This window comes from Stegodyphus dumicola, chromosome 5, assembly GCF_044657685.1.
Source record: "Stegodyphus dumicola isolate Sdum_Otavi_A_Nest chromosome 5, ASM4465768v1".
NCBI classification, from domain to species: domain Eukaryota; kingdom Metazoa; phylum Arthropoda; class Arachnida; order Araneae; family Eresidae; genus Stegodyphus; species Stegodyphus dumicola.
Window position 1 is genome coordinate 136,665,429 of NC_140772.1, and position 102,939 is coordinate 136,768,367.

The 102,939-nt window shown below is 33.5% G+C and overlaps 1 protein-coding gene across 1 annotated transcript; it reads left to right on the forward strand.

The window, feature by feature from the left end:
• The first annotated feature begins 38,138 nt into the window (after positions 1-38,138).
• Positions 38,139-101,269, forward strand: LOC118189402 (uncharacterized). Its single transcript, XM_035359994.2, has 2 exons — positions 38,139-38,399; positions 97,903-101,269. The coding sequence occupies exon 2, from the start codon at positions 97,929-97,931 to the stop codon at positions 100,449-100,451; it is 2,523 nt and encodes an 840-aa protein (XP_035215885.1). The 5' UTR covers positions 38,139-38,399; positions 97,903-97,928; the 3' UTR covers positions 100,452-101,269.
• The last annotated feature ends 1,670 nt before the right edge of the window (positions 101,270-102,939 follow it).

The following is a 102,939-nucleotide window of genomic DNA, read 5'->3' on the forward strand; positions in this document are numbered from 1 at the left end:
ATTCTTGTCTATATTTCGAACTTTAAGCCTAAAATGTCTCCAAAAACGCGGTTTTCGCACATGCAAAAACTACGTTTTGAACACACGATTTAAGCTAAAAATCCGAAACAAAAAATTTAGATAGCAAAAACGTAAAGTTTCTAACCAAAAATATTTGACAAGAATCCATGTACACAGCGGCATGTTTTAACTTAAAAAACATCTACGAATGGCACAATGTAGGCAACGAACGAATCTACGAACTACGCACACCTCGCTTTAATAAATTAACATAAGGTTGCCGTGAGTAGGGTAAACAAAATAATATAAAAAACTGTATTAAAAATTATCTGTAATTAATAAATGTACATTTTCTTTCTATTCATACTTTTTTACTCAAACTTACAAATCGCGCCAACCTGGTTGCGATAATACGTAAGTACCAATATGGTAAATTGTCGAGTTTTTTTTTTCTATCTCCATAAGCAAGACTGCTTAATAGTCTTTCTTATGTAGTAATTATGTAAGATAAATAACAGCAACCGACAGGTGGAGAGAACGGAAAACTGTTCCCTTTCAGTCTTGTTATCAGATCACAAAAGAGTGAAATAGCACTTTTAAAATCCAATATAAATATAGATTGAAAGCAAAGGCTACAGAAGTCGATCGAGAAATTATTTTTTCACTTGGTTAATTAATTAGGTAGGGAAAAAGACTCGTCCGCTAGGCTTTTGTTGGTCTTGCATTTTTTACTGGTGATTGATATAATTTAATGATGTCTCGATTCGTAAACAAACCGGCCAATCTGTTATTATATGACCACCACATCTGAAATTTATGATGTCACATAGATATCAAGTTCTTTCGATTATCCTTCATACCGTTGATTCTTAAACTAATGAACAGTATACTGCAATGCTAAACAATTCAGTTGCCTTATTTTTGTTCATTTCTGTAATTTAATTATTTAAGGTTTGTAATAAATTCAGCACGAATTTTATGTTTTTCCCTATGAAAATGAATTTATACTTTATATAGTAGATAATAAACTGAAACCATAAAAATAAATCATACAGAATGACGGTGGGTTGCTTATTTGAATAGGGTAAAAGAAAAAAGTAGCACATTGCTAAATTATTTCACGAAGTCCGAAAGATAATAAAGGTTTTGTAAATAGAGCCATACCTGCTAACGTTTTGCCTAACAACAGTCTTTTTTTACTTACAACTGGTGAAAGCATTTTCTGACTAACTTTATGGCTCATAATTACTGTTCTGTCCATTCAAACAAACAGACAAAAAAAAAAAAAAAAAAAAAAAAAGACCTTCTATGACAAAAATCTATATGGCTGATATTTACCTCCTCACAGCCAGCAGATACTATTTAGCAAATAAAGCATATGAATACATGAGCAATCAAACATGTGCGAGTTGTTTACTGTCCCATAGAACACTCGGTAATATACCTAAAACACATTAATTATACCATTTCTAGAAATTAGGTGTTCACATCATGAGTTTGTTTTATGGTTTGGTTTATTGAAATTACAGCAAAGCACACTAGGGCTATCTGCCTAAGGGAAGGGATGCCTTCGTGGAGGACTTTCTAAGGGAAACTGGCTCGTATACACGTTACACATGGGGAAAACCACGAAAGCGCCCATGCAGCCAGCCCGTTCGCGGGATTCGAACCTCGGACCGAACTACCAGTGTTCAGCGACTTTACAGCTCGGCCGCTTATGGGCTCAGTTTGTTTTATGTGATTACCGCAAAGTTTCGAGGGATAACAACAGGAGGGATCTCTTTGTAGAAGATTTTTTAAAACTGGCTCGTATACCAGTTACAAATGGGGCAAACCAAAGAAACGTCATGTAGCCAGCCCGTTCGCGGCATTCTAACCTGAGACAGAACTACCAGTGTTCAACGACGCTTCGGCCACTAGTAGGCCCGTGCACTTAATTGGAAAGTGCAATTCATTATGTAAACAAACATGAAGGTGATAATCAGTTGTGCGCTGTTTTAAGTAATCAAATGTTATAAATGCACAGCTGTTACATTTCTTATTATTTATTAGTCATGTTTTTATTACGTAGATCATACGTATGATATAATTATGAATTAACTCTAACAAAATGTGTACACTCTTTAGTACTCAAATACTCATCAATTATTTTTCAACTGATTATTACATACCCATAATAATTTGCAAAGGACTGATAACTATAGTTGCTGCCAATTACATAATCGTTATCTGAATTAAAAGCAACTTCAAATAAACTTCTTGGCAATGTTCATTTTTGTATTCATACATACATATATATATATATATATACACATCTAATAAATCATATATTTACATACATATAGAGAGATGCGATGGTTTAGAAGTTGTTAATACATATTTATTAGTATTAATGTAATGAATAAGATTTATATTAATGAATGTATATACAAATGTTTTTCATCATGCATAATAATAAATCCATAAATTTCCAATGTTTCAATATGTAGCATTTACAATAAAAGTATAGTTTCTAATGTATTTATAATCCAAAAAGTATTTCATTAATAACATGAAAATAATAGACAAATTTAATGAGTATTCTCATTATTACATAAGCTATGCTTTTCTTTTCTTATGCATCTTTTATGCTGTTTAAAATGTGTTACTGATTATGCAATTAACAATTTAAAAGATAAGTAATTAGGAGAAAAGCCGCGCATATACAAACGGATTTTAAAAAATTATTCAATTGAATTTTGTGTTTTAATTTAAGAAATAAAATTCTATTATATAACAGTGATGATACACGATCAGCACGAAATACGACAAATTTGGCGAACTTTTGGCGACGAACAATTTGTAAACAAATCCGAACTACAAGAACGTCGTAAAATACTGTCAACTCTGAAATTTCCACGATTATATATTTAATGAATATATACACATTTAAAAAATGACTCAGGCAGTTGTATTACTACAAAACAGCAATAATTAAATCGGCCTCTATTTCCACCGTTCATCACTTCACAGTGAGAGCCATCGCCATATTGAAAGTTACCCGTGATCCTTCAGAAGCAGAACTTTCGTCTTATTGGTTAAACGTTCGAGGAACACGTCTCCAGCCGGTAAATTTTAAAATGTTGCTCGTAGCCGGAACAGGTTCCTCCTAGCTAGACGAAACATTTCTCGGAAGCCTGCCGCTTAAAGCCGTACTACTAGAATCTCGTTTCTCGGATATGTCCCGGGTAAGCACGCGCGTCCATAGAAGTGATAGGGCCATTAGTGTATCGCGGTTAGTGCATCGTCGAGAGAGTGTGTTGAGCTCCGGAAACGACTGAACCGAAGAGTCGGGAGCTGTGCTCAGTGGGTCGTCGAGTTCACGGAAGGAGTTTCTTAATGTATCGCGGTTAGTGCATCGTCGAGAGAGCGTGTTGAGCTCCGGGAACGGCTGAACCGAAGAGTCGGGAGCCGTGCTCTGTGTGTCGTCGAGTGCATCGCGAGTTGTTGCGTGGAGAGTCTCAAGAGTACGTGGAGTTCCGAGAACGACCGAGCTGAGTCGGGAGCTGTACTCTGGTGCTTCTCAGTGACGCTATCTCCACCGTTATTGCCTTACAGGTGAAGGCTGTGTCGCTTATTGTTCCAGTGTGTGTATAGTAGACCTTCGATGACTGTAAAACGTGACTTTGGAGCTCTCCTGATTAATATTGGCTGAATAAAGCGTGTTTCGCTACTTCATCAAGAAATGTTGCCATTATTCACTCCAAATTTGAACGAACCCAGAATATACGTAACGTAACGTAACAATTGGTGTCAGAGAAAAGAAAAACGCAACAATACACATACACACATATATACATATATGAATGGCGTTTTAATCAGATATTTATGCTGAAAATCAATCAATAAACTTAATTACAAGCAGGTTTTTATTCCGGTACAAATTTCGTGGTTATCGTTTTAAAAAACAGATTCAAACAGTTGTTTCTTTTAATGATTTTGCAGAAAAATACGTATTCGTAAAGGAATTTTACTGCAGTTCTTTCACTGCAAGTAAACCCTACAAGCGCATATTTTAAAATTGAGTTTAAGACAAAAAATACCGCACTTTGTCTGTAAAAAACATTGAAACTTGAAATAGAACAAAAAGAACGCATATGAAAATGGCGACTTGATATTTAAAACTGAAGAACTGGTATTATGCATATAGTTGCGGTGTGGAAATCTGGTAACTTTTACTAAGGTTGGTCGGTGTACTATAAAAGTACTCTTAGGACAGTGTATACAAAGATTTGAAAACCGACAAAGGCAACATTGAAAATCTGTGACAATGTTTGGTTAAAGTTGAAATCCAATAGTTTCGGAACTTTTCAGGGTTTCATTAAATAAAAAAGTTTTTTTTTATTTTAAATTCCTCATGTTGTTGTTGTTACGGAAAAGCACATGAAGACTTTGTGCTTAAGTGAACAGATGCCTTTATGGACGGGGGGGGGGCTTTCTAATACAAACTGAGCTATGTTCACACTGCATAAAGTTATGTTATTTTGGATATTGCAAAGCAAAGAAGGGTTATCTGCGAGGGATGGCTTCGTTTCTAAGGAAAACTGGCTCGTACTTCCAGTATTCAGCAATCTTAACCACTCGGAATTTATTGGAAGCCATTTGCAAATATAGAAGACGTCCGACACGAAACGTCCGCGCAGCTTGCTCGTTTACTGGGATTTGAAACCTGGTCGAACTACCAATGTTTAGTGATCTTAATCACTCGGCTACTGGCAGGTGATTTTTCAAGAAAATTGACCAGGACTCAGATGTACATGAGAAAATTAAGAAAGCACCCATGTCACTAGACCGTTCTCACAATTTCCGAACTCAGGTCGAGCTGCCGCTGCTCAGTGGCTTTATTCAATCAGCCACTGGTGGGCCCTGACCAATTAATATAAAATGTTAGAAAAATTTGACTCATATTTAGGATTTTGTACTTACATAGTTATTGTTAAAGTTTTTTCTAGGTTTTCTAATATCTTAAATCTGATTCGTTTTTATTTAATAATTTTCAAAATTCATTCTGCAACGCACACGTAACTTCGCACACGTAACTTCTTCACAATCCGAAATCTTCATTTATATCGCATCTATTTCTTGCACAATTCCTGTGCCAAGAGTCTGAGTGTTTCCCAAATACTATTGACCTACTTTCTGGAATTCTTGAAATCGTGTCTTAGATACCGAATGGTGAACCGCAGACTATGAGGCAATTTTCTTGTTTCTTCTGGTGTCATGAAAGAGAAACACTGGAAATTTATAACTTGCCCGCACGTAGTCCTTTCAATTAAAAATTGTTCTTGTCGTTTCGTGTAAAAATTCCGTGAACTTTACTGAACGTTTATTGTTATGAGTAAACTCTGAGAGTTAGAGTTACTATCCTACTTATGTTTTTCTTGAGGCAAAGGGGCACCAGGATGAGTAAAAAGTGGAATCGCGCTGAGAACGAAATTGAAGGGAACAAAGTCAAAAGGAAACAACTATTATTTAAACTTACCGCAGTAAATTTTAAAAGCGGCACTTTTTAGCTCTAAACCGAAGTTTTTCATAACTTATTTTTCCTCTCCCTAACTCCTAAATTACACATACAGGGAAAACTTTTTAGTTTCAGTCTATGCGCATTAATCATTAAAAAAAATTGTGTGCAATTAAAAAGCCCTGTATAACGTCAAAATAACTTTTGCTAGGTTTATAATGAATATCTGCTTTCAACTTTCTGGAGATCTAGATTATTTTGAAGTTAATTAGCAAATACATGATTTAATAACATAAATGCGTATGATATTTTTAAACACATATAAAAGGTGTTTATTTTTTCTAGTAAGCGGATTTGGTGTCGTAGCAAAATTGAAAATATTGCCACTAGAGGGAAATATTTTTGTAAGCCTCATTCCTAAGCAATCCAGTGAAATATATACAAAATTAAGTCTTGAAAATTAGGTCTTCCCGTTATTTATTAAATGTACATATTTCACGTTACCCTAATTTATGATGAAAAAATATTGTAATAATTTTTCCCTTACCATTTGGCATTGTTACATTTAATAGCCTGATTTAAACACATGATTTTATATTCGATATTTAGACTACTCGGAGAGAAATTCCCAAACTGTAGTAGCTAATCATAACTTGTTTGCCCACAGCGGCCGAGCGGCAAAGACACTGAACACTGGTAGTTCGGTCCGAGGTTCGAATCCCGCGAACGAGCTGGCTGCATGGGCGTTTTCGTGGTTTTCTCCATGTGTAACGTGTGTACGAGCCAGTTTTCCTAAAAAGTCCCCCACGAAGGCATCCATCCCTTTAGGCAGATAGCCCTCGTGTGCTTTGCCATAATTAAATAATGCAATCTAATCCAATCCTTAACTTGTTTAGCTTAAAACCGTTTTAGACACAAGAATTGCAATCTGCCTCCGAAGTTTCGAATGCAAATTCATAAAAAAAGATTGTATAACTGAAATTTTTTTAAATTTTTAAATAATATCTTAACAAAGTAGGGTTTTCTTTTGATATCGACTTCTAATGGAGAAGAAGTCCTTGGCTTACGACGCATCGAATTAAACCCAGCCGCTCGCCTGGAATATTACAGCCAACGCCTTGTGACGCAGTAATTACAACAGCCACGAAGAAATTACCAATAATTTTCACTCTGCTCTGATCTTCTATTTGCATCTAAAATAAAAAGAATCAAAAATTTTCTCCTTCTTTGGTGGAATTACATTTTTACAATTACTGAATTATAACATGTAAACAAATTACATTTAAATAACGAATTATTACGAACATATGTTAACAAATATTAAATGCACTGTTATTGACAAATTAAAATGAAACATATATTAGAAAAATAAACAAGTGCAATCGGCATGGACGTTAAAATAACTAATAAGCAAAGTTCCACAACATTGCAATTTTAAACATCACTCGAACACACTCGAGAGCCATGGAGATCACGAATAAGCTAACGTAGGGTTGCTTAGTCGCCAATATTTCTCCCCGTGCCAAAGGTACACCATCAAGCATGCGCAGCAAGCGAAATTCGCTTAACACTGTTCAACTCAATGTGCGGTCTGCCATTACGCCTCCGGGACTCGAACCCGGGCCCTTCTGTTTCGTAGTCGGCTCCCCTAACCACTTCTTATTTGCTTCGGAATATGTATGTGTGTATATTTCTGTATCTGCGTTGGTATTTATATGTACATACATGTTTTGATTGTATTCTTCTTCAAGTGCCTTGTATGCTCATGTATATTTCTTTTTTGTATTTATCCTCCGCCGGGGCGGCCCAGGACTGCGGTCTGGCAGCTAGTGCTTAACTCCCGCTAAGTTGGTAACCAATTCTGAATGGATACATCAAGTATACCTGGGTCGGAAGCCAATTCAGAAGTTTACCTCCCCTAACCACTTTACCACCTGAGGGGCTCTGCCGCAGAAAATTAAAATTCCATTATCCAATAGGAACACGATTAATATAAATGGAACTCTTGTGTTATTTCATTTCAGATCAAGATATTATACAATAAGAAAATATTCATATTTAAATGAAATTGATGTTGCAAATCCTTAATACAATATAATTCATTTGATTGTTTAATTGATAGTACTAAATATCAGATAAGAAAAGAAATTCAGAAAACATTTCAGGCATTGACTCTTTTCGACATTGACATAATTGTTGACATCTGCAATTACTTACTTGCCTTATCTTTAGTTCTGATATTTCTTATCTCCATAAGTGAATGCTCTAACTGGTAAATGTTATTCAAAACCCGATTTAGCAAATGTACCTCTTTCGCAATGAGAGGAAGATTCGGGGCTTTTGGGTCGTATCTGGAGTTCAAAGGATGTTTGTGATTATTGCCAACGCCTTGTGGCGCAGTAATTACAACAGCCACGAAGAAATTACCAATAATTTTCACTCTGCTCTGATCTTCTATTTGCATCTAAAATAAAAAGAATCAAAATTTTTCTCCTTCTTTGGTGGAATTACATTTTTTATAATAACGATAACTGTGTTTTTGTACATCGCAACACAAAAGCCGTAAAAAGTTAAATATTTACTGTAAGTTAAACATCAGGTATGGCCGAACCGCTGCACTTGGCCTTTTAATTCTGTCTCCAGAATTGCATGCGGCCCTATCCTCACTGCGCAATGACACTGTTGCAACGATAGTAGTTTTGTTTTTGAAACATTATTGCCTCTTGCGACAGAAATCATGTAAAGACACGGTTCTGTATCTAACCAGTAATTTCGATTCTTAATTACATTACGTATGTAATAATTTAATCGATTACAAACTGTCCACCATGAATCAGAGTAATAAACAAAATAAGAAATAATTCCGCTTCTCCGAATTATTACCACGGCAATGATAGTTTTACAGCAAGTAATTATCATTGGGGCTATACAAAAGACAGATGGCACCGACAATGTGGCATGGGTTAATCGCTAAAAAAAAACCTCTTTCAAGAAAAACTGAGTTAGATCACGGCAAAGCACCCAAGGGTGTAACAGCTTTAAATAGTATTAAAATCTTGTAGTTTAAATAATTTAAATAGATGAACATTAAGTTATTTGTGAATGGCAATATTTGAAACCAGACTCGAGTGCCACGTGCGACTCTCGCACGAAGAATGTATTTTATTTTTAAATGTTAGAATATGTTTTCTCTTCTTGTTTTGTATGTCGCCATTTTTTTGAGTGTTAAATAAAAGTTATTGCTGTGTTCCATCATTGGAGTTGCTTCATTTCGCCAAAGAAGTATTACAGTCATAATTATTTTGGAGGCACCGACCAAGATCGAATAATCGTGCTTATTTTTATTTTATTAGTTCATCACTGAACATAATATTAGTGATACCAGATTATTACTTCCTGTTCATATAGAATTGCTTTATTTTATTAGTTCATCACTGAACGCAATATTAGCGATACCAGATTATTATTTCCTGTTAATATTAAATTGTCTTATTTTATTACCGTATTTGATATTATATTTAATATTCATTTTAGTTGTCCAGACGGTAGATATATATATTGCTCTATGTTATTATTCTTATTTTAATCACAATTAATGTGGTAGAGAGAATGAACTTCATATAATTTAAATATTTCATTTTTGAGGTATACGTACTTAACAAAGTGCATTTAATTTCGTGATTCCTGACTGCATTAATTAATTAAAGTAATTGAATTGAGCTATTTTGAGGAAATATAAAGAAAACAGTGTTCGTTAATTTTAAACCTAGAAACAATGTCTTACTTGGGAAGAGCTCGTAAGGAAGATTTGCAAAATCTCGCGGCTGAACTGGGAGTTCATGTGACTGCAGATTTGAAAATAGTCGATTTAAAACAGAAAATTGTTGAAAGTAGAGATTATGATGAGGTATTCGTCAAAGGAGTCTTAGACACAATAATAGAAGAACGGAAAGAGAGGGAGAAAAGAGAAAAAGAGAGAGAGGAAAGAGAAGAACGGAAAGAGAGGGAGGAAAGAGAAAGAGAAGAACGGAAAGAGAGGGAGGAAAGGGAAAGAGAAGAACGGAAAGAGAGGGAGGAAAGGGAAAGAGAAGAACGTAGGAGACAGGAAGAAGCGGAAGAGCGGAGAAGGAAAGAACAGTATGAATTAGAGAGATTAAGACTTGAAGCAGAGACAAAGTCTCAAAATACCGGACAGATCCGGCCGAAAACGGAGCTGCGTCACCTTATGCAGAAATTCGATGACAAGAAAGGAGATATCAGTCTATATTTGCTATTGTTTGAAAGGAAGCAGAATGGGCTAAAATTGATAAAGAAGAATTTGTATCTCATTTACTAGGACTACTTCCTTACGAAGTAACCCAGTTAATAGCTAGAGAACCCTCCGATAAAGCTAAAGACTATGAACACGTGAAGAATTTATTGTTAAGACGGTTTAAACTAAGCCCGGAAAAGTTTAGGCAGAAATTTATGAAACATCAAAAGAGTACCGAATCCACATGGGTGGATTTCAATTATGAAATAGAAAATTATTGCAAGGAATGGGTGACTGGTCTAGGAGTTAAGACTTTTGATCAGTTGCTAGATTTGATGGTGATTGACCAACTTAAGCGTCGAGTTCCTCCTGAAATTCGAGATCATTTTCTTGATGAGTGGGTAGAGATGATTTCATCTAAAAAATTAGCTGAAAAACTTGATGCCTATGAAAACGTTTGCGGAAACTTTAAAAAAAAGCCTGTAGTGGATAGGCAGAAAGAAAGATACAATGCACTAACTCAAGGTAAATTGAGTTCAGATAATAAAAATAAAACTGAAAACAAAATGTCATCAGGATTTAATACGCAAAGCTTGTTTCATAGACCTAGAAGTCCACGTCCAGATGATAAATATGAAAAACGAAAGACGCCACAATGCTATCAGTGTGGGTCCTATCAACATTTAAGGCCCCAATGTCCAAAACTTAAGAATAGTACTGAATCTCCTGCTAATCTTAACAGAATTAGTGCAAAACCAGAGGATAAATTTCTATTACCTTATACTAGTATGGGTTACGTAAATGGTCATAAAATTCCTATATTAAGGGATTCAGGTGCTAGTATTGATATAGTTTGTCGCAAATACATCACGCCGGAAATGCTGACAGATGAAAATGTGTGGGTGCAACAGCCATTAGACTTGAATCCAACCTGTTTACCATTGGCTGAGATCGAACTAAATTGCGATCTTGGGCGAGTAATAACAAAGGCTGCCATTATTAGAAATGAACTCGACAAAGGAAGGTATTTATTAGGCAATCGAACTTTTGCACTGTTGAATAAACAAGGAAAGGAGCCTGATAGTTGTCCTCACCAGGTTAATGCTGTCTCTACTAGAGCTCAAAGGAAAAGAGAAATAGCTGAAGAGAAGCTCTTGGAACCGATGAAGGAAGAAAATAAAGCATCCAGAGATGTTTTTGAAGAAGAAGATAATTTACCGGAACTAAATACGGAAGATGAAGCTCTCATGAAACTGGTAAAAATTGACTCAGAAGAAATTGCACAACTTCAGCTTGCTGATAAGGAACTGTCTAAAATCATCCAAGAAGTTAAAGAAGGTACATGCAAAAATGAGAACTATAGTCTGACAGGAAAAGAACTTTTAGTTAAAAAAACGACGGATAAAATGGGCTTTGAAAGACAGCTTGTCGTTATACCTGAAAAACTCAAGCCGTCAATTATAAAGATGTGCCACGAAGGAACTTCTGGTCATTTGGGTGTCAAAAAAGACCAAAGACAGACTTGCTAGATATTTTTACTGGACGAGGTGTTACAAAGAAACTGAAGATTTTGTAAGAGCCTGTGATGCTTGTCAGCGCGCTGGAAAAGAAAATGACAAAAAGAAGGCTCCAATGAAATTAGTACCAGTAATTTCCGAAATATTCACTAAAATAAATGCCGATGCCGTTGGTCCGCTACCTATTTCGAAGACTGAAAAAAAATATATTATTACAGCTCTATGTATGTCGTCCAAATATCCAGATGCTGTAGCGGTGACAGACATTTCTTCGCCATCTGTGATTGATGCTTTCTTACAGATTTTCAGTCGTATAGGTTTCCCAAAAGTGATCCAAACAGATCAGGGGACCTCTTTCGTCAGTGCTTTGACAGAGGAATTTTTGGAGCGTTTCGGCATTAAATATGTAAGAAGCTCTGTGTATCATCCGAAGAGTAATCCCGTTGAGCGATTCCATAGAACGCTAAAAGGGTGTTAAGAGTCGTATGTATAGGAGCGAGTTCGGATTGGGAGAATTATCTACCATCAGTTCTTTTTGCTCTCAGAACAGTCACACACGAAAGCACTGGTTTTACACCAGCAGAATTAGTTCATGGCAAAAACCTACGAACGCCAGTCACTTTACTTTATGAGCAGTGGCTAGAACCGATTGAAGAAAGTAATAATGTTGTCAGTTACGTTTTCGAACTTATTAATCGAATGAAGAAATGCCAAGAACTTGCCGTGGAAAACATGAAAGAAGCTCAACAACGGAGGGAAACATGGTACGATCGAAACGCAGTGAAAAGAGAATTTGCTAGAGGAGATTTAGTTCTTGTTTTATCAACGAATCGTCAAAATAAACTAGAAGTACAGTGGAAAGGACCTGGAAAAATAGAGCAGAAAATTTCAGAAACCAATTATACTGTAAGTTTCGAGGAACAAAATGAGCCAAATCAAGTATATCACATTAACATGCTTAAACCATATTACAAAAGACCGGAAATGATTAATATGATAACTGAAGTGGAAGGAGACTTAGAAATGGACATTCCTCGTTTACCTTCCAATCCAAGTATATTAAATTTCTCGGACATCATAGAGGAGAATGAACTCGAGAAAAGGTTGAAATCCGAGCAAATAGAAGATTTACGAAAGATTTTATGGAAATATTCTGGTTGTTTTTCAAATAATCCTGGACTAACAAACTTAGTTTGTCACGATATTGAGCTATTAAATAACGAACCAATACAAATAAAGCCATACAGACTGTCACCCCGACAGACTGAAATTCTCAAAAAGGAAATACAGAAAATGCTCGATCTTAAAATTATAGAGCCGGGAGAATCGGACTATACATCTCCCATTATTTTGATAGAATCTTCATCAAAGGATCCTCGGCCTTGTATTGATTATCGTAAACTCAATGCTGTTACTAAAACTGAATACTATCCTTTGCCTAATATTGAAGAACGTATCGAAACTGTAGCAAAAGCAAAATATATTACCCTATTAGATTTATCTAGAGGCTACTGGCAAATTCCGTTAACAGAAAGAGCCCAAAGATATGCAACGTTTGTAACTAGTTTTGGAAGTTTCAGGCCTCTACGTTTACCCTTTGGATTAAAAAATGCCCCATATTTTTTTAGCAAAGTTATGACTAAAGTCCTGGCTGGATGCGAAGGTTTCGCTGTACCATACCTGGATGACATAGCCATTTACTCAGAAAACTGGGAAGAGCACCTTAAAAACTTAACTTCTGTTCTAGAAAGAATACAGAAAGCAAATTTACGACTAAAACCATCAAAATGTAAATTTGCACAAGATCAAGTGAGATACCTAGGCCATGTTGTGGGACAAGGATAACGAACCCCGGATGAAGTAAAGATCCTGGCTCTAAAGGAGTATCCTACACCTAAAACCAAAACAGAAGTACGTGCTTTCTTAGGACTGGTAGGGTATTATCGCCAGTACATACCGAGATTTTCAGAAATTGCTTCACCCCTCACGGACGCTTTGAAGGGGGTAACAAAAAAAGGAAATATACAATGGTCTGAAATATGTGACAGAGCTTTTAAAAATTTAAAAGAGTTGCTATGAAAGAAACCAATTCTGTATGCTCCCGATTTTGATAAAAGGTTTATTATACAAACCGATGCCTCAGACAATGGCATGGGTATAGTACTATGCCAATTAGATGATGAACAACGTGAACATCCTATCTTGTATATAAGCAAAAAATTTACTAAGTTTGAAAAGAATTATTGTACTACTGAAAAGGAGTGCGCTGCTATCATCTACGCTATCAAGAAACTGCATTTTTATCTGGATGGTCAGCAAGAATTCTTGATTCAAACTGATCATAATCCTTTGGTCTGGCTACAATCCAACGCCAAATGTAACTCTAGATTGATGCGCTGGGCACTCTCATTACAACCTTATAATTTTAAGGTCATTCATCGCAAAGGATCTTTGCACAAGAACTTTATTTTATTACTTATCTTTGCATAAGAACTTTATTTTATTTGCACAAGAACTTAAAATTTTTGCTTATATACAAGATAGGAAGATGTTCTGAGTAGAATTAAGTAATGTAACTCTTAGTGTATGTAACCACGTTTAGAATTAATTTTATTGTTTAATGTATGCTCAACTAATGTATTTGAACGTTCTCCATTTCTTTCTTTTTAAATGTGGTGTAAAAGTATTGTTTAAAACTTAAAATTTTTTGGCCTGAAATTTAGAAATTTATAAGAGAAATAACCTTTGCTCTTTAAGCAAATGAGCAAGCCGAGCTTATTAAACTGTCAAATTTTACAGAACTTTTCCCTTCGGAAAAAGTCTCTCCGTTGGGGGAGAGGTTGTAACAGCTTTAAATAGTATTAAAATCTTGTAGTTTAAATAATTTAAATAGATGAACATTAAGTTATTTGTGAATGGCAATATTTGAAACCAGACTCGAGTGCCACGTGCGACTCTCGCACGAAGAATGTATTTTATTTTTAAATGTTAGAATATGTTTTCTCTTCTTGTTTTGTATGTCGCCATTTTTTTGAGTGTTAAATAAAAGTTATTGCTGTGTTCCATCATTGGAGTTGCTTCATTTCGCCAAAGAAGTATTACAAGGGCTATATGCCTAAGATGAGGGATGCCCTCATAGAGCACAGTTTCAAAATTAAAAATTTTCAACCTGGATGAAGAGAAATGTCCAGAAAGCAAAATAAATATGGAGGAACCAAACATGTTTTTATAAAATAGAATTTTTTTTTTTTTAAATAGTTCTTGGTATGATACTCAGCCGGAAAAAAAAATGTAATGGCTATAATTCCTTATCTTTTAGAAAACTAGTAACTTACAAAACCGATTTGGTATAATGTGCAAATCTTCAGACAGAAGAAAAAAAAGTATAATCCAAAAACAACAGGAGATGCAAAATACCTAAAATTTGCAGATGTGGATTTGCTAAATTGAAATCAAATTTAATTTAGATTTAGTAAGGTATGCAAAAGCAGTTTCCAAATAACAGGTAAAAATAAGAATAAATGGTAAATAAAAAAATAATTTACCTTTTAATTCCTGGATAATCTAACTAATTTAGTCACATGTATTGCGATGAATGCTATAAAATTGGAAAGAAGTGAGTGGTGTGAATGCTGCTTAGTTAAATGGAATATAATTACACAATTATTATTTAAATTTAGATAATGCATCTAAAACACAAAATAAATGGGGTATTTACCTATTATTTTATCGACCGACTAAGTAGGGCGATTTACCACCAGCTATAGATGAGCATGATTGGCATTTGGTGACCAATACGTAAGTACAAATAAAGGGTAAATGTTATCAGTGTTTGATTAAAGTGAATTAAAGGATTAAAATTTACTTCTTCGAAAAGAGTGTGTGCCATGTAAACTGGTAGTGGGAGTAATGTAGGAAACATACAATGTGAGTAGTGTGATTGCTGTTTAGAAAAATTGTGTTATTAGCAGTATTAGTGTATAAATTAAAATTGCTTTTTAAAAACATTTAGGGAAGTCGATACCTTTTGAAAGGTTTTTTATTTAAGAACTTTCACTACTTTTATGAATATTACTAAATGGTTTTGTGAGACAAAGTGATTTTAAGCTGAAAAATGTTTTTGCCTGTAATTCTTTTTAAATTAAAATATTTTTGAAAAAAATTTTAAAATTAAACTGTCTTCCTTTTCCTACAATTTTCAATGTTTTTCCCCAAAATTTTTTATTGTATTAATTAGAATGTTCTTAATAACTTTACGGATCGATTTTGCAATTAATGAATTAGTTGCTGAGAAAAAAATGTAAAAGCACATTTTTATGCAAAAACTTTGAAAAGTTTTCAAAAAAAAGTCTCAGTGGTTATAGAACCTTAAGCTATGAGGCTACTTTTGTTCTTGCAGGAGTTCCGCCTATTGATTTTGAAATTGCATATAAGAATAATATTTTTGAGTTATTGGCAACTCCTGCTTCGGAAGACTGTATTAATGGAATTGTCCCCTTCACTGATCTTCCTCATCCCGCTTCTTTAGAACCCATAAAGCCCACCAGCGGCTGAGCGGTAAAGTCGCTGAACACTGGTAGTTCGGTCCGAGGTTCGAATTCCGTGAACGGGCTGGCTGCATGGGCGTTTTCGTGGTTTTCCCCATGTGTAACGTGTATACGAGCCAGTTTCCCTTAGAAAGTCCTCCACGAAGGCATCCCTCCCCTTAGGCAGATAGCCCTCGAGGCTTTGCCATAATCCCACACACACACACAGAACCCATAAATTTCTGCGATTATAAAGAGACTGCTGAAATAAGCTTTCATATGGTTTTCTTTACAGATGGCAGTAAGATGAACAACAAGGTTGGCCTTGTTCTTTTTGAAGGCCATTCCGAGATTTGTTTTCTTAGACATCGTATACGGAATGAATGTACAGTTTTTCAAGCAGAACTTCTGTGCACTTATCTTGCCGTCAAATGGATCCAGGATCATGGGATAACATCCTCAAAGTACCTTATTTGTTCTGATTCTCTTTCTTCTCTTCAACTTTTGAACAGTATTACCAGCTGCGATAAATTAGTTATCGAAACCCTAGTAACTGTTAGTTCACTTAGAATTAGAGGTATTGATATCTGCTTTGCTTATGTGCGTGCTCATTATGGTTTCTACGGAAATGAAAGAGCTGATTTCTTAGCTAAAGATGCCTTAAATTTACCCATTGATATCAACATTAGCATTCCAAAGAGTTATTGGAAGTCCTTTCATTATAAAAAGCTTTTAGCTATGTGAAATGAGGAATACATTTCATCTTGTAATGCTGAAGTCACCAAAAAGTTCCTTCCTTCTATTTACCATAGACTGAATTCCGAGTCTTTCCTCTCGTTAAATTTTAAAGTGTCTCAGTTTTTATCTGGTCACGGTAAATTTGCAAGTTATCTGTTTCGTTTTAATCTACGATCAAACAATTTATGGGAATGTTCAAAAAGAGTTCCTCAGGATGTGGAACATTTGATTTTCTCGTGCCCTACATTTGATGGCCCTAGATTATGCTTACAGAACGATTTGAAAATGTTCGAAGTGACTTGGCCAGTGAACTTATTTGTTTTCGTGAAGTCCAGACTGCTGTTCTCTGCTTTTGTTCGCTTTATTTATGCATGTAATTTTTAATGTTTATTTATACATGTAACTTTTAATGTTCTAGTTAACTTACTTCTGTAAGCCCCGTGTTATACATATGTGGTACACGGGGAGTCTGTATGTTCTCAAAGGAAAAAAAGAAAAAAAAAAAAAAAAAAAATTGCGTTTCTACTTCCAATAATTTTTTTTTTCAGTATATTGCAAAACTCATCCTTTTTTTTTATTAAGTATGTAGTTTTAAACAAGTAGTAAAAATATTAATAATTTAGTCCATATCTGTATAAGTTTTCGGACTTTAAGTAAAAGGATTTATTGAAAAAATACAAACTGAGAAAACGCAGTTTAAAGAATGCAAACTGTCTAAATGGTCATTAAATCATTTCCTTAAAAATTTCATTATTGTATATCAATACATATAAATCTGAAATAAAACCTAGTATTATTCAATTGGTTAAAATAAACATAAATTACAAGCTTTTTATTTAAAATCTTATCTGGACAGAAATGCTTTTAAAAAAATCATAATATACAAGCAGAATTTTTCTTTATCCGTTTTTGTTTTGAAAAACACATTCAAAACAATTTTAATATATGAATTAATTATAATATATTTTATAAAACAGTTATGATCGATATTAATAATACTTATTTGTCGTTTTATCCATTTTTCCATAAAGCAAAATTTGAACAGACATAAAACATTTTACTTAAAATTGCTCAGAAGCATATGTGATTTCTTCTCTTCATTTAGCCATGCATTTTAAACTATTTTATGAGTATTTCAATTAATTAAAGAGTTTAATGTTTGTTCCACATGATTTTAAATAATGACACAGACAGGAACTTGATCACTTTCATTACGCCACCTCTTTCTTTTCTTGTCTTATTACAAATAATTTCAATTTTCGGAGAAGCATAGCAAAAGTGACTAATAATACACATAGAAATATATTCAGTTCAAAGTAAAGCCTGCCAGTTCAAAAGTGAAAAAAAAATTCAACTTCAACTATTTAAATGAAAATAATGAAAGTTTAAATGTTTATACGTATATAAAAAGAGTTTGCTGATAGTTGCAGTCATATTTAGTTACATTCCTTTTCTTTTACACTGATTTTTAATTAGTTTCTGAAACAGTTAAAATGTAAATAAATGAATAAATAAACTGAGAGGTGGGGCATTTAAAGGACTGTCAAAATTTTTAAAACAACTTTTATACTACTTACTATCAGATGCTTACAAAATTTCTTTTCAGTGTAGTAAGAGTATTAAGGTATTTTTTTAGCAAAATATTGAAAATCTCTAATTTCATCGACTTTGGAGTATCAGGTCCCCTTAACAAACATTGTAAAAACATTAAAAACGTATTGTATTGCATATTTTATAAAAATTACTACTGTTTTATTAAAATTAAAAATTAATATTAAATTTATAGGAAGAATAACGAGGAAGACATTTTCGAAAAGAAATTTTTAGACTTTAAATTTTAAATTGGAGCATATTATCAGCAGAACTGAACTTTTATTAAAAAAGTTCTAAAATTAATTGTCTGAGAAGAGTAGAAAGAAAGTTGTGAAAAAGAAAATTGGTTATAGCAAAAAGGCTTCACACATTTGTCGCGTAATAGAGCTAGAACTGAAACGGCGTTTTATTAATAAGAGGGACTAATTACATGTTTACAATTGAAATTTTTATTCTATATTGCTTTGCAATTGATATTTAGTCCAAAGGGGCTTTGTTCCTGAGAGAGTATTGTTTTCGTTTTGCGAGTTTGCGTCGAATCACTCTGAATGTCCGTTTCACTTTTCAAACTGTTGCCACCAAATATTATCGGCCTGTATTATATTTGAAGAAATTAAATAACGAAGAATCTGCATAAATGTATGTATATTTCTCGCATTGTGGTAAAACAACGGTACCTAGAGCCATCCAATTTTGAATGAAGTAATCCTACTGTGAATATGGGCATCTGGAAGCCCAAATTTGAAGTTTGTTTTGTTATCGATTTCATATTTTTTAAAACTTTAACGAATTCCTGATTAACAAGCTCAAGGATTTCAAAGCGAGCAATGGCAACGTTGTACAGAAAAAAAAAACATTTTTATCTCCAGCGCGTGAGACTGTGTATCGGATGCTCAATTTAAAATTATTTTGCAATATTGCTCTTGAACTGAATTTTATGGTTTAAGTGCGAAGAAGTTTAATTAAAAAACGCCCCTTTGGGCGTCATTTAAAATCTGAAACCTTTCATATTTTCCTTTTTTTTTTTTTTTTAGATTAAAAAAAAAAGTTTTAATTTGATATTTTTATGGCTCTGTTGAAAATTCTTTCAGCTGCTCCTTAACAGAGACCAAAGAATTTTCAACTATTAGTTTACTTCATATTGTGGGAATTTGGTACTTACGGATTAATGCACCTATCAGAAGTAGCTAAATTTTCAGAATGTGCCAAACTCTGGCAACCATTCACATAACCATTCTTACGGAAACCATGCTCATAACAATCCTTCAGTCATGCAACGCCGCCATTTTTCACATGCACCCCCCTTTTTTGTGTGTGTGTGTGAGGGGGGGGGGTTATTCCGAGTTTCAATGGTTTTTATGAACAAATCGTGATATTTTTTAAATTTGAACTTACGGAATTTGCCAGCAATGGAAGAAACTGTAGAAAATTTCTGCAAGAATACAGAATTTTGCTGAAAATGTTCTGAATGGGAAAACCGGAAAATGCGTTTTCTCGATAGCCGCTGTTGCCGAGAGTTACACGAAGCCGAGTCTCCGCAATTCGCTGGTGTTTCTTTAAGCGAAAACAGATCGAGGAAATATAGGGCAAAAAAAAATTACAGGAGAATTTGAAGAAAATTGTGTTTTTTTACCCGTAGTCCTTATTTAGTAATTCAAATTTGTATTTTAAATTTCTATAAAGTATGTTTTCTTTTTATATATTGATAATGTTTTATATATTATGCACCTATAATACATGTATTGTGCACCACTTAACTCGGTCACGGTTAATATTATCATATGTCGAAGTCTCGCCACAAAAACATGCAAAATGTGTTCTTATTGTGATCAATAATGTTATCAAAGTATTACAGAATGAATTTTTAAGTAAAGTTTACAATTAATAGTTAAAATGACGAAATAAGGTTCAACTAATATGGAAATTGCTAAATTACAGAGTCTTGTTTCCGAGTGGTAGGTTAAAAGTAACCTTAATTACGTAAATAGCATGAATTGTGAGGAATTTAACGCTTGGGAAGATATCGATGAGAAAAAAAAAACAAAAAAAAACACCCTAAAGCTGCAGCATCAATGACAGAAAATAATGGCCAGTTGCTTTCTGAAACAAACCAGCAGTCGAGCGGTAAATTGGCTTAACACAGGTGGTTCCGACCTGTGTTAAGTTCCAGGTGTTCCAGGCGTTGGGTTCGATTCCAGGCGAGCGGGCTGGCTGCATAGTCGTTTTCGTGGTTTTCCTTATGTCTAAGGTGTATGCGAGCAAGTTTCTCTTAGAAAGTACTCCTGGAAGGCACCCCTTCTCGTAGCCAGATAGCCCTACTGTGCTTTGCCATAATCTCAATAAACCAAACCAACCCAATTTTCAGAAACAAATCCAAACACATTCCGTGATAAACTTCCTGTCGTAGATGATGATGAAATCGGAGAATTTCCTGCAAATAACTGAGATAACGTATGCGCTACAGTTATTAAGATTAGGTGTACAGCATTGATTAAATAACTTCCAGAAATATTATGGGTATAAACAGTTCATAAACGAACTTTAGAGTAATATTTTCCGATAATCAGAAATTACTGACTTTTAAAATGACTTCTTAATTAAAATGTGAAAGTTAAATATTTGCAGGTTTATCGTTATATGTGCATTAAATTAATTAAATTACACTGCTATTTTCATGAATATTTTTCTCATCGCTTAACGTTATCGAAATAATCATGGACGAACGTGGTCGCAATATGCAGCGCCTATGGTGAATTCATATCACATGCGTCGTTACTCGCTCATGAAATTTCGTACCATATTTTACTGCTAGATTCTGCTAGATTTCAAGAAAATTTTACATATCTTTACATGCTCTGAAATGTGAGGATCATCTCTAGAATGTGACGAACTACTTCTAAAACATTTTCTTCTGAAATTTGTTTCACAGCGCTTGAATCTAAACCGTGTCGATGCATCTTAAAACGGGTCGTTGGGCACTGGCCTTGAAGAAGAAAAAGTAAAACGAAACAAGACCATCACGCAGATTAATAAAATGGTTCTTCGAAGTTTTTGGAGCCTGTCTTTTTCTTTCCACGTTGAATCACGCGTTTATATTTTGGATTTAAAAGAAGAATGGGGGAAAAGAAATTTTCCTCTTATGCGTTAAAAATCTGCTTACGGTATTTTACAGAAATAGATCGTGTGGACGTTTGGTATTACCTATCGGATGCTGCTTCTCAAATATAGACCATTCTGAAAATTACCTGTGGGTCTTATCGTGTTAGTAATTTCCTGTAGTTCTAGTTTTACGTATCTGGCTGTCTAAACAGTTTCTTGCATTTGCAAGAACCGAAATCTGGAATTATTACTAAAATAAAGAGATCCTCAATATTAAATTAACGGAAGAACTGTTCAAGTCATTTGGTAACTTTCTCAAACGCCTTCTTGAAGCAAAGATCTTAAAGATCTTATTTCTACAGGAATCTGTTAGGAAAATTTAAAATTCTATTAATTAAAATTTAATGACAATTTTAAAGTGAGAATGGCGAATTTTAATCATATTTTAGTTACCATTTTAACTATCAATAGCAAATTGACGTAAATAAATTTGTTGCAGGAATATTTGCAAAAGCTTATTATTACGTTTTCTCTTACGAAGAAAGAGTTTAAGAATTCATTTGGAGGAATCTTACTGGGTTAAAATGTGCTCAAAAATGAAAATATAATAAAAAATTTACCAAAATTTACACTAAAATAAATAAAGAAATAAACAAAATAAGTAAAAGGCCATTTATTTATGTAAATGAAATTTAATACAAGTCAAAAGCTTGAACCTTTCCCGTTCTTACATTGTCTCTGCTGCTTCTTAAACCTGAAATCATCCATAATTTATTAGAGAAGGCGAATGTGCAGTTACGAAATGTAGACTGGATATCAGTTCGTGTTTGCTTCGCTGTGACTGGTCGGATCTTTTATTAGGCTAGCATGAAGTTCAAAAGATAGAAGGAAAAAGCTCGGTGTGACCTCTGCAGGTAGTTTGCGAGGGTTTATTTTTCTTAGTAAAACGAAAGCAATCACTACACACATAAATTTATTTTAAAATTTAGGAGAATTTGTTCTCTGAACGCATTATGAAAGGGAAAATTCATGTCAGAGTTTTTAAAGCTTTTTAAAACCTGGGGCTAAAGAACTAAAGGGTAAAATACCTGACGAAATGCGGCGTTTCAGTAGAGATTATGCAATTTAAGAGGTTCGAAAATAAAATACAACATTAAACAATGAAATTAGTTTTTGTATTTTTAAATGCATTTCAATTAAAATAGGGCAAATTCATTTTTAGTTACCCTAAAACAGAGCAAGAAATTTTAATTTTACTTTAAGAAATTTTTTTTCTTTAAGAAAAACAAAATGCGTAATTTAATTCCATTCCACGAAAATTGTAAAGATGAAATATAACTTTTACTTCGTTTTTACTTTAGTTTTAAGTACGATGTAAACAAAGAACAATGAAACAGATGTGCAATACATAATTGGTTTCCCATGACTAATTATAGGCCACAATATTTGTCGACTGCTATATAGGCCAATCCATTCATCTAAATTAATTTAATGCCTCCTTAAAGATGTGCGCAAGATTAGCACTTAAATTAATGCAAAAAATTTAAAATGCTTTAATAAATTAACAAACTTAATTTTATTTACCCTCAAAAGAACGATCAATGGTTAAGCTAATTAATGCAAAGAATTTAAAATGCTTTAATAAATTAACAAACTTAATTTTATTTACCCTCAAAAGAACGATCAATGGTTAAGCTAATTTGAATTCTGGATATTTATAGATCACATAACTCAGATTTCGATGGTGTGGCGTAAGAATTTAAATTTTTTAAATACGAGTGAAATTCTTTTTAATCAAAAGTATCAATTATTCAGTTTTCTCAGCGTACTAGGAGTTTAAGTTCCTTCTTTGAGATGAAAGTTTCTATTTATTTCCAGTTGCCGTTTGATGTCCATTGTTTTGAATTGCGCGGTTTGCTTTATACGCAGAATTTTCTCACTAAATATGTCATAAAACTTTTAGTCATTTATGGGAAAAAAAAAAAAAAAAAAAAAAAACTTGCAGACAAATTATGTAAATCTGCAATTTAAAAATTTTTTTTAAAATTTACATTTATCATGAATACATAAAAATGTATGTAGATATTAGTCTACTATCTTTTTTTCCCGAAAAAGGGACGTTTTTTTCATTTGGGCTAAAAATATTTAAAAACAGCCTATCTTTAGAATTTTTTGATAGACAGTCTCACACGCTGCAGATAAAAGTGTTTTATTCCGTACAGTGTTACTACTTCTCGTTTTGAAATCATTGCGTTTGTTAATCAAAAATTCGTTAAAGTTTTACAAAGCATGAAATAGATAATAAAATTAATTCGCAATTCAAAATTCGTCTGTTCGAGTTATTCAAAACTGGATGGCTGTTAAGTACCGTTCTTTTTTAACAATGCGAGAAACATGCATACATTCATGCAGATTCTTCATTATTTAATTTATTTAAATATAATACAGAGTGACAATATTCGGTGGCAACAATTCAACGCTTTTAGTGATTCGACTCAAAATGCCGTTTCGCAACTAATACATCAGCATCTTTCTTTCCCAACTAGATTCATAACTGAGCAGACACATGTCTTTAGAAAAAAAGAAGTCTTGAAAAGTATGGATAATTGGTTGGTTAGTTGATAACAGCTCAGCATAAGAGAACCATCTATCTAAGAAAGGGGTGCTTTAGAGGAAGATTTTCTAAGAAAAGTTGGCTCGTATCACGTTTCAAGCAATGTAAAACAACAAAAACCGCATGGCAACAGGTTTCATCACATCACGAATTAAACGATGAACGGACTTCCTATATTCAGAGGTCTTTCCCCCAGCAGCCGAGAGTACAGATTGCTGAATACTGATAGTTCATCTTGGGTTTCAACCCGGCGAACGGGCTGGTTCATGATTGGTTTCCGTGTTTTTCTGCATTTGTAACTTAAAACGAGACAATTTTCCTTAAAAATGTCCCCCTCGAAGACATGCCTTTCCTAAGGCAGACAGCCTTTGTGGTCTTTGCCATATTCAAATAATCAAATACTTATTCCTTCATCCATTGGAGGGCCAAAATATTGCGAATATACTTTTCGAAAAATTAATAAAATTAACAGAATTTTCTTAACTACTCGTTAAAAATTTGCAATGCAAAATATGTGCAGCTGGCAAATAATATTTTTTTTTATATATATATACTGTTACCTTGTTTGTTTTATTAAGGGATGACAAAGAACGCAAAAGTTATATGCTTTAAATTAAGGATGCCTTCATGGAGGGGTTTTGTAAGAGAAAATGGTTTATAATCACCTTCCTTACATACCTGAAAATTGCCCCCCCCAGCAGCCGAGCGGGAAAATTGCTGAACCTTGGTAGTTCGGTCTGGGATTCGAATCCCGTTGAAGAGGCTCTTTGCACGGCCGTTTTCGTGGTTTTCTACATGGGTGACATGAGTCAGTTTCTCTCTGAAAGCCTTCTACGAAGGCATCCCAACCCTTACCCTTCGAGTATTTAGGCAGATATTCCTCGAGTGTTTTGGCCATAATTAAATAAAACAAACATTAATATCCTTTGTGCACATTGTTCCTTCCTAGTTTTTTCATTTGCAGCGAATTTCAGTTGCATTACTCAAAATATTATGCTACGTGACAGAACGGTACAAGGATTCTTTTGCTGAAACATTTTCAAAATTTTCCGTAAATTACTTTTGACATCTTGAAATTTTTAACCTATTCCTTCTATCGAAGTCTCGAGATATTATTTGGTAAATTATTCGGAATCTGTTTCCTCCCATGCATCGAAATCGCGTTCATTATTTCCGCCGAACTGGCTCAAAGTTCGACAATGTGCTGAAAATTCCCACGAAATTCGGTCATTTATAAGCAATATCGAAAACGTCTCGACTATCTGTTGACTCGCGTTGTAAAAGTAGGTCTTCATTTCTACCTGAAGTCTGCACAACATGATGTGATGGGAATTAGAAAACGAGTCCTTGTGAACTGGGTATTTTCCATTTCCTTCAAGACCTGGATATGGTAAATTGGTTTCTTTTTTTTTTTTTTTAATAAATAAATAAACAGACGGAATAAATTATTCAAATGTTTTTGCTTGCATTACCATTCCCTACAACACGATTTAGGTAGTCTGAATTGGAAAACAGACATGATTTCAAAATACATTTCCCTGGAAATCTAATTCTAAAATTCAAATGCTTCTTGAATTATTTTCTTCTATTGTTAAAGTTTCAAAAAACATGAATTTTATTTCCAAACATCTTCCTTACTTCTTACTATTTATGTAATTCGTTAACAAATAAATAAAAAATTTCTGCCTTGCCTTTGTTAAATAAAACAACTATTTTAAGTGTATCAAAAAATGAAAATAAAATGCTGGAAAATTTAATTAATAAGTATGTTTACTTTCTTTATATTTGAAATTTTATGTTTTCCTTTACTCCAGTCAACCGGAATTCCTATGTCCAGAAATCTAATTTCAAAAGAATTCTTATCTTAATTGCTTGTTCTTTTATTGCCAAATAAAAAATTAGGCTTTTTTTTTTTTTTTTTTTTTGTTAATTTATTTGCATGTTTATAGCTTTCTTCTTGATTTTAAAGGTATCAAAAGATCTTATTACTTTTAAAAAGCTAACTTACATGAATGGCCATGACTTGCAGATTAGCTTACAACTTTCGGCAAATATGCAGATACTAGCTATTAACCGTTTAGTTTGATTTATCTGACAATGGCAAAGTACTTGAGGGCTGTCTGCCAAAGAGGAGATGCCTTCGTGGAAAACATCTAAGGTCCAGACCAGTTTCCCTTAGAACGTCTTCCGTGGAAGCATCCTTTCTCTTAAACAAATAACGTTTTTGAGCTTTGCCATTATCTGCTAATTAAGATTAGGTTAATTCATTAAGCACACAAGGCCTAATTGCTTAAGGAAGGTTTGCTTTCGTAGAAAATTTTCTAATGAAAGAAACTGATTCTTATTCTCACCAAACCTAGGAAATAGCACGGAAATTTTAATGCAGCCGGCCCGAGCGGGGATATGAATATAGTTCGGATTGCCAGTGTTCAACGACCTTACATTTCAGCCTCTGGAGAACCGTTATCAAATGAGAAACAAATAGATATATAGATTTTGACATGAATTATAACCTTATTCAAGTCATTCATGCCGTTATACAATGTTGGCCAACAAAGATGAGCTTCTTAACCATATTTAATGTGTAAACTATATCTCAATTTGTGTAGATAAATAAGATAATTTTTTCGGAAAGTAACTATGTTTTATAGTGAAAGAGACAATATATATGCTTCAGAGCTGGTTTTTCATAAATTAAATAAAAAATAATGTTGAATTACCTGTTTTCTGTCGAATAAAGTCTTTCCTGCTCCTGTTAATACTAGTTTCGTGTCATTAGGACATTTCCCGACAGTTAGAATCGCTTTGCGGAAAGTGCAATAAATTAATTCTCTCCTGCCGTGAAGGTCTCGATCTAAGACATCAAATCAGTATTATTTGCTGCTGTCAGCTCATGCGAAATATAGACTGTAGACTATCTCAGTTCTGTCTGCCTATATCCACAACCTAACTTACGCAAGGACATGTAGAACACTTGCTTTTTGAGACTTCACTTTCAGTGGGGGGGGGGGGTGGAACTCCCAATTCCTTCCACAAATTTTTAAATAAATTTTAAGCATTTTTTTAATTCTAGGTTTTATGAAACAATAAGTTTATATAACAATTGTTTTATAAAACAATATAAGAATTCTCATGTTTCTCTCTCTTTTTTTCTTCCCCACCCCCATAACACCATAACCCTACTTGTTTCAGGAATAATACAAAAAAGACCCGGGTTTAAAATGAATAAGCTTCTATTTTATCCAAAATACATAATAAATTAAAATCCCGATAAGAAATGCATTAATTATTTTTAATAATTTAAAAAAGTTTTGAATTTTGAAGTTCAAGCTGCTATGTTAAAAAAAAGTAGAGGAAGGGAGGCATCATCCGCAAGCGATTTTGCCCCGGGAGTCCAAGTCTGTAAATCAGCTCGTACCTGCTATACCATGCTGCGTTAGAAAAACTTGTTAAAATTAAGACTGTTAACACGCCTGCTCTTTTGTCTGATCTGACTTGACTTTGTATGCTCTTACCAGGCGAAAAGTCCGCCCACCTGACTACATCACATTAGTGCAGCCCATTGAGCAGAACAGACGCATTTATATCATCTGAATAGCTATGGACTTTAGTTTACTAATGAGTTGGAAACCAATTTGGAAACATACTTGAGAGACACAATGCTATGGAGCAAAGCAAAGATAATCCAACTGATCTACTTGCTTCCTATATTTATACATTATTCGACACACTGCATTTAGCGATAAACATTAAATGCGACTGATCATAATTTATGAGCTTCCCAAGTTCTTTCTATTCCTAAACTGATGATGACCGTTCATAGCCATCTTAATCGAGTGAAAATAGTAATTTATTTATCTAGCTTCTTTATCTGGGTCTTTCTAGCTTTTCAGGTTCTCGCAGATAAACGCTATGCAGACTGTGCAAGGGATAGAAATTCCATTAGTAAAACATCATCGTCGAAGTATTAAGCTTTTCAATTTTTTACATTAGTTACAAACCACCTAAAAATTAGCATATCCGCTTATTCAGCAGATACCAAATAGTTATATACGTAAGGTAATATTCAAGAAACTCCTTAAAACAGTAGGGCCATTAACTGAAGACGCTGTTCCATAACGCATATGTATGCTGTAATATATATGATTTTTTCTGTAATCTGTATCAAATGCGCATAAACGCGTACTTTCATTCAGTTGCGTGAGGCCAGTAACCAGCTATAAATTACAAGTATTGAAAATTAATATTTTGCACATTTGTTTAGGGAATGTTATTTATTTTACTGTTAATACAGGTAAACTCTTACGTAGGTTGGAAGACACCCTCCGATATCGCCTTCTTTCCATTGCTAAGATATTCAACGTAAAAATTATTCATAGGAAATTTATTAATATTACTATCGAGATCGTAACCGTTGTTAAGAATAACCAATGTAAAAAATAACATTAGATAACCACTTAAAATATTGTTATCATATAGAACAATTGATGGTCACTCGATGCATTATAAAGAAGCAAAAACTACAAAAATGCGTTCCAAAGAAAAAGATTCGATTTTTGGTTTATCTGTTTGAACGATTATGGCAAATGATGCAAAGACTAATTAAGAGGAAGGATGCCTTTGCGAGGAACTTTATAATCGAAACTGACTATAATACTTAACGTTGCGCACGGGGAAAACCACAAAAACAGCAAGTGGCCAGCCATATAATCAGCCTTTTTTACTTTTGACAGTAATTGACTTAATCTGTGTAATAAGAGAAATGGTAGTCAGACTTACTTGGGATCTTAATATCAGTGATTTGAAAGGGCACAAGCCACGCAGTCATCTCATTCAATAACCGGCAACAGAACTTATGAATGATTGGTTAATTGCTTATCATAAAGCAAGAGTTCTCAACCTTCTATCTATCTATGCGTTCGTGGAGAACTTCCAAGGTTCAGTTCGGGCTATTTACAGGGAAAAAGTTCCAAATACCGGTCGAAATACCAACAAGAATGGATATTTACCGTGAATGAATATTCTGAAATTAATAAATTTAAATAGCCAGCGTTTCAATGAGATTAATCGTCAAATTTTTTTTTTTTTTTTTTTTTTTTTTTTAACTGACTCATAAAACAGTAGTTTACAGCAAAGGGACTACTTCCATCTAGGAAATGCTGCCTAATTTGGAGTTCCTAAACTCTGGAGTCTTTTTTTTTTTTTTTTTTTGTGTGTGTGTGTGTGTATGTATTTAAATTATCCAAATCTGATGCATTAAAGTACTGACAACACCTGCTATCTCATCAAAATTTTATAAATTATAAGCAATATCGGACCTTTTAAAATAAAGCAAAATTCTGGTAATTAGTTTGGCCATTGACGTTAGCTTTCTGGAAAAGCATTGTTCAGATCTGGTGTTTTCCTCTTTTCGAATTTCAAAACATTTTGTTTCTTGAAATTTTTTCAGATCATAAAACACCGTGTCTGCTTGCTGATGAAATGTCGTTTAAAAATATACTTTAAACTAGATCTTATGTATCACACTATGGACTTTAGTGGAAAACTAAAAAGCTCTTCAATAAAAGCAATAAATTCAATAAAAGCATTCTATAAATCTAAAGAGTTAAAGAGTTACTGTAATCCAAAGCACTGAAAACATTCCCATAACTGCTGGCGTATAATAGAAAAGATAATGACGAAATTCACTATGCAATTCTTTTGATTTAAACAAAAAATAGCGAGGAAGCAAATGCAAAAATAAGAAGGGAAAAAAAAAAAAAAAAAAAAAAAAAAAAAACGAAGATGAAGCTATTTTAAAAAGAAATTTGGTTCCTTTTACTTATATCCGATTCGCTCTATTTACACAACCCTTCTCCCCCTCTTTTAAATCTTAAGAAAGTTTTCCTACATTTTAAAAATAAAATCAAAATCCGTATTCAAAAGTAGTACTACTTAGAAAAGACGTAAATTCTTTGTTCACGCTTCAGTGCTCTGTTTCTTGAGATAAATGTGGCTTAAACACATTCGAAGTGTTTTTAGGATGAATAGCAATAGAGTTATTTTATCCACGTTAATTCAAAATTATCAAAAACTCGATTTAGGACTGGCCTAGAATAGTTTCTGCTCCAAAGCAAATCGGTAAAAGAAATCAGTTCTGTTTCCTTAAATGAAGTACGATATATAATCAACGAATATTCGCTTCCAGCATATGAAGAATTTTACCATTTAAACGTAATTTTTTCTTATGTTTTTATATTGATTCGCAAACAACTATAATAAAACAAGTCTATCATTTAAATTACCATTAGCTATTAGCAATATCTTTAAAAGCAGAGGATGGGGACTGATGCCCGAAAAATAGCAGAATAAGAGTGAGAATCATCAGTTTTGATTCCAACAAAATTAACTAAAATTTCCACTATTTGTCTATAGCTAAATGACAAATATGAAAGGAAGTTTTAATATATCTTATTATCAAGATCTTTTGAAGAAGTGTCGTGGTTTATCATATTTACCTGATTCGTCTTTACCTGCAAATGAAACATTGTTAACGATTTCGTAATTTACATCCTCCTTTGGTGCGCACCCTGCGTGAATCACAGTCTACTAGTGACTGTCATTATGAGGCTATTATTTATGAAATTTATTGACTATTATCTGTCAACCAACTCCAAACACCTGTTGGGTCTTCTGATTCACATATGAGAACACTACGATCTAAGGGTCTGAGTTTGCCTAGATCAGGATAGCCAAGCTTCACGTCGGTTCTTTGATATTAGAAGAATTTTTTTCTTTTTTTTTTTTTTAATGGCAGATTGTGAACAATTACAATTGTAACCCAGCCATTAACCTACACAAGGCCGGATGTGGGGGTCTCTTTATTATGGAGGCACATAATAGGTGGACCACCATCGCCTTTCCTATGAAGGAACGGATAGTTACAACCATGCCTTCTCCGGGATTCGAACCCAGGCCCTTCGGCATCGTAGTCAGCTTCCCTGACCACTATACCGACTATAAGTTGCATGTTGGATTTCAAAAGTAGTCACAAGTAAATATTTATATCTTTATAAGTAAATAATAGTCAAATAAATAATCCATGAATATTAAAAAGCACTTCACATAAACTAACAAGAAATTCACAGTGTTTAATTAATGTGGTTGTTTATAAACAAAAATAAGCTCTTTACCTGTACTGAATTTTGTAACAACATATAGAATGGAAGTTTCCGTAAATGTTTATTATTATTATTATTTCCTTGGAAAGGATTCGTTCTACGTTTAAGAATTCCCATTTTAATATTTTTAGACAATTTTGCCCTCAAAGACTGCAGGAATAAGTGTCGAAACGTTTAAGGAAAATTTTAATACAGATTTTAACTTTGTAATAAGTTACAGAGGTTCTTCGCCCACTTTCAGACGATTTTGTTTTGCTCTAAATATAAGCATATATTCTGTTTGGAAATTTTTTTTAACTACAACAGTATTTTTTAAAGTATAAATTACCGTCTCCTACATGACACTTTTGTGTCATGCAAAATTTCGCTTTTACGAAGCAATGGACGAAAGGCTATGTTTATGTTTTTTTCGAAGAAAATTATTTGTATCTGTTTATTAAAAAACATTGTGAAAGGCCGAGATTTTCCGATATCTAAAGCTATGATAGGTAATGTTGTCAACAGCAAAGGGAAAAAAAGTTAACATTTAACTTTAAGTAAAAAAATTGTTCCAGATACATATCCAAGGGAAAAACGAAATCTTTTTAATGTTGCAAAGGTAAGATCTAAAATGTTGAAAGAAAATCTGCCAAGTCAAAGGGCAGTTCCAAAATCATTAAAATGCCTCTGTAAGCAAAATGTTAATGCTGATTTGAATTTTAAAAAGGCGAAAAAACATAATGTGCATCGTCTTTCTCCACGATTTTAGCCGAATGCAGAACGCTTTGCAGAATTTTTTACGAGAAACATTTATCGGGAAAAAAATGGAAAAATGTTTCACAAGAGACGAATCTTGGGTGTACTTAAGTGACTGCAATAAAAATAGATTCATTCATTGTCAACAAAGGGGAGGGAAAAAAAAATCTTAAAAGTTCAAGGAATCTAAAGAGTGTTTTTCTAAGGGATTTATGATTGTTGCTGGTTTTTTGTATAATGGCAAATTAAAAATGAAGAGAGTAGAGAAAAATGTTAAGATCGACTCCACATATTATCAAAAACATATTTTATATCCAATTTCTGCATCAAAAACAAAGCAAACAGGCACACGTCAAAAATCTACTGTTAATTTCCTGTAAAAATTGAACGAAAAATAGGTCTCAAGGCTATTCCTTTTATTTATATCTTTACTAAATCTCCTGATTTGTCATCAATGTATTTTGCGATTTTGGACTTTTGAAAAGAGATTGTCCAAACGTCGACCACAACCCTCCTTAGATTTTGGAAAGCTGTTCAAGAAGAATGGGATGAAATACCGCTTCCCAAACTGTAAAAGGCTTTATTGTCTTGGAATTTACAGTATATAAAGATAGGGAAGAATAAGGGTTACCACATAAACTATTTAAAACGTAAAAATTGTAGGCAAAATATTTCTGTAATTATAAGAAAATCGTTCAAAAATGTGCGAACAGCCTCTGTAGATAATAATTATAAGGATAATAATATAATAAATTAATGATTTAATTTTGCTACTTGGCAGGAGAAGGTATTATTTTTGTTTGAGAAAAAAAGCAAATTACATAGTTATTTCAACACTTTTTTTTTTTTTTTTTAAATATGATAAAATCTTCATTTGAAATGTTAGACTGTGCTACGAAGTTTTCAGATTACAAATTAATTTCTGCATTTTAAAATTTATTCGCATAAAGTGAAATAAAAAGTTTTCATTACATTTTTAAGAAACTGATGTTGATCACTTACAAAAATTTATCAATCATTAACCATTTATTATGTCTGCTTTGACTTTTGATCATTATTATTATTATTTTATTTAGTATTATTTTATATATTTTATTTACTCGTTTATTTTGACTACCAATAATGTCTTTGGTAGTTTCCTTTTCCACCATCCTTTTCTGAGTGTAAAATAAATCTGAAATAAATAAATAAATAATATCTGCAAAAAACTTTCTGTTCCCTAAACAAAAATGGAAACGAATGATGAATTTAAAAAACAGCAATAACAACAACAACAAATAATCTTACTTTTATGAGAAAGGCAGCTTTCCGAATTTATTATTATTTATGTGGTCCGCCTTAAGGCACTACACGGAAGGGACGAATGCCTTCGTGAAGGACTTTCTGAGGGAAACTGGCTGGTATTAACAAGTTACACATAGGCAAAACCACGAAAACGGTCATGCTGCCAGAGTAGCAAGACTAGGAGTAACAACGTATAAGAAGATTAAAAAAAAAAAAAAAAAAAAAAAAAAACTTCCATACTTCTGAGTTTAATTTCTCATTAAACAAGTTCAGTATTCATCTGTCTGTAACTGCTCGGCCACTGGTGGTTCAATAACGCACTTTAAAAAATTTTTTTGTTAACAATGTTTGCTCCGAAAGGAATAAGATTGACTATTTTAAGAGATAAGAACAGTCATTTAATACAACTATGGTCAATAGGAGGTATTCTCCAGGAAATTGTTCGGCGCATCTTGTCGTATAATGGAAAAGATCCGAAAAGGTCACTATTTGCCCTACCGAATTACGGTAGTTAAAGATTAAAATATTACTAAATTTATTGTCATACATTCTTTAAACTTTGTTGTGTATTATTTTATTTTGAGCAGTTTCTGTAAAGAATTACGAGTAATTTACAATTGCAATTCACCTAAAATACTTTCCTGCGAGTCAGAGGGTTTTTACTCTTCTTGGGCGATCGATGAAATTTAAAATTCATTGTTCATTCTAAAAAAGATGACTCAGAATATACATTAGATTTGTATATAGCATGATAACATCCCTTTTCTTAAGCAAAATCAGACTTCTAAAATGGCATATTTATTAGAACTCATTCTTTAGGAAAGAATTACAGGAAAACAATTTCGTGAAGATATTAAGTAATTTATGTAGTATGAAGTTTAATGTTATGAAGCAAAACTTTGTCAATGTCATCAAAAAAGAAAGTTACTTTGGCAAAGCACCAAGCATTGCAGTTTGAAAGAAAAACAAAAAACGCCATTTTGGAGATACAAATTTAAACGTAAAACTCTAAGACAATTCGATCTTATTTCTTCGCTTCTAAGAATTCTGGAAAGTTTTGAAATGCAATATCAACAGTTTTCAGCTTATTCAGAAAGATAAGTAAAGAAAATAATTTCACATTCAAATAAAATTCTATTTTCGAATATTTCGAGGTTAAGAAACTCATTAAGGGAGGGGATTAGCTTAATTTTCAAAAAATTCTTCTATGGGAAATAATCAGTGCTGCTTATCAAGAATTTCGATCATCGACATTCTTCAGCATTTTGACAATCCATGATAGTGAATACTAATTTTAACATATCTCTGCGCAGATAATCCTTATATGTTAATGAATCCTTATATGTTATGAAAATAAATGATATGGAATTAAACACATAATAAATATATTTGCAGTGTATAGTTTCGATTTCAAGTGAAAGAAAAGAGAGACTCAGTTTTAACGTTGGTTTGTGGGCAACTTCGTGTCTTAACATGTTAGTCTGGTTCATTTGTTCGGGGAGTAATTGACAGCAGTCGTCTCGTGACTCTCGTTCGTGAAGTAATTTTAAAAAGTTTTGTTAATCTCTGTTAATCTCCAAGGTATACAGCAGATAATAAGAGAAACGGGGGCTCCTTTGTGTACTGCTGTCAACTTCCAAACGCTTGTAAGGGACACACAAAGTTCTTGTTCTATTTCCTCCCACCATGGAGTTCCACTTTATTTGTAAAAGTCAGCACGATTTTCTGAGCTGGTTGAGAAACTTAGTGACCACAACTTACTCTATAGCATGAATAACAAAAGACTTAACAAACTATCAGATCTGTTTTCCGAACCGTTAAATAAAAGTAGAGACTGTTTAGATAATTCTCAGAAAGGAAAATTAGGAGGAAAAATTAAAAGTACATATGCATGTTCAATACCTGTTATTACATGCTTTTACGGCATTTTAGTTTCACTCTTAAATAACAGATTGTGCAATAAATAAATAAATAGAATACGAATGTAACACAAAGTGTATCGATTTTTGATACGTAAAGTTAAAAGCGTGTATTAATTCTTTTCGAGAAATTAAAACTTATATTAATACGCGGAAAGATGCATTGTTTTCAGTTACAGATAAAACTCCTGCTCGTTGGAATTAAAGACCGGAAACACAATAGCACGTTGTTGCCAATCAAGAATATTTAAGGTCTTTTATTTATCTTCGGTATTATAGAAATGCGTTACTAATTAACACGAGAAAGTGAAACATTTAAAAAGCTATTTTATTTGTATTTCTAAAAACATTTTGCAATAAGTATAATTTTTTATCGTGAGAGCTGCAAATTTAAGTATATTTCTAACAACATATGGTATATCGGGGAAGGTCATGTCAGTTGGAGCCGCATGCCAAAATTCAAGAATATTCAAGAGTCACAACAAGTTTTTCTGACCGATTTAAAAGTATCAAAATAGATTTTTAATAAAAAGAAATATTTGAAATAAATTAGTAAATAAAATTTTATTAAAAATTTCTAAAAATTTTCAGGCTCTGAACATTTTAAAAGTATTCGCGTAATATTCCTCACCCTCAGTGTGTTCGCAGAGGAAGCTTCCTATAATTTTAAAATGAATTTTTCCACGTAGTGATTGTTTTCGTCTTATTAACACCTAGTGATTGTTCGTTAAGACAAACCAACCCAATCTACCTGTGAAGGTCACGCCGAATCTTTCATTTCTAACTGATGAAATTAGGCCAGCCTAATACAATAATCGACCAATCACAGCGAAGCAAACACAAATTAATTCTCTAATTATTTATGGATGATTTGAGGCCGAAGAATTAGCAGAGACAACAATGAAAACGGGACAGATTCACGTTACAGGAAAATGAGGGGTAGATATGCAGATATCTTATTAGATATTGTAATCCTAATTTTCTATATATTTTTATTGGAATGTAGATTTCTTTTAAAGAGATACTATTGTGATGGTTATCTGTATTTTATCCATTGTTAATTTTTCAACATTGTTTTATTATACCGCTTCCTTCGGAAATTAAGATTTTCCCCTCCCGATTTTCGACTATAAAATTAATAATAATAATAAAAAAAGGGGGGAATGCGCGAGGGACTAGAGTTAGAGGATTTTCTTTACTGTTAAACCATACACATTTAGCACCCCTGCCCGGACAAAAGGAATGAACTGAATTACACATGAAGCCACCACTAATAATACTGTAATTTCGAAGAAATTCGAAAGTGTTATAATAAAAACTGAGATTCGCTTTTTATCAGAATTACTACAAGACCAAATAAGTATTTTTCAACACTTTTATTTCTTAAAATTTATCTTCAAATACATGAAAATTCTTGTATTCCAGGGAGAATTATTTTGGAGTAAATATAGTACTTGGAATTTCGATTTCAAAGAGAAATTCAAGTTTAATTCAAATTAGATATTGGAACTATGGATTTTTGTTTCACGGGACTTTAACATTTTTCAAAGCATTTATAATATATTTATTCGAAAACATTATAACTAAAATAGAACATTTGAAGATTTGTAATAAATTTAATCCCATTATTCGCCAATAGAAAGATGTGAACTATACTTGGTTATTAGAAATTAGGGACTCTTTTATCCTCCGCACCCCGGTTTTAACATTCAGTAGAATGCCATGGTTTTTGGTGTATTTTCAAGTATACCAAGAACAGCCATTCTTCGCATGCGCGTAACACACACGTATTTGAGTACACTTGGATTTATAAGTTTTATATTTAATTAGACATTATCTGCCAACTACGAAAATGTAAATTTCGATTGTATAGATTTTTGCTTTCTCTTCTAAAATTTTTTTTTTCAATTATAAACGCCCCTTTTTGTTATATATGAACAAAATAGTACTTATATCATGTAAAGGTGGATGAACAATAATTTTTGCCCAGTTTAAGAACTGGCCAATTTAAGTTAAATAAAGTTTAAGTTTCGCCAACTTAAGTAATCAGTAAGTCGAAGATTTTTCGTCGGAGTGTACGGTAGCAACGTATATATGTAATATGTAATTTTTTACAATAAAAGTATTCTTTTCCTTCCATAAAATTCGCCAAACTACATCAAGGTGGTTGTGATAATACGTAAATACCTTTATCTGTAATTTCGAAACCACTGCTTTTCAGTGTAACTACTCGGCCATGTAAAAAGGAAGCGATTGGTTAGCTATTGTTTGCAAACATTACATTTTTACATTAAATTTTGAAAACAGGAAAGCATAATATACAACCCGGGCGTAGGTTGTTAATACGTTGCATTTAAGAATGTAGTCCTTTGAGTTTTATTAATCGAAAATTCGTTGAAGTTTTGCAAAATATAAAATAGGTAATAAAACAAATTTGAAGTTCAAAATTCAAGCTTCTATGTGCCCGTATTCCCAGTGGAAGACTACGTTATTCAAAATTTGATGGCTCTAGGTACTGTTGTTTTTTCACAGTGCAAGAGACATACGTACGTACTTGCAGTTTCTTCATTATTTAATTTCTTTAAATACAATACAGGGGATAATATTTGGTAGCAATAATTTGAAAAGTGATTCAGCGCTTTTTTTTTAAATTAATGACTTTTAGTTTACTTTCCACGCAAAATGTCGTTTCGAGACTAATAGCCCTTCTGAGCTAATGCCCGTTTAGACTAAAAAAAAATGTGAAAAAGTAGAAAAAATTAAAACGAAATTATATAACATTCTATAAATAAGAAGTAGCAACACAAGCAGTTATTCATTCTGTTATATTTTAGAATTAAAAGAAAAATACATCCATAAAAGTATAGTAAGAAAAAGAACAAAAACCTTGAAAAATTCAAAAATTAGGTTCACTGTCAAAATACAGTTCATTCTTTAAAAAAAATAGCCATACATGTCGTATATACGCGCTGAAAGTTACAAAGTCTTATCATGAAATAACTATTCATCTAGCTACACTTTAATTAAACTAAACCCCCTCCCTAAGTAAATATTATCTTCTACTATTGCGTCTAGGTCTATTTCCCCCGGTGTTAGTCCAAGGGTAGCTGGAGTCCCTACCAAATTCCCTCTCTCACCTCAAAAATCCGCACCGGTGATCCCTACACGCCTTAACTTGAACTACTAGTTCGAGGAGGCTGACTCATATCACTTCCAACGTTGAATAGGGACGGTACTCTTTAGGGAGGTAGCAAAACTTCAGCTAAACATGTGCTCGTAAGTGCATTCCACGGAAGGATTCCCACTTCATTTCTTATTCTAAAGATGATTTGCAAGTTCTGGCTTGACAACGGTTAGTGGGTGATAATGGTGAACTTTTAGTGACAAATAGCCGTTGATGTGATTTCTGTTATTATCAATTTGAAAAGTGTCTACAGTGGAATAATTTCATTTCGGCCATTGGTATGTAAAATAATTTTAATTTGCTTGTTAGATAGTTTGCTAGTTGTTGCTTGTTTGCAGTGATATTTACTTCTGTGTTTAACAATAGTGTTGGGTTGATATACGCATCTTTATGTATTAAATCTTTCAGCAGTTTACATTCTCATTTACTCTTTTAGGCAGGCTTTAATATGTGTCTTTATAAGGCTTATATATTGTAAATTAAACTATTCCTTTATAGTTTTTAATAATTCAATTTTTGCAATCTATTTATGGAAAATTTCCCTATATTTTAAAAGGTCGATAAATCTAAGTTATGGTTTTCGACAAATTATATTTTTTTCCCGTTGAGAAAATTTTTATTTCTATAGAAAAGGTCGGCGGTACAAAAATTTCTAATAACCTTGATCTTAAATAGTAAATGTAATTTTTCAAGATTTTATAAATTTAATTATTTAATTGCTGTCGTTAATTGGAATGTTTTTTATTGACAGTTCTAGTTTTTGTTTCAGTAAACATTCTGTGTACTACTAAATTGTTAATACATTTAAAATTCTTGAATAAATGTATAAGAATAATGAGTTGCATAGCGTATGCCAAGACAAACAAAAGCATATTAAGTGTCATCTGTTGGATGTTAATCTTTGCAGACTTAATTTATTGTCAATCAAATGTTAATTCTTATTGCTTACTAATTTGTGTGATGTTCAGTATGCCAATGTTATCAGACTGCTTTTTTTTTTAAAGCTTGAAACTTCAACAAAATTTTAATAATGTTAAAAATTCACAGTTTTATATTTAAATTTCACATCGGAAAGCTTTGCTTAAAATGTATAGGTACAGCCTAAAATACAACAGTACCAAGAACTTAACGCAAATACTGTGCAAAATATGCAGAAAAGTGGGCATCTTAGAAACCATAAAACTATTTATACACGCGATTAGTTCACGAGGATGCTTGATGTTTTTAATGCTTTATAAGAGAACTATTTCAGATTATAAAATGACTTGGAAGTATTTAATGTTCAATCAAATAAATAATATATCCAACGAAAGTTAGAGCTAGCCCTCAAAATATTTATATTTCATTAAATTTCGGATTATCTGTACAGTTTATACTGCATTAGTTCAATAAACTGTATGCGAAATATTACAAAACTAAGTTTGTTTAAAGGACTTATGATATTGCAAAGTCTAAAATTTTCAAGGATTGAAATTTGAGAAATATTGTTGATTATCATGAGCAAGGATTATTTTGAACAACAGAAGAGTAAAAAGACATGAATAATAAATTCATAATTTACAGTAGTTAAAAAATTATCTTATGAAAACGTTTCAATTAAATAGTCAAATGAAATTAATTTTCATCCGATAATACCAGTGTTTTTACTTATTGCCTGTTGCTAACCTGCCGAATGATCCGTTTTTCTTAGCCTCTATTAATCTAGTTTTATTGACCGATTTCTCGCAAGATGTCATGCATCTGCTGCCCAGAAGGGTGGGGATTTTATTTTACAAATAACTGAATCTTTATCCCGCAAAATATGCATCCTTTATGATGAATGACGTTCATTCCATACGCGAAGTCTAGCCTTATTAGCACAAACGGGTGTTAGTCCAGAAGGGCTGTTAGTTTGAAAACGGCATTTTGCGTGGTATCACTAAAAGCGTTAAATCGCTTTCAGATTGTTGCCACCATGTTTCTCGCATTGTGAAAAAACAAACAATAACTAGAGCCATCGAATTTTGAATAACGCAGTCCACGACCCGAATATGGGCATTATTTCATCGAAGAACCAAATTTCGAATTTGTTTTATTATGTATTTCAAATTTTGTTAAACATTAACGAATTTTTGATTTAAAAAACGCGGCGATTTCAAAAGCGAAATATAAAATCTGAAAGCTTTCGTTTTTTTAATAGCTAACTCGCTGTCGAAGTAAGGATGTTTATGATATTCTGTTATTTTATTTATTTGTATATGTAAGTAATATATTTTTATGCATGTAAGTAACGTGTTATATTTTACGTAATAATAAGTACGTAATAATGTGCTTTTGTTGGTGTAGCTGGTAAATCTCATCAGCTCCTAGACTTTAAGTTAATATTTTAGTTATTTATTGTATTTAAAGTTATTTTAGGTAGTATGGTGGTAGTTCTACTGCTTAATGGGCCTGATTTAGGCTTTGTTTTAGATCTCAATGTTTCTTTAATTAAATAGCTCCAATAAGTCCTGTTAAGCCTCTATTGGCGGTACAGGAAGTTCGACCAGTCATAAAAAATGAAATATATTTTAAATCAAAATAGCGTTTTGGAGAGTAGAGAGCTAAGACGAGGGTATTCATTTCATCGTATAAAATCGTTCTTATCTCTATGCTGCATGTATTCTGCAGTGCAATTTTCACGCAACTATTTTTTACCCTCTATGCCAAGAAGAAATTTTTTGTCCTAGAATCTAGGTAAATAACGTAAAAAGTGACTACATTTGTAAAAGATTACTTCTTATAGTTGTATTCTACGTTATTAAGATCAGTTTTTGTACTTGAAACCATTAGTTGCGAGCAGTAAAGTTACTGAGGATTGATACTTGCTTACCGTATTTCATTTCCAGTGCCCTTGTTCTCAACTTTTTTGCTTCATGCACCCCTTTCACCATTGATAACCGTTAATTCCTCCCCCTTTCTTTGCAAAACTCCAAAAATACTTATAATACAATTATTTAGATTATTTTTTAATGTGTTGTATAAGTTAAACAAAAAATACATAGAAAACGTTGATAAATACCAAAACTTATTAAAAGTAATTTTTTATACTCATAAACTAAATACTTAACAGGTAAATAAAGACCTGACCGCGTCCTCCCAAAAAATTATGAAATGCCCCTAATCGGGAATACCCCCCCCCCGGTTGAGAATCGCTGTTTAAAACCCTTTCTGTGGTTTTCACCATCCAGAACGAGCACGAATTAACGAGTCGTTTCTTTTAGAAATAATCCTCCATCATTTTTATACTTGCAGTAACTTTTTGTTTGCTCGGGGGTTCAATTTTCATAACCTTTTAAGCTGAATGCTGGCTCACTTTTTAACTTTGTATCAAAATTTTTTTAGAAAGCACCATTGAGCCGAAAAAAGGATTTTTAAGTTGCTGAGAATGCAAGAGTTTAAAAAAAAAATAATAATAAAAAAAAAAATTTCTAATGCTTTAATAACAATCCCGTACACTTTACAAGTTTCTATTTCATTTTCTTAAACACGGTTTTTGATACTTAGAATTTTCACGTTGATGTCATTTCACTTGTGATTGACAGGATCTTTGACTGTAGTTGCAAGTTCTTCGATTTTCATTTTGACTTTTGACGTGTTGACGACTGACGTAAACTGAGAATGGATGACAAGGATCAGGTGTATTGACGTCATGTCTTAAATTACATTTGACTGTTATGATCCTTGGGAATATTTAAAGAATATTCTGTATTATAGGTATTTTCTAGAAATGGCTTTCTTCGTTCTGAAATATAGTAGGCGTTAATTAATCGTATTTTGCATGGTAATTATTTTTAAAAGATATTTTAATAATAGCTAATGTATTTCACAATATCTTCATATAAATTAAATCGCGCATTTTGATATTTTTGTTTTATTGGAATACTTTGGGGCTTATCCGGGTCGCAATGTGTACATCCATTCCAAAACTTTTTCACGTTTGGAGTAAACTGTGTAATTCTTTTTTAATTCCAATCCACGTTTCTCAGGCAGAAATAAAATTTAATTTCATAATAATCATAAAAATAAAATAGAACATAATTTAGAATTCTGTTAAAAATAAAACACAATATTTATAATCTCATAATAAATAAAATAGGACAGAATTATTTAATTAGAAAATTGGAGCTCAAAAAGCGTTCGTTGTGTTTGCGCTGTACTTTAATTTTTTTCACATGCTCATATTATATATTTAACGTCACTCTCACCAGTCAATGGTGCCATTTGGTCCACTTTGTTTACTTTGGATGACTGAGTAACTCAATATTGATGCTCCAATAACAAGCAGATATCCCTTTCCCAAGAAATGTGAGTCATTGTCTCCCAGTAGGAGGGAAAATCTCAGATAATGCAAGTTGTGGGGGAGGCTTTGAGGTTTCGAATCACTTTTAAAGGTCGAATTTTGGCGACCTCTTTGGGGTGGGATGAGTCATTGGAAGTGAGTAACAGGTTTGTTCCCAACTGGCATAGCAAGCAAATACTTAGACGTAAGACTTTTTGAACACTATTTAACTCTAATCCATACAATAAACCAAACAACTGGCTGCTCTCGTATCAGACTTACCGAATGGAGGAGATAAACAAGTTAATGGACTTTTCCCCCAGAAAAAGTTTCAAGGATTGGCGGGCATTGATTCATACATATTGCGATAAATCTGTCTTTTGTTTGTCACTAATTGTGGTTGTTGAATTTTTCTTCCGTGTAATGATGTTTTTAGAAATTCGATTTGAATTTCAGGGTCTTCTAAGGAAGTACTCATTAGTTTCAACAGAGAAAAATGCGCAAGTTTTAAATTACCTAAATTTTTTTTCTGTAAAAATTATTGCTTTAATTAACGCATATTTATGGAAAATGGTTATTGTTTATCACATTCAGCATTCCATTTTATATAAAACAAATTTATTCTTGCACAGAGGTACATAAACGTATGTGTACTTAAAAATTTTTCTTCATAGAAGCATTTCAAATGAGCATATGATAAAAGTATGACATGCCAAGTAACACTATCGTTATCTAAAAATTTTAACTACCGTTATCTTCTAATTTAGCTAAAATACTCTTAATGATTGACACTACCGTTTTAGGCTACCGCTGAAAAAAACGGCAGTTTTCAATCGCTAAAAGAGCTCTTCTCCTGAAACTGGATGAGTTAACGCTTTCCTCGACATAAGGCTAATTGATGTTTATAAACATATTCAGAAATTCAAGGACTTTTTTTTTTTTTTTTTCTTTTTCTAATAAACATAAAATGTAAGAATATTTAAATAAACGCTATGTCTCGCGATCTACTGCATAGTTAATTAAATAACTAAGTAAAATAAACAAAATACATTTCACCCAAGAGTGGTAAATTAAAGCATAAATTAAAAATAATTTGAAGCAAGAATTAAAAAAACAAATCAGAGATAAAATTAATTTAATATAAAAACAGCAAATACAGTTAAATAAAGGTTGACAGTTTATTAGTCGTTTTCCAAGGAGCAACCGAAAGAATTATTTAGGAGCATGGCTCTGTTAATTCTTTCGGTTGCTCCTTTAAAAAAAGACGAAGTGGGGAAATGTTACCTTTCACTTATTCTTTTTTCGAGTGCGCGCGCACATACACAAGCGCAAAATAAATAAATAAATAAATAAATAAATAAAAGCATTTGGAAGCTTGTCCTTAAGATAAGATAAAAAGTAAAAACAGACGGGTACCTTATCTGTGGACGAGTGGCTAGGAGTGTTGAATGCTGGGAGTTCGATCAGGAGAACGGGCTAGCTGCATGGTAAGTTTTCGTGTATTTTGTGTGTGAAACGTGGATACGAGCCTGTTTTCCTTATGAAGTTTTTAATGAAGGCCCTCATGAGCCTTACCATATTTAATTAACCTAAAAACATACAGATAAAACCAGAATTTTAGACTTTTAAGAACAAAAGTTTAAAACACCACGAATAAAGTTTTTGTGTTAAATCAATTATTAGAATCGGGAGAAATCGATACAGTAAAATCTGCAGTTATTTGGAAACACTTTTATTTGAAAATAAATGGTTAAGAATGTTAACAAAATTTTGCAATTGATAGGCTATTTGTGAAAACTCACAAAATTGTTAAGCTTAATTTTAGCAAACTGCAGAAAAACTTATTACTACGTCAACCCGTTTGGTTCTTAATTTAACTTCTCTGCTCCAGTTTCATCTTACAGTGCCTGTTTTGCAATTAGTTTTAAGTATTTTTGCACTTAATGAATGAGCTATTTCAGTTTAGCAGACAGGAATTTGTTTTTTAATTGTTAGAAAAATTTTACGTGTGCTACTGCGTAGATTGAGCGGTTCTCAACCTTTTGACTAATGGGTACCATCTAAGCAAAATTGAAAACCTACGAAGTACTACGACCACCACCTTTCTTGAACAAAGCTCAGCTCGCATAAATTTACGATTGCTAGAGAAAAAACTCAATCATGATGTGGGGTTTAATTTTTGAATTTAATAGTTAAACACACTGTGCTTCTTTGGGTACCACCTATTTTTCTCTTGCGTACCACCGGTTAAGAACCCTTGCAAGCTTCAGCTGTTCTGTCTAATCGGCTACGTGTTCTTATACCTCGCCATGTAATCGTACATAAGCACAGTGTTGCAATTTTGGTGTCGCCTTGTCTTCTTACATATATATTTTTATGAGGTTTTCGAATTCGCATTGTTTATTTAAAAATATATTCATTGCTTTATTTTATTACTATTTTTTAAACGTGACGTTAACAATCTGTAATTTACCAACAAATGAGGTGGATGCCATGTCATTTTTCCAAGAAAGACGTCTTTTACCTTACAAACGAGTATACGAAAATATCCACACAGCATGATACTTTATATTAACGACGAAACCATTTGAAGATGCAGTGTTAAAAACTGCAAAAAGAAGGGTCTCCGTATTGGAAAATTGGTTCAGCGGCTCCAGAATATCGTTCGTCACTGCTATTAGATTCATGTATTCTTGGGTGGAAGAGTTGACGTGTATGAAATGGTGTAACAAACAGCTTAATATGTGCGAAAGTGCTGCAGTTGACTGGAAAAATTACATACGATAAAACAATAATAAAAAGGATAAGTATCATTAAAAATTCTTAGCAAACGAGATACGAGTATTATTGTTATTATTATATATTTTTTTATATTCGCGCTCTTCACTTAAAAGTAGCAAAGGAAAAGAAAAAATTCGCAAACAATTGTTACCTATCACACATTTATATTCGTTGAAAGAATTTAGTCATGAAATTTGGAGACTTAATATTGTCAATTAAAACTGAACGCAATACGTATTATTTCGCATTGGGACTCGCAATGTTTTATGTATAATCGTTTCATAATCTGTAAAGGTGTAAATACATAACGTCAAAGATTTTATAAATTTGGCCAATGAGTAATTATAGCTTTTCAGAATATGTATATAATTTTCTAATTAAAAACCGCTACACATGCTGAGATTTATACTTGTGTTGACAATAACTAAAAATGAAATGCGACCATTTTAAGCGCCCAGCTTATTATCTTTTTTTTTTGAAAATTGAGTTAGAAAAAACAATCCAAATTTAATGATGTTTTCTTAACCATTGTTTCTACTTGTCTATAACCACTTATATATTCCACTTGCCTTGTTCTTTTAACCATTGTTGCCACTTTATATATGAGAAAACCGCGAAAACATTCATGTAGCTGGGCTTTGCACCGGAATTTAAATTCGTGTCAAACTACAAGTTTTAACGGTCGCTAGTGTGTATTGGCCACTGTTAAGTTAAACGCATTTTAATCGTTAACTTAAACGAGGCGTTTTGGATTATCCCTTATAACAATGTTTTTGTTATTCAAGTATATATGTAAATAAATAAGTAAATAAAATTAAAGGGCATAATTTTATTTCTTTGTTTATTGAAATAATTTACCTAAGTTAGCTTAGAAAAATTTTATCTCATTCAAAATTAGCTGATGAAAAAAGTGTTTTTTCATTTGAAATGTCGTTTGGCGCATCTTTAAACTGAAAAAAGTGCTAGAAGTTACGTTTTCAATTTTACATTGATTTGAACCAATCTATTGATAGTCGCTAAATTAAGTTTGACTCTGCTAAAGATAAGATTTATGAGATTGATGGCAGCGAATATCTGAAGAAAATAAAAATATTAGCGAGTTCAAATTTAGTAGATCTGAGAAATTTTAACTGACTGTAAATTTTTCTTCGAATGGCAGTGAAATTTTAATTTACTCTCGGCATGGATTCAGATAAAATAATTTGTGGAAATTCTTTGTCGATTTTCAAGGATCTTAATTTCTTGTACCTTAAATATTTCGCAACAGTTAAAAAGAATTATTTTCAGTGTAAAATGAATTCAAGTGAATATCATTATTTGCTGTAGTTTGAATTGTTGAGAATGTGGTTGAAAATTGCAATTTGTTAAATGCGAAGATTTCTTAAATAAAAGGTAATTTGTTGATTATGTATGTGTTAAAGTAATTCTCTTTTTGAGTAAAATATTTAATATGCTTGGAAAATATTAACTATTTTAAATTAATATACTATGTCACCGTTTCTGATATTAATGGTGTCAGTTTCGAGAATTTTAATTTTGTTTTTATTTGTCAATACATATTATGATAAAGATTCTATTTTCATAAATAATTTAAATTTAGAAAGACATATCAGAAGACACTCTCACAATTAAATTAATAGTAAGTCTCTCCTTGTGCATCTTCATTGTGGCTTTTAGCAATATACATTTGTCAGATTTTGCCTTCAGGCTCTCACAAGGGCGTAGCTAAAGGGGACCAAGAGGTACATCTATCCCCAGGCGTGGCATCCAGGGGCCGCCGGACAGATGTTACGAAATTTTAGAATGAAAAGTTTTCCATTCTTGGCAAACAAGAGGGGCGCGAGAGCTTCACTTGTCCTTGGACGCTGAAAACCCTAATTACAGCTCTAGGGTTTCAGTTTTGCTTCGTGTTTCTGTTATTTGAATTTTAGTCTTCCAATGCTTTTTGCCCACTTGGGGAGACATTTTTTTTTTTCCTGCTTCTGCAGCTTTCCTTTCTGAATGAGCGGCTCATTCGACTCTAATTTTAATTCACTTAAATCAGTTATGATAGATTAAAATTTAGTGAATTATCTAAGGTAGTGGTATTGAAACTTTATGGCAGGATTTAAACCCATAAAAATGCAAGCAATCTCAGAAAGTTTTGCGCCTCCAGTCACAGCATCTAACCTCAGTCATATGCCATCAAATTAAGTTTTTTAGGATTTTTATCCACCTTGCGACCGCACTATAAATTTTCAGGGTTCGTGACTCGTAGGTTGAATACCACTGGTCAAAGGCCCAGGAGACCGACTTTTTGGCTCCCTTTCTTTTAGGCTCGGCCAAGGGCAATTTCTAGAGAGTATACAAACAATCGTGTAAGATGATGCTTAGATTGACTTGCACGCATTCCTTCCAATCTGGGAAGAAAGGTTTATCGTTATGTAAAATTATACTTACGCTTAAATGTGAAAAGGCATTTGAAAGTTCAATTCTGTTTTGGAGCGCATTGTGATATTAAACATTTCATTTTCCACTAAAGCAGTACACTGACCTTGACACACAAATAGTTGTTTTCAGCTTCTAATCTTTTAAGATTATTGTTGTGGAAAAGATAAGGGAGTAAAAATGCAGGATGATATCTTTTGCTTTCTGATGCATTTGGCATGTAGAAACGTAGTCATTCTAATTACGGGGCCCACTGAGCAAATCGGAAGCTCTCTTCCATGTGAATTGAATATTCATAAGATTTCATTTGCATCAGATCACTTGTGTAGCTGATGGTTAAGTTTGTTCAGAGAAAACATCAGAAGTTTGGGGAAGATATAGTCCAAAAAATATGAATGCGTAGTGTTGTGAGTATTCCGTGCCACTTCGCAAAATATGTTTCACTTATTCCGATAGACTAGGAAAGCAGTGTAAATAAAAAGATATGTTTTGTTTTAAGTACCGCAGTGTGATTGATAACAGGATAACTTTATTGGTCTAAATCAATGATTTTGTTTTACACTCTTATAAAGAAACCCTCAACGTTTCCTTAAAAATGCAAGACAATTTTTTAAGGGAAGGTGGAGGTGAATTCTGTCTCAACGGTTGCATAACAATTGGCCTTACGAAAAGTTGTGGGCACGAATCTGTAGTACTATTGAGAATACTTGAAATTACTTATCAGAATAGATTATTCTATGGAAGTGCCTTTATATATACAGTGCTTTTTCGAATCTCTACATTATGTCTACTTTAATGTTTATTGCATAGTTACGGATCTTGTTGCAAAGAAAATCTAAAACTAGCAGAACATTCTGAGATCTTGGGCTGTCTCAAAGTGTAATTATTCTGTAGAATCGAAAGATGCTTATAAATATCTCATGTAGAAATATAAAGAGGAACGTTTTAACCTTTCTATACGTTATAGTATAGAAACTGCATTTATTTTTCTTATGTAATTGAAAATATGTAGAAACGTAATAATTTTCTTTTTATGTGTTCAGGAAACAAAACTGATCATGTCTTATTAACTATGATAAAGACTGAAATAACTTGTTGGAAATTTTGAAATTTCGTAAAATGTCATTTGTAATCAAATTAGAATTTATTTTCAATGGAAACTACAAGGAACTCTAAATTTTTCGAAAGTTCTGATCATAGATGTGTTTAAATGCTCAGTTTTAAATAGCATGATTAAGTTGAATATAGATTGATTGAGCCTATGAAATACACACGTTCGAGTACATTTTTCACGATGTTTCTGGTACTAGTTTACACTCTGTCTTCAGTTTGAACGTGATAAACTATAGCAGCAACAAGTAGTGCTTCCTGGAAACAGGAAGGGGATTAGTTATCTGCCAGGAAACGCACTTTAAGTGTTCCCTCACTTCTATTATCTTTGGTAGGACAGGGTATTGCTAATATTTAACAGATGGTATTGCCTCTGATAGCCCTCGTTTGCGTTTCCTTGTGAAAGTCATAAGGGTCATTGAAGTAGTTTTGCCTGTAGGAAATTCCAGCGATTTTACCACACAATAGAAACGGTTTAAGTTAGACCTTCAACCTGTATTCGCAACACTACATCATTGTTGGTGACAACTAACTAGCATTTTCACTGAATATAATATAACGACAGTGCTTCTATTTTTTGAAGATCGCTGTAAATCTAAATAAGAAAAGCCGTCAGATGTTCTTTAGAAAAAAGAAAGAGGTGATGAACCAGTTGAGGCTTTTCCTGAAACAATTTTATTTCCAATTCAGTCCGAGCTGAAAATTCCATCATTTCCATTTCACTTAGTTTTCCACAAGGAGATTAAAATACATGGAAATACCCTCCTTCCAGTCAAAGTGAAGCAAAAAAGAGGGAAAGCTTGCTCTTAGTAGGCGGGACTTAGAGTAAGGCAAATGTGCCTTACTCTAAGTCCCGCCTCTCTCTAAACCGTTTCTAAATATGCTTTACTGTTTTTAAGAATTTCTTTTTTTTGCACAATGACGCAAAAATCATTATAAATATTTGACTAGGTGCTAACACTAGAACCCCCTATAAAGGGAAGATGGTGCAGTTTGCCTATTTTTAATGTTACAGATAGGCAAACTCAGAAAAGGGCACCTAGTTTCCCGAGTTAGCGGTATATTATCCGAAATTTAAAAATAAATTTGAGCATTTGCTAAATTTAGCGCTATTTTCCATCGCAAGTTTTTGACGTAATTTTTGTCTAATAAAGCCAGTTAAATACATTAAGTATGATGAATCTACTCCTCACCTCTTTTGGGTGGGATTACATGTCTTGCTATCAGAGCAATCTTCCTGTGTCATTTTTTACTCACCACGCATCTTCCATTAGATATTACTAAAAAAATTAGCGTTGCAAGAACTGAACTCTTATATACTATTAATTAAACATTTTTTCTTTGTTTTCCCTAACACCGTGCTGAAATTTTTGCAAAATCTAAATCTGCAAGTTCTGCATTTCGCAAAAAGGGGCTATAACTTTAGCGACACCTTATTTCTAAGCCCAAGGCCATTCCTAGCTGGGGTTGCTGCGCGTAAAAGTACGCGGCCGGACTCTTGCTGTACCACGCCTAAATATTTTAAATTCATTGTAAGTACTTGTCATACCTAAGTACTTTTTATACAATTTGCCATATGTAAGTACTTATAGTATGAAATAAAAATTGTATTAATCATTGAGCATTTGTTTTAAATTTAGGGGCGGCAATCTTAGGAAATACGCGGGCAGCCAATGGCCTAGAAACGGCCCTGTCTTAGTCCCGCCTAATACGAGACGCACAGCGTATGCATAGTGTTTTGAATTTTTATTGATTGTAATTGAATTATGAATATCTTTTAAATTAAAAAAATAAGCAGAATATTTCTTCTTCCTTTTTGCTTTTTACATATCATTAAGGATTACTTTTTGGAAATGGAGATGGATTTATTTCAATATGATCAGTTATTAAAATTTTTTAAATATGCTAAAGGTTTATAGATACATGTAGCGTGGTAGTTTAAGAAAATGATTTAAATAGAAAAATCTAAAATTAAGTAATGACTTCAAAAAATTACCTTTTAAGTCTATGGTAATTAATTTCTGATACATATTTAACAAGTTTAGTAAATTTCTAGCAGATGTTAGGATTAAATTAAATTTTGTTCAAAATTAAATAATTTTTAAATAAAAATGCATAGTGAAAAGTAATATAAAATTTAAAAAAATGAAATATGACGTTGCTAAAACTAATGGTGATATTTTAAAGTAAGTCTTGTTCAATTATATTCTTCCTCCTTTGCGAGTTTTCGCTTTCTTTCTCCAACCCCTCGCTTTTTTTTTTTTTTTTCCCACTAAATTTCAATTACGAGCAGCATATTCGTGATTAATAATATGTAAGGAAATTTCTGTGCACTTTATATCCCTTTTTTTTTCGGGTACATTTTACACGTAAACACAGAAAAAAAAAAAAAAAAAAAAGTTTAGAGGTTTATGCGAATATTATTTCAGTTATTTTTGCATGTTTGAAAATTTTCTTCCACGCGAAAATAAAAGGCGAACTGTAAATTTTATTTCGCTGCAAAAATTTTTCAACTCTTAGGCCTGTCACATCTCGTTTTTTGAAACTGCGGAAATACACTGTAAACCTGAGAAATGCATTTGTTTTGGCCTCACTTCCTTTTTAAAGGCAACGCTTTTTTGCCCTCACTTGGCGGGGCTTATTTTCTTGCACCGTTTTTACTTTCCTTGTAAAGCAATAGCAGAGCCGCCATCTCCATATATTCTAACTTCCTTGGTGTTTCACCACCTTGTAGAAACCTAATGGAAGGTGAGTTTATGATTCTTCACCATGTACGAAAATAATCACGTGGTCGGCATTAGCCTAGTTTTGCATTTGTTCTTTCTTAAAGTTTTCAGTTCAGCAGTTTTTCTCTCATCTTTTTACTATTGTTTGCTTGTTTCAAAATTTGAGTCACAATTCGCTCCGAAACTAAACCGTACTGGTTACTTTGGAAGTTATGATAACCGCGTTGAAATCGTAGAGACATTAGGTTAATTGGAAGCAGGCAAGCTGAAAAATGAGCAAACTCCTTCGCCGGGAATCGAACCACGGACCTCTGAAATACCGGCTCAGTGTGCTGACCACTACACCACGAAGGCACGCTAGGAAAGTGGGGGAGAAATACCTTATATACTCCTTTTTTTAAAGGTCGATTTTTTTTTAAAGGGGATCCAATCGCCAAATCCTCCTCATCCAACACCCTTTTAGTTCGGGCGCCACTGTAGAGACATTAGGTTAATTGGAAGCAGGCAAGATGAAAAATGAGCAAACGCCTTCCCCGGAAATCGAACCACGAGCCTCTGAAATACCGGCTCAGTGTGCTGACCACTACACCACGAAGGCACATTATCAAAGTGGGAGAAATACCTTATAAAATAACGAGGTCTTAGAAAGATTAAATATATTGAAGAGCCAAAAAGCTCTAGTTTATGACTGGAGACCTTTTTAGATGGAAACATACGTAAGTATTACAGTGGAAAAATAGGCGCTGGACTTGCTGATCCAATAGAATGTTGTAATGGAAGTATTCCAATAGTACAGATGAGAAGACTGTTGACCAGAAAATTTATGTATGCATAAGAGATGAAGCAAAAACTGAAGTAGAGAAACATAAAATGAGTTATCTTAGAAGATGTCGGAAAGAATTAAGAGATTTTCCTTTGATATTCGTGTAAAATGAAAATGATGGAAACGTGTAAAATGAGATTGAAATCTTAAAGCACGAAAATATTACAGAAAACCAAAGCATAAATGCAGTATTGCTTTCGTATATTATCATATCGCAACAAGAGAAATCACGATAAAAAGTTGTATGCCGTTGAAAGCACTGACTTTACATTCTCTCATTTATAGAAGGGGTTATAAAAACAGACTGTTACGAATGAAATGAGTGGATATTTTTTGATCGAGCTAATGAGAATAAAATTACAGAAATTTTCCCTGTAAAGCTGAAATGGGAACAAAACTGCGAAAGCTGTTTTGGGAGCGGACTGAATCGGTATTAAGTCGGAAAAGTAATTGACTAAAAACGAAATCCACATACAAGCCATGAAGCACAGATTGAACTACAGAAGCATAAAATTACTTATTTTAAAATAGGTCGGGAAGAATTCATATTTCAATTATGCTTAAAGAAACGTTTTTCATGCTTTGAATAAAGGTAAAAGTTTCGTTACTAATACACTATAATAGTATAATATATAGACATACTTCATATTAACAAAATCTACGTATAGAAATCATCATAAGGCTCATAGATTCTAGTTATTGCTAGGTAATATAAGATATCGTTATTACAAAAAATCTGATTAAAAATATTTTTGATGATCAGAAAGAGGATTCCTGTAATTTGAATCGTGAGTGCAGTGAATGGTTTAAAAGAAAGTGGAGTGTGCTTTGATGATGAAACTTTCAAATATGTCCATCGCAGTTGGGTCAGCTTGACAGTGACCCACCAGCGGGCGAGGGGTAAAGTCATTAAATGCTGGTAGTTCGACCTGGGTTGGAATCTGAGCAAACAAGTTGGGTGCATTGGAATTTTGTGTTTTTCCTCATGTGTAATGTGGATAGTAGCCAGTTTGCTTTAGAAAACTCTCCACGAAGACATCCCTTTCCTTAGGTAGATAGCCTTTAAATGCTTTGCCATAATCAAATAAACCAAACCAACTTTACAGTAGCCATGTAGATTTTGGAAATTATGGTGCAAAAAATGTAATTCTATTTATATATGCGTTACTCCCAGATAAAAATTAAAAAACATAGTTTTCTTCGTTAAGAAACTGGTATCATGGCCATTAAATAGTTTAGAATCGATTTTGAGAGTTTGGTTTATTTCGTTATGGCGATGCACTCGAGAACTACCTGCCTAAGGGAAGGAATGCCTTCGAGAAGGGCTTTCTAAGAGAAACAGCGTCTTATACACGTTACACATGGCGAAAGCCACGAAAATGTCCATGCAACCAGCCCGTTCGCCGAGATTCGCTGTTCAGAAAGTTTCACCTTTTGTTCAAGTAAAATCCCATTGCAACCAATGCTTGGGGAGAGGAAGCAGTAAAGCTTGAGTTTAGTAAACCCGTACAAAAATGATTCATAATTTCAAGCTCTCATTTCAATGTATCACTGACTGACATACCGCTAGAAGAGTAGGGAGATGGATGGTTAACTAAAATGAAAAGATCTTCCCCAAAAGCAGAAATTTGATAATTACATGGTCGAACAGTGATTAGCAAACGATGTTATTGATGATATATGTAACTTCTGTGATAAACACCATAGAGCAATGAATGTTTTAGAAAGCTGGGATAGTAAAGTAAATAAAAACTTCAAGTAAAATTATTTCCAATATATCTGAATTCATTTTGCGTTTAAAAGAAGACTCCCGTGTTCTACGATTTTTTTTTTTTTTTTTTTTTTTTTTTTAGCTGACTGGAAATGAAATTTCTCACGAGAAAATAAAATTGTGGTATGTAGAAACATAGTCAGAAAAAGGAAAATTTCTACTAGAAAAAATGTAGTAGTCTCAGCTCTGCTATAAGATTTTAGGAACAGAATAATAATTATCTTCAACATTAAGCTTTGTTAAAAAATTTTAGCTATTAAATAGTAAATTTCGAATTAAAAAAGTGTATTAGAAAATGATAGGAAATAAATAACCAATTTTTATTTAATAAATATTAGGAAGCAGTTCCTTTTGTAGCATTTTTAAATATCAACTTTATGAAGCTGCTTTTAAATCAATAGTTCTAAATCTTTTTTTGGAATGGGATTTCATTATATGGCATCACTGATGCGTGCATTTGTGGACAATCGCTTTGCTCAAACTGGTATTAATTTATTGCCAAATTGTCATCAATTCGAAATGCTGTTCTAATTTTCGAATGTAGGAAATATTATCCCCCTTTGCCATTTCCGTTTTAGTTTTATATATGAAAAGTTAAATTTTAGAAATCGCTTACTTCCGTCTTCAGTGCTCATATCTGAAATTTGAGATTTCCGGAGAAAAAGAATGAGAAATAAAGGTTTAGGTTTACATCATGACCTCAGTATGTGGTCAAACGTGAATGAGAGACAGATTCTGCGCTTCCAGTAATGTTTTTATCTAATATGTTTTGCTCCAGATTTATAAAATTACTTTTTCGCAGGAATAATCATTTACGAATTGATTACTTTCCTGCAAAGGGAAGCCTTTGTGCTTCAAAAGAAACAATTTAATTGTATAGTTTATGTATAAAGGTCTGATGTATTTATGCTCAATGAAAGGGACTGAGCTACTGTGAATTTTATTACTTTGCAACATAAAAAGTAGGATTCTGTATGAAAACAGGTATCAGTTCTTAATCTCGCTTGATTACTGCATCGCATCTGAAACTAAGTTCATACGCGATTTTCATAACATTTTCATTCGCGTGGGACAATTATAGCTATAACAATAATGGCTAATTCATGAAGTAGGCAGCTCACTCTTCATCTTAATGTTAAGACAAGTATATACACTTATGTGAGGAAAAATTAATGATTTGGAGCTCTTTGAAGACGAGGTTTCTCGCTATTGTGCTTACGTAACTCCATATCATTGTGAACATATATATAAAATCTGAATAGAAAGCTATAAATTAAAACTTCTGTGCAATTTGATTTTCTGTTATAACACGGTGATCCAAATCACTTCATTAATTTCTCGCTAACAAATAAATATCATATAAAACTTCCAGGAAACATTATCTACGAATATATCAGCAATGCAATAAAAACCAAACAATTAACAACAAAAAAAAAAAAAAAAAAAAAAAAAAATAGAGGCGATTATCAACTACTTCTCAAGTAGAGGACAGAAAATGTGTGCACCAAATTATACAAATATCCTATATTCACAAAAGTCAAGACACTTATGATTCTGTATCACTAAACAATGCGTGATATAATAAATTCATATTTTGCACAAGAGAATTTTATAGAGAAACTTTACACTGCATGAACGAACATAGCATAAATGAAATTTAAACAAAAGAATTTCTACACAAATAACTGGTAGTTCGGTTCGAGGTTCCAATCCCGCGAACGGGCTGGCTGCATGAGCGTTTTCGAGTTTTTCCCCATGTGTAACGTGTATACGAACCAGTTTCCCTTAGAAAGTCCTCCACGAAGGCATCCCATCCCTTAACTCTTTCGCATCGAGAGACGACCAAATCTGTTTTCAACAAACATCGAAAACGCCCGTGTTTACGAATTTGTCTTGGAATAGTTTTCCTTTCCCCCTTTTGCGGTTTCATCCATTCATCCATTGTGCGCAGTTTCACCTTAGGGCCGGATTGCACCTTCGAACGTCAATAGCTTTCCGTATTTCTCCTTTATTTGCTTCAAAAGAATAATTGACATGTCTTTTAACAACTCGGGAAACCAATGAGCCATACAGTAACGTCGAGGGGAAAGAACTAGGTAGAAAATAAACGAGGCGTTGGGGCGGTTTGCCGTTGCCTGAATGAACGGGCGCTACGGGCGATTTCGATGCCAAAGAGTTAAGCAGATAGCCCTCGTGTGCTTTGCCATTATTAAGTACACCAATACCATTTCTACACAAATAAACTTTGGATACAGGAACTGCAAAAAAGCTGTTCCTGTATCCAAAGCAAAGAACTTTACATAGCATAAAAGAACTTTGGATTAAGAAATTTTACATAAAGGAATTTTTGCATAAACAAACGAGCAAAGTAATAGATAATATGCACAAGAAAAAAACAAATATTTTTTCAAATTACCCATGAATTATTGGAGATTTGTAAGTGTAAATTTTTGTGTGTCAAAGGCACCAACTGCAAAATGTTTAAGTTTTACTTTACGGGTTCCTCGTTGGCCCGTGCAGTGTGCTGTGGTCTTAAATAATCAATACAGTTAATTGTACTATATCCACATTATCTATGGTTAAACATTGAGTGTTCAATGTACTTCAGCCTGACATGCTTGACATGCTATAACAATGAATAAATTTAACTGAAATTTTGAACTTTTCGTATATTAAAAAGATGTTTCACGGAAATAAATTAATGTTTTAAATTTTGGCATAAAACATCCACATAATGTTACATAACTCGAAATATTATTTCATTCATGCATTTTTTAAAACTTTATAAACTACTTAATTCTGGTCGCACACCATACGTTAATACGTTTATCGTTCTCCTGAAATTCATACTTTACCTACTGTAAGCATGTTGTTCGGTTTCTTTTTACGAGCTTTATTGACTGGAAGTCTATTATTGAGTTTTTCACTTAGCTCTTATTAGATATAAGAATTCTCACTCATAATTTGCTGGCTATCGACTGATTTGTTGGGCCAAATTATTTGAATTTTCTCCCATAATATAAAAACGATTAGAAGAAATAAAAAATTTTAATGTTTGAATTCTAATAATTTTTAAGGAATATTTAGTGATTCAAAAACTGATAGTGACAAATACTGATAAATTATAGGGACATTTGGTTCGCTCGTGTACTTGGAGTGGTTTCTTGCTGCACATAACAGTGTACTCTTGCAAACATCCATGCCTTCTGAAAGATTCGAACCCGAGCTCATCTGTACGGCAATCACCATCGTTAACCCCTATACTGGCTGGGCGACAAATTGACAGTGATTAGCGAAGTTCGATCCCGGAACCTGTTACATTAATTACTTGGCAATTTTCGAGTGGAGTTTTAGAGCTTAAATTATGCCTGAATTTCAGAAATCGGAAGCATTTGTTCATGAATGTACCTCCAGCAAAAACTTTTGATTTGTTACTCTTTGATGATGAACTTTTGAATTTAAAAAATAGCATTTCTTTCGTGTTACGTTACATGTGATGATGGTTGCAAGTGTGCCTTATTATTAAAAAAGTAAGCAATTAACAAAAGCTAAATTGGTATCAATAAACAATCAGTATTCTAATTATGTGCTTGATTCCCAGAGTCGTAGTCAAGGATTTTAAAAAATTAAAATTCCGAAATATATTTGCTCTTTTCATCCAAAGGTCTTGAAGTTTCCCAAATAAATTGTAATGGAAATAGGATGAGTTGGGATCTTGGTATCGGACCACACTTGAGTTCGCAAGTATCTTCAGGGCGCTTTGTGCAATTCGATTTGATAATTCCTTCTGCAGTCATTTCAGGAACGAAACGAGGTGATCTATAAACAAATGAGATCATGACCCTTTAATTCTGTATCAAAGATTTTAGTCATTTACACCGCTTTCTTCATTACTTTTGTATAATTTGAATTCAATTAAATATATACTTTAGTAGTGATGAAGGGCTATCAACTACGTCCGATAGTGGAAAAAGCACTATTGTGGGTATTAAAGTTTGCTGTTCACTTTGTTGGAGAATATAATTTAATGTTGAAATTTTAATTATGCACTCTTGAATACAAATGTCTGCTTAATTTAAGTAATGCAGTTCGGCCCAAGTTCATATCCTGCGAAGGTGTTAGCTGCATGAGAGTTTTCGTGGTTTTCTCCATGTATAGGAGGATACGAGCCAGTTTCCCGATAAGTCTTCCATGAAGACATCCCTCTTCATAAGCCCACTTAGCCAGTCTAGCTGTACGCAAGCAGCCCAGTGGGGAGAATGCACTATTACGTTTTTAATAATTCTTTTCGTTCTAAATAACTGCAAAAGTTCCATGTAATATTAATTAATTGGAACAATATTATGAAAGAGCATCCTTTATTATTTGGTATTACTATTTTAAAAAGCTCGTTTTAAATATTATGCGATTCAGTACCTTGAATATGCCCACCAGCGTCTGAGCGGTTCCTAGAGCCATTCTATGGATTCTATGGATGACAACGTCATTCAAATTTAATGACTACACTGTTAAAAAAAAAAAAAAAAAAAAAACCTCCAGCGCACGAGACTTTTTATCGAAAATTCTAAAGATATATTCATTTTAAAATTTTATTTTTTTATTTCTCAAATGTTTCTATATCTCAAATTTTCTATATCTAACAAATTCTATTACAAACTATTATCCTAAAAGCAACGAAATAGAATAATGCACAGTATTGCAACAACACATTAAAAAAATTCAATCAAATGAATTTCTCTATCACTTTCGCCGTCCGTTTCTGCAGCTCTTTTAACACTTTCATAGTCAGTTTTTACACGCTTTGTCTCAATATTTTTGCAAATCGACACATATTATAGAAATGAATCTTCAAAACTTCCCTCACTAATGTCTCAAACATTAGTTATAAATTTCAATTAATTCTTCTGAGGCTTATTCTACATAAAGCCGCATTTTTAAAAACTGTTTTTAATTGATTTTGAAAGATTATCCCCGTGCATTGACTGTAATATGCATGCCTCCAGCAGAGATATCTACGTACTTATCTCCTTTTCGAAGTGCTTGCATTTTCACAAAATTCAGTTCTGTTCATCATTTCCTAAACATCTTTTTCTGTAATGGCATTTAAAAGTTTTTATAATATACTAGCTTAGAAGCTGAATGTTAAAAGTTGTATTTGCAGTAAGCGACACTGCTTTTTTAGAGAGATCAGAGGGTGTGTGTGCTGATCAATTATGTAATTAGTAATTTCTTCTCCCCCCATTTTTACAGTTTGCTGTTTCATATTCAAAAGAAAATCAGTAGAAGTGCTACTTGCCATCGACAAAGTTTTTACTACTATACTACGTTAGAGGTAAATTCTCGATTTCTTTCAGCATCGAGGTTTTCGGTTTTTGTCAATAATCGGTGCTGTGTTCCTAAGTGTTGGATCCATACTGCATATTAAAAAGGCAGTAATTCAGCCTTCAGTTTCATAAACAAGCTGCTATTTCACTTTGTATGTTCTGGTAATGTTTTGCAATGCAGCCCAATTTTGTCTGTATTATACATTTTGTGTGGCTTGCATTCGTGTAGCAGCTCAAGTAAAACGTCTTTTATCCAGTTATCAGTTCCATGATGATTTACCTCTGCTTTCTCACCATGCAGCTCCTACTGAAAAATGTTGTATCGGGTTTTAAGGAAAGTTTCCCACCAGTGCAAATATCGTCTGCAAAAAAAGTTTGTGTTCCCGTATTTAGTCATATTTTGTCAAACGATTTTTGGCATTTGAAAGAACATTTTTGTGAAATTTGTAAAAAAATATTATCATTAAGTAGAAGGTGTCTGAAATAGAACTATCACGCTACCAGATTTACTTCCAGTTCTACTATCATTTACTTCCAGTTCTATTGCAAAAAGTCAGCTACAGAATGTCACCAAATCATGAATACAGCTTTAGGTGCTTACGTCGTATCATATGACACTGTGAAGATTTGGTACCACAGTTCAAGAACAAGGACTATGACATTCAAGGAGCAGAGCGCTCTGACCGGCCTACTGATGTTGATGAAGCCCGCCTGTTAGAACTTGTGGAAGAAGATCAGCATGTAAGTACTCGAGAGCTTGCTAAGGAGTTGGACGTTAGTGCCATGTCCATTAGTTGCGCTATGCATTGCATAAACTTGACGTACAAGTTCAATCGCTGGGGGCCGGATGAGCTGCCTCAAGCAGATAAGGATAGACGTGTTTGGGCCTGCACTAATCTGCTCGAATATCAACGGAAGGTCGAGATTCTGAACGGATCGTAACTAGTGATGAAAAATAGATTTACTTCAACAACACATGCCGAAAAGAGGGTTGGTCTGTGCTCGGTAAGCTCGCCGGCAGCGTCACAAAGCGCAATTTGACCAACATAAAAATCATGCTTTGTAGCTGGTGGACTGCGGTGGTATTGTCCACAAACAGTGTCTGGAAAAAAGTAAATCCCTCGACAGTAAGGTGTACAGCGAGATGCTAGTCCGTATTGACGCTGCTATTAAGGAAAAACGTCGATTTGATTTTCGGGGAAAAAAGGTAATATTCCGCAAAGATAATGTAAGACCACATGTGTCTGCATTCAACTGCACTGGACTCTATACGGACTCGAATGGGATCTTTTGCCACACCCACCATATAACCCCGACAACGCTCCTTCGGACTTCTACATTTTTTTACACCAGCTACATTTTGCTGCTGCTATCTTCCATTACGTACAGGACGTCTGAAATAAGATTGATCTGTTTTTGGACTCGCGGCCTTTAAGTTTGTGGGCCGAAGGCTTTGAAAAACTACCAAAACGCTGGCAGAAAATTGTGGATTTAGGTGGTGATTACTACCCTCACTGAAAGTACTGCTTTCATGTTTTCTTTTTCTAACTTTATCAAGAATGTTTTTTGGCGGAAACCTTTTGTTACAGCCAGGTATTTTTCTTCCTCCAGTTTGTGATCTGTCAGTTGATACAAAATTCTATCCTAGCATTTAGCGAATTAGTTAAAAATGCTCTAGAAATAGAAACACTTTTCATTTTTATAGCTTGAAAGATCCCACACCAGCAATAAGGCATTCAGCTCCTGGATGATTCCCATAGGGGGATGACGAGATGAAATAGTTCTCCCAAGAACTTCCCAGACATGCTCTATAGTGTTAAAGTCATGGCTGGTCAATCCATGCAGCAAATATCCTCAGTTTCCAGGTAATCGTCGACCAGCTGAGCTGTATGCAGACGAGCGTTATCACTGCCCTTCCTAAAAGAAGAACATAGGGTTGTAAGATGTCTTCTCTATAACTCATAGCAGTCGGGGAGCCTTTGACAAACGCATGCAGGGTTGTGCGGCCGCCCAACATTAAGCCTGCCCAAAACATTACACCTCCACCACCATAATGATCCTCTTCCCTGATGAGGGAGGGATGGTATCGTGTTCCAGGCCCTCACCAGATGTAGGTAAGCCGAAAATCAGTGTCCTTGTTGAATCTCGACTCGTTTGTAAAAAACACGGAGCTCCAACGAATTCTGATGCAAGACGCATTCTGTTTGCACCATGTTAAACGCGCTGTCTCGTGTGCTGGAATGAGCGGGACACAAACAGTAGCCCTATCTCGTAAAGCCTTCGGTCAACTGTAAACTGTGAAACTTGTGTTTCAGTGGTAGCATGAAGCTCACGTGAGAGATGTGGAGCTGAAGCAGTCCTGTGTCGCCGCGCTGAAAGTGCCAAATAACTATCCTGATTCATCGTTTCGGATCTTGGTCGATTTTGTCCAGGTTTTCTCGATATGCACCTAAAAATATATCCTGAAATTGTTTTCACAGATTGCAGATGACACGGGGCGTTATATTGATCTAAGCTGCCGCTTGTGATATGCCTGTCTCGAATGTACCGAAAATTCTCCATCTCATGACGGCATAATTAGTACCTTTGGTTACTTTTCGTAAAAAGAGGCATAATTTGCAAATTCGAGTATAGTATTTTAGTATAACGAACGGAGGAATAAAGAGTCATAAACTCGCCCACCTTTACACTTATGCAAGGTTGTGGGAAATGAAGGCTGAGTTGGGAATGAGGGTCCAGTTCTGAATCGGGACAAAAATCGTCGAGGCCGTTTTCGTAAAGAGGTCATTTGGGACATGAACGTTAAACTCTCTTTACATTGAACCTGCGGCTCCTATTATCATGAAGCGCAACCACCTCAGTTTTGTTCGATTAGTGTAATAAACAAAGTAAGTTTCCGTTGTCATAAAATGGAATGCAAGTTCTAATGTTTTTCTGTTTATATACTATTTGATTCAAAAAAGAAATGCAGAAACAAGAAGCTTTCAGAATTATAATTTTTTCAAATTTTATTTTATTTAACAGAAAAGATTCTGCTTTTTCAGTTGGCATCAATATGTATTACTTTTATTTAAAAGTAAAATCTCTTCTGTGGTGTTGGATTGTAATTTGAAATTTTTAGAATGCTGATTTTTATATTTTATTCTCTTATTTCAAATAGATTAACTTTTTACTCTTTGTTTTTCTTTCTTTTGTTGATAAGAAAATAAACATATTTTTTTGATGTTTTAACATCAAAAATGAAGGTAATCGACCAGGAACAAAATACCAAAGCTTGCTTGACACTGGTAAAAGCATGAAACTGTCCCAAGCTTTTGGATGTATTTAACATGTTTATTATCAAGTGAGATTAGAAGGCTGAAAAGATGAATTATTAAAAAGCACGTGAGGGCCACTTATGCTACAGAAATGTCTGCATTTTGAACACTAAGCTTCGAACTGCGGCTGCTAGTTTATACTAGCTTTCATAAATAAATTTTATCTCACTGAAATTTTCTTAACAGTAAGCGCAAATTTTTTTAATAATTGCATCTAAGAAAGAAATTCCTTAAAGCTGCTTGTGCTTCAGAATGGGCACTTCTTGATGAGAGTTAAGAAATCGTGTGATCTTATTTATTTAGGAAGTGCGTGTGTATGTATTGCTCGTCACTTTTTTTAAGTTACTTTTTCAGGTCAAGTTTTAAACTGTATTTGAACAAATGTTGTAATTTTCAGCTTATGTATTTGCTAAAAGGTTTCAAAGATCCAGAACAAAATTTTACACATTTGATTTTGTTTTAAATTTGAATATTTTTTCTTTGGAAACTGTAAACTCATCTGTACTCTTTCAGAATACTTAACCACAGTTGAAAGGTGTAAAGACCGGTTACGTGAAGTAACAGCCACTGCTAGCATAACACGAGTTTCGGTTTTTGCTGTGTATGACGTCATTTCTGGACAGAGGATCTTAACCCGGAGATCCGCTTTTGTTCCCCTTTGTTCTAAAAAAGAAGGGGAAAAAAAAAAGCCGAGGAAAAAATATCTTCTTGACCTCATTTTGAGCTAAACAAGCTGTCACGTCGATAATAAAGGTAGGCTGAAAAGAATCGCTTGCTTTCACTTGGAAAAACCACTATTTCTCTAATCGGTGATTTGTTGAGATCAATATAACGTGAGCAAAAATCTTAGAGGGACGAAAGAAATGTTAAATTTCAAGCACAGTTTAAGCGTTTTCGCCTGGCTTACTCGTTTTGCTTTTTTTTTATTTGTCATATGCAAAATAAAAGTTGCAGCTGACTAAGAATCTTATCAAAATAAAATTTGATCCTGTAAATCTCCCCTACAAAATATAATGTAAATTATCTCCTCTACAAAACGCACCTGCTGTTGCGGGAATAATTCAATAGGATAGTTCCTGCTTCTCTTAGCACAACATCTGTATTGAAACTGACTTTGGTCTTTTATTAAAATTTTTAGGCATGCCATTGGCTGGTTCTAACCAAGTGCTGGAAAAGTATTTGAAATGCTTTTAGTCAAGCAAATGTACAATTATTTCGCTTTTTAAGGTCTTTAAAAAAGTATCCATTAAATATTAAAATTTCTCATCTTTTTGTCAAATTTTGAGGCAGTCCGATATTAACTGCATGTTTCGTAGTCTTTTTTACCTGGCGCTTTTACTTGTTTTCTCCATGTGTGATGTGAAATATGTTCTCCACGAAGTTATCCCTGTTATTTTTTACGTCTTCCGCCCTAAGGCACTACACGGAAGGGAGGGATGCCTTCGTGGAGGACTTTCTAAGGGAAACTGGCTCGTGTTAGCACGTTACACATGGGAAAAACACGAAATTTAATGCTACCGACTTGTTCGCGGGAATCGCGGACCGAGCTACCAGTGTTTAGGGACTTTATTGCTGGGCCGCAAGTGGACGGAGACATCCCTATGAACTCTTATTTTCTCAAATACTTATTTTGATTAAATGAAGCAATCGCTAGAGATTTAAATTTTTCCGTAGCAAGAACCATGAAAGATCAGCTTTGACATTTCCCAGCATTCAAATACTGATCTTCCAGTTGCTAGTTTGGCATGCTAGCAGTTAAGCAGCAGAGCACACATGGGGGAATGCGATATTTCCTTACAAGCCTTCTTGGGCTTTGCCATAATCGATTAAGAGAAAGTCGTGTTTGTCTTTCCACTTAACATAATATTCATGTTTCAAAAGAACATTTACCTAAAAGTTATTATATAACATTACTACCTCCCTGCGGTTGCCTACACTGGATTAGTATTTTACTAGAGCGGCTGGGGAGACGGACTACTTTCCTACGGCCAGAAAGGGCAGCCAGTGCTATTACGGACTGTCATGGCTTAGCCCATCCAAGTGGGCTAGCCCGACGGCCAGAAATACGGAAGCTATAGTCTGCTTTCCTCCTTGGTGGTCTCCAATACACATGGTTTGGCGAATGCCCGGTTCAGCCTCGGGTGTTCTAGGATCTAAGATCGCATCTTTTCTTCTGGCGTCAACTTCTAAGAGTTCTAACCAGTAGTTAAACGTTTTACCAAAGGCCATTAGTAATCATAATAAAATAAGAGGTATATTGAAAAATACACCACACCCGAAGGCGAGATCGATGTCTTGAGATAAATTCAGTAAATAGTAATTTTTAAATGCAATTACAGTACACTCCCGATTATCCGCGGAATTGGGTGGCGCTGCCGCCGCGGATAATAAATTAAAAAAAAAAAAAAGGTATAGGAAAAGAAAAAAAAAAAAGTCATTCTAACTTTGAAAAATCGTTTTATATACAATAAAACGTCAAATAAACAGCAGAAAATGTTTAACTAACGCTTAATATTTTAGTATGTCACTCAAAACTAACCTAAAATGCATTTTGTTAATGAAAACAGAAAAGTGCTTTGTATACTTACGAGAGGCGTCAAGGATACACAGAAAAATTAATACATATGTACTGTTTTAATACTGTAATTTATTATGTAACTACAAAAGCATAACTGTAAAACTACGCCAAAAGTTCACCTTTTTGAAGAAATCAGTCATTTGTGTTTGCTTCTTGCTTTGGAAGCATTTTTTCTTGATCCGAGATTGCATTTTTCATAGCATAAGTTTCTCGGCCAACTCTGCGTCGTCTTGTTCTTCCAAATAGCTCAGCAATCCGTCGACTTATTGACAATTGATATTATTGACACACAACCTTCTTTCGTTTTCCTGACATTTTAAATTGGTAACGAAAAACACAAAACCAAAAAGCACAAGCACTGAGCACAATAAAAGATAAGAAATTAACTCATGAAAGGTAGAACTCACAATGGCGAGTGGGACTCGCACTATCAAGGCTTAAACTCACACTATCAGGCTTAAACTCACAATGGCGAGTGGGAGGAAGTGGACGTGTCAGTAAGATTAAGGCGAGAGAGAGCGGTGGAGCGGGCACTGCAAGGGTGAGTAAGAAATCACTTACTCATCAGAGGGGCCGAGGAGGAAGGTTTTGAGAAGGCCTGGGATATTTTTGCAATAAATAAGCACGATGTTAGCAAATTTAACGTTTCGCTCAGTTTTGTAAACATTTTTATTTTCTTTGCTTTACAATTGTTAAAAAAAAAAAAAAAAAAAAAAAAAAAAACTTTGTGCGGCAGACGCGATTAATCGGGAGTGTACTGTAAAGTGCGTGTCAGTAGCAGTCAAGAGGCAAGTATCATTCATCGCAGCAGCAATCGAGATGAGGCATCATTGAGTGAAAGTGCTCGAGTAATCTATGGTAATCTCGGTAATCTATCGGTGCAAAATAAGACTTAAGTTTCATAAAATTGCTGAATGAAACGTAAAATAAGACTGTAGAATTTCAAAAAGACGAATTTGAAGAGATAATAATGTCATTATTCTTCAGAAACACAATTCGGGTACAGTTCAATTAATTAATTATGCTAGAAAATTTATTTACTTAAAGTTGCAGAGTAAACACCACGTGATGCGAGGTGGCCAGTAGCGACTGAAGGAGCCATAAGACCGCGAACTAAAATTTTTCACTGTAAGCAAATTCTTTGCTATAAAACTCTACACGGTACTAAATAAATTCTTGGTTAAATAGAAATAATAAGTAATATAAGTTGCAATCAAAGTCCATAAGCTTTGTCAGAGCATAGTCCAAAACGTAAGCAAAACTTGATTAAATGAAGAGTATTAAAATACGTGAAAAAAAGTAGAATAAAATATATACACTGTACACTACCACCATAATGCATTATGATGGATAGTTCGCGGTCTTTTTACTACATGTTCCTTTGTGGTTTCATAGTTTGTGAGTTCTTTAATAGCCGGGTATTGCGATTTTTTCATTTTTTCAAAGAAGTTGTGTGCAGTAGTTAGTATTTGATCGTGAATCGGTAGAATCTTTAAATCCTTATGAATTTGCGCGTTACGCACAAACCAAGTTGCATTGGTTATGCTTCGAAGAACCTTATTCTGTAAGACGTTTATTTTCTGACGTTCAGTTCCAGCAGTCGCCCATACAGGAACTGCATAAATTAGAATTGGTCTGATGAGGGTGATGTAAAGATTTCTCTTAGTGTTCAGATTAAATTTAGATTTCCTTCCAAAGAGGGAGTAAAGAGACATGAATGCTGCATTAGCTTTATTGATGGTATACTGGATATGATTCTTGAAATTTAAAGCTTTGTCGACGTACACTCCTAAGTATTTATATCAGCTTACTACAGGAACTGGTGAATAATCTATTTTTATATTGTAGTTAACAGGATAATTTTCCCGGTATCTGTGGTATAAAACAACACAACATTTAGCTGCGTTAAGTTTGATTTTCCAATCTTCACAGTTTTGTTGATTAGATTAGCTTGCATTTGGAGTTTGTCAAGAGCATTTTGTGGATTTCTAGAACAGGTTAAGATAACTGTATCGTCAGCATATTTATAAATACTTAAGTGTTGTGGGACAGGCATGTCATTTATGAAAATATTAAAATATTTCGGGCCTAAAACTGAACCTTGAGGGACGCCCCGGAAAATCGCTTTTCTTGATTAAAGAACTTCCTCACATCTTACTTGAAACGTGCGTCGGTAGAGATAAGAATGGGTAAGTTTAATGAAGCTGAGGAAAATTCGGCAGAAGGAAATTTGATAATTTGTGAAGTAAGCCAGCATACCAGACTCTGTCAAAAGCCTTCTCGAAATCGAGAAAGCATGCTGCTACTCCATTCTTTTTTCTAAATTTTTGGGCGATAAATTCTACCAGGTGGAGTATCTGATGAGTAGTACAATGTCCCTTTCGGAAGCCAAATTGGTTCTTATCAATGTGATCCATTTTTTCTAGGTGGTTAGTAAGTCTTGTACTGATTTACACGTTCAAATACTTTGCCGAGAGCCGGTAACAGGCTTATGGGTCTATAATTATTGGCATTTTTAGGATCTTTTCCAGGTTTCAGGATATTAATAATGATTGAACGCTTCCACTGTGAGGGAAAATAGCAGTGACGAATACCATGCGTTCAAAATATTGGTGATAAGAACTATACATCTGTTAGGCAGTGCTTGTAGCGCTTCATTTGAGATATTATCAAAACCTTTGGCTTTACGTTTTTTAAGTTGCTTAATAATTGATTTAACTTCGCTAGGTGAGGTAGGGTCAATGAAATCAGTGTTCGGGCTATTGAGAATGCTTCCTATTGAGTAATTTACATTTTGTTCAGTTTCAGAGTTCGTATTATTATATTTTTCAAAAGTTTTACCAAGTTCTTCGGCATGAATTTCCGCAATTTCTTTTTCCGAATGGTGCATTTTCCCCACGAGTGTCCCTCGAGTATTGACAGCGAGTGTTTCATTTTAAAGTCTTCGTTACGGTATTGAAGCCCCCGTGGCAAGTGATTAATTTGTTCTTAAGTCACTCTTTTTGAGGTTTTCCGTAGACATTACCCGGCCCTCCCGCCTAATGCAGATGTTGTTCACTGGGTGTCGCTTTAGTTGCATCTAATTGCGGGAAAGGTTAAACAGATTTTGATTGATGTACCAATACTAATACCTTTCGTTCTATGGGACAGACATTTCAGCAAAATAAAAATACTACATAAAATAGAAGGTAATTATCTTGATGAATGAAACTTAAAGCAAATTGAAATAGAAATATAACAATGTCTGGGGCTAGGAGGAATTTTAGTTTATCAAAATCCAAATGCACTGCAGTGGTTCTGCAATTGAGATTTTTACAAATTATTGCAATTTTGATATTTTCTTTTTGAATTTCATTGGTTAGCATTCCAGTAGTTTTATTTGTAAGTAAATAAGATATTATAGGTAAGTTTTATTTGTAAGTAACTGAAAACTGCGTATTTGCGATTTAGGATATATATTAGATTTATGTATAGCACTATTCTAACATAGGTATTTTGACACAAAATCGGACCTTTTTCTGAAATAACATACCAGTGTTTTACATATTTCAATTCTACGACTCAAATTATGCCTAAATATTAAATTTTGTAAAATTTAGTGCGAAATTTACGGAGAAATTCAACAGTTTATGTTGGCGCTTTTTTCAGTTTGCGCCAAGAATAGTTCACTTGGCGAACTTCTTAATATTGTGGCAACCTATTTTCATTTCCCTTTTTACATCGTGTGTAAGGGGGAAAAAGTCACCATCGTTCCTTCTTTCAAATAATGTTCTTTATCAAAATCGTAAAAAACAACCTTATATTTAGCGTAGGTATAATGAAACACTCAATCGATTTCGAGGGCAGCTAAAGGTCCCTCCTCATCAGGAGAAATCGATTGAGTGTTTCATTATACCTACGCTAAATATAAGGTTGTTTTTTACGATTTTGATTGTCACATTAGCGTGTTTCTCTTCTAGTCTAATGTTCTTTATATTATATTTTTAATTATAATTGTTATTATTATTTGAAGTAGTTTTTTATTTTTCGAATTTCATTTTAATTGTTTAAGTTGCATGATTTCTTTCGAATAACTGTTTTTAAAAATTTCTATTTAGTCATTCGAACTGCGTAGTTTAAATAAAAGGTGCATCGTATATTTATTATTTTTTTCAAATAGTTTTCTTTAGTCTATATTTTTTAATAATTTTAGGTAATTTTTAAATTTTTAGACTTTTATTTTAATTGTTTGTGTTGCATTGTCTCTTCAGATAATAGTTTTAAAATTTTCTATTTATTCATTCGAAGTGAGCATTTTAAAGACATTTATTAATATAAATTTTCCAGAAATTGTTTTATTTATTTGAATTGCGTTTCTTTCGGAAGATTACTTTGTGACTACGATGCATTTGAAAACTGTATATATTAAAAGAGAAAATACAGTCAACACGCTTTTCAATGTTCCGTTCAGAAAAGATGTATAACCGACATTTTAACTTAGTATGACTTGCATACATTGCTTTAAACAGTTTTTTCATTGCACCCATTGCTTTACACAATTTTATCATCCTATATCTAGTTTCTTAAAATGTTATTCATATTTTAGTCAAATATTTTATTTTTGAAATTGCAAGATTCAAATATAAGATTAAAAAAGTTTTAAATTAAAAAAAAAATACTAAATTTTATGCAAAAATTAATTTTTTCTTCAGGCATTCTGCAAGTATATTAAAAAGCATCCAACTTTTCGAAACATCTTGGTATTTCTGACATTCATTTTAAGTAAAGTTATCGCCTTCCATTTCATAAAGGCCCACAAACGGCCGAGCGGTAAAGTCGCTGAACACTGGTAGTTCGCTCTGGGATTCGAATCCCGCAAAACGGACTGGTTGCATGGGCGTTTTCGTGGTTTTTCTCATGAGTAACGTGTATGCCAGCTGGTTTCCCTTAGAAAGTTCTTCACGAAGGTATCCTTTCTTTTAGGCAGATAGCCCTGCTTTGCCGTAATTTAATAATCTAATTCAATCCATTTCATCGGTATTTGGTCAGAACATTTATGAATTTTAGTGGCTAAGCATTTTGAAGGCATGAGATGAAAGGAAAGACTGGTTTCATCGAGAGGGAAAGCGGATTTAGATGATATCCATATACGTTTTAGAGACGTTAGGGTTTTTATAAAGAGGATGCTTGAAAAAAGAGGAATGCACCTCGCCAAGAATCGAACCACGGACCTCTCGAATACGCGCCAATCATACAGACCACTACACCATGAAGGCAAGCTAAGAAGGCGGAAAAAATACCTTATATACTCCCCCTTTTAAAGGGCGACTGGGGATTAGGGGACCCAGTCGCCAAATCCTGATGGTTAAGAATTGTCATTCACCACCTCTTAGTTCGGACGCCATTTTAAGGAGCTTAGGTTTTTTGGGGGGGGGAGCTGGGGAAATGAAAAATGAGCAATGTCCTCGCTGGGAATCTAACCACGGACCTCTCGAATACACACCGTGCGTGCAGACCTCTACACCATGAAGGCGGGAGTTGTTTTCAGTTGAGTTGTTTCACGGAGTTGTTTTCACTGAATGTCACACTATCAAGAAATTACGAAGTCATAATTATCGTTTAGAAAACAAGCTTAGATATGGGCGGCAAAGAGAGATGGAAGGCGATAAATAGAAGATGATGTTAGTATCAGATCCTGCTTCATCAGCAGAGAGACTTTATTGTCACAGTCAATAATAATGAATCATTTGAAACGAAGGATAGTTTTCTCTTGCTGGTTTTTGAATTTCGCATGAATTCACAACCATTAATTCAGGCGAATGCCGTTTGCGAAATAGGCTCCTGTGGCTATTAGCGTTATCCCCGTGTTATGTATTAAACGATTTTCGAGTTTTGAGTTTGTCTAACATGTTTATAAGCATAGCAAAAGAGCAAAACTCTGTCGTAAGAGGATGATAAAACTTAAAATAGTAGATCTTAATGTTTTCAGCATTTCATAACGTTAGCATTAAGCATATCTCATAGTACTCCATAGCATGATGACCGAAGGAAATAAGTTTATAGCCTGTGCCACTACATCCAACAAGGAGAGACGATGCTAGTTCATACATTGAATGGTATTTGAAAACCATCAGACACTTAGATATGGAGTACAGTCTTCTTGATGCATATTACGACTGATGATGTGATATAAATCCAAACAGAAACTAAGCACACACACACACACACACACACACAAAAACAAAAAAAAAAAAAAAGGTTTGCATTCAAAGAAAGTTCAACTTTGTATGGGATGGGGTATAGAAAGCATATTTTGTTTCGAATTGTTCTGAATTAATCAAATCGTTAAACACAGGCAATTTCTTCAGATTATTTTAAACAGGTTTTAACCATCAAGTGGCTTGCATTGCTTTGCTAACATGGTACGATTTTTAGCACGGTAACGTAAAATGGGTACAATGAGAGTAATTTTTAATGCTTTTGGATGGTAATTTCTGCCTTATTCGCATAAGAATTCAGGTATGCTCCCTTGGAATGTTACATCTTTACGTCACTGCTGCATTTTCATGATGGTTGACTTGCGTAGATGTGATAAATGAGTACGTTGTGGCAAAGTCCAAAAAGGATAATTTCAAAAATAGGGTTAGAAAATTATCTGAATGAAGGGGGAAAATCTATTAAAATCTATTAAAAAATAGCGGAAACTGGGTTGATGATTAAATTTATGTAACAAAAGTACATGTTACTCGTAGAATTTTATTTGGACCTTGCATTGTTTTCTGATCAATCTGATAACTTTGAAAGAGGCATGAAAATATAAACTTCTCCCAAACTAGTCAAAATAATTATAAACAACTTTGAATTTTTAAAATTTTAAATGTCATCGATAGATAGCATTGATAGAATGATGGCTAAGTTTACTAAATAACATCGTGAACACAAGATCATGGTGCTTACCAGCAGGAATGGTTATGTGCAAGTCTTAAAAGTAAAAATGGCTCAAAAATTCCCTTGTATATGATAAGTCTATTCATCACCATCTCTTGCCAAATGGCTGGCAGTTTCTTGCAGAATACCTGGCTTTATGCCTGTCGAGAAGTTTTACGGGGTGCAAGTCCTTGCTTTCCTTTATTTAAATTTATATAAAATTGCCATTCCTGTAAAAGTTTCAATTTGAAAAGTAATTTGAAGTATGCATTTAATCTCTGATAGACTGAACTGAATGCGCATTTCAGAAATCCATATTCTACTGATGATTAGATTTTTATATCATAATCTGTTCTAAAGCATCAGCGCCTCGTGGACGCTGATTACGAATTATTACTAAGTTCCACGACTTTTCCCATTAGAGCAATGTTAGTTTGCACTAACAACATAATTATTTAGATTTGATACTGATAAACGAAATTAAAACAGCTTATGTGATTAAATTTTAGTAACAGCTGATGTGATTAAATTTTAGTAACAGCTTATGTGATTAAATTTTAGTAACAGCTTATGTAACAAATTTTAGTGCTCGAAAATGTGAATTTTTATTTCCTAATTCCAGTACTTAACTAAATACAAATGCATATTTTCAGTAAAGAGCGAAATCTTTAACTTCTTTCCCTTCTAGACAATATATTTTTGAAACACTAAGTATGCAAAACCATTGAAATATCCACTCGTTGAGATTTCTTTGCTCACGCCACTTCTGCACCACGTTTTGAAAATCATGTATCATAACTGTTGTAATATAATGTTAACAAGGCAAGTACTTATGTTCAACATTATTTGAGTTTACGAGCAGAACCGTATCGTGAAAGTGAGAAAAGTCACTAGGTATTTCTTATTGAAATTAGGTTGTCTCGCTTTGCTGCTTCCGGAATGCGGATTTTGGATCTTGATAGATATGTGGCCTTAGGCTATTGTTAGCACAAACCATATTTACTGGTTTCACCCGCTTATGCAACTAAGGAAAGGGAGAATGAGGATGTTTTGGTTTTTCTACCAACAAGTTTTTCGTGAATATATTTGCAATAATTGCCTAAGATGAAAGCTAAATTGATTCTATTTCAAATAAAACTAATGTTTAAACTACAAAATAATTAACATAATTTGATTTCAGGTAACTGTTCATTAAATGCAAAAAGACAAATGGTAGAAATCGAAAGGATATTTATTCCACATTTCTCATTAAAAGTTTTAATGCAAATTTCGACTTTAATTTTCCAAATAGCACGTCGATACTTGTATAATTTAGAGATCGATTATTAGTTATCTCAAAACGCTAATATATATTACTTCATAGAACTGTACTCGATCTGTATAGTATTAAAAATGTATTATGTAAGAAATTTTCGTTTTGTGCTTTACAATAAATGGTAAGAACATGAAAATTTTGTGCTACAACGTAAATGTATAAGTGAAGAGAACTGAGTATGAATTTTGAAAATGAAGTAAGACTGGATATGGATTATTTAAAGGCAATTACGAGGGCTATCTGCTAAAGCTTAATTTTAATATTGACCAACAGCAATCTGAACATGGAAATTGACTGTCAGAGCTACTCTTCTACGCCATCTGAGAGGACTTTTTGATGAATAAATGTGGTTAATGTAGAAGTGTCCTCATTCCTCAGAGATACTATAGTCATGAAAGCTTTGTTCGGGATTTAAACCCATGACGAATGGCATGGCATTGACCCTGCATTAACCACTTGCGCTACGACAAAACTTCACGGTTGCGGTGCCGTGCGCCACAATATAACAAGCGATAAAGTGTCTCATTTACGCCGCTCCGAGTCTGCGAGTGCATGTGTGTGTGTGTGTGATTATGGCAAAGCCTCGAGTGTCATCTGCCTAAGGGATGGGGATGCCTTCGTGGAGGACTTTCTAAGGGAAACTGGCTCGTATACACGTTACACATGAGGAAAACTACGAAAACGTCCATGCAGCCAGCCCGTTCGCGGGATTCGAACCTCAGACCGAACTACCAGTGTTTAGCGACTTTGCCGCTCGGCCGCTGGTGGGCCCACGTCTGCGAGTGCAATCCAGAGCTGTAACTCGAGAAATAAACAATCTCGTTGTTAGGCGACGTGTGCACCACGTTATTTTCATTTTTGCTCGAGGTTTGAGACAAAAGCATCTCGACGTGCGTGGCACGTCTTTTTAGAGCAAGTGGTTAACCACCCCATAGTCCAGACCATCGCCCTGGGAGCTACTTCTAAAATCATTAACAATTCATGATGTGTATGATTCTGTCAAACACAAAGTTGGTTTATTTTAGCTCTTTCATAAGAAAATTTGATTTAATTGGTAAATTTGGTTTGATAAGTGCAGATTTTATTGCAGTTTAACATTTCCATTTTTAAGCCGCCAAATAATTTCGAATTTAAGAAGAAATTCTAAGTAGCACACCAATGCATTTTCTGTGCCAGCGGCCCACCAGCGGCCGAGCGTTAAAGTCGCTGAACACTGGTAGTTCGGTCCGAGGTTCGAATCCCGCGAACGGGCTGGCTGCATGGGCGTTTTCGTGGTTTTCCCCATGTGTAACGTGTATACGAGTCAGTTTCCCTTAGAAAGTCCTCCACGAAGGCATCCCTCCCCTTAGGCATATAGCCCTCGAGGCTTTGCCATAATCACACACACACACAATTCTGTACCAGCTGGCCATTAGTTTTTGTCCCATTTTACTTAAATTCATTAAGGATGATAATCTTTCATCAAAATGTTATCAAATTTTATTGTTAAGCAGACGAATGTTATGTTTATCAAACCACGTAATGCTAATGATTACAAAGTTCAAAAATCGCTGCAGAAATATACGATTTTGTTTTAAAGAAACTAGTTTTAAAGATTCTACAGTTTCAAAGAAAATTTGAATTTATTTTGCTGACTTTATATACATTAAACATAACGAGAAAAAAAAATAAGCTGAATGATAATTACGATCATCACAGTCAAACGCATAGTCCACTATTGAAGAAAACTGCTGAACACTGATAATTCCTCCAAGATTCGAAAGGCCCAGCGATTAAGCAAACAACGTTATTGAAAATTGGTAATTCGACCTGGGTTCAAATCCCGGCGAGAGGGCTGACTGGATCAGAGTTTTCTTGGTTTTCCCATGTGTAACCTTAATACGAGTCACTGTCTCTTAAAAAGACTTCCACGAAGAAAATCCTTGCACTTGGGTGCTTTGCCAAAATTCAACTAATCCCAACCAACTCGACTAAAGTTCGATCTTCTCAAATGAATACCTCATCAGTGGCCGAACGGTTAAAGACAGCTGAATATTCGTAATTTGTTCTGGGCTGGCTGCATGATTGGTTTTCGTGATTTTTCCCATGTGGAATGTGACTATTGCCTAGTTTCTCTGAAAGCGTGTCCCTGAAAGCATCCCTTATCTTAGAAAAGTCTCCCTCGTGTTCTTTGCCATACTCTAATAACCAACCTCTCCTCAAGTGAAGGCTGCCTGTATATAGTGTAGTTTTCTATGTAGTATGTAGCGTGAATGTAAGCCCTTTTGCGTTGAAGCCTTCCACAGAGGCAATCTTCCTCAGGCAGATAATTATTAAATGCTTTATTGTAAAAAATAATATAAATTACATCGGAAGCATTTGGCTCATTTTGTAAATCAGTTCGTAAGCGTATCAGGTTACAAAGTTATTTATTGCTGTGGAATGTTTTAATTTTTGAAACGTCGGGTTACAGTTTATTCATTTTGCAGTGTAGAAAATGTGGAATATTTGCTATTAACGAAATAATCATTTCAAAATTATTTTGTTCAAATTACCAAATGTATCTCGATGCCGTACGAAGATTCCCTGCATGCACATCAATTTTAAATATACAGTAGTTCTAAGAGTAAGACTGAAGTGTTTGCTAAAATTTAGCTGGTGGGATATACGTTAAGCTGAAATATAGGGTCATTCAACCTAAAAATTAGACACTTTTCAAATTTTTTGCTATACTATTTAGGTATACTAAGGACTATTCCATTGTAAAGCGTATGATTTGATTGCCCGGGATGTGCATTAATCAACATAGCGAAAACAATTGTATAGTATCTCATGGTATAACAACGAAGAAACTGTGTTCTGTATTTGGGAAAAAGTTCCCTAAATATGAGACAATTCTTAAGAATTAGGTACTATTATTATTAGATTTTTCTCTCTAAAGAAGTATGGTATGAGAAACAAAATTTAATAATGGGAAATATGAATTTTTTGTCTAAAATTTTTTTACTCTTGACAATAAAGGACCTGTGATCGCCCTTGCAATTGATAGTTTTATTCAAAATCCACTCCAAAATAAGGTTACCATTTTAATTAATATTAAGCAATGCAATTGCATTTGAAACCTCATAAAACAGTTTTTCACTAAGTTAACTGAAAAACTGTTTCTTGGTAAAATAATTGACGACGTTAATCTAATTTTCTGCATTTAGCAATTACCTGCTGAATATTAGTTCTTGACTGTTAATATTTTAACTTTAATTCATTTCCACGTTAAATACTTCTTTGAATTTTACGAGAAGAAAGTTTCATTCATCACTCGCATGCTTTATTAAAATCTGTTATTTGAATAAGCTGTTTACTTTATTTATACAGGTAATTAATTATTTTAAACTTTATAAATTGTATTGTTAAAAAAATTACGGGGGATGTTTACACAATTTTTGAACGATTTTCGAGGTCTTTTAATTAATGTTTAAAATGTAAAGAGTATTTTTTTAAATGTTCGATGTGATGGCCTTTTTTCTGGGCTTTGCATCGTGATTTTCATGACAGAAGGCGTTTCGAAACATTTTCAAGGGTATTGATATCTATTCCTTCTCCATTACTTTCTAACTCGATCAGTCGCGCTTAGAAGAGCTCTTTTCAAGAGAATCCAGAGGTGAAATGTCAGCGGATTTCGCAGTAATACGTTGAAAACATACATATGCAATACCTGTATTACTTTTCATTTTTGCAAGGAATACATATGCAATACCTGTATTACTTTTCATTTTTGCAAGGAATACATATGCAATACCCATACATATGAAATACCAGTATTACTTTTCATTTTTGCAAGGAATACATATGCAATACCTGTATTACTTTTCATTTTTGCAAGGAATACATATGCAATACCTGTATTACTTTTCATTTTTGCAAGGAATACATATGCAATACCCATACATATGAAATACCAGTATTACTTTTCATTTTTGCAAGGAATACATATGCAATACCTGTATTACTTTTCATTTTTGCAAGGAATACATATGCAATACCCATACATATGAAATACCAGTATTACTTTTCATTTTTGCAAGGAATACATATGCAATACCTGTATTACTTTTCATTTTTGCAAGGAATACATATGCAATACCTGTATTACTTTTCATTTTTGCAAGGAATACATATGCAATACCCATACATATGAAATACCAGTATTACTTTTCATTTTTGCAAGGAATACATATGCAATACCTGTATTACTTTTCATTTTTGCAAGGAATACATATGCAATACCCATACATATGAAATACCAGTATTACTTTTCATTTTTGCAAGGAATACATATGCAATACCTGTATTACTTTTCATTTTTGCAAGGAATACATATGCAATACCTGTATTACTTTTCATTTTTGCAAGGAATACATATGCAATACCCATACATATGAAATACCAGTATTACTTTTCATTTTTGCAAGGAATACATATGCAATACCTGTATTACTTTTCATTTTTGCAAGGAATACATATGCAATACCTGTATTACTTTTCATTTTTGCAAGGAATACATATGCAATACCCATACATATGAAATACCAGTATTACTTTTCATTTTTGCAAGGAATACATATGCAATACCTGTATTACTTTTCATTTTTGCAAGGAATACATATGCAATACCTGTATTACTTTTCATTTTTGCAAGGAATACATATGCAATACCCATACATATGAAATACCAGTATTACTTTTCATTTTTGCAAGGAATACATATGCAATACCTGTATTACTTTTCATTTTTGCAAGGAATACATATGCAATACCTGTATTACTTTTCATTTTTGCAAGGAATACATATGCAATACCTGTATTACTTTTCATTTTTGCAAGGAATACATATGCAATACCCATACATATGAAATACCAGTATTACTTTTCATTTTTGCAAGGAATACATATGCAATACCTGTATTACTTTTCATTTTTGCAAGGAATACATATGCAATACCTGTATTACTTTTCATTTTTGCAAGGAATACATATGCAATACCCATACATATGAAATACCAGTATTACTTTTCATTTTTGCAAGGAATACATATGCAATACCTGTATTACTTTTCATTTTTGCAAGGAATACATATGCAATACCCATACATATGAAATACCAGTATTACTTTTCATTTTTGCAAGGAATACATATGCAATACCTGTATTACTTTTCATTTTTGCAAGGAATACATATGCAATACCTGTATTACTTTTCATTTTTGCAAGGAATACATATGCAATACCTGTATTACTTTTCATTTTTGCAAGGAATACATATGCAATACCCATACATATGCAATACCTGTATTACTTTTCATTTTTGCAAGGAATACATATGCAATACCCATACATATGCAATACCTGTATTACTTTTCATTTTTGCAAGGAATACATATGCAATACCCATACATATGCAATACCTGTATTACTTTTCATTTTTGCAAGGAATACATATGCAATACCCATACATATGCAATACCTGTATTACTTTTCATTTTTGCAAGGAATGTATTGGAACCTTTCGAAGTACGACTTGTTGCTTTTCTTTGGTGAAGTTTCACGGAAATCATTAGGATAAAGAAATGGAATTTCTTCTTTAACTGTCGTCGATAGAATGTTGAGCTGATTTTAACATTTTCCCCACTGTTCTTATTTCTGATTTCCATTGTAAACAATCCTGCGACAATCATAAATCCCTGGATGATGGAACCAGTTTTGTACATTTTTTAATTTTTATTAGACCTATTATTGTTGCAGTTATTTAGGTAAATCCATGTTTCGTCAAGGCTCGCAATGTATTTCCAATTATCTTCTGCCAAATAGTTTTCATACAGGGTTCTACAAATTGTTCTGCGTTGAGCCACATGCCTCAGCAAAAGCTGGTGAACATTGTTTTTATATGAATAATATGTAAGATGTAAATCTTGGTTTATTATTTTATTTTTACTAAAGATGTTTTTAGAGACAGATTTCTGTGTCGGCAGTTGTTCTCTTGTTACCAACAAATTTAGAAACAATAGGTACTTCTTTCAGGTATTCGTTTGGAGTATTCTTTGCACGTAGAAGTAATGACTGACAGTTTTCTCCTTCCCGATTAGTAATGTTGCTTATTTTACGCTTTAAAATTTTAATAACATGTATTTCACAACAGAAATTGAATTAATTAAAAATTTGAATTAAAGAACAGGAATACTTCTCTTTGGAAGGGGCAAACAGGTATCCTTCAATCCACAGCTTATTAACATGCGACATTTTGAAAGAGGAATAAAAATAGCAGACGCGATATGCATCATTTCGTGTCTGTTGCCAGAAATTTTCATTCCAAAGCATTTAATTATTTTTTTAAAAAAAAAAAAAAAAACTTCTTTATGTAGATCTTTTTAAAAGTGTGTAGACATCCTCTACATTAAACGAATTACGGAGCCTAATTTTCTTTGAATGCTGAAATTTCATTTCAAAACAGTCAAGTATATTGTATACACAATTTTGTAAATTCCCCTTCCCCGCGCACAAACTATGTCTATATATAACTTCATAACAATAAGTTGAAAAAAACCTCTTGCTATCCATTGGTGAAATTTTGAGTAAGGTTCATTTCCGTTGTGAGGTAAATATCCAACGCGTGACCTTTTCTACAAAAGTATTTTTATATAAACAACGTGGCATTTTACCATTGAAATTTAATATAATGGTGAGGTGCTCAAGTCGGATTTCGGGTCATTTTATTTATTTTCTTCAAAAAGTGGAACATTTTCGTCACGCGCGCTTACGAGTAGCACGAGGTCATATATCAGACATGGGGTCTAAGAGTAGAACAAATTCAACTGGCTTTTAAATTATGCGAAGACGCTCATTTTTCAAATTTTTACATAATATCATTTCATTTTGCGCTTCATACCAGTGGAGACTTTATACTCCAAAAATTCTGGTATTGGGTCACGTGATATTTAATTTACAGCTAAGGTCATATAATTTTGTGCTTGACAGTTAGAACGGCTGTTTCTCTGAACCATGGGTAAATTGTCTTGTCAGACATGGGTTCTAAGTGACTTAAATCATAACTGAAGAAGAAAAATAGATGGCCTTGTCTTTCCAAAAAGGCTTAGTAAGGAGGAGACGAATGATATTCTTGAAATTTTGTTATTTTGGTAGTTATTTGGGACAATCCCATTGTGATTCGTCTTTGTTGCGAAGAGTGGCTGCATAATTCGCATGAAACGTACCATTTCTTTACGGCCGATGTGATGTATATTATTATTGGGCTTTTGACGTTCAAATTAAATTGGACTATTGTTTGTAGTTTCTTTAGTCTTTGAAGGTGTGGCGTTATGAAGAACAATTTTGGTGATTTGTAAGATAAATATTTTTTATTTCTACTTATATACCATGATTTTCAGCGACGCATAACTGTGATAGGAATGTAGTTAATTATTCTACGATACTTATTTAAGATACGTTTTTTCGAAACAAAATGATTTCTAAGTAAGTTTTTATGAATTTTTGAGCAAGTGTTGTGTTTAATAATTTAAACTGTTATGGATCCAAGAATTGCTTAAATTTGCGGTGGCCTCTGTTGCTTATTTTCCGAGTGATGACTTTTAAAAATGCTTATAACATTCAAGACCACATTTATCAGATTTTGCCAAATCGTTATGCACTGAATTAATAATTCTCGCCTGCGTTTCAATGTTGCGGATGCTTGCTTAGATTCTACCGGAACAAAATTATAAATATAAATTTTTTAGCATGAATGTAAATATAAATTGATGATTGTTTAATTTATAATAAATTAACGTTTAATTGATCAATGTTTAAATGATGATTAAGCATTGTATAATCACTCTTTCAAAAGAGGTTTCAATTTTTTTTAATGCCTTGATTACGCACAAATTATAAGTAAAAGAGAAAAGTACGGCTTCATTCTCTCATACACTTCAGAATCATAATCTAAATAAATCGCAACGGAAAATAAATTAACCTTCCTCTGTCTTGTATTTAAAAAGCACAAAATCAGGATGAGGTTTGATAGATCTTTCAGGGGAGTATATGTCAGCGATCATTTTTAAATTTAGAAATGAAATTTTTGCGAAATCCAGAATTTAAACTGTTAATAGCAGTGTGGATGGAATAGCTCAGTTTATCAATATCAGTTGTTGATTTTGCGATAATTTGATTGTCAGCAATCTGAGCATTTGGGCTTTCCATTGGTTGAATAGTAAGACTTAAATACGGTAGCTTCCATTTAGATTTCGGGAGAAGGGGAGTTAGTCCTATGCATGTTCAGTTATTTCTGTTTGATATACTAGAACTAATATCCGTAGGGAATTACGCTGCAAAAGGTCTATTTCGCAAAACGCTTCATGCATTTAGTTCTACAGTGGTCTAATGTGATAAATTATCTTTATATTTTGAACATTAATAAGAAAATGCGAAATAGGTAAAATGAACTTCTGGTACAACTATTTGCATTTTGTTTCACATGAGTGTAATTGTTAAATTAGAAGCAAAAATAGGTAAGTAAAATTCATTCTTCTCATTATCCCATTATCAAATTCTGTACCTGGTTGTATATTGTCTATAGGGGTGTCTTCTCAGGGCATTCAGTGCATGCTATAAATTTGAAATCATGAAAAAATAGTTATTTTTTAACTCATTCGTATACTAAAACTCTTATTACCTATTTTGTAGAGTCATTAAGTTAGTTTGAAGCAGGAGATGAGAAAAAAGTGCAGTGCCCTAACCAGGGCTCGAACTTGGGAATTCCCGAATAACCGTCGAGTGTGCAAAACGAAGGCAAGTGGAAAGGAGGGAGAAAATACCGTATAACTTTAAATACACACTTTTGCACTGAGTCATCGATTTTATTTACAATCAATAATTCAAAGCGGAAAGAGCGTTGTCACATCAACTCGCTAATTTTGTTTCTGCATGCTATCCGAATACCAGCATCATTAATGAAACGGTGTATTTCAGAAAGGGAAAATTTTAGCCCTTCTTTTCTCATGCAATGTGAGATGATTGATGATTTTTTCCCTCTCTGTATGCTATCTCAGCGTAGCATTCAGGAAGGAACAAATGAGTGTTCGTTGTCTAGGACTGAATTTAGCGCAATTTATTATGTTTTATGTATTATTACGCAAAGGCGAGTTTTCTATTTCGAAGTTTACGTTTCAAGTTTTTTTTTTTTAATTTGTTTATTTTTAAGATGTTTATAGCTGTTAGTGAAACTGATATTGGCTCTAGAAACAGAATGGAGCGATTGAACTTCCATGTGAAGAGCAAAATGCGTGTGAAAACTTCAACAGCCGAGGAAGAAAATCTTCCTTGTCAAAAGGCGAACTCGAAAAGAAATTTTTATGGGCTATATTTTTATTCATCCGGTCAGAATGTGTTTAAATGGATTAGAAGCCAAAATAAAAATTCTCATATCTCTCAGTGAATATTTATAATCTCGGTGAAAATAGTTTACTTACCACTGAGATACAAGTGTGTTCTTGAACCCTGAATGAAAATATTAATTTTTATTTTATCGTCCTCCCTGGACGCCTATTCTATGGTCACTGGATCTGTCTACAACTTAAGCGAACAATATTGACTCAAAAAAACCGGTATAGACAGCCGTCACAACTTATCGGAGAAAGCCATTCTGTGGTCCTCAGTTGGTGGGCGGGTGGGTCCATTTGATTTTACTGAAAGGGGACAAGGCTTCAAGGAGCTTTAGACCAATCGCAGTACAGACGAGTGACGAAATTTATAGTGCGCGCTGGCTGAAGTTCTAGGAATATTCTCCCATTATTTCACTAACTCACACGCTGTATTTGTAATTCGAAAAAAATTGCACAAAACAGTATTATGACCAACATGCAGCAGAATATGCTGCTGTCTTATGTGAAGGAAAATCCCGTTTTTTAAGGGCAAAGCTAACGCAGGAATTTAGAGCTAAGAAATAAAGAGTGATATGGGATACCACGAAAGCAATGGTAAATAGATAAGAGTAGATGAATTAAGCTTACTTCAAATCCTTTTAGAAATAAACAATTTTAATCATTTAAATTTATAATATGATTAATTTGCATTACAGTCTAATAGCAAACTAAGTTTCCCCCTCCCCATGCTTACATTAAAACTGTTTTCCCGCAATTTATTTTACAGTTACTATTGGAAAAATATCTCTTTAAATAAGAAATTATTTCTTTCTTAATATTTCTTCCCTTTTTTTATTTTATTTTTCTATGAAAATTATTTCTTTCAGGAAAAGAAATAAAATTCATTCACTATGGCCGATTGCTGCTGCATTCAACTATCACACACGCATCAAAATGCTTTATTTTAAATAATTTATTCTATAATTAACATGAAAGAAAATATTTTTTCAATATAAAATATATAACCAAAATTAAACTAATCTATCCTGTATGTGTGATTAATTCGTTTTGCAATTTTTGTCACACAATTACTAATACCTTTTTTTAAATATTACATTGCTGTTATTTTAATTTTATATATATATAAGAACTGCTTGCTCAGTTTAAATATTCTTCCTTCTCAAAAGATTTTATTCTGTGAAAATAATTAAAAGATAGTAATATTTTCACAATGCAGGTACTAAAGTAAAAATAATCAGTGTAGGTCTCCTGCAGTTGAAGTCCTTGTCAAACCAGCGTTTCGACACATTTTAAATAGAAAACTAATAATAATCAATGTAAAAATGAGAATGCTATGAACAGTAATTTTTTTTTTTTTTTTTTTTTAAGTTTGCAAAGAAACAATGATTTTTGAATACTATAATAGGTTACAAAAGTACTATTCCATGAAGAAAACCCCTCAGTCTTATAGCATTATTACTTTATAGCATAATGCAATAATAATTCTACTAACAAGCCCACCAGCCGCCGAGCGGTAGAGTCGCTGAACGCAGGTAGTTTGGTCCGAGGTTCGAATCCCGCGAACGAGCTGGCCGGCGTTTTCGTGGCTTTTCCCATGTGTAACGTGTATAGGAGCCAGTTTCCCTTAGAAAGTCCTCACTTAGGAACCAGTTTTAAACATAATAAAATTTATACACACACACACCCAAAAAAAAAAAAAAAAAAAAAAAAAAAAAAAAAAAAAAATCTGAAAGTCTTCAGATTTTATATTACTGAATATTATATTTATATTACTTCAGATTTTATATTAAGGTCCATTTTTTAACTTTTTGCGTGTTACCTTTATTTATTAAATATCATGTTTTTCGCACTTAAACCATAAAATTCAATTCAACAGCAATATCATATAATTTTAAAAAAGCATATCTTTAGAATTTCCAATACATAGTCTCGCGCGCTAGAGATGAAAATGCTTTTTTTCCTCTTTTTTTTTCCCCCCGTACAATGTTGGCATTGCTCGCTTTGAAATCGTTGGGTTTCTTAATCAAAAACTCATAAATGCTTTACAAAATATGAAATAGATAATAAAACAAATTCCCAGTTCCAAATATGGGCCTCCAGATGCCTACATTAGGATGGAGGATTATGTTATTCAGCATTTCATGGCTCTAAGTACCGTTGTTTTATCACAGTGCGAGAAACATTCATACATTCTGCAGATTCCTCATTATTTAATTTTTTTAAATATAATAGAGTGCGATAATACTTGGTGGCAACGATTTGAAAAGTGAAGCGCCACAAAATGGCAAAACGAAATTAATAGGCCCTCTGTGCTAAAACGTATTATTAAAAGTATCACACTAGTAGTAGTACAGCTACTGAAAAAAATATTTTAAAGCTATTTTATAGTTTTATAATTTTTTATTTTTATTTTTATTTTACAGTAGTGTGAATTTCGCGTAATGAACGACATTCCTTTTTGTGGTCACAGTATTATTCGTAAGGTATTCAACTGTTAGATTTTAAAGTAAACGTAATTCTTGCTGTACAAGAAGCTTATCGGATGTCTATATTTGTATTAAATGAAGAAGGTTTGTGTGCTTGATAAACTTATTATCTTCTACATTTTTAAAGCATACAATTACAATTTATATCTATAATTTCAGGAACAGCATAACCTTTCTTTCAGTAGAAATTGCGTTCTTGTTTTCTGAATGTGGCTGCAAATACTTTCTCAGTTCATCGCAAATTAAAATAACTATAAATTTTGACAATCTGAAATACGCAATGAAAACATCTTTTGGCAGAGCAAAAGCATCAACATATTTTCTATAAATTCGCCACCGATTCAGAGATCTACGACCGTATTCTTCGTTTAAATATGAAAAAATCAGCGGCGAAAACACATACAAAGCCATTGTCTACTTAGTACGTCAACTGCACAACCCTGATTGACGACGCGGCAACACTTTTTCACGCGCTTTCGACAACTTCCGTACTCAGAGAATATAGGATGTCGGGCAGACCTGTTTTTTACTAGCAGCGACATCTGGCGGCCCACAACTTGCTGTCGACTCTCGTAGCGTAGAATAACCGTCCTGGAGTGTGCAGCGGTTAGCGGAGGCTGATTGCTTGTCGAAAAGGTGGGTTGAAGGTTTGAATCCCATGTAAGGATTGGCTATTTATGCGTTCTTTACGCCTTTTCGCAAGCGTCCCCCCCCTAGTGGTGTACTCTGTACAATGTTCTTGGCTATAAATCCGCCATTCTCGACAAATGCGTCAAAAGTATGTGTCCGGCTGGCATATTTCACAAGTGCACATCTGTGTAGCCACCGAGGGAGTGGCTTCTAGGATGGACCAGTGAGCGTTCAGTAATATTTCTGTCATGTCACATGACCTTTCGCACGCTTTAAGATTTAAGCAAGATGGTGGAAAATATTTTGCCACACAATTTTCTGTACAAATTTCTGTACATCGTCTATTTCTTCTGAAAGTTTTCATTGTGCAATTAGATCAAATATAATCCATTGTGAAGATTTCACTACCTAATTGAAAGAATTTAAAATAAATACAAGCACATGTTGGATATTCCGCAAAAATATTCATGCGAAATATTACTTAATAAGTTATAAATAAGACGAAAGAAATATGTGATACACATCCGAGCCCAAATGCTATCTTTACATAACACTATGCATATGATAACAATATTTACACCAGTTATATATGTAAATAGAAGTCAGCACCTTTTATTGCAGTCTATATGAAAAAGATGTTCTATAATAATTAATAATAGCCAATTCAGAACTGAACTTTACTAATTTGCATTCGTAATTCACTAATTTGCATTCAGTGTGTTAAATTTCACATTTAATAACTGCTCTTAAATATACTGTCTACACAAGAAATACTCAAACAGAATGAATTTATCTATTCACAACAAATATATTCAATTTATTGACATATAACTTTTAATGTTAACAAGTTCTACTTTACTTTCCAAAGCTCTTTTCACTTTGGTCACTTTTCTGAATTCCTCCTTAAACCTTTTTCTTTCTCCCCTACTTTTCGAAAAGCAGATATCTTAGCTAACTCAGTGCCCAATCTGCTTTTTTATTGCTGTTTATGAAAAGACTTCTTAATCCTTCTTCACTCATTGAGACTCATTGACACGCAAAAAACGTTTCTCGAAAAGCCGCTTCCTGCTGGGTTTTAGATACTGCTAAGCACAAATAGACTCGCAGTGCCAATAACGGGTACTAAGGAAAATGCTTTTGGAATTCATTTTATAACTGTACTGCCTAGCTGTTAGACAGTTGTTACGACCTTGTTGCAACTTAAGGGATAGTAATTCTAATGATACATTCGTGTCTTCTTAGTTCTTGTCTAAGTACTAACAGTATCTGCAAACTTCTTGTAATTGTTATTGAGTTCTTGGTGTTATTTAATTGATTAAAAGCAAACACGAGACAGATGTCTGTTTTTAAAGGAGGAATATTTTTGTAGAGTATTATCTAAGGAACACTAGCTGATATTCTAAATGCACTTAAAAACCCAAGCATCCAGCTTTTCCCTGAAGGCCTTATTTTTTTATTGCCAAATTTTTAAGGCTAGAAATAACTTGGAACCCTTCACAGCAGTGACTTAACTGCTTCACTTTTTTTTGTCTAATTCATAACCGTAATCTATATCAACCGGGAAGAAATTTTTAAATACATAATTTTTCTACTGAAATAGGCTTATCTCTACTTTTATTTAAAAAAATCTGATGTGGTCACCACACGATTTCCTTGTAAGGCCTATTAAATTATGCACATTTTTTGCTGCATTTCATTTAATCTTATTTCCCCGAATTTCATTAGAGATGTATTTCTCATTCAATAAATTCAGTTCTCACTTCGCGGCAAGGAAAAGTACATAAAAACTTTAAACATCTCCATTAAAACTGTAAAATACAGAAAGAAATAAAACACCAAATGCACTTAAAACAATTATTTAAAAAAATTTACAATTAAAATTAGAGTTTTTTGCGCAAAAACAAGCAATCCGGCCTGAGGGCAAGAAGGCAGATTTTTCGGTGCACAAAACTGAATGTTTACATTTGGTCTCACTCGGCAAAAAGACAGTGAAAGTACAGAAACTCACTTAATTCACTATCGTACTGAATTTCATACTTAAACAAATGGCAGTTCATTAGGCTTAACTCTCCACTTTTAAATTGTTGCTAATTCTACAATTATTGCATTCAGATCACTAAAACCATAAAAACCACGTAATTCAATCACTTTTAAAGTAAAAAATGCTCACTTAACCAATGTATAAGAATAAAAAACTAAGCTCACCGAGCCAGGTAACAATGGGAACATATATAAATAAATTTATATAAGATTGGTGCAGCCAATTGAAATGAAAAAGGGAGTTGCACAACTACATGTTATAGCAGTCCTATATACAAAATTTCCGCGTTCAGCGGCTACTCGTTCTTGAGTTAAACGAGATATATACATACTTACGTACGTACGGTAGAGACATCAAGGGGAAAAAACAATTCTGAATCTATTTTAAATGCATTTTACAATCCTTTTTGGCAAAATCAGTCCTTTATTCTCTCCGTACGTACAGATTTTACGCAAAAATTTCGTTTAAATGGTTTCGAGAGCAGTCAAAATGGATATTTCTGTTGAAATATGACACTCGAAAAATATCGCGATTACAGTAGTTCCTTTACTTCGTACAAGGAAGTAAAAACTTCTCATTTTCGTAGTTCTATCTGTCATGTATCCGGTTTCTTTGAGCAGAATAACACTTATTAAGGATCTAATCAATTCTGTGTTTCCTTTAGCTTTTCTAAATCCACCGATATGGAATTCTCCAATAATACATAACGTTGCTTTTATAAATACGAGTATTGCTCGTATAGCTGCTTTCTAACACCCCTTTGCCCACTTGTTCAGATTCACCGCGTCCCCACAATTACAGGTTATGCGGAGCCTTTAAACCGACTCTTGGTAAGACTGTTTGTCAGAAAAGAAACAAAATAAACAGAAAGGAAAAGTAATTATGTAGTTCTGGATGCTGTGATAAAAATGGGCTATCTTTTCTGGCTGCCTTCGAGGTGTAACGGTAGTACACTCGTCACGTATTCGAGAGGTCCAAGTTCGAGTACCGGCGGCATATTTCACAAGAGCACATCTGTGTAGCCACTCAGGGAGTGGCTTCTAGGATGGACCAATGGGAATCCAGTAATATTTCTGTCATGTCACATGACCTTTCGCGTGCTTTAAGATTCAAGCAAGATGGTTGAAAATATTTTGTCACGCAATTTTCTCTACAAAAGCATCGTCGATTTCTTCTGAAAATTTTCATTGCGAAGTTAGATCAAATATTTATTACCTGGTCGAAAGAATTTGAAATAAATACAAACGCATGTTGGATACTCGGCAAAAGTATCTATGTGAAATATGATTTAATAAGTGGTAAATAAAATTAAGAAAGAAATGTGTGATAAACATCTGAGCCCAAATGCTATCTTTACATAAAAGTGTGCATGTGAGAAATATATTTACACCAATTATGTATGTAAATAGAAGTCAGCACTTTTTATTTGAGTCTATATGAAAATGATGTTCTATAATAATAGCCAATGCAGAATTTTATTCAAAGTGAACTTTACTAATTTACATTCGTATTCATTTAGTGTGTTAAATTTCATATTTAATAACTGCTCATTCTTAAATGTACTGTTTACACAAGAAATACTCACCAAACAGAATGAATTCATCTTATTCACAACGAATATATTCAATTTATCCACATATACCTTTTAATATTAACAATGGATATAATCAGATCAAACACAATATATATTCTGAATCTTACACTTTAAAAACCAAAAGAATGCAAGCACTGAAATAAGAAAACACTAGATGCATTGTAACACTTCCAGCTCAATTAAATAAATATATATATGTATACGCTTAAATTATCTTAATCCACAGGTGTTAGTAAATGCGTAATATTCGAGGGTAATTGTAGCTTGAGTCATTTTTTCGATGTAAAGAGCGATAATACGCCGTAAACATCAATCCAAATATTAATGCGTCATAAAAATCGCGAAAGTCAGCGATTAATTAAACTCATAAAAATGAAAGAACTACGAAATTTTCTACTATTACGTCATACATTTATAACTGCGAAACAAATGCAAATTAAAACGTAATCACATGCATGAAGTTTTAGCATCACAACAGTGATAGAAGCTCATTGGTCTATTTTCGAAACCCCTCCCTCAGTGGCTACGCAGATGTGCACTTGTGAAATATGCGTCCGGCTGTTTGGAGGGGAAAGTGGAAGAGAGAGAAAAAGGAAACTACCTTTTACACTTGTACTGTACAATGTCCTATTATTATGAACTTACCTTTCATTTCTTTTATTATTTCACTAATGTTAATTTCTTTTCATTTAATTTTCGTGATATTTTAATTCACTATTTGCTTAATCATTATTAACGTGATTTATCAGTATTTTCATACCTTTATATTTTATGTAATTTTTCATTATTTATTACTTTATCTAGTAATTTATTACTTTATCTAGTAATTTATTGCTTTATCTATTTATTTCTGTCGGTATTCTATAGAGTTCCAAGACCTCTAAGTCCTGGCTATAGTATTAGAGCGTGTTGAGAGCTTTTCACATACGAGCCGTAAAGAATAGATTTTAATAAAATAAGCACATTAAAATATCTATGAAACTTTAAAAATATATTCTAATTAAACAAATAGCATATTAAATCGATAGTTAAATTATATATATGTGCCTTTGTAAAACAAGAGCTGCAGTCTGCTGATTACACAAATAGATAAAATTACATAAAATTTATAAATAGAACACGGAGACACAATTTCGCATGTATATTTCTTATTGATTGAAATGAATGATTTGCGAAAGGCTTGATTCTGCTAATAAGTGCAAATTTTCTAGAATGCAGAGAAATTTCTTTCATCTAATTCCGGTTTTCCGAATTTTATTAAATATATCTAATACTAGTCCTACGAATTATTTGAACTGAATGTTCTCTAGTTTTCTTTTGAGACTGAAAATAAAATTTTCGTACATTTATACCATGTGTTTAAATGCCATGAGCATTCGTAGCATAAGTGAATTTTAAGATTGAGCGGCTAATTTTGAAAATTAATTGTACCAGTGTTCAACTTTTAATCTGGCACTAAAATGGATTAACGATTTATTTACTGGTTTGGTTATACTTGGAAATATTTTGCAGTATGCATCAGTCGAGCATAACTGAGTTGCGACTGCGACTCTAGGTTATAAACTGTTCAAAAACTTTATTTGAAAAAAATTTCATTTCAGCATTTCAGATCTAATGAAATTAAAATTTTTATTGTGTGCATTTCATTATTTTACATGCTGTGCAATGTTTAGCAATATATTAATCTGCTAGTAATATAGCCAGCTTTCGAATACATGTAATTCTAATCCCCCCCTTTTTTTTTGGTCGCCCAGACGGTATAGTGGGTAGGCGAGGCTACTACGGTACCGAAAGGCCCGGGTCCGAATCCCGGAGAAAACATGGATGTTTGTAGATTTTACTGTGTCGGTGCAACACGGCGGCACTCTAAATATGCGTTCAGCCGAAAATACTCTCGTGTATTATGTTATTGTATGAAGTTCTGGTAGGAGTGGAGAGGGGTGGGAGACACCCCCTGGGGTGCTCTTTCTCAAAATTATGGGTGGAAAATGGAAGTCCAACCTCTTTTTGGAGTAGACTCTGGCAACCATTGTTCCATGTAATATGGACACGATAACAACAAATATTTTTTTAATTTGGGTTTCAGCAGCATGCCCTTTATGAAAACTCAGGTTGTGCCTCTGCTATTGCATCAGTTGCGCAGGGTTATTTACAGGTATGTGAAACATCATACCAAAAAGCTGGCTAATGCCAAAGTTTTTAAAAGAAGGCAATGATGATTGCCTTTTCTACAAAGTAGTATATGTCCAAATCTTTACCACAAAGGCCCACCACCGGCAGAACGGTAAAATGGCTGTTTAACCCGTATTTAAATTACGGTGAAGCAACTGTAGCTGTATGAAGGTCTGGTTATTTTCTGCATGTGTAACATGAATGCGCACCGAATTTTCTTAAAAAGTCCTCTACGAAGCTATCCCTTACCTCAGGCAAATAAATTTTGCGTGCTTTGCCATAGTCCAATAAAATTCAGCACTACCGCAAAAACAATTTGCGAAAATATCTCGATCAAAATTTACTTTTCTGTGTCTTAATATATAGACATAATGAAAGTTTAAAATGAAGTTGTTATTCGTGCAAAAAAAATCCTGAAAACAGTATTCCGGTTGAATGCGGAAAAGTGAGATATTAAAAGCATTCAATCGGCAACTGCTCAGAACAAAGTGCCGCTAAGCCTTTTTTTTTTATGGCGGCCATTGATTGTTTACATTTGAAGTAGCAGACTAGTGGATTTGTTACCAATCTAGAGAAACTTAGCTTCGCAACAACAAAGATAACGCCTTCATTTATAATTGCCAATTAAATCATGTTTAATCCTTTCTGGAAATTTTTCGAGGAAAAAAGTGTTTAAGATTTACTTCGTAGTTTTTAATATAGATATTTTGAGTATTTATGTATTTTTGCCTTCTCGCGAAGGGAGAACTGAATTAATTGAATGAGAAATACTCAATCGTCTGTGAAAAACTGTTTCTTTTTTGTTTTGTTTGCTTAATTTCTTTTATACATCGTTCTAGCTTTATTATAGTATTTGAATAGAACATGTGGCAAAGATTAGATAATTCTATTCTTTAAATGATATAAATTTTGTGCATTATGAGTTATAATATGAACGAAATATAATACTGTTAAGTGAATCTAGCGCCAGAGTGTCGCTATGGTAAACAAATACTACAGTGAATTTTAAAGAATGCATTTATTCTATTGTGGTTTATGCGCTGTCGGAGAAGTAGATTTAATTCAATCCAATAAGTTTAAATGAAACGCAAGAAAAAATGCATATAATTTAATATTCCGCATAAGGAAGTCGTGTGGTGTATACATCAGATTTTTTTTAGTGGAATTAAAAATAATAATTTAAGCTGCAAAATTTTGCTTGAGATAAAATACTGTGTAGCTCACAAAAGTTTGAGATCCCCCCCCCAAAAAAAGGTATTTTTGAGGCGATTTTACAATAACCATAACTGTTGCTGTATTGATCAGTGAAATAATTAACGAAGACATTTAGCATCGAAGATATAATTTAAAAGTAGGTAAGTGTGGCAACAAACCATTTTTTTTTTTTAACTTCCTGTTGCCGCCTAATGATATATAATAAGTTATTCATAAAAATGATTGGTAATTTTGGTTTAAAGATAAAATTTGTTTTGTTTTATATTATACTCGTGCATTAAAGTACAGTTAAATTTTTAAACTGATGGCTGAAATAATTTTTTTTTCCTCCCCCTATCAGGTGTGCCTATGCGTCAGTATTTCGGGTAAACGGGCTTTTGCTAAAATTTCATTTAGCTAGTAATTTATTTAACCCTTAAAATATAACAATTTCATAGCAGTCGGGTGAATTTTTATGACACTGCTATATGCAGCTATATATTCTGTCTCATCTCTTTGATTGTTTTCCTTAGGTCTCTCTAAAATGAAACGTATTTGAATCGGCATCACTTTATTTGCTTTCGGCAGCTTCCTCAAGCCGGCATTCCGCGAAGGCGTCTATGCAGGTCACATCCTGGATTCTGTTGAGGCCCTGTAACCCAGTGTATCCATTTTTCCTTTCATAGCGGACACCCACCGAGTGGGCGCATGATTGAGGAGGAATTTCCCAGCTAAGCTCTCCTGAGGGAAAGGAAAGTTCGATTTCGAAACTCTCGATTAACCACCCCATTCTGTCCCTCTGTCGAAAGTAATTCCGCTCTAGACTTTCATTAATGAGTTTGCCGCTTCTTTTATGTTCATTCTTTTCCAGGATGGCAGGAAAGTGTCCAATTATAAGTGGAATACTTTCTTCGCCACTGATACCACGAATTCTTATTTCGTTCCAAATACTCTTCAGTTTTATAAAATGATTAAAATAAATAAAAATTGATAAACGCATAATCTGTGCGTACTAAAGTCTGAAATTTAAATCCAAAACCTTGTGATGCTTCTTTGGCGAAATGAAGCAACTCCAATGATGGAACACAGCAATAACTTTTCAAAATCTCTAATCGCCCACCAGCGGCCGAGCGGCAAAGTCGCTGAACACTGGTAGTTCGGTCCGAGGTTCGAATCCCGCGAACGGGCTGGCTGCATGGGCGTTTTCGTGGTTTTCCCCATGTGTAACGTGTATACGAGCCAGCTTCCCTTAGAAAGTCCTCCACGAAAGGCATCCCTCCCCTTAGGCAGATAGCCCTAGTGTGCTTTGCCATAATTGAATACACCACAGCAAAATCTCTAATCATCGTTTTTGATTTCCGCAGCGTATTTTTCAATAATATAATTACAATTTGTATGCTTCTGTAATGATGGCACATACTTGAAAAGTGATTCAAATTGTATAGGTGAAGATGTTTTATTACCTTAATTTTTCATGTACATTAATGCTATTAAATACTATTTCATTTCAAATAGTGTCTTACGTTTTCCTTGCAATTCAATATTTTCATCACTTAATGTTGATGTAAAATCTGTAAGGAATGTTAAAGGGCCAAGTTTCATCATTTAAATTTACTCATTCTTGATCTAGATCTTCGAGAAAAATTTTTTATTTCAGTTAGTGAAGAAAATCACGAAATCGTTACAGAAATATACTGTTACGAATTTTGTATTTAGTTAGGTATTTTTAGTAGAATTCTAATTCTTTTATTTTCCCGTGCAGTGTAGTCCGTGACGAGTTTTAAGAGAAAGCCACGCCGAAAATATAAAAATACAGGAGCGTGTGCATTTAACATATAATAAAAGTTTATCTCTGTAATTTATATTTAACTTGAATTGCCTTCTATGTTAGCTGTAACCGTAATTATACTTTTTTTCCTTTCCAGAAATTGCTAGAACTATCTTTCGCGGCTGATTAAAAAGCTTTAAAAAGTCGGAGAGAGACATCTCAGCCCAGTTGTTTATTACCCGTTGTTGTTGATTGTAGCGAATTCGGGATGAGATCGGATTGGGTTTCTCTGCGCTTTGGATTACGTTTTATTTAACGTTTTAGTAGTTTAAAATATAACTACTGCGTGATATTGTACGAATATTTTTGAGGAAAATCCACCGTTTTGTTATATTTCTTGTAATAAGAATTAATTTTATTAACTTTTAACCGGACTTGTGCATTCAATCTATTACGAACCCGTACGCAAGCAACAATACTGCTTAGCCACCTCCACATCGGTATGTAATAATAATTCTGGCCGTCCATTTAATTGCAATAGGAAGAGACGCCTATCGCAATTAGGAACCATCCGATGGAGCTTCCTGTAATGTAATTAGTAATTTTCAAACGCTACGTCCATTATTTCTTTTCTGTTTAATATTTTTCTAGATAACGCTTGTTATTGAATTATGCAGGGGGTCTGACGACATTTAGTCACTAGAGTTATACATCCATTAATGCGACCTATCACTGCTCCCCCTCCATATGTTATTACTGAAACTAATTTAAAAAATGGTAGCTTCAAATTAGTGATGAAGTTTTTTAAAAAGATGAATATATCTAAACCTCTATATCTTTCAAAGAAATCATCCCCAACAATAATTTATTTAAAGTAGTAAGTAAATTTAATAATAAAAAATGAATATAAAAACAAAAGTATTTATTTGCTGGATGACCGTAAATAGCTTCTAACCCGTCAATATACTATTTATAATCCTGAAGAAGGGTTATGTTATAAAAAAATCTGTGATGTGTACACGACATGACTTCCTTGTACTGAATATTAAGTTATACGCATTTTTTCTTGCATTTCATTTAAACTTATTGGATTGCTTTGAATCTAAATCGTCGATAGCGCATAAACCATGATAGAATAAATACACTCTTTAAAATTCACTATATTTGTTTACCATAGCGACACTTTGGCGCTAGGTTCACTTAAGAGCGTTATACTTCGTTCATATTATAACTCAGAATGCACAAAATTTATATCATTTGAAGACTTATTTAATCATTGTCACATGTTCTTTCAAATAGTATAAGAAATCTAGAACGATGTATAAAAGAAATTAAACAAACAAAACAAAAAAGATACCGTTTTTCACAGACGATTCAGTATTTCTCATTCAATTAATTCAGTTCTCACTTCGCGACAAAGGAAAAATACATAAAAACTCAAAATATCTGTATTAAAAATTACTAAGTAAATCTTAAACACTTATTTCCTCGAAAAAATTCCAGAAAGGATTAAGCATGATTTAATTCATAATAATAAATGAAGGCGTTATCTTTGTTGTTGCGAAGCTTAGTCTCTCTAGATTGGCAACAAATCTACTATTCTGCTGTTTCAAATGTAAACAAACATGTCCAACATGTTATTTAAAAATTAGGCTTAACCGCTCTTAAACAGCTTTTAAATTGTTGATAATTCTACAAATATTGCTTACAGATTTCGTAAAGGCATAAAAATCTTAACCGGAAGATAAGAACATAATTTAATCATTTTTAAAGCAAAAAATGCGCAATTTACAAACATACAAGAGTAAAGAAACTGACATCACCGAGCCGGGTAACAGAGTGGATATATATATAAATATATTTATATACATTTGATGTGGCCGATTGCAACTAAAATGCGAGGTGCACATCTACATGTTACAGCAGTCCTATATACAAAATTTCAACGTTCTGAGGCTACTCGTTTTTGAGTTATGCGAGATACAGACGTACGTACAGACATCACGAAAAATTCTCTTCATAATTCATTTTAAAGCAGTTTTATAATTTTTTCGGAGGAAAAGAGTTTTTTATTCTGTCCTTTTATTCTGGCTAATTATGCCACGCAAAAACATAGTTAAATTGCATTCGATAGCGGTCAAAATTAATATTTTCATTGAAATATGCTGCCTGAAACTTTTCGCGATTACAATACTTCCTTTTTACTTCGTACAAGAAAGTAAAAAGGCATATTACATATTTCTCCCATGTCCGCTTCGCCGTTTAGGAACTTTCTTTCGTTCCGCTGCGACCATTACTACCGAATTAGCGGATACGGAGGAGGCACGATTTTTGCTATCATATGACAGATTATTTCGAATTACTAGTTTAAAATGTTATACAATTTAGCATTCTGAAATGAAATAGTCTGACGGAAAAAATGTAATTTTATTACATTTCAACTATTGAGGGCAGGTTCCAAAATTTCCCTTGCAGATTAAGGAATTCTTATGTATATTCGAATGCGTATGTTTTCTAACAAAACAAATGCAATATTAACTTGTTTAATAATAAAATTAATGAATCACAAACTATTAAATGGGCGACATTTTGCTATTATTTAGGAAACTGAAGCAAATGATAGTCAAAATTTGATTGCTGATTAATCTGGTATATTGATAAATTGGTTATATAATATTTGTCCTTTCAGCGCTGAATAATTATGTCTCAGCTGTTATTAAAAAATTGCTTTGAGATGTATTGAAAAAAAAAAAGCATGTAATGCATACAATTTATTACTTACAGCATTTAAGATTTCACTTAATTTTTTTCATCATTTTTTCTTTTAAAATAATCTGTTATTTAGTTGAATGCGTTTTACTGAAACTTTGAATTTTAGTAAGACAAATCTGAAACGTTGCCATAAAATCAGTAATAAACTTTTAAAAAGTACTACAGTGAAGTTTCTTTTTTAATGCTTTTCGTTACCATATTTTTTAATGTTTTCTTTACCATATTTTTTAATGTTTTCTTTACTATATTTTTTAATGTTTCCTTACCTTACCATATTTTTTTAAGGTTTCCTTGCCAGTATTTTTCATCATTAATGATGTAACTATTTCTTTACTTTAGGTTCCAGTTCAAACCACATATTTCCAATGAAGCGAAAGTTAAAATTTCATCTAACTTCATATCAAGACATGCGTGAACTCTCTATCATGACATTTTCATATGTCACTATCCTAGCACTGTGCTTCCTTGGCGTCCATAGTCAACCTCAACTTAACTACTCGGAAGTACAGAATCTTGGAAAAAGCTGTCCTCCGGTGGATAGTTGCGATTATCAAAAGTCAACACGTAGCAGAGAACTCATTCCTCTTAAAGAAAGAAACTGTGCATGTGATTACTTATGCTTTGAATATGGAGATTGCTGCATTGACGCACCTGGAAACGCTGTAACAAATGTTTCCACTGGTTTCAATTGTTATCAGCTGCGACAGTTTGGAGGAGTGTTCATGAAAGATTCTTGTTCGCCTGCTTATAATGGATATGACATCATCAGACATCTATGCGAAGAGTCCAATCCAAGAAATCTCTCGGATCCTCTAGGTTCTATGCCTGTTACAGATTCATTAACTGGGGTGACTTATAAAAACTATTATTGCAGCATATGTAATGACAAAATCGATAATATTGTTATCTGGACTCCTAGACTGGAATGTCCAACTCTCACTCTATACAATTCTTCCCATAACTTAACTCAGGAATATGTATTTCAAAATTTGGATACTGATGGGAAGAACTGGGGATTATACTTAGATGGCGATCAAGGGTCAATGTTTTTCCATGACTGTGAAGTAGATCCTGTAATGCCCGTGTTATTGGAGAGTAAAATTCGCTTATGTAAGCCTAATCTCGTTGAAGAGTGTCCAGAAGACTGGGAAGACGATGATGTCAGAACCATGTGCCGGTCTTATATGGCTGTCAGATTTATCCATGGCGATAGAGGATTTCGAAATCCACATTGTGCTCTTTGCAATCATAAGAATGTTAGTCATCTCTCTTGCCAGTCGAGAGAATTCAGGGATTTTCAATTCTTCCGTCAGTTTGAGCGGCATGCGTTCTCTCTTCTGCTTGATATCAATGAAATGAGAGGGCAAGAAGTTGGATTATTTCAAATCTGTGAAGAAGGAGATGTTTACGATCCGTTTTTTAAAAAGTGCCGAAGTTTGTCATGTCTTCCTGGATTTGTCAAAACTGAAGGACAGTGTGTTCCAAGGATTGTGCCATCTGAGCAACCTGACTTTTCTCATAGTAATAAAACTTTTAAATTGATTTTAGATTCGCCAGTGGAGAAAAATATTTCTGATGAACTTCAAAATGATGGTCCGACATTCAATAGCTCAGAAATTATGCCTGGCTTTGAGAATATATCTGGTATATCTTTCAATTTGTCAGCATTAGATTATGGTAGCCCGCACGGGAAAGAAATTGCTAAATATCAGAACTGTTTATTGATATCTCTTGTTGATGAAGATTATGTAATGCTTCCTAACAAAAGTATATATGTGCCGAAATATGACAAAATATATGAACCTACTGCCTATCATACAGCCGATGGCTCAGTTCTTGTGTGTAGCCATTTTGAGACTGAAAACAATGAAAAGTTTGGGCCCTCTATGGGTTATGTGACGATAATTGGCTTAGGTTTATCTATGTTTTGCTTGCTTTTGCACTTCATTGCATTCTGTATTGTCCCTGATCTTCAAAATCTTTCGGGGAAAAATTTAGTTTCGCAATGCATTGCTCTTTTTCTGGCCTACTGTTGTTTTATCATTGGTCAGTTCAATTCTTTGAGTTTTACATCATGCACAGCCGTAGCATTCTTAACTTTCTATTTCTTTCAAGTGTCATTCTTCTGGATGGCTGTAATGGCTTATGATGTTTGGAGAACTTTAAAAATGGCTACAACTGAGCTGAGAGTTTCTAGTGGAAAGCAAATTGTGAGGTTCATAGTATATACTTTCTTTACGTGGGTCACACCATTATTTATCGTAATTTTGCTTGCTTTTGCTGAATATACGGATGTAGTTCCATTATTGTATAGACCTGGCTTCGCTAAACCTCGATGTTGGTTTAAACGTAAACGCGCACTTTTGGTCTTTTTCGCCACACCTCTTATAGCTATCATGCTTATCAATATTTTGCTATTTATCTCTAGTGCCAGAATGATTCTTATGACCACACAAAGTAGCATTAAACAACAGAATCAGTCACAAAGACGTAATTTCAAGCTTTACTTGCGGTTAGCTCTTCTCATGGGGTTGACCTGGGTTGTTGGCCTCGTAGCAGGCTATGCAGATATTTCATTTCTCTGGTACCTCTTCGTCATCCTCAATACTTTACAAGGACTGTTTATCTTTATAGCATTCTCCTGTTCTACGAAAGTATTGAACTATATTAAAGAAAAATTTAAGATGCAATCAGAACCTAGGGAATACAAGTCATCAAGCCATTCTGCTTCAACAGGATCTGGATGTCATACCAATAGTACAAATCTGCATTCTAATATTTCTAAGAAATTTTCTCCTAAGCTGCTGATAAATAAAGATTCTGCATCTCCTACTAGTTCTTCAGCTTCGCTGAGTTCAAGACACATCAAATCTAATTCATGCTTTTAGATTTAGAGACTTCTAAAGTGCCGTTTTCAAAAGTGTTAAAGTGACTGCACATACTTTTATTTGATAAAGATTAAGTCTGAACGAAGAATTGGCGTAAATATTTTGTACGCCAAAGCAAACGTTTAGAGCTCATTTTTCGTCTGCTATAAAGTGGAATGTTTTATTATTATCACTAGCTGATTTTTCTATTTCCAAATACTTAGATTAGAAATTTACTTGGCTCCAAACGAGTCCAAACTGATGTGATATGTAAGTACAGTTCTTTCATGGATCTGATTTCAGGAAATATTAGCCTTGACATTTTTTTGAAATGGCGATTGATAGTTTATGCTGATAGTTAAGGAAAAAATAAAGTATTACTCAGGAGATGAAATCCATTATAATGAGAATATTTGATACTGTATTTCATATTCGTATATTTTTACTTAATTTTTATGTTGAAGTACAGTAATGTAAATAGGTTTTCGCTAGACGTTTTTGGTCTAACCTGTTTCTTACACGAAAGCGAATTGCTGTAATATAACAAATCTAGTCTATGTAGTATTTACTGATAAGTTTGTAACTTTTAATAGTGTAGTAATTAAGCACTGTGTTAATACTGTGATTTTTTTTCCCTCTTCTATTTTTGCAAGAATCATGACTTTTTCCAATATCAGAAGGAATCTTTTAAGGAATTTTATTTGATGTGTGCATGTATGTAATGTGAAGTAACATTTTAATGACTATTATATCTAAAATATTTTAGATCTGTAACACATGTTGTATAAAATATTATATCTTTATAAATGTGAAATATACAATAAAAGAATTTGATAAAAAATATTTTGTCTTATTCGTTCACCAGATTTAAATCACAAAATACTGGCGTGGAACATCATTTGGGTTGTTTAAATACTAGAGAAAGAAATAATGTTCTCTTTTGCTGTGCATATATTCATGCTAAGTCATAGCCCTATTTCATAAATGTTAATTATATTCTTGACTATTACTGATTTCTAGCATGATTTGAGTAACACTTGTTCTCTGAGTACTTTCAAATTCGAGAAGAAATGTTAGAAAATATGGTCAAAAAATTAAATACTGTATTTACTCTACATATGTTTCGAAGACAGCGATATATCGTCATTTCTTTGCGACATATAACATGAGCCGTTGATCATAATGGAAGGCAAAATTAAGTTCTTTGAGGAGCGACGTGAGGGAAAATACCTAATTCTAATGCAATTTTGTTTACTGAATTCAGTTATATAATTTTGCTCAATTACATTTTGTGGAGAAGGGAAATGAAGTGATCAGTCAAATAAATAGACTTCAGTTACATACTCTTAATAGCCTTGAATTAAGGTAAATTATTAAATTAAGGATGAAGAGGGCGAATTCTGTAGGAAGATAAAGTCCATTTTCGCCTACAAGGGACTCAATACTCGGATCGAGCTACAGATGGCTCTGAGTGTCAGTGGAAAAACAAATACGCTATACTTCACTTTATATACTGATCTCTGTTCTAACTGAATTTAATATTAAATTCTTTGAATGTTTTAGATACTGGGCTTAAATATCTTCATGTACTTTTACAGCAATAAGAAGGTAAAAAAATTAAACTCCTGGAATATTTCAATTTTTTTCCTCCAATTTCTCTTTTGAAAAACTTCAGGTGGGCACGTAATCCTACTTGGAGACATAAAAATTTGTAGCATACAAATAAAATGCTAAACGTGCACAAATCTCTGCTTTTCTTAACCAGTCCAATTTGGAAAAAAAAAAAAAAAATTAAAAACGGTTAAGACAAACTTAAATTTTATTAAACAATTTAAATACCCTTTTCTTATTTTAAGCTAATTAGCAACGCTTAAATACGCTTAATTTTTCTTATTTTAAGCTAATTAGCAACGCCTTCGATTCCCGGCGAAGGCGTTGCTAATTTTTCGTCTCGCCTGCTTCCCAAATACCTAATGTCTCTACAACCTTGCTGATATCTTCTGGTTTTGAGTTAAAACACCTTAAACAAAACCTTAAAGAGCCATCTATCTCCTCTTACCTCAAGATTTGTAGACTTTCGAAATAATCTTTTGCTCTTCCAACTGTTCCAATTTTCTCAAGTTTAGGATGCAGATTGAGTGGTACGCGTCTAAGTCGGTAAACGATAATTTAACAGTTTAATTTTACTATTGCACATCCTTCAAATTTCTTATGCCTTCAAAGATTTCCCAATTATTTTGTAGAAAGTGCTTTTGTTCAATTGTGTGCTTATACCTATTTTATCAATACCTTAACAAGATTAAGTTTCACACAGCCTTCTGCTTTTAGTAAAGATCGTTATTATTTGACAGCAGCAAAATCTGCTGCTTTTTTACTAACTAACACTACAATTTAAATTAGTTTTATTAGCAAGTTTAATTTCTGACCCACCGTAAGTTTCTAAATTTTATTTGTTTTTTCAAATTTTAAAGTTTTGTCTATTCCTGAAATATATCATGTAACGGTCAAA

What these genes read in the sequence shown, in the direction of transcription:
- LOC118189402 (XM_035359994.2), top strand. Translation starts at nt 97,929, where the DNA reads ATGAAGCGAAAGTTAAAATTTCATCTAACTTCATATCAAGACATGCGT.